The sequence below is a fragment of the Agelaius tricolor genome, unplaced genomic scaffold (genome assembly GCF_023055355.1).
Source record: "Agelaius tricolor isolate 1412-34295 unplaced genomic scaffold, bAgeTri1.0.p SCAF_3, whole genome shotgun sequence".
Taxonomy (NCBI): Eukaryota; Metazoa; Chordata; class Aves; order Passeriformes; family Icteridae; genus Agelaius; species Agelaius tricolor.
The window spans coordinates 38,897,306-39,041,484 of record NW_027269263.1 but is presented as its reverse complement, the minus strand read 5'-3'; the positions used below and the strand labels follow the sequence as shown (position 1 = coordinate 39,041,484).

General features: G+C 38.1%; 1 protein-coding gene across 2 annotated transcripts; it reads right to left on the bottom strand.

Annotated features, from left to right (window-relative positions):
- Positions 1 to 78,488: 78,488 nt before the first annotated feature.
- LRIG3 (leucine rich repeats and immunoglobulin like domains 3) lies at positions 78,489 to 118,035 on the bottom strand. 2 transcript variants are annotated; one of them, XM_071423538.1, is made up of 19 exons: positions 117,646 to 118,035; positions 110,474 to 110,545; positions 110,127 to 110,201; positions 97,909 to 98,043; positions 97,147 to 97,290; positions 95,119 to 95,262; positions 94,660 to 94,803; positions 94,090 to 94,233; positions 92,745 to 92,825; positions 92,009 to 92,080; positions 91,545 to 91,616; positions 90,221 to 90,384; positions 87,105 to 87,425; positions 86,305 to 86,586; positions 85,404 to 85,856; positions 85,037 to 85,195; positions 83,795 to 83,938; positions 83,435 to 83,710; positions 78,489 to 80,918 (listed from the first exon to the last, which is right to left on the bottom strand). In XM_071423538.1, exons 1-19 carry the CDS (start codon positions 117,831 to 117,833, stop codon positions 80,674 to 80,676), a joined length of 3,315 nt encoding a protein of 1,104 aa, XP_071279639.1. In that variant the 5' UTR covers positions 117,834 to 118,035; the 3' UTR covers positions 78,489 to 80,673. The 2 variants fall into 2 exon arrangements, with proteins under 2 accessions (XP_071279639.1, XP_071279640.1); XM_071423539.1 differs by lacking the exon at positions 83,795 to 83,938.
- Positions 118,036 to 144,179: the final 26,144 nt, after the last annotated feature.

The following is a 144,179-nucleotide window of genomic DNA, read 5'->3' as shown; positions in this document are numbered from 1 at the left end:
TGCCTCATTATCATCTACAGCAAATATCAGTATACTATTTGCTGATAATGCTTTTTTTTTCCTGATAATAACTGAGATCAGGTTTGCAGTTGTCCCAAAATATTTGAAACCATAGACAAAGTGCAAGCAACTGTCAAAGCCTAATGCTCTCATCAATCAGAAATATCAGCAATGTTGTCACTTTCTTAGATAAATTCAGGATACCAAGAAAATATACCCTTAAAGTTGTTTTATAGTTATCCTGTGCAACTCAGCACCATGTAGCACAGCTGGTAAATGATTTAAAGATATTTCTGTGCATAATAGAAGAAATCTGAAGTGGAGTCAATGGGAATCTAAGTTTTCAAATTATTATTAAATATCTGAAATGCTATCTTAGGGAAGAATTTTGAAGAATTACAGCTTCATCAGAAGTTTTCAATGGAGATGAGTAGAGAACAAAGCTATAGAGATGATTGTGATTCTGTTTTCTCACCTTATTAAAATAGTTCTCTGATAAAACTAGTGGGTTCAGCAGATGGGTGAACTACAGAGGTCAGAATTTCAATTCAGTTTGTGTATGCACACAAGACTTGAGATGTAAGCGTAGAACCTCATCCAAGTATTTTTAAAAATAAGTCTGAAAAAACAAGTTGGAAAATCAAGGATTTTCAAGTTTTCTCTAGAGATTTCAAGGCCATTCTCTTTCTGTTAAACTAAGAGCTTCTCCCCAGATACCATCAGGAAGAGGACCAGGAAGTATGAGGATATGTGAATTGGAAAGTAAATGGGAAGGAAAAGTTTTAACAGAATCACCCCTCTCTTTATCTGACTGGTGGCCCACCATCTCTATTAGTGGGAACAGCATCTGGTGTGTTCCTGCTGTGATCTTCAGAAGGATCTCCTAGAAATATCATTTACCACATGGCTATTGCAATAGCTGTGCTAAGACAGCTTGAAACCAAGCTTGTTTCTCCACAACTTACTGCCAGGACAGATGCAAACTGTGGTTTAACCTTTCAGGTCTTTCAGGTTAATACAGCTTTCAATGAATTTTCTTACAACTTAGAAATTCTGATACAGAATATTTTTTTTGCTACAGGAATTCTATTGCATATTGTTTTAATTAGGTTGCACCCTGTTTCTAATCTCTTCATATCCTTGTCAAAAATTGGAGGGATTCAAAAAAAAGCTTAAAAATATCAAAGCAATAGGAAGAGTAGCTTTTTGGAATGGAATTGTAAAAATATTTATTTTCTGCTAATATAAATTATGACTAGAAGCTGCTGTAATTTCTGCTGGGTTTTTTAAAGGTATAACTCTGCACAGTCTCTACATAAGGCCATACTTTTGAGACACATGAGGTGAATATCAGGAGGAATTTCCTGCACACTGAGTTAGAACTGTGGTCTAGCAAAATCTTTATTTGATTTTCTGTACAATCTACATAGTATGTACACCCAGCTGTACATATACTTAGCATCTCTAAGTTATTCATGCTCTTGGTGTATAGCACATGGATTTCCAAATTCTCTCCTGGTTTTACCTTCTGTTATGGAGGGAAGACTCCCTACAATCCCAAAGGCAATCTTGGGATATTGACTTGATGGAGAAGTGTTAGTGACATGGAGGTGAGGGTAAACACTGTCAGTGCTGCTGTTTGATGCAAGAGCTGTGTTCCAAGTCAGGAAAGCAAATGAGATATCACACACCAGAGAAAAGAAATGCTGCATTTAGGGCCATAGGAAGGGATAGGTAGGTAAGTAGAAGAAGAGAATAAATAGGGCCAAGTGTGTGTATCTGTCTCGCAGGTGAGGTGCCAATTAGAGCTGCCTGGAGAAGAACCCTGCCTGCAGGGTTCACTTCTGTTCCTGCAAAGAATGACCAAAGATGCAGTTTCATGGAGTTTCAGCAGAGCCCTGCCCTGCCCTTTCCCAGCAGAGCTCCAAGGGTCAGAGTAACTCTCCCTCTGTCAGTGACTTATCTCATTGTGCAATTGGACAAGGTGGTGAAGACATTGTTTTCAGGGAAAAAAATATGGGTTTTTTTGGAAAAAGTTGGCTGAAGCAACATTAAGAGAAATGAGGAAGGGGAATAGAAGTCTCCTTAAATTTGCATTGTGGTAAGGATGAAAAAGAGAAAATGAGCAAGAATAAGTCCAAGCCCTTGTTTCTTGACATATAGGACAATTTGACCTCCCTCTCTATATGGAAAGCATATGAAGCTATCCACAAGTACTAACAAAACAACATAACCAAGTTTTACTTAGGATTTACCATGTGCTAAGCAAAAAAGTATGGCTTGTAAAATAAGATCATTAAAAATAAAAAAAATTAAAAAAAAATAAAAAATATGTCATGTTTAGAGCTTTTTGAAATAAGATGGAGTACTTATTTAATAAACCTGAAAACATACAATGGGCAATATAAAATGCATACAAAATTAAATCAAGCAGGTACATTCATCACTGACAATAGAATAAATGGACCCAAGCACAAAACATTTATTTTAATGACCTAAGGCAGCATAAGGATAATGGCATAAGATAAAGAACACTGTGAAAAGTTTTTGTATTTTTTTTTCTGTAGCCTATAGCACAAGGGCAAATAGGAACTGGAGTATAGTAACACTTAACTTGACACCTTTTTGACTGTGATGGAGGACTAAGGTAGGAGAATGGTTATCCTCTTAACAGGTTAATCACAAATCCATCTATTTTAGGTCACCAGTCTGGTTTTATTGTGTCAGTTTTGGCAGTGTGAAATGTTGTTTTGACTTTAGCTTTTTAGTACCCTCCATTATATGACACAGTTAGTATAAAAAAAAAATCCAAAATATTGAATTGAAAAGTCATTCTAAATTGTGAAGCATTTAACACAAAAACTGTTAAGACAGGTCACTGTGGTGTGTTTTTCAAAATCTTCTTCTACACCAAAGTTCAGCAAATTCAGCATACAGAGCATTTTCATGCAGCTCTTTTATCCAATGTGAAATTTTCTACTGAAAATTTTCCAATATCTCTAGATAAGGATCAGCCTATGTGAAAGACTGATCTTCCAGAACTAAATTTTCTTTAAACACTGCCTCTTAAAACATTATCTTTAAATGCCCCAGTAAATTAAATAGGAAAGTCCAGATAAGGGCTTCTACTCTGCACTCTTTCTGCTGTTTTGCTCTCTGCTCATAGGGTACCGAAACACTTACATGGACTCTGTGCAAAAACAAACTCAAGGAAAGGAAAGCATTAGAAAAGCCTCCAGACAAATTGCTGAACAGCAACATAAGAGCCTGAAAGCAGTACTTTCCCACAACATCCTGCTGTTCAAATTGGAGAGTGATGAATTTGACTGGTGAGCTGTTAGGTGGATTGGGAATTGGTTGGATGGTCACATTCAAAGGGCATCAGTGATGAGTGGTGTCCCTCACAGGTCTGTACTGGGACCAGTGTTATCTAATATTTTCATTAATGCCATGGATGAAGGGATCGAGTGCACCCTCAGCACGTTTGCAGTGACACTGAGCTGAGTGGTGCAGTTGACACACCTGGAGCACAGGATGCCATCCAGAGGGACCTGGACAGGCCTGAGCAGTGGGTACATGGGAATCTCATGGGGTTTGACGAGACCAAGGGCAGGGTGCTGCACCTGGGTTGGGGCAAACCCTGGTATGAGCACAGGCTGGGGATGGACAGATGGAGAGCAGCCCTGCTGAGAAGGGCTGGGGGTGCTGGGGGAGGAGAGGCTGCACATGACCCAGCCCTGTGTGCTTGCAGCACAGAGAGCCAAATGTGTCCTGGGCTACATCCCAAGCAGCGTGGGCAGCAGGGCAAGGAGGGGATTCTGCCCCTCTGCTCTGCTCTGGATATACCTCACCTGCAGTGCTGCACCCAGCTCTGGGGTCCCCAGCACAGCAAGGATGTTGACCTGTTGGATCAAGTCCAGAGGAGGACTTGACTTGGTCAGAGTTGGTCTTCTTCTGTGAAGATAGGCTGACAGAATCGGGATTGTTCAGCCTGGAAAAAAAGAAGTTTTTGGGGTGACCTAATTGCAGCTTTCCAGTATCTGAAAGGAACTTAAAGGAAAGATGGGGCAAGACTATTTACAAGGGCATGAAGTGATAGGACAAGGGGGAATAGGTTTAAGTTGAAAGAGGATAGGTTTAGATTAGATATCAGGAAGAAATTCCTTACTGTGAGGTATTGGAACAGCATTCCCAGAGAAGTCGTGGATGTTGTATCCCTGGTAGTGTTCAAGGCCAAGCTGGATGGGGCTTTCAGCTATCTGATCTAGTTGATGGTGTCCCTGTCCACAGCCAGGGACCATTACATGACCTTTAAGGGCCCCTTTCTATGCAAACCATTCTATGATTTTATTGTTCTGTGATACTAACAATCACAAACCAAGAGAACTATAAAAACTGAATACATGATAAAGCATTTGTTTAAAGTCAAAAAGGCATATTAAAATAATTTTACCTTTTTTTCCCAATAAAACAGATTTTAGAACTCATGTATAGCAAATAAATCTGGTTCACATAGTGTTATTTATGTTCCTGAAAAGCCTTAAGAAGCTTAAGTGCCTAAGTGTTAATCTCATGGACTGCTTCTCAGATAAGTGGTATTATTTCTAGTGTTCAATTTCCCTGTAAAATGTTAATTTCTTTATTTTTTGCCTCATTGGTTGGTGTACTGCTTCATAACTTCATAAATTCATAGAATTTCCTAAATCCTATGTAACAGCCACAATCAATTAAGGGTGATATTTAAAAAAACCAAAAAACCAAACCTAAAATGTGGTGTTTAAGTATGTTTTCCTCAGTACACTTGTAATTGACAAGCATTCAAGAATAAAAATTCTAAATCATCATCAGACTTTAGTTTTTACTTAAATCAGAACTTCTTCTAATGTCTTAGGTTCACAGAGTGGTTTGAGTTAGAAAAGACCTTTAAATGTCATCCAGATCACCCACCTGACACAAGCAGGGACATCTTTCGCTAGATCAGGTTGATGAAAGCCACATCCAACTTCCAGTACTTCTAAAATCTTCATTGCTCTCAATCAGTTTGACCCATGATGATCCCCCAGCTGGTGCTGGGGACTGCTCCAACCCAGGTACAGGACCTGGGACTTGCCCTTGCTGAACTTCATGAAATTTTCAGAAACCCACTCCTGGAGCCTGCCAACTTCATACCATTGATTTAAGCTCTGATTTGGGGAGTTTAATGTATTCTCTGAATGATTTTTGTGGAGGTAAAGGCATTAATCATTGGTTATGGTCCTGAGCTACTCTGGAAACAGTTCATCTGTCTATACTATAGCTACTTAACTGCCTAACTCATAAATTTAGAGCGGCTAATCCTGCAGTGTCTCTCTGGGAAGAAAACTGGTGCAGGCTTAACAAAACTGACCTTAGTCTCATGGATGAGATCAATTTTGGCCTTGAAATTATGGCCAAATATAACTGCTCAAACCCAAAGCTTAAGTAGAAAACATGCAGAGATAAAAATGCACTCAGAACAGCATAAATAACTTCTCTGACCAACTTTTCTAGCCTATCAGAACTGTGCAAGCCATGAGGGAAAAACTGGAAACTCCCTAAGGAGAGCTTAGGAAGCTGGAGATGTTTTGGTCTCTGTAAGTCCTAATTCCCACTTTCTTCTTTTCACTACAGACTCTATTTTTTCCACACATGCTAATAAAAAGACTAACAAGTCTATTCAGCCTTGATCAAGCCATTGGCCTTTGTGTGTCAATACCATGCTAGTTGTGTATATGATATATATTTGCAAATATATGTATTAAAAAGTACAAAATCAACTAAAGTATATAGCCTTATCCTCTTTCCTGGGTCTGAGTGGTCAGCAGGGAACTCCTGCCTGGCTGGACTGCATGTGACCTTCATCATGTATGCAGGAGTCTCAGAGGCATGTCTTCAGCTCAATAACAAGGAGCCCTAAGCCTTCTGTCACTGCAACATTCCTTCCAGTCTCTGTTAATGTAAAATTTAGTCTCTCTGGCATGGAGCTCAGCATCTGTCTCAGCACCCAGTGTTTGGAATGTAGTAAGCCAACAGATGCCATATATCCAGAATATATGAAGAAGTATTTCTAGGTGTCAATTCAGGCCACTGAGTAGCAGTCTTTAAGGGTATGCCTGCCTGTGCATGGGGAATCACAGCCAATTATGATCCAGAAAAACATTTTCACAGCGTTCCACAAATTACATGAGGTTAATCTAGGCTGTTGTGAGAGAGGTGACCCATAAAATAATAGCTATCAGCAGCTGACATCCGGAGGACCTGTTATGAAGCTTTCAGGTTGAATTTAACAATAATGTGAGCAGGGCTACATGACAAGGGTAAAGCAAAGTAACCTCTGCTGTAGGAAAATTGGTCTAACAAAACTAAGTGGGAGTCCCTGTGGGAAGGGAAAGTGATTTTATTGAACAGCATCTTTAAGTGTGCTGATTTTACAGATGCACTCTCACATGCTCACAAGCATCAAGGCAGCTGTTCAACAGCTTGGGCAGGATCACTAGTGTGTGCAACACAAGAGAAAAAGAGCCAGCTGCTGTCAAGTACTTAGATTTTGGGTACCTTTTGATTGGCAACAGTGAACTTATCTTCATATCATTGATTTCCAAAGACTTGTCTGAAGGCATGTAGTCCATTCACTGCTAGGAACAGTGTAATGGAAGCTGTTTCTTGGGAAGGATATTCTTTGTTACACATATAGACCTTTTTTGAATCCTTTGTTCTACAATTTCTTCCAGTGTTTACACATTTAATTCATAGCAATTTCATGTCTACTGCAAATCCCTACAAATCACTGTGTAAAAATATTGATTTATATTGCTGCTCCCATATGAGTTTCAAAAAATGTACATTTTCTGCCAGAGGCAGTTATCTGCTACCTTCTCCAAATTGATCCTCCATGTATTGTCAGTGAGAAACCATGGATATAATTAGTGCTTATGGCATCCCAAAATGTATTTATTTGAAGAGTAAGCATCCTTTCAGCTACAGCTATTCCCATTGCCCTTGTGAATGACAAGCAGACAGGATGCTCAGAGGACCTGGTTTGCATAAGCATCAGTGTAGTGACTTATGGAGTGAGCATAAATGGGCTCTGTGGGCAACTGAGCTCAGCCTGCTTGTAAAAGCTCTGCATATAGCTCATGCTGTGCCTTGCCAGGGACTTGGGGAATTCACAGCTCCTTCAGAAGCTGGGTGATATTTTTCTTTAGGCTGTACTCTAGGAGCAGTCTTTCTGTTTCATATCCTCACCTGCAAAAAGTGATACTTATTCCCCATCAGACAGACTGCATGTAGAGATACCACAAATGGAGACAGGGCACCTCTGCTGTAAGTTAGAAGTTTAAATGGCCAGATCAGTCATTCCCTGGCAGGGTCTATTTCTTTCCACTGAATATAAAGGGATTCTAGCATGACTAGCTCCAGCTTAGACATCTATCTTCCTGACATTTAACTTAGGCAAGAGGCTCCTGGGCCAAGGGTGCTAAAAAAATCCCAGTAATGAGTCACAGCAAATAACTGTGGAAATTTCATCTGAGTTCCACCAAAGGGTGCATTTTGACCCAGATAATTTCTTTCAGGTTTGAGCAGCAGCTTCTGTTTTGTTTGGTCAGAATACAGCATCATCGGAGTACAGAAGTGGGCATTGACCAAATGAAGGAATTAAGAATACATTCAATTCAAAGTTCATTAAAGTCTCTGAACTGTTAAAAGAAATAGTAACCTTTGCTTTTGTTTCTATCTTTTTCCTCATTTCTGTTTCTCTCTTCTATATTGTTTCTTATAACAAAGAAATGTTGGAACTTACAGGAAGTTCTATATAGTTTTGAAAAGCAAACCCAAGAAACTCATGATAATAGCATTATTCAGAACAAAACAGTCATTTGAAAAGTTGATGAGAGAAAAATACAAGTCAAGGTTACTTGTACACATAGTATAAATCATTTTGCAAACCTGCATGCTTTTCAATGTTATATATTTCCATTGCACAAACTTTGAAAAATATTTACTTACTGATTGTGTAAGGCATAACTTTTATTGAAAATATTGTTGGTTGTGACTTGTTAGAGGGTTGAGGGGAAAACTGAAGGCTGATTGAGCTCAACGTGTTCCTTGTTCAGATTTTTCTTACTCTTTGGTGCTTATGGCTCTGTACTATGAGAATGAGGAAGCAGCTGTGGAAACAAAATGGGTTTTTGGGAAAAAAAAACAACAGAGGTTTTTTAACTGGAGGCAAGGGAGCCTAGTGTCTTACATGCAATGAGAAACACCAGGCTGCGGGTGGGGAGGAAGCAACAATTTCTTCGATTTTTTTTTTCTTGTGCAGAAATAGGAGGCATATTCAACTGGTACAAAGAATAAAGGATTTCCTAATTTCTTAAGTGAAAAAAAAAAAAAAATCTGGGGAACAAAGACAGAATCCAAGAAAAATTTCCTATGATGCTCAGGCACTGTAAGGTTTAATTGAAGGTAATGTTCTGTTAAATCCAATCTTTTGAAAGGCTCAATTTAAGGCCCACATTCATGATTTAATATAAAAATATTTTTTAAGTAAAGCTCTGCCTATTTTTGTCACATAGAATTATCTGAGATGTTTACTGAGGTTGGGAAAAAAAAAAGCTATTTAAACTAGACAACAATGTTGTCACAAGAAATTGATGTAAACTAGATAGAAAATAATTTTAGCTAGAAATGAGATGGCTTCTATCAATCAAAGCAGTTAAAATCTAAGGTATTCTTCTCGGAGAGCATGAAAAAAAAATCCTAAGCAGTTAAAAACAATATTTTTTTAAAAGGATTATATGATGTCATTGCCTATGGTAGAGATTAGACTAAGTAACCCAAGGGACCCTTTTGGTGTCCCATTGTCTGAGGTTCTTAAATACAGTAGTGAATACATGCTCAATTCATGGAGCTGCTCTTTTTCAGTGAGTGGTACGATGAAATGTCTCTGTTTTCTTTTTTTTTTTCCTATTTCCAAGGAAAAGCTGAAGGACTAACTTTGGGGAGCCAAATGAAACAACAACAAGGAAAAAGTCTGGTGTGCTGATATGATGACATATGTGTGTGGTTTCACACAGTAATGTGCAGCTCTAGGTGGTGGAAGGCTCCAGGCTGTCATGTTATGTGTGTGTGGTGGTATTGATTAAAGATAAGAAGTGGAAAAATGTACTTCAGGCTTCATATGTTCAGGATGCTGGCTTCCTGCAGCTATAAAAACACTGAAAGATTTGGCTAGTTGTTGTAAACCTGACATATTAGAAGGGAGAGAAGTTTTCCACTGCTAATTGATGGATTCTACCTCTGGAATCCATTCCCTCTCTTTAAGCCATCTATCACTGTAAGTCACAGACGTGACTTCTTACATCACTTTAAATGCCAGCCTTGTAATCAGTTCCCTTACTCCCCTGACAAATCTGGTCTGCCCATTTTAGATTTCCATTTGGTCTCCACCAAGCCTGTGAACCAGGTTGGGGGGCACGTGGCTGGGTGATGCATTGGCAAGTGAGAGCTCCTCATGGCACCCCTGATGTCAAACCCTGCTGATGGCATCCCAAGAGAAGGCATAAACTCCTGTGAAAAATTCAGCTGGGCTGAGATAAGAAAGCTAATCAAAATAACTCAGTTTTGGAAATAAAATATCTCCTCCCATCTTTGTCATCCCCTCAATAGATGATGCAAATGAGCAGCACCCTCTGAACTGTGAAATCCCTCATTAGCAGTCCCAGAAGGCATTGTCTGTGTGCACAGGGCTGCACGTCACACTGTGGTCTCAGAGTTAAATTCTGCACAGAAGGCACATGGTTGGACTGGAGAACATGGAGTGCCCTAACAAAAAGTGTAACAGCTTCCCTCTGAGCACTGGATAATGTAGTTAATTAATAGGACTCATAAGTTAATAAAAATCAGTCCTCTAGGAAGCAATATAACTCCTGGCAGATGATTTGTGTTTTCTTGAATAATGATTAATAACAGAGCAGTACGTATACTTCAGCCTTTACTTACAGTTCAAACCCACTGACTTGTAGGACACAAGCTACATCTGAAGCATATTTTTAGCTTTCTTGTTTAATATCTTGCTACTTTTGATAATTGAATTTTTTTTAATACTATCAGCCTCTAGGGTGAAAATAAAAATAATAGGAGTTCCTAATTTCTAGTTTTGTATATTGAAAGCTTCACTGTCCTTTTTGTCCTCTACAAAGATGAGACATGAGAAATAATTTTAAATACCATTAAGCATTGCAATTGATTGCTACTCTGAAATTAGTCAGATACACTTCAGCTAGTTTGGGATCGAAATTACCAACATATTTCAGTCACAAGATTCTTGCACATATTTCTTCTACAAGGTGGACACCAGGATATAGTGAAATAACCCTTCATATAGACTACTACTGAACTCAGCAGAACGGCATAATTTTAATAAATTACATGTGCAAAATTTCCTCTGTATTTCAACATAGCTTAAAATCTGTGTAAAAAATATTCTGAATAAAATTATAAAACTTCAGCACATTTTTGGAATATTAGAAGGCTGTCTTTAAAATAATTTTATTAAGAAAAATATTTGATGGAAATATGGGTTGTAATGTACATTTTATTTCATACTTCTTTGTAAGATACAGTACTTCCCCAGTCTTCTTGCTCTGTTGATTAGGCACCCATGTGGCAGTCCAAGTACTTCCCTGTTTAGATTAAAGCATGGATTTGACTATTTCGTTTTCAACGTGATCAGAGAATAGTGGCTTTGAAAATATAAAAGCTACAAATGCACACATGCATATTATATATCCATTTTTATAGACACAAATATTCAACCATAGTGTAAATTTAGAATTTTTAAAATTCTACACTGCACACAGTTCCCCCACTGGAAAGATGATGCTAAAAAACACATGACAAGATTTTAGACATTTTCATTGACTACACATAACTTTTCAAAACATTGAAGGACTAAGTCACAGTAAAACTAATGAGTTATATATAGAAGTTGGTATAGAAACAATTCATTTCCAAGTAACTAATTATAAATTTACCCTCTTGTAGCTTTAACTGGGAAACTAAACCTAACATCACTTATGTAACTTTAAATCTCAATATATGTGTCACATTTGAATATTTCTTTTTAAAAATCTCTTTTATTATAATCTAAAAAAAGAATAAGACCTCATATTTTGAAGCAATTATTAACCAAGAGATGGAGCTTTGCCAGAAACAATAAACCCATGTATCAGTTATGTTTCTTATGGATTTACAGTCAGATTTGACCAGCTTAAATTTTTTCTAGGCAACAAGATGCTACTGTGCTAGGATGCAGATCTTGGCAAATGTGTACATTTTGTAAAAAAAACCCCAAACCACCCTGCTCTCACATGTCTTAAACTTTTATTGTTCCAAGTTTCCAATACTTCTTAGCAGGCAGAAGGCAATTACCTTAATGTACAGTTATTAGACTTAATAAAAGCCCAATAAGAAAGTACAGTGGGGTAAATATTTTAGTTCATTGTATATTCTGCATAATATTAAATGTTTCATTCATTATTCATTGGGGGGAAAAAAGTGACAATTGTTTAAACAAACCCTAAGAAAATTTCAAGGACACTTGATGTGTTTAAGTGTTTTATTTTTACATTTTTGCATGAAAAAATTCTTGAGTTTCTTTCTGGAAACACATATCATAAACATCTGCTTCTGTGAAGTTACAAACTGGTTTAACTCACAAATGACTGGCAGTGGGACATCTAATATTTGGGGTGTGGGGGAAGTGCTTTTGCCCTGGAAATATTTGGCATAGCTGGCTTAGCCAGTCAGAATATCAGCAGCAGAGACTGTGTTTTCAAATGAAACATTAAAATATTTTTTGTTTAAAGAATTCCGACGGCATCTTGGACCCAAAGTCCCCAGTAGGATTGACCGTTCTGAAGGTGTTGCTACACAAGGTGGCTGACCCCACATGACAATTTGTCTAGTCAAACTTTGTTCATCATCCCTTCACCTGTGCTCGCATCCCTTTCTTGCCAACCTCTTCCTTATGTTGCGCTGACTCCAGTGGATCCCTGGGTCTTTTTTTACCAAACAAATTCAGCTCATTAATCCTAAGGAAAACTAATCCTTTCTATTTATTTATTTAGGTATTATTGGGGCAGTTTTCTTCTTGGTTACTGAATTGAATTTGATTGAACCTGAATTGAATTCTGTTGAATCCTTAACTGTTAATTTTAACCCAGGACACTCCAGACTTGGTGACAGGAACTTATGGAGGGACACAACATTGATATCATAAATTAGAATTGACACTCATTATCATTTCTTCAGGCATCTGGCCTAACCAAACATCCTACCCTGAAATCTGAGCTCTTGGGTGAAAGGCTAAACCAGGATAAAATCTCTTCTTTCCTACTTTTCTGACTTCTTCTTGCATGCCAAGTAAGTTTGAAGCAATTTAGGTACCAAGTTCTGAGCAGCCACAGTTCACAGATGAGCAGGTAAGCTTTGAGCTACATACATAAGGCTGAAGGGTGCAGTGACTCAGGTGCAGCTCCTTTTTCTGTACAGTGCTGATCTTGCAGAGCAGCAATGAAGAAGATGGCTGAGAAATACCCACTTGGGCCAATACAGGTCAGTTCACAAGGACATCAGCAGACACTGTTTTCTCTACATATGATCCAAGATCCCTTTCTAAGTAGTAAAATAACAGTCCTTGCTTCTGCTCATCCATAAAGTGATGGAAAATGGAAAAAATTCTTTGGGAAATCAGCACCTAATTTGTCCAAAATATCAGGCATTTCATAAAAGAGGCTTTGGAAATTGAATATCAAAAACACAGCAGTAAGTATTGCTAGGAGCTTGCATTTATTATTAAATTAATTTTACAGCACTCAATGTACTGTGTCTATCTATAGTACAAAGGGGACATGATTGTTGTCTAAAGCTGCTCTGCAGTCTCAAGATAGCAATAAACCATCACAAAAAATCTAATTAAATTTTACTTTAGCCCTGTATGTTTATTTGCATAGAATGGAATTTGGGGAAGCAGGTAGGTTTCAGACTATCATTACTACCATCCTGCTATATGATGCATATTTTGGGAGGTTGTATCATGAAGAAACTGCCATTGCCTTGAGCAGCTCCTTCCCCATCCCTATCACACCTGTTACAAGTGATGTGTTTGGAGTCACAGTCACTTCCTGACAAAGCCTGGCAAGCAACATCACTTGGTGCTAAAGAAATAAACAAACACTGTGATGCTTTCAGGAGGACAAAGCACATTCTAAATTGTAAAAGATGAGCTGTTTTATTGTTCAGAATATAAAAATCAATATCGGTCGGTATTGTTTGAATCACAATGACCATAAAGAGATCCCTACAAAGATTAAAACTGCAGCACGTAACAACCCTAAGAAACATCTAAAGACCCGGGCAGGTAAAATCCCCATTCTTGTAAAACACAGAAGAGGAAAGATAGGATTCATGTTCTTTAGCTATGTAAGAATTTGGTGCCTTCCCTGACATAATTCCTTGAATTCTCTTTATGATCAGGGTTAGAATCTGTCCACACACAAATTCATTCATTTTAGAATGGATCTCCAACACAGGTGAAATATTTCACCCTGTGGAGGTACCTGCTCCTTTCACTGCCTTTTAAAAAAGTCTAGTTGGCTAGTTTAGAGCAGATAATTTCCAGGCAACCAAGAGAAGTGGGCTGTGTACGAGTCAAGATACGAGCTCAGAGAGGCCAAGGTCCTGCAGGAGCACAGCCACATGCTGTGCCATGTCCAAGATGTTAAGGAATGTTCACAGTAGAATATTTAGAAGTAGAAATTTTCAAAGTTAAAAAAAAAAAGTAAAATCAAGCATTGCCAAGTACTCTAAGTTAGCATGTTGTCATAAATAGCAAAGACAAGGTTTGCAATGCAAAGCCATGTAAAGGATCTAAAATCTCTGAGCTCTAGTATTTCTGAAACTGTCTTCACTGAGGTTTTTCATGTTCACTGCTACTGCATGCTTGAAGAATCTCACCAAGGAATTACACCAAGTCAAAGTCCTCAATCTCAAAATATTGATCAGAGTCACTGGAAACTAAATGTCCAAGAGGGGACTTTTTTAACACCAGCAATTGCCTTTGGGTAATTTTTGATCTGTCATCCTTTATAGAGATATTTTCTGTGTGGAAAAGGACAACACTGCAATCCTGATTCACAACATGGGCAGTGGATGAAGAACTAAGTTTGTCCCAAGTCTAGCTGCAATCAAATAGAACATGAACTGGTCCATGAGAACCAAGCAATGAAATCAATGCAGGCAGAATCTTCTGACTGTTATTTCCTCAACTAACACTATGTGATTGACTGGCCTTTTATTCACCAATGTCTTGGAAAATCTGAAAATTCCACTGAGTGGTCAAGTTGTTAAAATCCATAGCTCAGTGAACTAAAAAGTGTATGAAAAAAATCATATTTCTGAAGTAAATCAAGTATTTCAATGGTCTTGAGAATAAAAAAAAATTAATTTCAGATTCAGATCTTTTTTTATGAAAGATGGTAGGACAAAGGGAAAGTCATAGGAAAATGCTGAATCTGCAATTTCTCTAGTGAAAATATTTCCAGATATGTGTTCACATCTTTCTGCAAACTCCCTTGATCCATGGAGTGCTGCACTGCAGACTGCACATCCTTCCTCTTAACTATGTCTGCTCCACAGCTGGGAACAGAATGCATTACTGATGTCCAGATAATATTCTGCACTGCATTAATCCTTACTGAACAAAAGAATACAAAGCCAACCTCCTCCCTTGCAAGAATCATTTAGTTTCTCTGTGAAATCAGCTAAAGAAATAGTATGGATCTTCAGACAAAACTCAAAATAAAACAACCGATCTATAAGAAGGCATGTGTGAAGATGCTCAGTGTTCTAAACTGAATAAGCAGAGGACAGTCAGAGGAAAAGAATGACAAAGTACCCACTTCTTAAACAATGAAGATCCAGAATTCCAGCAGTGGGAAAGGTACAAAAGGGCTGAAGAAATACAAGATTGTGATAACACAAGACAAAAACCCTAGAGTTTGAGTACCAACAGAAAGAGAGTAGGATAAAATATGCTATCCTCTGTTGTAATTTACTCTTGATATCTAGGGAACATAATTGATCAGTGTTAGTAAATAAGGATTATGCCCCAAAGAAATAACTAACAATTTTTCTTCCTAGAGGAAATAGCCCATAAAACCCTAAATTCTGTCTATTCACATGAGTTAGGCAAAACAAACAAAAGAACCTTAGAATAACTCCAAGAAAAAATGAATTCTTTCTAAAATGAATGCTCTTTCTAAAATTCTTTTTAAAATGAGTTCTTTTAGTTCTTATGTACATATAAAATAGCAATAATACAGATCTGTAATTGTGACTATCTTTGCTAAAAGGAAGCTGTTGGTGAAAAGGATTTAGAAAACTGCTTGTTTTTTCTCCTCCTGCATTAAAAAGGAGGTAACTGGAGCATAAGAAGACAAAATCCACTGGCTATGAAGATAATAGTTTAAGCAGGAGCACTGTGGCTTTAACAGACAAATCACTAGAAAACACATTTGGAAAAACACCAAAAACGGAAAGTACAAATCTGCTATCACCAGAAAGCTAAATATCACTTGTCAGCCATACAAAATATGGCATACTCTTTCTATAGTTTTTTGCTTTAGTAAGAAAAAAAGAAATTGAGACCATGACAATATTATTTTGATAGCCCTAAAAGTAAAAGAAGCATAACCAATTGAACCTTTGTTACCCAGGGAAAATGGGCATCTGCACTATCAAACTGTAGAACAACAACTCTTCCATCAAAATTAATCTCTGTATGATCAGTTGAGTCTGGATCATTTTTCCCCTTATGTTTGTATTTAACTCCTTGCAGTATGGGCATGAAATGAGAGGATGCACAATAATTAACAACCATAATTGGTACTATGCCTTTCCCTAATTAAAGACAGGAAAGTAGCTCTCTATATTACAGCAGTTTTGAATACCAATCCAGTATTTCTCAAAAAAGTTTTCCAGGACATTAGAGTCATTTAACAAAGCTCCAATTCAGAATCCTCTATTTTGGTTATGAGCATACGTGCCACTGGAGCTCTCCAGCACATATTGCTTTCAAGCTTATTTGCAGGGAAGCTTTATAGTCAATAAAGCAATGTTCTTCTCATTACTCTGAGGTTTGTAGGATGCCTGTCCTTGGTAGGATCTCTAACAGGGCAAAGCTGGGGAAAAAAGGGCCATCTGCCTTCAACAGTCCTTCTGATGGCAGTTCTGGTAAAGTATGCTGTTACCATTAGCAGCCAGCTGGCCTCTTACATCATTATACGTTGCAAATGTTTTACAGCATGACAATATAACATCAAATTACATTAAAAAAAAAAAAAAACAAACATAGCATGCTTTGAATTGTAAAAGCATCCTTACACAGAGGGATTGGATATTATCCTCAGGGCAGCCTGTCCAGGTTCATATTTGTGCAAGCCTTTTAGTGCTAGCTCTGAGTTTATTTCCTCATTCCAAAAAATGTAATAGTTCATTTCATGCATGGAAAAAAGATAGTGATGGAAGAAAAATGTCTAACAGAAGTTCTATTTTGGATTAGAATGTAGAAATTTCTGCTCTCAGTATTTGGCTCTTTGGGCCTTATTGTTGCTTGATGTGACTCTTTGTATGTTCTCTGGAGACAAACCTGTATACAAAAAAGAAGAAACAATACTTTGTTGAAGAGACAGAAAATAATTGCACTTGTCATAGTTAATTTGTAATTTGTTGCATTTTTTTTTTGTAATTGCTGGCAGAACAGAAGATGTGTGGTGGTTCCACAAAAAAGTCCTGACTTGGACAGATACCGCGGTTTTCTTATACTTCAGGGAAAAAATCCTACCTGACACTAAAGAAATAGAATTACACTGAAATGAGACATGGACTCAGTATCTTAGCAAACCTGTATGTTCTGAATAGGTGACCCATCAGAAGTATGTGATGGATATTAGTTTTTAACAGAAGACACTCATTCATGGATACTCAAATAGCTGATCCAGCCTTGAGTGCCCTTTAAGTACAAGAATCATTATGCTGCTTTACATGAGTCATTATGCTGCTGTTTACTTTGGATATGAGGGACTATTCTTCATTTTAATAACACTGAACACCTTGAGGAACAGTGTATCTATGTAAGACATTTTAGGCAAATAAATGGAGCCACTTTGACCCTTGTGATGGATTTTAGAGGTCATTGTTTCAATTTTTTTAAAGAAGAGATCATAATGCAATAGGAACCATTCAAATACTAAGAAACCACATTCACAGCCTGTTTGGTTTCACATCCTAAAGTTTTCTACAGTTCAGTGTAGAAAGAAGAAGACAGGTTCAATGGCAGAAGAAGACAGAAAAATATTTTGGCTGGGCAGAGCTTTCATTTTGTTATTTCTTTTACTTCTAATGAGAAAAATCAGGGTTGAAATGGAAGAAGGGATGCCTCTGACAAGAAGAAAATCACCAGAAATACTAATCTCAGCTCTTCCTTGAAAAGTCTACAAAACCCTCATTTACAGGAGCATAGAAAAATGTAGTACATTAAGAGTCAGCTGACAAATGAGTAACAAAGTGTTTTGGAAATGCTGTGAAATGATGGTAGGGTATTCTCCAATTTTTTTGTGTGTGCTAATTTGGTGATTTTTCACTCTCTTTCTTTTTTTTTGTATCAATGATCAATGCTCAGTTGAAGTCTGTGTTGTGCTAATGAAAATTTCATACTAGGGTTTCATATTTCAAAGCAGTTGTCTTGTAATCAAACTCATGATGTCATAAATATATATTTAAGAGTAAATTATAATAGAAACATAAAGAATCATAATATTTGTCCACTTTGATTCTGTAATGTGTTCATCAAGTTTATGAGAATGCTAATGAGAAACACTGAACGCTTTTGGTTTCTGGGGCTGCACATATCCATCTAGGATTTGGAAAGGGTATATGTTTGCTTATGCTGGAATGAGAGTTTGCTGGCAAACTTTTGTGCTGCAAACCAGCTGTAAGCTTAAATAGTTCATGTGTTTGTCAAATGGAAAAGTTATGCAGTTTGTTTGAATTCTAATGAAAATGTTGTAAATAAATCCAGCAACTCCTAAACTGATCAGAATACACATCAGCAGTGTGAAAAAATTGCAACGTACACTACTGAAGAAATGGGGAAGAAAAGCCTTGGAGGGCTGCTGCTCTTAATGGTAAGAGTGAATCCAGCACTGCTTTTTGCTAAACTTTGGCTTAGTTAAAATGACAGTGTTGGGCTTTTAAATATATATGTTCCCTTTATACTTGCACCCCTTCATGGCATATAAAAGGGACTGACAGAACAGGACACAATGACTTTCAGCCACTTGTGGATACTGACATTACCGAAGTCAATAAAAAAAAAAGCAAAACCAATCCCAAACCTAATACTATGCAGTCTACTGAAAAAAAGTGAAATAAAAAAGTAACAGGTTTACATCATTACCCACTCACTCCAAATAATCTAATTCACAAGCTGAAAATATTAAGATGTGATTTTGCAATAAGTCATATGTCCATCAAAATCACATCTTGAAGCATTTATAGTTAAAGAGGGCATATTGGTACAATATTAAATGTAACTAGACACATAAGTAGAATCTGAAAAGCTACACTGAATCAATTTAAGAAGCTGTTTTTTCCAGGAGGCATGGGTCATCCATGGAAAGTGCAGAACAGTAAAACTGGCAGAGTGTCTAAAAAGAGAATGGTCTCTTCCACTACTGGGAAACAGCAGGATTTTCACACCCGTCTGTTTTTTAGAAAACATTTGAATTTGTTGATTTAATGAAGAATCAAAACTTACCAGAAACAAGAAAAGAACAGGTACAGAGAGAATGACAGATGACATAGAGAAACTTCTGTGGAGAAAAGAGAGGAGGAATTATATCCTGTGATGAACAACAGCAAATACTACTAGAGCCTTAGGGCAAGAGAGGGATGGAAGTCAAGAGGGGGGTTTATATTTTTTTAAGGACATGCTGTTCCAGAGACAGAAAGCAGTTAAGACATTCTTAGGATCACTTTATGTGTGCTCTGCAAAAATCCTCTGCTATTTCCTCTCACTTCCACAAATTTATGCAAAAAATTCTTTTCACTTCAACTTGCATCTCAAAGTCATTAACAGCCAACCACACACAGTGCATCACCCCAAATTTCTTGTTCCAAACAGATACCTGTTTACAAACAGGCAACTTGACAAAGAAATTCATGCACCACTCTTTTCTGCAAGGAATAATGGCACTGTTAAGCCTTGGTATTTCCTTTATGTGACAGCTTCAGGTAAAAGGCACAAACCCAGACCTCTAAACAGTGTGTGAAGAAATTGTGGTCTGTGTCTGTGCTAGTAGATCAAACAAGCTGAGGAGAACTATCCTGACCTAATCACAAGCCTTTGGCAGGGCTGTTGCCATACAGCCTCAATATCTTACCTTTTGTTTGAAAAGCTGTAGACATTCAAGTAGCCTCCACTTTCTTAAGCCCCAAGTTGTGCTCAAAAATGGCCTGCTCTAAAACCATGCCACAGTTTGTGCTAACCAGGTTGCTGTGGGGGTAGTTTGGCCCCATTACTCAGCCCTAGACCTGGCTTTATTTAGATTAGAGCAGATATGACTTTGAGGCCTGACTTGAGAAAATGCTGAGACAAATTTTAAAAACAAGGTGTCACAGGATTAAAGTGAAAGTAAACATATAAAAGATGAGGCTACTTGTGAGGAAGAAAAGATTTGTACACATCACTTAGCCTGGCTGTTAGCACCTGCAGTTTAGATCAATAAAATCTATTCTCTCATTGCATCTGTGGCTAGCCTTACATCTTCCCTCTCCAGAGGGTAAAAAAGGAATGCCATCCTTAATAGTACATGTCAGTGCTCTATCTGTTCCTTGGCTTGTGGATGTCTGAAGAGAGATGGCTGCAGCCTTTGGTCACTCTAATACCCTAGTCAGCATTTTCCTGTGATGTTGTCTGGGTCTGTGGTTCTTCCACAACCATTTCTTCCCATCTGTTTCTGGAGGAAGCTCAGGATGTCTATTAATTTTCTTCAGGCTTTTTTTTTTAACTAAATCAATTTATTAACTTGTTATTTCTCTTTGTTAGTTTAGTTTGGATGAAGGCCATTGGATGAAGGCCAGGTCAGGCACTACAATAGTGGAAGGAGTGCAGATCAGAGAGCAGTGAACAACAGGGGATGGAAGAAGGATTAGGAAGGATGGGAGCTGGGAAATGCTAACAAGATGTCCTCATTTTGATAGTGGGAAATTCTTTATTCAGTACTATGTCTAGGCTATGTTTGGAAATCACATTTTTCAGTTCAGATGAGGACTGCTATTCCTTGCCTATAGGTTATTCTGCATTTCTAAGGATCCTTTTGAAGATTCCAACTCCTTTTTTACATAATACCAAAAGACTTTCAGTGTCTTATGTTAATATAATATGCATAAATCTCACTTTTTTTTGAACAGTTAAACCAGTGTAAATCTAATTGTAACCCTTTATCTATTATTATGACAGCATGGATGTCATATCTAATAAATACAAGTCTTGTGAGAGTATATGCAATTTTCTGTGTTAAAGTTTCTTCATGGTGAGAAGGCAAAAATGGCATGCAATCTTTTCACCAGTGTATGCAAGCAAATGTGCCTAGTCCTGGACAGGAGAATAACAGTCTTATTAAACTGACCTACCCACATAATAATGGACTAGTATTTTTTTTGCCATTTCATTCACTTTCTTTGACAACACTGAATGCTGTTTTAGGGACTCCTTACCTCATTGTATCTCCATTTTAGACATTTTCACCTGAAGTGGTCCTCTAGAATTATTTATATTTAATGGAGAGAAGCATGCATACCTTTAAATATAAGACCAACCATTCTTATAACTGTAGTTACATTTGCAGTAGCCATATAACAAGTAATGAAAATTTCAGTTATTTTCCAGTTTGTAACCCAGCTAACAATATATCTGTCAGATACTCTTCCAAGTAGTTCCATTCCTTTTGCAAGTTTGTTTGGGTTTTTTTGTTTGTTTTTTCAGCTCTGTCCAAAGTCTGAAGATGCATAGTTTGTGTTTTCTTTCACACCTTCTGGTTTCGTACATGTTGCCTCACTTTGTAGTCTGGTCCTTTCTTTTGTTCACCTTTCCTGTGATTTTTTTCTCTTTGGCAACACAGCTGTATCACACAATCTGTTCTGATTCTGCTCTGTAGTCTGGGAAACTCTCACAGGTTTTTTGTACTTTTATTTCATGAGTATGCAAAAGAATTATTTCTGTTTTTGATCCTCATTATACCTGATGTTGGATTCCACAAGACTACAGGTTGTATATTTGACTTTACAGACTGAAATATGTTATAAATGTACTCAAGAGTTGCTTCATCACTTCTTTTTTTTCACACAAAGCAAAAAACTTTCAAAAGTTCACTGTGTAAGTGTACTGTGGATATTATGCCATTTAGTGCCACCCTAGATAGCTACTTAGTATTCTTTAATATTAAAGAAGTCTCGAATCTCTATCTCAGCAAAATTGAAATAAAAATCTCCTGGCAGCATTCACTTTCATAAAGAGAAGAACTCTAAATTGAACATCTTCAAATTTTGAAGAAGAAAGAGTTTTGTTCTTGATACCAAGTGTTCTAGTAAAATGGTTGAAGAGCTGGGAAGCTCTGGATTGACATTAAAACTCCAAGGTATTTTTCTTTAAATGGAAAATAGCAAAACAGTGATGAAGGGGACAAAAGCAAGGAGAGTGACCTCTGTGCTGTTTGACATCTACCAACCAAACTGCTGCTGCTTCAAACCAGTGGGTTTCATTTCCCTGAGAGATACTAGACAGGATGTCTTCATCATGGTACCACTTCCTACGTCAGTTTGGCTACTCTTTGCAATGAGAAATAAACAGATTCAAGCTCTATCATATCTCCAGTCCAATTTTCAAATTACAGTAGTTTTGAAATATTTGCCTGAGCCAGAATTGAGTCAGTCACTTTCCTGGAGACACTGCCTTCTTCCCTGAACACTGTGACTTCATGATTGTCCTAAATTGCAGTATTGTGAATGTAGTGTATGCACATCACTGTTTTGGGAGTGGATAAAAATTTTAAGGCCCTGGCCAGCATCCACCTGAGGGGGTCACTACCCTCTTTTCTTTTCAAACAAAAAAACAATTGCAACTTGAACGTTCTGGTTGACTTAGCTGAAGGTTAGAGTTTTGAGCGGAGCTACAAGTAGCAATAGTTTTTTCACCTAACAGCACATATTAAGTCTCTACTACCTGCTCCTGATTATTTAGATCATTCAGCTGTTTTCAGTTTTGGGATGCCATCAGAGGAGTGACCCCTGAAAGGGCACAGTTGCACACAGGGTATCATAATGTGCAGTAAATTAAATATGTTCTCTCCATTTGTGTCCTTTCTGTGCTGCAGCGTCCCTGCCTGCTGTGCTGTCCTTGGAATGCAATGGGAAATTAGCTCTTGATAGTGCAGCGTGGCAGAAATCAATAACAGAATTATGTCAGCACATAGGACAGGCTGCTAAACCCTGCCATTCCCAGCAACATCTTAATGCATGCCATGATGAACACTGAACTCTGCAAAAAAAGAGGTGTCCCTCATTAACTTCTGTGGTTCTGGCTGGTATGTTCCAGAATGGCTGAGATATTGGAAAAGTACTGGAATGCATCACCTGCTAATTTCTAGCTTTTACAAGCACATTTCCTGCTTATGCAAGCAAATTTTCACTCACCAAGAATACAACCTCTCCTTTCTTACTACTGAAATTTATCAGAAACAAGCTTCTAGAAATAAATAGTTTGGAGTATGTTTTTGTGTTCTTTCTGTCACAGGAGATGAAACTTAAATTAGATTTGATGGGTTTTACATCAATTTACTTGGTAATCTGATTAAAGCCTCACAGTCTTCTCACTACCATACTTAATGGCTTGCCCCAGGAAGAATGTAATACTATGTAAAAAATGTGATTAGGACTTCTGGTTCTTCCTGGCTTGAAAATCCTCAAGGTGCATGAATAAAGATGAATTTCAGTGATATAGTTAATAGAAAATAATGAAATTATCTGATATTTCTCTTTTACTGTAGCTATAGAGATATACAAAACATAGCAGACCAGGGTGTTTTCAGGAGAGCTCTGTAAAGATCTAAATGTGTTAATCATAATGCAGTGGGCCAAATTCTCTCCTGGCAAGAATTCTTTGAGCCAGACCTAAGACCCTTCTCCAGTAATTTTGTGCCATAAAAAAAATCCACAAATCATTTTAACAGACCTAGGAGTACTTCAAACTACTGCTGAGATTGCAAGAGTAGATTGCAAGTTTTTTAATGGAAATGTTTATTAACTGAAAAAGAGGAAGGAACTGAAGCCTAAACTGTGTGAAGAAAGAATTGCTTTGGAAAACTTACTTCAATATGGTATATGATCTGATGAGTGTAGATGTTACACAGCTTTGATAACATATTTTTTTTAGCTACTCTTATCTTCAAGGAAATCAAGGCAAGCACTTACATTTTCTCTGATACTGGTTTCATTGAGGATTCCAGTATTGTTCAATCTATTATTTATTGTTTGTTTGTTTGTTTGTTTGTTTATCTGAGGGTGCAGTAAAAGTAAAACATAACAGTGCCTGCAGGAGCCTTGTTTGTTAACCAGCTATGGTAGGAAGGCAAACCAGCTCTTTCCTAAACAGCCATGGTAAGAAGGCAAAAAGGAGCGGCTTTCTTCTCCCATTCCCCCATCCCTTTTCTACCTTCTGTTCCTATATCCAGCTCCATATCATTGATTCATGCTAATTCAGTATTCATTCCAATTCAGCTTCTAGGGGTAAAACACAAGAAAACGAGCAGAAACACCAGGGAATGTCCCCAGGTAGTAAGGAGGCCACCTTGACACCCTGACTTCTATAGCTGCCAGATGCTGAGGACTTCCTCAAGTGACACATCCTGTAAAAGTAAAATATATGAGCTACTTTGTTGTGGTCAGGCAACGGTGAGAATTCCTTAGGAAAAGTGTAAGACTACCCTCACTTCCTATTACAATACAAATTTTCTATTACCTTCTCTGAATCCTATCATGTTGAACTGAAACCTCCAGAGCTACAGTCAACCTTTTTAGTTTTCTCTCCTATTTTCCTTCTTCTTCCTGACCTGATTACCACAAGGCACCCTGAAAAAACTTCTGATGAATCTGTCTTCCCTTCTGACTCTCTCCTGCCAAGTCAGCCAGCGGGGCAGAAGTAGGAGATGAAAGCAGTCAGCTTTCCCATGCCCATGGCCCCATGGCACTGAGGCCAGCCATGGCAGGAGCTCTGCTGGCCCCTGGCACCTGCACTTGCACACACAGCGCCCCACAGAGCTGCCAAAATGCTGCAGTGCAGAGCCAACATCCCGGGGAGAAGGCAGGGACACATCTCAATTATTTCCCTCAGAAAATATTCAAGATGTTGAACTGCAGCAAATCAATTCTGATTAGCACCAGGTGGATTTCAGATGGAGGTTTGCTCAGCTTTCTGTCAGCGTATCCACCCAAGGCAACCCTGCCAGAAACTTCCATCCTCTGGGAAGCCTTCCAGGCACACAGCCAACGTCCCTTTGACTCTGGCTTCCAGATCCTCCTGCTCTCCAATTCCCCAGACATTAAGGCTCCTGCACCGCCCACTAGGAAAGTTTCTAGTGGCACAAGGGATTCACAGCCCTGTTGGTGGGCTGCCAGGGAGATGAAATTACTAAATATGGTTGGAATTGGTAATCTTAGAGGTCTTTTCCAACCTTAGAGATTCTATGATACTATGATTGCAGTTTTCACATTTGGATTTCTTTTTCCTTCTTCCCTCAATGTTCTTAATTGAATTAAAATATAGTTGGAAGGGCAAATTTCCAAGGACTTGGAGATTGTAGGTTTTTTGCAAAGATTAATTTAAAAGCTTAGTTTTAGGATGGCATTTCAAGGTGCACATTAGATTAGCTGCTGATTATTTTGGCAGATGGAACGATGTGAAATCCCCAGCATTTTCCAGGGGAAGGGAATGCTGTAGAAAGACTAGAAAAACAGCCAAGAAAAACAGAGAGAACTAGAGACAGAAGTATGAGGTGTTAGAATACAGAGGAAAAATTCAAGGTGGATTTTTTTTTTAACCATATTATGAACTACAGATCTTTGGGTTTGGTGGGTTTTTTTCTACTATTAAACTTGTTATTTTTTTCTGGTAGAGAAAGAAAGTTGAAAAATAAACTAGGTATCTCTAAGATAAGTTTGTAAAATTCTATATTGTATCTGTTCTAATTAATGTCCCAGGGTGAGTCTGATTGAGACAATAAAGTTTGAATAATAAAATTTTGAAATTTAGAAGTAGAGCTGCTACTCAAATACAATGGACTTGGTTGCTGTATTTTGTCTGCTGCTGGGAGAGATACTAAAGTATGTTTCAGCATGTTGAGTTTATATCCCACCTTCTGGATTGGAACTGAGGAGAGAATCCTGACTACTGATAATTTTGACTTTGCTCATATAAATGAATCAAGGGAAGAAAAAGCTTTTAAACAGAGACTTTATTTGTGCTTGAAAACGAAGGTGTGAAAAACGAGGCAATACTTTAAAAATCCATCTTTGTGCAGTCTTGAGGCCAAATTAGAAACTGATTTATGTTCTCTCTCAAACATGTCTTGGGAAATCACCTATAATTTGTGCAACTCTTTTTTATCTCTTTGAACAATTCAAAGAGCTGTCTCTGATGATGTCACTACAATCCCAGTTCTTCAGATGCAGAGTTCCAGGCAGAAAGAAGCAAATTCAAAACAAGCAGAGAAAAGAGAGTTAGAGCTTCATTCATCAAAAATCAAGGTAGAGGAGGATGGAAGGGTCAGCAGATGCAAGTATAAACTATTTTTTTCTTTTTGAATATCTTGTAAATGTTTTTATTAATTTTTTTTCTGGTATGTGCCATCTAAATACTTTCAAAGTGTCTAATTCTCAGTACACAGTTAAGCATTTCATTCCTAGTAGTGCAAAATAGGAAATGAATATAGTCAGTTCATTTTTAAGGTATTTGCAGCTCTTTGATATACATTTGGAATTCTGAAAGTTGGCTAGATCCCGAGTTCAGCTATTTAAAGGAAGTTTCATTGATTTCAGCAGAGCTGCACACATTTACACCAAATGAAGATTTGACCTATACTTCCTAATATGTTCTCTGAAAAGCACTGCAAAGGAAGGTCTGGATTTCTCAAAGTAACTGTTCCCTTTTCTTGGCTTAATATTGCACACATGTTTTCTCACTTAAACTTTGCCTCATTTGGCTTTGGGTTTTTATGTAGCCTTTGAAACTATTTCTAATGGAAAAATGCAGCTGTTAGCAAGATTTCCTAAAATGTACATGGAACTAATTTTCCAGGCATGTCTCTCAAGGACTCTGATGTATCTACAGAAGACATTTGGCTAAAAAGGAGTTTTAATGTAACTGTATGATGAAAGAAAAAGAAAGAGTAGGGAGAAAGCATCCACTTGTAAGGATAAGAAGGAAAAATTGACTTTTAATAGTTTATGTACTTGAAACTTGAAATCTTGAAACTCTTTCATTAGCAATATTACTTTGCAGAAAATCAGTGAATTTTTAGTGTGAACTCAGATAACCAGAAATAAAAGGATGCAATAATGTGAAGAGATCTAAAACTGCAAAAATGTCTTCACCATGGAGTCTGATTTTGTACATTGTCTCTCTGCATCATATTTTCAAAGGCACAAATGACCAAGACTATACAGTCATCCATCTGACTCTTTGAGAGTAAACAAGCAAGACATAAAGTGCCATCTTCTCAGCCTGGATGGCAGGACAAGGCAAGGGGAGGCACAGCAGCTGGTGGGGAATAGGAGGTTCTCAGGATCAGGGGAAGCAAAATTCAGCTCATGTATCCTTTCTGTCAGTTTCTTGTCTGAGACACCAATGCTACAAATTCACCTATGTCCATCTCCACACAAATTGCAATATGAACCTCAGTTATCACAGCTTAAGCTAAATAACCAAATTATTAATAGAAATAGATGAATTTTTAAAGAATCCCACTGGACAAAATCATAGAGAATCCTAGAGAATTCTTTGTCAATCTTATTAGTAAAATATATTTTAGATACTGTCTACTGGTCCCTGTAACTGTAACACATAATAGATTTTAACCTGTTTATCCTAATAACAACACAGAAAGGGAAGTGTAATTGTTCCCATTTTATCAATGAGTAATTGAGGGCATAGTTTAAAGCTAATGGAAAACTGATTTGATATTGCTGGCAAAAGTGGTGATGCCATTCCACCTTCTGCACCAGTTTGCTATTTCTGCTTCTTTAACACAAGTCTTAGTCTCTAAGTCCCTTATGCAGCTAAAGCCACAAGAAGCTTACCCAGCAAGGCAGGAAGAATGAAGAAATTATCCTTTCAGCATCATCCTGTCAGTATATCAATGTAGCACCACCCTAAATGTACCTCATCCACTGTCAAGAAACTATTTCAAAATTAAGGAGCCAATTTCAGCTTGTCTCAAAAGGAGTGGAATTTTTGTGACAGAGCAAAAATTTAACCTTGAGCTCTCACCTCCCATGCCACTTTTCTAAGGACTTGATGTATCTCCTTTAGGAATCATGTGATTGGTCTAAATGGAAGACAAAACATGACAGTGAAAATCAGAATTATACAGGTTAATATACTTTGTTGCAAGCAGGAATTCCACTTGTCTCAGGACTTAAACTGAGATCATAGTTCCACAATACTGGCACTCAAATCAATGAGACCAGTTGATGTATTTCATACCTCTTTCCTGCCTCTAGTAGGCTCCATTCAATAACTCTTTAATATTCTGTTTTACCAGTGCAACATTTGAAGGGTCAAGCAGCAAATAAAATCCATGGAATGATCCAGGTTAAAGAAAGACCTTTTTTTCTATTCTGGAGGTCAGAAAAAGGTTACTTTTCAATTACTGCCTTTACTGCATAGTCCACAGTCATCTGTGTCAAAATAACCTGAAGGGAGGGAGGAACACTGATCAGGTTGGGAGCTGGAAGGCGGTGGGATGGAAACTGCATAAGTCAAATTTCCATTAAAGCCAGAATATTATCAAATGATGGCTTTATACCCTTGGGTCAGAACGTTTTTTGGACTATTTCAGATGACTGAAAACCTAAATATCAACACAAGGTTAAAGGTACAGTATGTGCGAGTGCATATAGTAATAAATCTGAATGATTTTTAGCAATAATGGTTATTTCCAGAATATAAAAGTAAAATGTAGGGAGAATGCCTAAGACAGTACTGAACAATAAAAAAAATTACATAATTAGCTAACATTGTAACAGAGGAAAAAAGTATTTGCTATTAGATGGTGGGCTAATAGTGGCTTCCCAGTCATATAGTAACCATTCTCCATATAGTCCTTTTAAATGACAACGGCTGCAGAGCTCCCTAAGTACAACAGAGAACAAGTCATAACATGCCACTGGTTTTGGAGCATATAGAGAGAGTTCAGGTAGTCAAAGTATCAGTTAGTATTATTCATGTTTATGAAGAAAACTGTCGTAATTTTTTTATGAGTTAAAAACAGAGGACAATTACAAAGTAATGATCCAAAGTTATGGAAATAAAATCAACTGAAACATGTAAGAGCACAAGCAATCACATTCAGTGCTAGTTCATACTTTTCTGACTGAACAATGAAAAGTTTCAAGAAGCTATATTTAGTGAATATATTTGGCATATGCTTTTGCTATGCTTAGCACAAGATTAAGCAAAAGAAAGCACTTGTTCAAGGACTCTTCCATTCCATAAAACAGGGGTTAAAAACATTTCATGGCTATGTCAGGTCTATTAACGAAGACTACCTCATGTTATCTCAAAAAGCAATATAGAGTGTATGGTGTGGCTGGGAGCAAGTAATAGATGTGGGAAGTGATATGAAAATTTTTGCCAGAAAGCAAGGATTTAGTTAATACTTAACCTGAAATTCTTCTCTGCAATGAGAAAGCAGTGATAAACATCTTTTCATCTCATCTCCATGATTTTTTCATCCTCTTCTCAAATTCTTGTTAGCTCCCTTGGTCTAAAAAACATATTTCTTTTAGGGGTAAAGATTTCGCTTGTGTTCACTGCACAAAGAGCTGCAGAGGCCCAAGATGTCATCTCTGTCCAGCAGTTTGTTACTGCTCCACTGGCTGCCACTGCCCCATTCAGAAAACCCTGAGAGGGAAAGCACACCTCTAGTGCTTAGGTTAATGGTTGGACACAAGGCTCCTTCTTCTGCTCCTTTTCTGCCTAAATTTTCATTCAGCCTCTTTGCAATATTATAAATGACCTATTCACCAAAAGGCACAGCATAAGGATGTTTTAATATTGTCGAATGAAAATAAAACCATCATGATTCTGAAGTAAATTACTTGGAAACAAATTTTTTGCTTTGGTTGCACTGTACAAAGGATGATTTATAAAATGAGCCAAGGTTATTTATGGCAGGTCTGAGAGGAGGCAGGCCCTCAGATTAGGAAAATATGTCATTTGGAAAAACATCATATTTATAGATATGCGCTCTTCTTGCTAGTGCAAATGTAGAGACAGAAATGGCAGTCCTCCTGATTTGACTGCTTAAAACTTACATGTGTGAGTGCTTTGTCCATGGGGAAATAGATGTTATGCTCCCTGATTAGTTTTCACAAGGAGTTTGAAAGAGATGGGTTCTAATTGCATAGTTTTCAACTGGTTAGAGTAATAGAAAAGTGGATTAGTGAATGTTTTATATGAAAGCAAAGACCTTTATTGGGAATCAGTACAACATAAAGAATTAGATACTGACATGGGATTACTATGTCAGGAAAAAAGTATCAGCAACAGAATTCTTTGAAGACATTTTCTGGGAATATGGGACATGTAGATGTATTCTGCATACCTCCTTTATTTGCAGGTAATTTATGTGGAAAATAATTACTCAGTTCTATATGATCTCCAACTTTGTTCCTTACTTTCCCCATGTCCTGCTTTTCCTTGTTGGTTTGTGATTTTGTTTAGTGGTATAGTTCAGAAAGTTGCAATATAGATGAAACTACTTCATTAGGTAATTTATGAATCTTTTTTAATGAAAGGAGAAAAAATAGACTGTTACAGAAGATGAGTTATCTGGCACGTATGTCAGATGTCCACTTTGAAATAAGACGGATCCTGTGAGATGCAGGTGTCTGCCTTTGGGCAGATCAATCCCACTCACTACTCCAGGTGTTGACTTCAGCTTTCCTTAAGCATACACCAAAGTAGTTTCTGAATTCAGTTCAACATTAAGGGAAAAAACAGAAGGAAGTCATATAAAGAGCAGATAAGGAAATGAGTGAAAGCACTAAGAAAACTTTTAGAGAAAGATGAATGCTAATGGAATAATGTGCATTTTAAAACACACACAGTGCACAATGCAAGACAAAAAATCCCAGCAGTTCATGACCTCAAAAACTCAGAGCTGGCAGCCATACAGAAGACACATTTTTATGGCTAGGTGCCATAATGCTTACCTTGTACATTCCTGTTTCTTAGATTTGAATAGGAAAAAAACACCTAATGTAATTAAAATCTAATAGCTCAAGGCACGTCTGTTTTCTTTCATCCTACATCGAATGGGAAGAATTTGGACAGGTTGAAAAAACCTACAGTTGAACAAGATAAAGAATGCTAAACTGGGGAATGTAGCAAAAGACTACAATTTCAAAAGAGCCCATTGACACAGATCTGGATACAAGAAGGTTTCTTCATCTGTTTTGAATCTGTACTTTTAGTCTTCTCCTCAGAAAAGGTGTCTGATTATTTTCATCTTATTAAGAACCATCTTATAAAGTGAATGGAAGAATAAAAGGTATTGCTGATATCTATTGAATATATAGGGGCTTGGTCTCTCTTACCATGATTATTTAATTTTTTTAACCAATGAGTGTTTGTACAGTGACAGAATTTGATAGGAGCAAAGGCAAGAGTGCAGATTTCTCCCTTTCTATATGAAAGCACCAAAATACTGAATGACAGATTTAGACTTCCTTCTTCAAAATGCATTTCTCCTTATCTGTGAGTATTAAATTTCCCTCTACTCAGGGTTGCAGTGGAATAGAAGGTGGTGGACTGAAACTTCTGAGTAAGTTACTTATTCTAGATGCCTTTTTCTAGGTCAATGCTCTAATGACTAGATTATTACTTTCTTAAGAGAAAGTTTAATCTTCTTAACTTTTCATTTAATAGAGGCAATAGAGGAAATCTGTGATCCTAGTCTTCCAGACTCCTCTCCCTTCATCCCCTCTCTCAGTCAAAAGAGACAGGGGCATCATAAGACATATTTTTCTCTACATTAGAATATTGCATGTAAGACATATTGTTCTCTAGATTAGAATATTTCTTGCTACAGATTAATGTTGCTAAATCTGATGTGTCAGACACAAAATGCCTAAGTAAGGAAAGCTAAAGATGGACCCAGCCATATCTCAGCTTGGATGTGAAAATCCTTATTTTTAGATCACATTATTTTTTTTGGATCTAGCCCTCTCAAAATGGCTCAATGGAGACTTAGTTTCAGGAAAGCTTCAGATGAACTTTCCTGTACCCTCTCTATTTCCTCCACAGTAAGAGAAAGTATTACCCATCCTCCTAAGAAATTGGTAGCATATGTTTCTCATCTTTTTTTCCCACCTTAAGAAAATAGCTATTTGTTACCCATGCACATACTTTTAGGCAGAAGAGGTAATAGCAGTTTTCTGACAATACTTTCCTCTCTGCTGATTTGAAAAGTCCATATAGAAGAAAATGTTACCCTAATCTCCTTACAGCTCTCTGCACGTGGCACAATTCTGAGCATACTGTAGCTCATGCATATTTGCAGACACAAAAAGCTTTGAACATTTAAGTCTTTCTATTTGGTGTGTTCTTGTTTCATAAAGCTTGTTACCAGGTTGTTCGCAGCTCTCCAGCCATGCACTGGGCTCTCTTGAAGGAGAATTGTAAGGATCTATCTGCTTTTTTAAATGCCTGTCTGGAATTAAGGCAAATTGGTGAACATTGACTGTTTTATTCTACATTTTAAATTTAAACTGAGTCATATGTTAACCACATTTCCACACCTGGGATTTGTTTATCTTGGATTTAGTCTATATCTTTCATAAGTGTTAGAGCAAATGTGCTAAGGAAATGCTTTCCAGTTTTACTTTTTTAATGTTCTTATACTGAACTTACTTTCAATTTTTGTTTTGAAGTCAGTTTTATTTTATTAACAAGTTTCTTTGAAAAGAAGAACTTCAATTTCAGTGCTGTGCTCTCTTTCCCTCCAAGTTACCTCCTGCCCCCACTTTCTTTTAAGTCTGCTGGTAATGAACGAATTCACACGCAGGTGAGCGCAGAAGGTTAGCAGATCCCAAGGTTTATTTTTAATGTGGCTGGAATGGTTCTCCTTACACTCTCTTCTTGCTAAACTGAAAGTGTTGGAGTGATCTCATCCACAGAAAGGTGTGTCTGCATACTCCCTTTCACAGGTGCAGCAATAGAAATCCAACCCATGCAGTAACTGAAACCCTCATGTTTGCTCAGTATATTGCAGCCCCTCAGTATATTGCTCAGTATATTCTGCTCTTTGGGGGAGTGCTGGAATTGGTTCAAAACCAATGCCAAGTTATCATTATTTTTAAGTTCAGAGACAACCTGAGAATTCTGGGCTTTTGATTCAATGTTTCATTTGACATTGCACATAGGTTCCATGAGGTTAAAAATGTCTTTCTCTTCTGAGTGACAGTCTAATTTCTTCTTTATTTTTATACAGTCTATAACTATGTAGTTCATGTCTGTGACATTTTAGGCTTACTCATGACTAAACAGTTAAGAAAATTATTGTGACCAATGTAATTTAAAATGCACCTCTAGGAGGTGCTTACTAATTACAGATCCTACTCAGATGAAAATTATATCTTCCTTACTTTAATCTTATCTCATATACTTACAACTCTGTTAATGATATGAAATATTTCTTGTTCACCATTGTTATTTACACTCAGCAATTACAGAGAGCCTTTTATCTGACATACTAAGGTGCTATATCTGACAAAAATTAGCTAGCACCTGTTAGGACTGGATAAGTAACAGGGAAAATTTTCAAGAAATCACTTTCAAGAAATCACACCTCTGTAGGCATCCTGTTTGTACAGCACATTTTGCAAACATCAAGGCAAGCAAAGTCCTACCTACATAAATGTGAATAGCAAGAGAAATTTTTTTGGAGTTTAGAGGCAAAACTAATTTCAACTGGTTGCAGGGGTCAAGTGGTGAACATACTGAGGCCTGGCGCCATAAGCACTGTGCAAAAGGAGAAGCAGGAAGTCACAATCTCTGCTCAGCAAACTGCACACAGCTCTTGTTCTTCAAGAGGACCAAATGTGCTCAGGTATGACTGTGGACAGTGTGAGGACACTATGCTGGGGCTCAAGTTACTTACTTCTAACATAATGGTAGCACAGCCTCGAGTCTCAGAGTCAATCCAACCAGCTGATGGTTCCATAGAGCAAGTGCAGTGACTGCCATTCTCCCTGTGCCTTGGGGGTCACCTGTCCACCTCACCTGGCAGGGAGAAGCCAGACAGAGTATCAGCTCTTTGAAACTTGCTCCTACAAGGAGTATGGACAGAATTGTCCCAAATCCCCCACTGAGAGCTTGGGCATGAAACCAGCTGTCAAAGGAGCATGGATTCACTACCCACTTCCACAAAGGCCATATCAGTGAAAGCCCTTGTCACTTACTGAACCTTGTCCAAACTGATGTGCCCATGCACACAGGCACACATGTAGCATTGGGATGGTTTACTTTCTAAGTCATGAAGGCATGATGCAGTACACATACTCTTCCCATTGATCTAGAATAAGTCAGGTTGGGAAACTTCCTTTCCGTTTTACCTTCAGCCATGTACAAATCTGTTCCTAGTATCTTTGGAGAGTTCTCTGGCAAAAAGCCAAGAGCAGACCTGGAAGAGCCAAGTGGAGAAGCCAGAATCAATACTCAGGAGAGGCACAAACTTCACAACCCAGAAAGGCAGATTTACATCTCTATAATTAAGGCTTCACTGTGCTTGCTAGTGCTCTCTCTTTCTCTAATCTCCAGCAAAGGTTTTCCCATTGGATTCCATTTCTGGATGCCAAATCATTCTACCACCCCAGAACTGTAACTCTGAGACACAATACAGCACTTAACTAGTAGCACACAGCCCAAAAGGTCAAAAGAGAATTGATATTAGTTTAACTTCAATTTTATGCTCTTGCCTAAGGACAAAGGCTATATGATTTTGGCAGAAAACCAAATCTCAAATCTGCAGGCAAGTTGCAGGGAGAAAGACCTCAGCAAATAATGCATTTCAAATGTGAAATAATATGAATAATAGCACATAAATTTCTGTGTGCCCTGTTTACAGGAACAGGTAAGAGGGAATTAATCAAAGGCTATTGTGATCATCTGCTCTTCAATAAAACATTGACCATGTATTTGCCTGCTTGCCACCTACCTCTTCAATGAAAATTTGCATGCTGGAAAGGGGGAGAAGAGGAGAAGGGAGAGGAAGTGGACACAGAAATTATGTGATGGAAAATTGTTTTTGCATTAAATTTGGGGGCCAGAACACCTACATGATGAGCAAAGCATCACCCCAGCACTACAGGGAGATTTATGAGACCTTTAACACAGCTTTGCGCCAGGCCCTTAATTAAGACACAGATTTGTCTGAAAGTAGAACTAAAATCTAAATAAATTCTGCATTTGAAAGGATTTTACATTAAAAGCAAGTGCAAGTGCAATTTTATGTAGTGCCCTTGCAGCAAATGCAGCAAGTGCATGGTAAAGTAAGTGATGCAGACTCTGTTTTCTTTGTGTCATGCTACACAAGATTCCTGAAGTTCCCTCAGTATGTCTCTATTCTTGAAATGGGTGAAGGATAGATTCATCAAATCTTTAGTTTCAAGCATGGCTCCTTATACCAACCTACTGGTTTACAACACTTCCCTGTCATGATTTGTTTTACTTGATCTATCTGAAATCTCGCTGTCTACCTTACCTTTGTTGGGGTTCTCTTTGTAGTCATTGAAAAGAGGCACAGCTGCAGGACAGTTCATCCCACCTATACCAGATACTCCTTTTGGGATGACAGGAATCTTGTTATGAAGGTGCCAGTCTTCTATTCACCGCAGAATAAATTTGACACAACTGTCCTAGATTAGGAATTGCCTTTGTGATGATTAAGGGTTAGTTGAGTTGAACCCCCAGGCATGAATTGGGATAATATGAAAAGATACACTATAATAAACAAGCTTTGACATTTTCAAGGTAAAAATTTTAATCTGGATCTTATTCCAGAGACAGATTGCTCCATACCTAGATTCCACTTGAATCCAGAAAAAACTCTTCCAGTTCTGTCTAAGAGATAGTGCTTGAGTTGTGAAGATTTGTATAGAAAAAAAAGCAGATCCAGGTGGTAGGGTGGATACAAATGAAGGGCTGTATTTCAGGGTGCTGGAACAAAAGTCTAAGAGAAAAGAAGAGAGAAAAACAAGCATCTCTGTACATTGATATATACCTGTGATTTTTGGTAATAAGGAGGTTTTAAATATGTAGGATGATGCACGAGGGAGGGAAGCAGCTTGATTTCTGCTACTTAAAGATGTTAAAGGCATGGCAATGAAGTGCAGCTTATTTTAGGAGAATGAAAATGCGCATGGCACAGCAGAAGAGGCAAGACCCAGCTGTTCTCTCGGGCCTTCTGGACACCGTTTTTTAGATGACATAAATAGTTTCAGTCATTTAATATAACTTATGCAAATAGTGGTCTGAATTTGCATCATAAAAAAAATGATTATGTACCTTAGCACCAAGGTAAGAGAGAAACAATTCATTTTTGTCCTTCTTATCTCCTTAGAGGGCAAAACAAGGAAGGGCTGAGGAGACGACAAGCTGAGTACTGTCAATCAACATTGCTTTCATTTAAATCAGTGGTGAAAGAAGGGGAGATCTTTGAGTCCTTGCTGCTGCTTGTAAGGTTGTTAGATGGGTTGCATGTCTAAAAATAAGTAAGAAGTAAATTTCAAAAGGACATAGTAGCAGTATATGATCTTGCTCTGGTTCCAAAGACAGGCACAGGTAATAATATGAAATAATTATATGAAGTAATAATTCTCTAAATACCAGAATATCTACTTTTCAATGTAAAACTGTACCCAAACTAATTTTTCAAGCTCCTATAGAAGCATATGCAGGCATTAGCACAGAATATTTTCCATCTGAGGATAATTTTACTTGTAATTGAGAAGTACTTCTTGGAATCATTTATGTGTTTGCAGCAGTGCACTTTCTGCAATAATAATAAAAATTTCCAGCCAAGGAAAAACATTTTAATTACATTAAGTGTATGCAGTGATCATGGTGGTTAGACTCACATTAGGACACGTGAATACACCTGCCTGTGTTTAGACACTTATAAGATGTATGTCCAATTTAAGCTACTTGTTTAGTCCCTTCCATTGCTCCATTTGAGTTTTCTTACTCATCCATTCTCACCCTCTGTCTCTCTCTGTTGACTAGTGGTCACTTTGTTGACAGGAAATAACTAATTCAAAACTAGATATTTCACTCATAGGCAGCTAAGATATAGGTATCGTGTATCTAGATCTGTGTTTTTCTCCAGCCAACTGGAGACAAACTCACTGCCTTAGAAATATCATCAATAAATAATAAGGACAAACACATTAGCATATAATTGTCATATTCCTTTTCATGACTTTGCAGCTTTCTTTTTCTTCTGCATTTTTAAATCCTCCTAAATGCTCTAAAGAGAACATACAAGTCAGCGTTTTATTTTTTAAGTAATATCATTATTTAGAAATGCTGTAAGAGAAGAACGTTTTTTCTGGTATTTTTCAGGATATCTTGTTACATTATGTTTTACTTTAGAACAGAATCAAGAAATGTCAGGCATTTTAATAAAATGTGACTGCCAAAAATGCTATTATTTTTCTTTTTAAAAGTAGGTATTTCTAAATGTTTTCATCATTGTTTCAATTTCATCATTTCATCATACTAAATCTCTGGCGAAAAATGGATAGATTGTTCTGCCCTACAAAGAAAATCCAGTGATGAATTTTATTGAGGGTTGTACAAAATGTGTGTGCTTTGCTAAAACAGATATCTTTCATCAAGGACACATTTTTCAATTCCAACCAGATCTATCTATAAACAAGTGGGTAGGAAATCTGCTTTATCCAAATGAAATTTGAAAAGAGGGGGTTGTGGCTGAAGGCAGCAATTAAAGGTATGGATGATTTTAATTAAATTGCCAAAAGTAAGAGGCTTGTGTATCTTTAGATGAGTCCCTAGATCAGATCCATAACAGCATTCAGTTGGTATTCTATGAAATAGCAAAATTCAAAATTTTGACTTAAAAGTTCTCTGGTGATTTAGGTACTTTTGGAAATGCTTGTCAAACAACAGGAAGATGGGATGCTACCATGTGTGAACATTCTGTCATTAGTTTAGACAGACTAAAACTGGTTGCAGTAACAAAGCACAACTTCTGCACATGAAAAAATCTAAATAGCTGTCCTAGCTCTGGAGACTGTGTTCTCTAATTATGAGCTCATTTAAAAACTGTATTGTCCCAGCTCAACTCCTCTTGCTCTCTGACCTAATTAAATTAAACTTTCACTAAATAACAACACACCTTCATGGTAAATATATCCCTCATCTTCAGCCTTGGGGAAATATTTCCTGTCTGTGCATCTGAGAGCCTGTGTCCGTGGTGTGGTGCAATGAGCCTGAAAGTGCTGACAGCAGTGAAGCTGGGGCTTTCAGAAAGACTATGATAAGGGAAAGGTCTGGAATTCATAAGCTGGAGGACATCACCTGCCCTTCCTCTCTGTCCCTTTTGGCTTAATGCTAATTCAGATTGCATATTTCACTGCTAATGCAGAAGCACAGGGCATGGTTTTGATCAGACTGATATCTGCCGTCCCTTTATTGCCCTAGTGCTTGTGACCTTCCTCTTGGCAACACACATCCTTTCTACCCTGGAGGACCATCTGATCATCAGCACCTGGTTCCCAGTTCTTCAGCTGTGGGCCTAAAACTCTCCTGGCCAGGATCTTCCCTCTGCAAGGTGCATCCCATGCCTCCAGTGGGTCCAGTTCTCCCCATCAGCATGATGGCCAGGACACAAAGGCCCCCAGGATGGGATCATGCACTTCAGGGAGGAAGCCAGCTGAACACAAGCTGATCCAGGGGTGTCAGGAAGCAGACCATGAAACATTCCCTTAAGGAGGTGCCCATGTAAATCAGGAAATGGTAGCACCAGCCTGAATGGAATAAAGTATATGAAACTGCTTTTATGTTTTCGGGTAAAATCTCTGTATATTAGCTCATCTCAGGAATGTCTTTCATTGCTGCTTACCTCAGACCACAGGATCCAAGTACTCACACAGGCAGTTACAGGGGCCATTTGATACCTGAACTTATCACACATGGTTACCTGTTCATTTGCCATGTCTTTAGCATAGCACCATGATGGAAATTTTTCTTGTTTCACATGTTTAATATTTATGTTGGATAGCTGCAAGATATAATGAAAATTCATTTTCACAGCTGGTTTCAACCTGTTTATTTCTGCTTTTCTGAAAGGCAAGAATAGAGAGAGATGAGATATCTCACACAGAGAGATAAAAGAGGAGGGCAAACAGTTAGAGAGAAATAATGGAAATGTTCTGCAGATAAAAACAATATGAGAGAAAAGAATGATTTTTTTTCTTTTTCTCTGAAATAAAACCTACCTAAGACATGCTCATTTATTTATCTAATGGCAGGGTAGCTCCCTTGATACTGCTCCTTTATGTGTCACCAGGACCTGCCAGGTTGATTAGAACTCATCAATTAGCTTCAAAAACTTTAAATTAATCCCTGTGCTTTTTATTGACTTTATTTCTCCATCGGACCTGTGCAAAGAAGCCTCCTGCCAGCAGGGGGTGGATCTGGTCTGGAAACGGGGAAAAAACAAAAATGCATCTTAAAGCACCAGGCAGCACCCTAGTTTAATTGCTACATTTATTTATAACAGTATAATAGGGAAAGTGCCAAGACATTATCTAATACATGGATGGTGCCACAACAGCTTTTCATCTTAGTCTGGGAACCATTAGGACGTTTTGCTGCATAAATAACACAGTGAATTAAGTCTTCTTGTATCAGCACCATATGTTAATAGCAAACATATTTATAATGTTTATTTGAATAGCTTCAAAAGGGGATATTACAACAGATCAGTTGAACTGTAAACATTATTAAAGCACTTTTTAAACCTTGTCGCTAATGCCTCTTAGTAGATGGAGAAAAATACTGGTGAGAAATTTCAAAAGTGCTGGGAAGAACATGAGATTTCCACACACGAATTTCCAAGTAGACTTATTAGCTAGGCTAATTCACTGGTCTCCATAACTGGGAGGCTTGCAACTCTATCTTAGACGAATAACAGCAAAAACTGGGTTGTGTAATTAGTCTGTGGTCTTCCATTAGTAAAAACTTCTATTACAGGGAGCTGCAGTGCTGACATTTATAAGTTTCTGGGTGATGTATTAGAGTTACCATAAATACAGCTGATAGTAGCAGTTGCTGTGGTCACAAATTAGGCTAGTAAATCAAAGTACTCGCTGCTATTTTTTCTTTTTTTAAGAAAGCTGCAAATTAGCAGATTTTTCTATGCAAGTTCACATATCACAGAAAAATGTCAGTGAGTTAGGTCCAAGGGACACTTAAGGTTTTTTTTCATTCTCCTTTGTTTTTTAACAGTCCTGCCATCAGCATTTTTTCCCTTTTGCAGAGACACTCACCATTCATTTGTGAAAGCAGTATCAAACAGCAGGTCAGCTGCTTTTTCTCTGTGTGCCATTTCCTTTAAATGCATTCTTGGTAGCTGTAAAGACAATGATGGGACTACTCAGTGGGAAAGAATATTTAGCCTTCTGCAACACAAGGAGATGCTGATTTTTTTTGTATCTGTATCCAACCAGGTTAGTAAGCAGAAAATCTGTCCTCACAATGAAAACAAGGTTTCAGAGGTTTCCACAGTGAGTTAAATATTAATGCCAGAGGTTCAAGCACCCTGAGTTAGTCCCTTAAAATTAAAAAGCAGTGATGCCAAAATCTTGATTGAATGCAAGGAAATAAGTAAAATATTACACTGGCTGGGATTCACTTGCTTAAACACTGTGATCTAGTGTAATTTAAAATGTGCAAAGATGTGACAGTTGTCTGTGCCCAGGGTGTATCATATAGTATCTATACAAGAGGCTTCTTCTACAAAATCAGAAAGAAGATGGACAGGATACCATGGTGCATCTGAAATGATGTTACACTCCTATGGATTGGCAAATGAATCCTAGCCACACTGAAAAAATCCCCAGTGGCCACTCGGTAAAATAAAATGTCTCTGTAGGTTCAACAATTTCTCTCTGTTTCTGCTCCAGACTTGCCTACCTCCTTGCCTATTTCCTGAAGTTTCAGTCACTCTGAGAAACTGAGTTATTTCTGAATAGGAAAAATCTCCCCATATATGTGACTTGTCCAATTTTTTGAATGAGGACTATTTCTGGCTATAGGACTCTAGTCTCAACTTTTTAAAGGAGTCCAGGAATGTAAAGAAGTCCAGTTGTGGGTCAAGCATTGGCTTGTTTATAGAAATGAACTCAGTAAACAATGAATTTCATCATGCCTCACACAAGTTGCATATGTGAATCTTCTGCATCTTCCAGTCCTCTGCAGTGAAGCCTGTGTACCAAAATGGACAAAATAATTCACTGAAATATTTCATCTGGACTTGGCAATTTTGAGCATAGTTGCACAAGTACGGTACTTTCCATCCAAATCCTTGAAATTTCATGACCTAGATATAGATGCTGACTGGCTATTTCAGCATGTGTGGATGGATGTAGGGCACTGTGTTGCATGGACCTGACTCGGTATCAATAATATGGCTTCAAAGCCAAACCTTTTAGTCAGTAGAAACTCAGAGTAACAGAAGAGACATTTTGGCATATGATTATTAAACATGAAGTGTCTGAAGAGCATTAAAAGAATATATTATTGCATCCAAGTATAGATGTTACAAAATACCAAAATGCATACTACCCTAATTTCTTTTTCTTCAGGTATATGTCTTACAGTGCGGTGTACAATTACATTCAAACCTCTCATAGAGTGTGAATTATTTCAGTGCACAGGACAGCATATGTTCTGAATAAGAACAAAAGCACTAGACAACTACTTGTGCAGTAAGCACTCTTTCTTACAGATTGGAAAAGAAAAAGCAGGGTAAGGCTTTGTTTCAGTCTATCAGTTTGCCACATTCCCAGGCTACAGATTTTTAGTATGTTATATGAGCTATGAAGGTGGGATGAAAATGAAGGCAATCACCAGCTGTAAACTGGATAAGGAGTCCTTAATCAATCCTTTTAACTTGCCTGCTAACCATCTCAGTATTGTATGTGTACTCTCCTTTAACACCTGTAAAATGTTGGCTGTGTGCTCTTTGTTGATGGTAGTTTGAGTTTTTTGAATTCTTTCCTTGGTAGCATAGTTTCAGGATGTCACAAGAAAAGCTAATTCAAAATATTGTGATTACTATTGCAATTCAGGTGCACTGTAGTCATATATTTGTCTTTTTGCAAATGGTTTGCTGCTTTAAAAATTATTAATGTCTTGTATCTATAAACCAACAGTAGAATACTTCTGAATATGCAAATGACACCAAACTGTATGGTACAGTTGATTCATTAGGAGGAAGGGATGGCATCCAGAAGGATCTGGATGACTTTGGGTAGTGGGTCCATTTGAACCCCCTGGAGAACAAGAAGGCCAAGCCCAAGATTCTGCACCTGCATCAGGGCAATCATCTATATCAATAGTTTGGAAGATGAATTCATTTAGAGCCCTATGAAGAAGGACTTGGGCATGGGGGATGGCAAAATGGCCATGATCCAATAATGTGCACTCGCAGCCCGGAAAGCAAAATATGACCTGGTACATCAGAAGTGTGACCAGCTGGTCAAGGAAAGTGATTATCCACCTCTGCTCTGCTCTGGTGACAGCCCGCCTGGAGTGCTGTGTTCAGCTCTCCAGGAGCCTGGAGAGGGTCCTGAAGAAGATCACAAAGATGATCAGGAGGCTGGGACACATCTCCTATGAAGAAAAGCTGACAGAGTTGGGGCTGTTCAGCTTAGAGAAGACTCCAGGGGACCTCAGAGCAGCTTTACAGTACCTAAAGAGTGCCTACAAGAAAGACAGTGAGAGATTTTTTTTTATCAAGGCCTGAAGTGACAAGGAATAATGGATTTGAATGTGTGTAGATTCAGATTAGACACAGGGGGAAATTCTTCACTGTGAGGGTGGTGAGATATTGGAACAGGTTGCCAAAAGAATCTGGGGATGCCTCACCCCTGGAAATGTTCAAGACCAGGCTGCATGGACCTTTGAGCAACCTGATCTTGCAGCAGGTGTCCCTGCCCATGGTAGAGATGTTAGATCACCATTAAAGGTGCCTACAACACAAATAATTCTGTGATTCTAGGAGGATAGCAGTGACTAAACTACCCCCTGGCTTCTGACATTCCTTTCCACTTCCTCAGAGTAGTAGGAACATATTTGCAAATGTCATCCTTGCTTCAGGGTTATGTAACAGGTAGGTGCATCAACCAAACCACAGTAAAAATATTCATATTGGTTTGCAATCCATGAGGCCACAGACTGAGACCTGAGTTTCTGAGCTGTACTACTTACTTGTGACATCTACCCAAGAATTTTGTATTCTGGCTGTCCTCTTGGAACATTGGAGAGATCGGGTCAAGCTGAGGGGTGTGTATGAAGTATGTGGGGGCGGGTGTCATTTCCTGAATTTGCCTCTTCCCACACAGTCTTGGACAGGACAGAACATATGTTGTGACTACAGTGAGATTATTCACTGAATATGGCAGGATCAAATTGCTGTTTTGAAATAATCTTTCCTGTCTTAGACATGCAATATCCAGTAAGGAAGAAATAGCCCATGAGAGTACTCAGATCATCCTCCAAGATGCAGGAATGGCACCAGTTTTGACTTTTGTTATTTTCTCCATTCCTATAGTGTCTCATGACTTTTGGTCTGATTACCAGAATCAAGTTCAAGAACTTTGGGGAAGGCCACAGGGTACATAGCCAATCTCTACAATGGCAGAGTTTATGCCAAATATAGTTCTTAAATATGATATTATTTAAATATTTTTTTCATTATATTGTTTGAAGTGGAGCCACTCAGTCTGCTTTGTGCAGTCTGCCAATTTTTAATCATGAACTGAAATTTGAAATGCTTATTTTATTAGGGCAAAAATGCCAACATTAAAAATATTATTATTAATTTTAAAATAATGTTTTAGTTATTCTGCCTCCAAAATGCAGTCAGAGTTTCTGTTCACAAATTTAGAAATGATTGTAACTTATTTATTTTCTTGTTTCTATAAGAACACAAGAAGCAAGATTTTGTAACAAAGAACAAAGTCTTTACATTATTATAGATAGTGTATCCTGCAGACACATTATACCCACAAACATGATGGATATATGGGCTATTTAACCCAAACTAGCCCATTATGTCAAAACAATTAACTGCTCTTTGTTTTAGTTCTTCAGTTTAGTGGAAGTTCCACCTTGTAAATTCTTTGCTATGCAAATGTATTCCATTGCACACATTTCTGACATTGTTCTTTAAAAGGATTCATTTTACCAGTGCATTTTTTTATTTAATGATTGTCAAGCCATCAAATGTTTGAGTCTCAGAATGACCTTGTTACTTTGGCTTCACTCTGTTTCCATATTTGAGTTTGAAACAAAAGACAATTGAGTAAAGAGCTCAGCTCTCTATATTATGGGCTGCCTTGACCTTGAAAGCCCTGTATTTCCCCTTCATGCCCACCACCTACACTTCTCATGCAAACAGACTACTTTACTGACTTAGCTTGTTGTCTGCTCAGTAAGATACTTGACTAGGTCTATCTCATTATGACCTCTTCTATCACATTTAGATCTACTGCTGTGACTCTACAAATCACATTTCTCCAGTAAAGCTCTAATGATCCTGGCAATTATATGGTAGGTTATACTACTGACAAGGCATATTCACTTAAACATCTTAAATATTTTAAGAACCCTCACAGAATTTTGCTAGTGCCTGAAAATCATTACTTATCTAATGATACAGAGTATATCTTTGCCTTATAAACACTCCCGAGTTTTGGCTTACCATGAGAATTTTCCACTCAGGGCTAAATGCAACCTTTAACCTCTTCTTATTGCTGTTCTTAACTCAGGATATGCCCTATGGAAGCCACAAAAGTGGCTTTCCATAGATAAACCCTAGGATTTTCATACACAGTTTCTTCTTAGTTCTTCCAGATTTTGAGAAAGGAAATCCAAACACACCAAATAGAAAAGTTGGGTGAACAGGTAGTTTTCAAAAGATTTCAGCAGTTTCCCATGACCACATACCTGTAGTTCCTAGAGGACTATGTTTATACCACACAGAATAACCATACCAGGACACCATTCTATCCAGATAGTTTTGTGCAGGAGAGAAAGAAGCATGCCAGAGTGGTTTGGACAGCAACAAGAGCAAAGAAAGCATCCACCAAGAGCAAAACAAGAAGGAAATCTGTGTGTAGATATGCATCAGTATGCATGTGTCAGTCTTACCTAGGTCTTAGCTACACAGCATTCACCTTGGGACTCACAGTGCAGCATCCCCTCTTGAGGTAAGTCCTTAGGGGCCTCATCCCAGAAAATTAGGCAACAAAAATTCTTCTCTTTCTAATTATTTTATGTAATAGCTTAATGAACCTTAACATGGGGTATTGGCAATGATTTTTTGAACACATTCACCAACTTGGAGAGATTCCGACTTAAAATTTCCACCACAGAGATGCTATTAGTATTCTGTTAAATTGTATTCTTCTTCCACCAGTTAAACACCTGCTGCTGGGAACAGAGGAACTATTGAGAGCTATTGAGTTTAGAAGAAGGAATGAGCAGCAGACTACCCCTATCTTTCCAAAAGGAAGGATCTTGATTCTTTGCCAGGACAGGATAAAACCAGTAATAATACTGATTCCATAGATCAGAAGCCAGATTTGTCACCTGTCAGCTCAGTGCTCTTAAGCAGCATACTGGGAGAAGCAGAGTCATATTCCACTCTGTCCCGTTGCTTTATTAATGCTGGCCCAGAACTATAGTCATTGGCTTCACAACCACACTTTGCTGAGAGCAGTGAAGTGCTTACCTGTCTGGACTGGCTTATGTCTTGGTAATAGGGGCATTGACTGGGAATAAAGGGGTGAAAATCTATCTGAAAGAGAGCTAAATTCAAATGTCCAGCATGGAGTAACAGTAACCTTCACTGTTAAAGGTGTGTGGCTTCTTGTATTTTAGGACAGACCTTCCATCTGACAAAAAAATAAGAAAAAACTCTTTGTGTTCTGAATTCTGAGTGAAGACGTAGATCTGTGCCTGACAGCTCTCACTGGCTAAGTCCAAACAAGCCTTCTTTTGGGTGGAGGCTTTCTGGTTCTTTGAAGTGTCTGATTTCCTCCTATCAGGTATGCAAGTTATCAAGGTACTGAAACTATTTTAATTGCCTTGACAGGCCCCCTGTAATAAGACTTTGCAACATTTTTGCACAGAGAAGAAAACCTCAGGGTAAGGTACCAACATCAGTGAAAGTGTTAAAATGACTAATATTGTTTAGAAATCTAACCAGCTGAATACACATGCTATAGAACTATGTGGGGCCTGAGGGGCAAAATCACCTCCAAAATGTGTATAGTTTATGAAGCTTGCAATAAATATAATTCACAATTATAATTCCACTTTTACAAAACAGACAAGAATAACTTGTCAAAAATATTTTTAAAGGCCTTTGCATAATCTTCTCATGTCTATTAAAATATTCTTGGCAACTGAAAGTGATAAGCTAGTTTGGTAGACAAAGATATTCAGCTATATATTAAGAAGATAATTTAGAAGTCCAATCAAAATTTGCTTTTGAGGAGGAAATTAAACATAAACCTGCTGAACTCACAGGTTTTGATCATTAGAAAAAACCCCACCCAAGATAAGTGTCCTTGCATGATTGATCCAATTGCTTGTTATTGAATATTTCTTTTTTTCTTAAAGAACTTTTTTGTGAATTATAAGTGCTCAGCATTCCTGAGTTGTGCTATAGGCAGTTCATGCAGCAAACTGAGCTGCTAATGCCCACTGTCAGCATGCCTTGTTCCATTTCTGCTACTTCCTAACCTGGGAACCCAAGAATCCATCCTTTACTACAGCAGCAGCTCCTCATCCCACAGTCTGATTAAGTCCAAATGCAGAACCACATCCCTCAAGAGAATTTGAGGTAATTCTTGCTGCTTCCTCACTTGGAAGGTGATACCATGTCTTGCTAGGAATAGGCTGGTGTTCCAAGGTCAGAATGCTCCTGCCTCCTTTTTTTCCTCTGATTTCCCTTACTTATAATTAAAAGACAAAAACAAACAAACAAATAAACAAACAAAAAACCCTATTAAAAAAACCCAACAAACCAACAACTTTTTTATTGGTTTGAATTTATGCTTTAAAAAGAATATTTTGCTATGATAGCTAAGAATGATTAAATGTTGAACTCTTCTAAGGCATCTTTATACTTACCTGAAGTTTGTAATGAGCAATAATTCAAGCACCTTGTAGTGCTCAGCCCTTGGAATGATGTAAACAGTCATTTTACATGTGGAATGAGAAACAATGGGCCTACAGTTTTGTTTCCAGTAATGTGGGCAAAGTCCAAAATTCATGGCTAGTGAAATCAAGAATTAACTATATGACCATCACTCCAAATTTGCTACTAGTTAGTCAAGGTTATGATGTCATGCAAATAAACAAGATGGTTCATTGTCATTTGTGTAATTGTGACATTGCTGTAAGGCATTGAAAATCTTTAGAAGTTTTCTTTTTTGTCCAGACAATAAATCAAGATCAATAAAATAGAAAATACTAATGTGAGATAATAGAAACGATAAATCAAGATACTTTACTTGAAAAAGGCAATATCTAGTTGCCGAAGAAACTCCTAAATTGATGTCTGCATAATGGCTTAAGTTTATTATTGAAATAACTTTAAGAAATAATTTTCCCTACTTCAGTCTTTTGAGATAAGTTGGGTCATTTTCACAGACACTATGGATGAAAAAATTGTGAGATATCAGACTGCACCAGAAGGAAGTTATCCCCAGGCTGCAGAAGTCCCTAGACACTGTTACTCCACTCTAACAATTGAGCAGAAAAAATTTCATCCAAAAATAAAGCACAAAACAAACAGTAAAGGAGAAAACCTGAAGCCCATGTCAGACTGGAAAGGTAACAAGGTAAATTGTTACCTTAAATCAGTATGAGAAAAGGTAACAAGGTAAATTGTACCTTAAATCAGTATGAGAAAAGCCTTGGGCAGCAATTGAAAAGGGAGCTTCATCCTAAAGATGACAATAAACTAAATATGTTCCTCTGGATGAAGTTCTCAACTTGACTAAAACTTAAACACTTCCTTTCTTCCATGTTTTTAATGCTTCACACAGGTGTTCCTGATGGGAAGACAATGTGTAGTTTTAGCCTTGTCCTGTTTAGCTTTTTGTTCTAATTTTATAACTTGTTTTAAAGTCTATTCCTCGTAACTAAAATATATATTTGTTTGGAATAAATAAATTAATTAATACCTAAATTTCTCTAACAATTTGTGGTCCCAATAGAGATGCTACACAATTTCCTTAACTGACAAATTTTTCTGTTGTGACTGGAAAATATCACTTTCATCCTGGCTGAGTCCTTCAATAAGATTATCAGTTGAAATGGTCAAACTTGGACACAAACATCCAACCAAACCCAAACACACAAAGGAAGCACACAGAGGGTAAAATCAATGTTGGGTAACTGGGAGGAATACAGAGACATTGTTCAATCATCGAGGGTTGAAGTTAAGAAAGCTGAAGCCCAGTTGGAATTGAACCTGCTAATGGATGTCAAAGACAACAAGAAAGGCTTCTGTAAGTATGTGGGTGACAAAAACAAGTGATGTGTGGGAAATGGGGGCACACTGCTGAATCAGAGGATGTGATTACACAGAATATGGCTGAAGTACTGAAAGCCCTCTTAGCTTCAGTCTTTGCTAGCAAGACCGTCCTTCAGGAATCCCAGGTTCCAGAGACCAGCAGAATAATCTTGAGCAAGGAGTTCCCTTGGTGGAAGAGGATGAGGCTGAGAAATACTTAGGCACACCAGATACACATAAGTTCATGGGCTCTGATAGAATTTACACACAAATGCTGACAGAGTAAAAGTACTGTTGGCCATTGGTTTGACATTAGAGCCATAATAAAGTCAGGCAGTAAGAATGACACCCAAACAGACTTCAGTATGCATGAGCAAGGGGAGAGAAAATGCAAAAAACTATGAGCATATTTCTCCCACTTGTCAGGGAGGAAGATAAATCCCAGTGGTTTGATGACTATTTTCAAGCATATTTTCTACTAAGCATCTTCTCTCTTGAGCACTATCCAAATCAAGTATTCTACCAAACTGCTTCTAACTTTACTTCTCTACAGCACAGCATCTTTCACTATTTTGCTTTTAAGTGCTGGCAGGTGCCAGGGCAGATCAAGCCCTGGAAGTGTGCAGAGGCCACTCCGAGCATGGGCAGAGCAGGTCCTGGGCCATGGGGTGGGTGAAGTTAGAGCCCAGTAAAGGGGTCAGGGTCAGTCAGGGCTGGCTGTGCACAAAACTGATGAAGTTAAATGTCACATCTAGTAAATGAGCTCACCAGTAATGCACCAGAAACACACATACTTCTGCACCTCTAAAAAGCCAAGGTCAGTATCCATGAAGGCACACTCAGCACATTTCGAAGGCTCCCACAATAGCAGCGCTATCTCAGGACTTGTAAACAACTTCTGCAGCGCTGCAGCGACTGGAGCAAACCAGGTTTTGCTGAGCAAACCAAAGGAAAGTCGGTCCTTCATAACGGCAGGTGTGCTGGGAAATCAGCATGTCACACTCATCAGAGCACTGCCCTGACAGAGATCTCTCCCTCTGATGCCGCCTCTGCAGATGCAGTAAATCATATTACCCAGCTACTGTTTGTGAGAATGAAGCCAAGGGAAAACTCTAAGTTGTTACGGGGTGACAATTCCTGACAAAGATGAGTTATAGTAGAGTAAAAAGAGCCAAGGAGCTGGTTCCTGTGTGATTCTGTACAGTGATGGATATTCTGAATTAAGTCATGTTTAAGAGCTGAAGGGAAAGAAAACATTTGTTGTCTCTTTGTCTTATTCCTTCTTCTTTTGAAAGTGTCCCCAAATTAAAATCTGTATAACATGCATGAGGTATGTATAGCACTGTGCCATGTTGTACTCTACAGAAAATTTTACTTTGCATGTATATTTCTTCCACTAGTATTTGTTGAACTGTTTTTTCTACCTTAGAATTTTTTATTCTCAGACTTATTTCAAGCTTCAAATATTCATGCAAGTATGAAAAAAGGATTTGCACATATTATTAATGCATTACGTTTGCATTAGTAAAGGGGTTTTAGAGACACAACACAAAAACAGACCTACCTTTACCCCACATTTAAGAGTGAGCTGAAAGTCCCTTCTTGTTTTACTTTTTGTAAACTTATAAAATGCAGTTGAATCTTCCTTACTTGAAATTCAATGATGCAAAATCATTCCTTATTTGAAACATATTCTTTTGCCTGAATGGATCTACTAAATCCTTGTTTATCTCAAGGTATGAAAATAGATTTACTTTTAAGTCTACCATAAGAAAAACCTAGTAAAACTAATCAGTCATAAAAATACCTAGTTAGCTTTTTTCCTAACCCTCTGAAGCAAAGTCATGGGACTTTGTTAAGCTAAATCCATGCTCTGTCTCCCACCCACCCACTGTATGATATGCCATTTGAAAAACTTATTGCTCATATTTTAAAACTTCTTTCTGGATGGTTATTTTTGGTGCCACCCACTATACTTTGCACTTAACATCAAGATGAGGAAGTGGACTTAAAAATTCAGCCAGCAGGGAGTGAAAAATGTGAGGAAAAGTCTTCTAGAGACTTCAGCTTCTTAAAGTAATTTACGTGTCCTTGAACAAACTGACTGTAGGCCCTCGCTTGGAAATTACATTACACAGATAAATTGCCTTACATCACACGCACCCAAGCTTTTTCTCTGGTATATGTTTGTGTATTGGTTTTTCTTTTTTAATAAAATCCATCACATCTAACTGATTTCAGTAAGCTCAGTAAGTTTCAGCAAGTTGTAACAACCCACCTGTGTTTGTGGGGATGAGAGCTGTAAAGACACAGAGAGAGAAAATGATCAGTCAATGTTTTAAGCTACATGCTGGCTTACTTAATTACTATTGATACAAAGAAAAGCATGTTAGTTTGTCACAAAAATCACAATTTTCTCAAGAAGGATACTCTATGCTCTTTTATGAGCCTTAAGAAAAAAAAAATACACAGAAAATAAGGGCCACAGAAAAAATTATTCCCAAAAACAACTGCCAAAATTTGGGCTGCAAACATGGATTTGAATTTTGTAGCACAAGGCTATTTTCCATATTATATAATATTATTTAATAATACTTTAATAATTACTATTTATGTTCGGGACTGTTTTAAATTTTCCTGCTCAACTTCTGTGTTGTGTGATTTGGTATCCTACTCCCTTAGAACTCGTTTGCCACAAGTTCCTTAGCAGTAGTAGCTAAATTTGCTGAAACTTTGGACCACCAGGTGTAACTTTCACCTAGGCAAGGAAAAGTAGCAGCCAGAGGCAGCTCAAGCCAGAAAATAAGGAAGCTGCACTCATTAACAGAAGCACAGCCTTCCAGCCTGGAAAGGAAATGGCTCGTCTAGAGACCATGGAAGGACCCAGGGATGGGAAGGTCCCAAACCACAATGTTACAACTGGTCTGAAATGTCGAATGACAGGCAGGGAATTCAGGTCACCATGGTGGAATTGCCCAGGGCTTTCTTTGAACAAAGCTATAGTGTTATTAATAAAAAGGATGTTATACAAGAACCTCATCTTGGCTTATTAATTCAGCAGAAACTTAGGGCTGAACCCTGTTATGGTGGCAGGTATGTGTAATTTCCATAACCTCTGTAAGATGGTCATTGGCCCTTGGTTTTCTTTGCCATATTGCCTTAATTTTAAAGCTCATCAAGTTCATTTCTATCTTTCCAACTTACTTGAATTGAATCCTTCCTAAATGTAAAACTATGGAGTCAATGAAGAAAAAGAAGTGAATGGATATGTGTGCTCTTTATTTTTTTTTTAAATTTCACTTATTTGTTATTCTGATGGAAATTCTATCTCTTGGGAATTTGCCTCACAAATATTAGAAAAATAATATATCTTTTCCTTTCCCCTCAAGTTCTCAAGAAACTGAATCAGCAAGCTCCAAATAGTTAACAACTTTTTGATATCTCTTTCAATAATTTTAAAAAATCCTCACTTTTCACTGACAGCTTTGCAGCTCCTGTCAAACAGGCAGACTTGACTAACAATTATTTTTTTACTCTTTATACAAAGATATTTTTTTCTTTCTATTTCTTTCTCAGTCTGTGTTGAAGGGTAGATGACATGGAGTCTACCTGGTTGACCTGAGCCATCAATGTTTTCCCCTTGCATTCAGAATGACTATAGGGCCAATCATTATATGTAGAGACATGTAATAAGTCTTTTCTTTCTCTGTAGCCAGTAACATTTTCAACTATTTTCACCTGTTGAGTTTTCTCTCACAGCAGTTACCTAGTACAGAGTTTACATCATCAGAACCCTCTTTATGACTTGTATTTGAAAATTTTGTTATGGCATTGTTTCTAAATGTCTACAAATGCAGGGGGGCATAAATTTTCATTTCAAGTATAAAATTTTAATTTATGGGATTTCAGAGGTTATTGAGTATGGTAAAAAGGAAAATTATACAGATCATTATTTAGGGGCCAAATAAGCAGTCAAGCAAACCATGTTATACGTAGAAAATACAAATTAAGCCAGCGTTTGATAACATTATCATAGGAACCAGAAAGGTGGGGTTGTAAAGGGCATTAGAGGTTGGCTATGGTGAAAGGAAAGCTTGAGAAAGAATCAAAGTAGGAAAAAAACATCTAGAGATGACAAAACTATGACAAACAATATAAAACTCTATGCATGGTTTTTAGAAATTAGTTGGTGGCTGTTATCAAATCCAGAACTAAACAAGTGGTAGCAATGGACTTGTGAAGAAAGAAAACACTGCTCTCAGGCACTTTATGTGTGGTGAATCAGAAGAATTTAGCAACAGTCAGAATGTGGGAATGTCCAACTCAATTACTGGCTTGAGCAAACCCAGTACAACTGCTGGGGATTGCAGGACTGCAGCCATAATCACAGGTTTCACCACTGGAATTACAGTGTAGAAACTGCTTCTCCAAATTAGTTTTGCATTTATGTGGTTGTGTTTGTGTTGGCACACAATATGCAAACAGTGTCCTATATATTCCTTCCTTTAAGTCTTTTTAACAAATACTTTATTTGTGGATTTTCTGAAACATTATTCTAGTTGAGTTCAATTCTTTATTAAACTGTACATTTCTTTCTTAGAAGCATATCTAGCTCTATAATTTACCCATGCTTTAATTGTGCTAATGAGTTGTAAAAGAAAAAGAAATTGTCATTTTGAGACATTAGATTTATTAATATTTTCATAGCTCCTGCATTTCATATTGATGTTCTCAGAGGATAAATTGTTGCAGTTTAGAATTCTTACTAGATTAAATCACATTTCTTGTTGTTTTGTTGTAACCAGCAATAAAAAAAAGCATTGGCCATTCTACTTAAAATAATGACCAAAAAAAAGTTAAATACGTATGTTTAGGTTGCAACTTGGACCATCTTTAGTCTAAGTCTAATCTGTAGTTAATAAATGATGGTTCAGATTCAACTAGAAATGTAAAGCATGTATTCAAAACCTGCTAATGTGTTCTTATTTTGTTGGGTGTATTATTTTTTTTTTTTAGCATCTAAACCACATATAACAGCTTATTTCCAAATAGAATAGCCCTCATTTATTCTGCTTTTTCATATCTTAAACTTTTATCCTGCCTCTTTCTGCTGAATTGACCCCCACAGAAGCCAGGGGAGAAGCAGAAACAGCTCATGGAACAAACAGATGAAATTCAAAAAGAGAGAACAAGAGTAGATGATAGCAGCCATTTAGTCAAGGCTTGACCAGTTTTGCTTCAGCTGCAGTGTGCAAGTATGGCCAGACTGCCTTCACTGCCTTCTTCTTCCCGGTTTCATAGTGAATATTCCTCAGAATCTTCTTTGCCAATAATAAAATATTTTTGAAACTGGGATCTGTTTGGGCAAGGCACCATTTTGTCAGGGGAGATCTGGTAAAGGATGTCTGGTTTCAGACAATGTTATCTAACACATTCAAAATTATTTAGGCAAGCACACACTGAGAGACCTCTAGCTGAGATTATAAATACTGCTATAACCATATAACCATATATATATATATATATAACTAAACTATAACTATAACTAAACATCCCTTAGGATGTTTAGTTATGTCTCCTCTTCTGTGCCATCCATGCAGTGTCTTAACCATAGATATTTTTCTTTTCAAATATGTCATAATATTGAAGGTTTTTCTTATTAGGGTAGGAGAGTGGAAAAAAAATATCAGAAAGATAAAGTGAAAAAGATAAAAAACCACACTATTTTTCTTTGTTAATAACACCTATGCTTATCATAGTTTGTGCCTCAGCAGCCCAGGTCTTTGGGCAAGGTTTTCAAAAGCATTCATATATTCATGAACTATGACTTAAGTACTACAAAAGTTATGAATCCTAAGAGGTGACTGAAAGGTCTTTAGGCTATTATTGCTATTTTCAATAACTCTAGAAATACTGGAATAATTTCAGAAACTGGAAGAAATTTAATGCTGCACCAGTATTTAAATGGGATAAACTAGATGAACTGCCTGAAGATATTCTATCAGGCTGACCTTGACCCTAAACAAAATAGTAGAATAGATTCATTACATCAATAAATAATAAAATGTAATGAAGGCCATTCAAACTAGTCTTCTGCTAAACAGGTTCTCTCAAGGAAACATGATATTTTTTAAATGAGATTAAAAATTGAGTTGACAAAGGAACCAATATCAGTTTAAGTGACCAAAGCTCAGTCGAAACTTTGACTGTGTATCAAAGACGGTTTGATTAAAAGTCTAAAATGCTACAAATTTAACACAGTGAACACTATATATATTATCCATTAACTAACTAACAGACGTCAGAGAAATTATAATCAAGCAGGTGTGCTTTTAGTGTGGTCCCATAGGCAATGCTTTCATAATATATTTTAATGAGTTTATATCAATGACCTGGAAGATAATATAAGAATATCATTAACAAAGTTCGTAATTACCAGGAAGAACTAGAGTCTGGCAAATAATAAAGAAATGTTATTGACCAAGGGCAGTCTTTATTGCCTGATAAGCTATAAGCTTGCAAACAGTATGTGTTTCGATTTGAACAAGCAGAGGTGGGGGGGAGACTAAAGAAGAAAGAATGTAAATTATACCAACAGAAGAGGAGATGCTAACACATGAAAGAGTAATTCTGGGAAAAACCATTGGGATGGTCCAACTCTAAACTGATCAGAGTTTCACATGAAAGTCTGTGTTTTGAAAGGCCCTAAGACCCTTGAATTTAGTAAATAGGGGTTACTCAGCAAGTGTAAAGAGTAAACAACATTTATGTATTTCTTCCAAAGTAAACTTTATTAGAAAACTCAAGTAAATTCCTTTGCCTGAAGTACAGGGATTGATATTTGGAAAGAGTTCAGAGAAGATTTGTGTGAATAATTAGATTATTAGAAAACATGACTCATAGCAAAAAAATCCAGTCACTTTACCTTTTGAAATTATGAGTTGATCTTGGCCTGCTTAGACCTATGTGAGGAAAAAAAACCTATAAAAGGTTGTTCCAAAGGTCATAATTTAGCTCCAGTAACATCTAAGTCGGGCTAGCCTGATGTCCTGTGTCACAGGTTGAGGTAGTTGACCACACTGGTCCATTTTTGAACATGTAACCTATGAGTCATGCAATACAACTAAATTCAAACCAAACAGAATTACAAATTGGATTTGAATAATTCAAAGTAAGGTTATAGATGGTTACACTTTTGAGGCTTTTGTAATAGATCATATTTTAAAAGGTTTATCTTGACTGGAGAGGATCTACCAAGAAGGAATGAAAACTGAAAGATTTGTTAGACTATAAGAAAAAGGAGGCTTAGTTATGGATGGCATATTTAAAAAAAAAATATATCTATAAATCTAAGGACTATTTTGTTTTAGGAAGCAGAATAGCTATGAATAGTTCTTTTCTGATTCTTAGTCAAACTGACATTTTTTCCAGTTATTTCCAGCACTTAATTCTTTGGGATAATAAGGAATGAGAAAAACTGTTTAGTTAGAATATGAAATAAACCACCTCTGTCCCAGATTCCAATCAAATGGGGATGCTTATGTGAAAAATGAAATCAGGACAGATTATTGCTAAGTTTAAAGAGAACAAGTAATTCAAATTCTTAGCTCTGCTCCGAAAAAATGGAGTAAAAATAACAGTCACAGCTGCTGCCTGAACTACAAACTCAGCTTCACATAGATTCACAGAGAAAAATGCAACACCACATCTGCAACCAGAGGCAAATGGTTAATCATGTTACTAATCATGAATAAACTGCAATTATTGAGTCAAAGAGGATACCTATTGATGTTCAAAATATTTCAATGCACAAATGGGAACACAGGAGGAAGGACAATACCACCATCAACTCTTGCTCAGTTATAGGATGTTGCTTAATAACTTGCCTGTCTTAGGGTTTTTGCTTTATGATTAGAAAAGCTAAATTCAGTTGTTTCAACTTTCTGACCTGTATGGGTGGAGAATCAGTCAGAGATGTCTGCAGAAGGAAGTGACATATCCATGAAAAGCTGATGATGAATCTGAACTCTTGTTTAGATAGGAGAGGCAAAAGGAAGAAGTTGCTGATAAACATTCAAACTTTTGAATGTCTTATCCAAGCCTTTCTGGTCTGGAAGCAAGACTGGAAATAACTCTAATAGGATTTCTTGAAGGATTTCCAGAAGCACTTGGTTTTGGCTGGGTAAGTAGTACAGCAAGAATAGACTTCCTGGGATATTTTGGCATTGTTGTTTCACATTTCAGACACAAACAGAACATTTGGTTTTTTACCCCTCCCCTCCCCTCCCCTCCCCTCCTCTCCCTTCCTCTCCTCAACATTTCCAAACAGCTCAGGCTGTGGTTCAGCTAGAGATTAGGACAAAAGCTTTGCTTTGGTTGAAACAGGGTCACCAAATTACCTACATGCTTTGCCAAAGAAGACTGCTGCGCATCCAAGTCCACAACTCTGAGAGCAAATAGTAACATTTGGTACAGAAAGAAAACGAGAAGCTAATGAATATTATAATTCAGGAAACTCTATTTCTCTTTCTCCCTGAGACTGTTATATACACAGAAGCCCCAGTGTGTACACACGGAGCCAGATCCCCTCCCCAGCTATGCACACCCTGTTCCCACTGAAGCACGGAAGCCACACACATGCATCTGAGGGCAAAATGGGGACCCAGCAGCTGGACATTTCAGTTTAGCCACATTAATTACAAAGCTCAATAACCACTGCATACAACTGGGTCTCTGACCACACAGAGCAGACCAGCCTTGTAAAGTCATTTTTGGCTCGTCGATGGCAGACAGTGATGTCTGAGGGAAGAGAAACAACACACTTTTGAACCCCTATTCATTCCCTCCTTGCACACTAGCATTGGTACCCATCCTTCCTTCACCAAGGACTAATTGTTACATACATGGCCACACACAAAGCCTGCCTGGCGACAAAGAACTCATAAACCAAACCCTGTAATCTACTTTGCTGGCAGCACTCATTGCTATGGATGCAATTGGGAGAGTGGTGTTGCTCACTTGGCCAGAGTTTCTTTAGCTGCTTCTGTTAACATTTCAAGACTTGGCTGCCACCAGGCCTTCCCAGCTGGCTTCTTTCACTGGCTTAATTCAAAGGCCCAAATGGATTGAGTGTATACAGACTGGTTCAACTTTCTTCCACTGTGTGTATACACACACACACACACACAAATAGCTGCATTTATTGAGTTGAAAATGGTCTGTTATTGATAGTCGAGAAACTGAAAATAAATTTCAAACTTCTGATAATAAAAAAAAATTAAACTGATATAAAAATAAGTAATATTATTAAATATTGGGCAAAAAAAGATGTAACATAAAATGTGAGACATAAAATTAATACATAGGAAGTGTTCTGTATTTCTGGGTGTTGCATGAGGCCTTAAGAAATGGTCACCTGAAAAAACATAATGTCCTTTTTTTACATCGAAGAGAATCTGACATTATACATTGGGCTCTAGCCTCACCTCTGGCATCTTTTACAAAAAAAGTGCATGTGGCCTGAAACTCTGGTGGAATTTCAGCAGGTTGGATTTTCCTCCTTGTGATTCATTAACTGCTTGTTTACCTGTTCCTTTGTTTTAATGGGCAACAAGAACAAAAATGTTCATTTTTTGAGGATGTCCCCCACTTAAAAATAGAGAAAATTAAAATTATTCTTCCCCAGGAACTTGTACCACTGCACAGCATTGGAAGAGTTACTTTCTAACAATGCATCATCAATTTTGCTTTGTTTGCCCAATGTTGAATACACCTTTGAAAAGTGGAGAACAAGGTGAAAGTGCCTTCAGAATACAAATAATTAGATTGGCTCATCTTTTTTTAAAGAGACAATTCAAAGTCAAAAAGACTGATTACATTTTACCAACTGGAAATTCTATCCTACAAAGTCAGAAGGTTGTTAGCATCAAGAGGAATGACACAACATGGGAAAGCATTGCCATCACAAAAGCATATTACATCAAGGGACATCAGCAGCTAATAACAGTTGTGGGGGTAGTTAATTCAATTGTGCTCTAGTCGGTTTTGATTTTTTTTCCCTGAAACTATTTTACATATATTTAGATTTTAAATACCTTTCTCTTTTGCATCAGAGATTTGAAATATTTTTGATTTATTGACTCTAAGAAATATCCAGATTCCACTACAGGAGATTCTGTGTCCCAGGTTGAAAATCTTGCTCTATTTTGTAAATTAAAAATAAATTATAGTCTTATAATATGCTATGAAATTACAAAAACCCACATCACAAAACCAGTTGTATTTCTTTAAGGAAAGATGCTGTGGTTTTCACAGCAAGGAACAATTCCCAGTGCAATAAAGTAACAAAGAAAATAATAAAAGAATGGAGGATGGCTATAAAGTACTTGCAGCTGAGGTATTTCCATTTGCTTGATGTAGACCTCTCATTTCAGATGCTGGCTGAGTCCTCACCCTCAGTTTCTGATCCTTTATGAGTGTGATTCCTTCATTCAGTTCTGTTCTCTACACTGTTAATGGAATTGTCATCCCCTGAACCCGTCTTTGTGTAACCAAGGTTCTCCATTTTCTTGTGCTCCCTTAAAATAACATTCAGCCAGTGATGAGCACTCCTGGATTCTTCACCTCTTCACACCTCCTCCACTGTTCTTTACAAAAGGTATTGGTACTTGTAGTTTTGAAAAGACTATGTAGAGTAAAAAAGAGAAAAAAAAGAACAGAATCTGCTCACCAAATAGATTTTCTAAATCACCATCCTTTTGATGATTAAACATATTATAAATATAATATAGATTCTCAATATATAATCATATATAATTATAAATATAATACACATTTCTTTAAATAATATTTCTTTCAAAGATGCATTTCTTGTGCATATCACATCACATATTCACTAAGTACAAATTCCTCAAAATTATATCTTTTCCATGGTATGGGAACCTTTGTTGTGAGGCTGTAATCTTTAGTATTAAAAACCTCATAATTAAGTAATGTTTGGTCCCTGATATAGGTCTGAAAAAAATAAAATCAGTTTCTCATATTTTAGAAAAACATTTATAAATATTTTAATGATGGCTTTCTTTAAAAGAAATTATATTTTGAAATAATATACACAGATATACTGAATTTACATAGAAATTCTGAGAAAATTAATTTTAAAAATTACATCATCAAGCTTTTTAATTTTGGTAGAGGTCATGTTGAAAAGAGCAAAATATTTAGTTAAATTCTTTTCTTGTCTATTTGCCTGTCTCTTCTCCATAGAGTATATTTCTGATGCAGTAATTTCACATGTATAAAAACATCCTCTGCTGTGGTTTGGACAAGCCCGCTGAAGGTGTGCCTATGTGTGAGGAGGGCAAAGCCTTGAAGAAATATCCATGTTAACTTTAAATGAGCTAATCTAGAGACTTGGTTCAGGAGAGTTTCTTTAGTGGCATCAAACACTCTGAGAAAAAACACTCATTCCTGTCTTCCAGTACACATTTTAGCTCATTTAGGACTGGTTCTTATAGCTTAGTTACTGCCTACCCTGAGTTTACATTTAGTGAGTTTAATGCTTCAGTGGACAACTCGCGTAGGAGAAAGTCCTATGGCTCAGTCCAAGTCTGCTCTGATGAATTTCCATTCAGAACGTGTGAAGTTTGGACTACATCAAACACCTTGATGCAGAAGACAGCACATGGCACTTTTAATAGCACAAAAGGGAGGACAGTGCCTGCCCTGCAACCTGGTCAAGAAACTCCAGGAGCATGCTGGGTTGTTCCCCTGGCGGGGGAGCGTCTGTGTGGGTGCGGGCAGGTCACTCCTTCCTGGGTCCCGTGGGAGCGGCTCCATCTCATCCACCGCGCCCACAGGCCCGGATGGATATCGGTCACACAACCAGGGAGAAGGAGGACTCGAGGCGCCGGTGCAGATCCAACTGGGTTTATTTGAGGATGGTCCGAGGGTCCACGGAGGAAGGAAAGCAGGTGTGTAACCCCATTCAAAGGGAGCCAATGTCGGGGTGAGCCGGAGCCCCGAACGGGGGTGGGACCGGGGTTTATAAAGGGGAGAGGGTAGGCAGGGTTGGGGTACAAATCAACCAGTGGGGAGAGGGCTCAGAGCAGGGGACAAGGTGGGGTGATAGGGGTACACCTATAGGAATGTGGGGAGAGGGTGGTCTTGTGACAAGGTCCAATGGAGGAGTGAGGAACAGGGAATATTCCATCAGGGAAGGAGTGGACTACAGGTGATTGATGTTTACATAGTAGAATCCTCCCAGGGCGCCCCCGCCCCATCTTCCCTGTCCCCTCCTGCCACAGGAGCAGATGGCAGAGATGGGCTGTGCTGACTCTGCTCTAATCTCACTCCCCAGCATTGATGGGTTCATATTGTACAGTTTTATGATTTCTCTACCTCAACTGCTCCTTTAACTAGGATTCTGCAGCTAGATGGACACAGGGATTTTTAGTTCAAGATTTTTCATATCATTTTTTAAAGTAAGTGGATTTTAATTCAGCTACTGACTTGGTCAGGAGCAATATAGCCAAACCATATTTTTGAGCAGTTGCAATGTCTTCACCACCTGCTGGGTCACAAATGCAAGTCTCTAAGATATATCCACAAGGGTACATAGATACATTAACTATTAATTTTTACTTCATAAGAAAATTGTATTTTTTCTTTTAAGTAATTGTATGTATCATGCTAACTTTATTCTTAATCTTTATTGATCCACATGCATAAATATTTGATGATTGTACTCAAGCATATGATTAAATCTCATATCTGTATTGAAGCATACTGATCAATATTTGATTCTAATTTACTGCAGAATTATTAAGGATCCTGAATGCATGACATATACCATTTTCATAATGAAAGGATGCTATCTGCTATCATGAGGCATGCCATGCTTTGGAACACAACTTTATCTTATATATCAAAAAACAGTGAAGTATTTCAAATTCCATAAAAATTGTAAATGGCATTCATCTCAACAAACTGATGCAGAAGGCAGGTACATCTGGGTTACTCAGCTAGATTATTTTTATTGGAGAGTAAATGGCAGTACTAAATCTTACATTTATTATGATTTTTTAAGTCTGTTAATCAGGGTGAGATGAGGTGTTTCCTAGGAATAGCTGTTTCTCATAGCAATCTGAAAAAGGAGACTGAAATACCATTATAGATTTCTTCAACACAGATACCTATACTAGAGACATTTTGAAAACTACCATTGTTGTCTGACTGCAAAGGCGCCTTCTGAAACACAAGTCAGAGAGAGCTATACAGGGCTCTTATGTACATTAGAGAGATAGTTAAGTTTAATAACCATCGATGATTTACTTCAATTTGCCCAAACTACTACTTGGCCATATTTTTTCCCTATGAATAATGCAAATCATATTCCTCTTGCCTCACTTCATTAAAAAAAAAAAGAAAATAAAAGAAGAAAAAAAGGAAAAAAATGCAGTTATATTTCTGTATGCCAGAACTAAGCAGAAGAAACCAAATACAATGAATTCTGTGTTGCAGACATTCTATTAACATATGTAGGATAAATAGAAAGATACACAGATGAATGAACTTCTTGTATCCATTACCCTTCTCCAGTTGTAATATGTTGCTAGTATAGCATTAACTTGTGATAAGAATTGTCTGCTGCTCCAAGTAGATAGGAGTTGAAAAAGAAAATAAATTCATTTGATTTGTATTCTCAAGGGCAATTGCCAGCCCAAAATGCATTATGCTCGTAGCCAATGGTATGTTAATTCAACAGAAACTTAGTCCAAAGGCCTTTGCCTGTATCTTTTCCAAGTTGCACTGCTAAACCATTCAGAACAAAATAAATAGGAGAATAGATCATAAAGGAATTACAGTCCCAAAGGTAGTTGACTGAAGCTCAGATGCTCTTGGCAGCATGACAAATGATGTGCATATGATCAACAAAAACCATGGAAAATATGAAAAGGATCATGACATATTTTGCTATTGTTTGTTTTTCTTCTATTTTGTTCATTGTGTACAAAATTAGAGGTAGAAGCCATGGTCAGAAATCAGCAGCTCAACACAAAGTAAAACAGAATGCCTACCCAAACAGCTGGATTAAATAAACTGGGAACAACACCAGAGCAGCAACAACACAGAAGAGCATTTGAGTCAGGAGAGGAAAAAACCCAGACCCAACAAACACCAAAACAAAATAAAGCAAGCCCTCATCTTTATACCTTTTCAGTGATAAAAAGTTTGAGAAAATCATAACAAAACAAAAATTAAATTGTTAATAATCTGTAATTCTCACATCTCTTTCATGAAAAACTCCTATCAGAAATCTCTGGGGGAATACTGCACCTTCCCTGGGTTCTGCTGGTTCCCACTTTCCCTTGACAGCTCGACCATCCTTGCTGCGTTATCATCATCATCATCATCATCACTACCTGGTGGACACAATGAGATTGTTGGGAAAAAGGAAATTTGTTCCTTAACAAAAAACTTGATATGAATGCCTTTCTATGTTTACAGAAAAGGCATTTATAAAAGAGAAAAAATAGAAAACCCCAGAGCTCCTGGAAAAAAAGAATTAAAGTTTGTTAAAAGATTTTGTATGCCAAAGAAAATTTTAAACAAAAATATTCCACCAGTTCCAACTTACTGTTTTCATGTTCATTTAAACCTCTCTTCACAAGAATATTTTTTGCAGTTCAAATTCACCCAGCCTTTTCCATGGCCTGTAAAGCATTTATTAAGGAGCCGCATGCAAATTTCATGTCAGTAAGATTTTGTGTTTCAATTCCAAGGCAATATCTTGGCAGTTGTACCTGTGAGACAATGTCCCTGAAAGCTGCATTTTGCACAAGCGAATTAATAAAAACATAAACAATATTTTGCCTTGTTCTTCTGAACCCCTGCAATGTAACAGCTTCAAAAGGCATTATTTAGGTGAGCCTGTGGAATAGACATCAAGGTAAGAGTTTCAACTACCTTTCACTATCTATCCTTCCATTTTGTGTTCTGAGATTCTCTCTGTTTCAGAGCTTCCCTGTGAGAGAAATATGGCAGATTAAATCAAGACTGAAAACAGTACAATCATGTTAGTTTTTTCTTCCTTTTACATTTTAAAAGATTGGGGTTTATCCATTTTTGTGTTCTTCATTCCCTTAGCTTAGATGCCTGTGAAGTTTTGTGCTCTCCCCTGGATTCAAACTGGGCTTGGACCTATATCTATCTATCTATCTATCTATCTATCTATCTATCTATCTATCTATCTATCTATCTATTATCTCTCTCTATTTATATATATGTGTGTGTGTATATTTATATATAAAATAGGTTTGTTGGCTTTTTCTTCATGACCTTGGACAAACCAGTTTACAGTTGTCTGATTCAGTTTCCTCACCTGCATATTTTTTAAAGACTATTTTCCTTTCTCTGATGCATTAACATTACAAGCTGAAATTACTTCATTGCCAGAAAGCCTATTACAGGAGTGTAGGAAGCAAACAGAATGGATGAGAGACTGAATCCTTGTGAAAATCCTTTAAGATAGCATTGGTAGCTCTTCCAGTTTAGGAAAGGTTGCACTGCTTGTGACATCCCTGTTTTTCTTGTAAGGAGGAAAAATTGCCCTCTGGAACTGACAAAACCAAAAGCTATAGATTCAGTTTATAAACAGATAAAACATGAAAACATGCTTCTCCTTCGTCTAGTGTAGGTTGCACTTGTAGATTTCATTTATCAGCTCAGCACTCTCCACAAACACACACATGCAAAATTCATGTGACTGTTAAAGACTTATAGGTTAAAACCATAAATAAGATATAGTCCATCAATAGGTATAATGGGCCCCATCTTTTTCTTTTATCAGCCAAGTGTGGAACACAGGCACAGACATTGAACACTGGTTTAATTGAATCACAGTTGCTTAAGTGCTCTCAAGAGGTGATAAATTAAAAAGTGTTTTATCGATGAAAGAAATGGGTTTTTACAAGTTGAAGAAGCAATATGGCATGAGTCTAGTAATAAATTGTTGGTTATCTACTAACACCAAATTGCTACCAATAAAAATTATCTGTGAGCTTTTTAACAAGGAAGGAACAATAAACAGAAGGTTCCAGCCCAGACATTACTTTGTTTTCCTCTTTTTGGTCAAATTAATGTCAAGTTAAATGGAGAGCTGATCAAATTATTTCTGGAAGGCAATTATTTCAGTTAATCTGATTTATTTTGCCCTGAATAAGTGTTCCCCAAGGAATGCTGATTAGGTGACTTTATGGCTGTTTTCCAAATTTTGAAACTATGACCTTTTCTGCAAATTTCTTTTTCTGAGAAGTTCTTATTAATTTTTAAAAGAGCTTGCTTTCCCAATTCATATTCTACTGGTTATGGAAATTCACCAAATAGGTTTTACCTGCAAAAATATTTTTCATACTTTAATACAAGTTTTTTTTTTTCCTTAGAAGTTCCTAGGTAAAATGCTGGCCTGTCTAATGCTAGTTTATTTTAGCAAGGACAAGAAGCCATATTGCGTGTCTTGGAAGTAACTAAAAATGTAATGGGATAAAACAGAAAAGGCATTTAAAAATGAGCAAAAAATAATGTTATTAAATATTAAGAATGTTATTAAATATTAAAAATATTCCCCAGTTATGATCTGTGCCTCTTCCTCCTGTACTGGTTTTCACTGGGACACAACTAACTTTCTTTGTAATAGTTTGAATGGGCCAATATGTTTTGGATTTGTGACTGGAACAATGTTGGTAACACACCAATGATTTAGCTATTGCTGAGCAGTCCTTTCACACCATCTTGACCTTTTCTGCATCAGTGCTTGGGGTCCACAAGGCATTGGGAGGAGCCAAAGCTGGGACAGCCTCCCTTTTTTTCCCCTAAAGATCTTTTACAACCCTCTCCTTCCCTTTTCTCATTTCACATGCCTTCAATATGGAAACAAAGTTCATAACCACAGCTTTATTAAAAATAGCATGTAATCATATACTTTCTTCAGAGGCCCCTTGAATAAGTGGAAACACACACAAACACCCCAAATAAACCCAAACTGATAGGTATTCTTCAAGGTATTCTTCTTTCTTCCTTGCCTGCACATAGAGACTGATGTTAGAGCTCCTAAAGGGGATCATGATGGAATTCATACAGTCAAAGACCTAAAATGCACTTTCAAGATGCCAGTACTTGTTTTGCATCACAGAGACATCAGAGCCATCCCCTCAAGGGACCAATACCTGGCTCTAGATCAAATGACACAGGGTGGCTTGTGTGCACACTGCTTAGGACAAATTCTGCTACAAAGCCCTGGACTCTTCCAAAAAGCCTGGGTCACCTCCAGGCTCCATTTGGCACCTCTGCAAAATCATTATTTCTGGAGAATCTTCCTTCCTTTCCTTCCTTTCCTTCCTTTCCTTCCTTTCCTTCCTTTCCTTCCTTTCCTTCCTTTCCTTCCTTTCCTTCCTTTCCTTCCTTTCCTTCCTTTCCTTCCTTTCCTTCCCTTCCCCTTTTTTTTTCAACATATAATCCCCTGCAATGTTGTAAAGACTGTGCTTCAGCCTATAAAATATTTTGGAAGCCCTGATTTGAAGGCATGTGAGTAGGCTCTGCAGGGACACCCCTGCTCCTCCTTCCCCAGCTGACCACTGGGAACAGACTAAAACACAGTTGTCCCCAGAAGCACATATTAATTTAATTACAGGAGGATCTGGCTGATTCACTCCAAAAAAAAGATAGGGCCTGAAGACAGAAACTGAGATGTTAAGACAATAAAGATATTCCCATCTTTCTGCCGGGCCCCAATCAGGAAATCTCATTTTGCTGTGCACGTTTATGGATACAGAGTGAATATTTCTGATATAGGAAAGACAGGCTTTTGATGTATCATAATATCAGATATTTCTGGTTCATCAAGCAAACTGGTAAAGACATTTAGACATTTCTGAATACTTGAGGATACTGCTTTGGAAGTCCTTTGAAATTTCTCTAGAGGAAACTAAAATTGAAAGATTCAAACTTAGAAAAAAGAAAACAAAATAAAATGACTTTGTTTCAGTCTATAGCTATTTTGCAAAGTCAACATTTTTTTCAGGATTGTATCAATATGGAACAATATTTTTGTTGGAAAAAATTTGTTAATATCTTTTTTTTATTCTGTATCTTAAGAAACACAATATCTTTTATTTATTTATCTTGCTGGTAGTATAAAGTTATAAGAGTTTTACAGCACCAAAATATAATTCTCCCATTCAAACTTACAAAATAAATATTTACCTGGTGGATCATTTCATACTAAAACAGTAAATTAAATACAATACTGCTTCATGTTCTACAGCCTCACCTCTCAGGATTCAGAATAGGACTGAATATATTAGGTCTTTGGGGAATGTGTGATAAAAATTGTGCCTGTTTTCAGAATTGTGTGCTTAAACAAAGACTTTACAGTTCCACCCAGCTTAATAATGAAATCCTAGCTGTTAGAACCTCATACACAAATACATTTCTGAATGGGTGTTAGTGATGAAGGACTCTCTCCATCATGTGTGAGAAGAACAACACAAAGCAAAAGCTCAGGAGTGATTCTTGCTAACCAAGAAGTTTCCCAAGGCCTTTGCCACAAGTACATTTTCTTGTCATTGGAGAAACACAGGCACTTCCAAAGGGCTGTCCAGGCCATGGGCTCAGCCAGTCTCTGCCAAGCATGGGTGAGTATGGTACACTTAAATCCTTTAGCGAATACACAAAAGTCAAACCAAAGCCAAAGTTGGAAGTAAGCACATTTTGAGCTAATGCAGATTCATCCTGCAGCTGCAGAACAAAGTCAGCTGCCTGATTTGTGAAATCATGAGGAGTGTGTAGAATCACAGAAAACAAAAAGAAGCATTTGGTGCCCAAAGCTAGTCTTGAGGGGTGAAATAAGTTGGAACTGGGGAATGCTCTGCATGCAGCTGTGAGGCTCCCTCTGCTTCCCAAAGGAATGACCCTTTTAAAGAATAACCTGCTTTTCCTGCTTGGCCTTTGCCCCATGTCAGGACACAGACAGAACCAGAGACATTTCATAAATGCCTAAGCATAGCAGCATGGTAGCCATTCCCACAGGAAGCTTATAAGTCAAGTAATTATAAACTCAGAGAAAAGGCCATATTTCTTTCATGGTGCATCTCAGTTGAAAGCAAAACAGATAAGCAAAAAAACCAAAACCACTAAGTTTTGTAGGGAGCTGTAACAATGTTGAACATGTGCGCAGTCTGAATATGACTTTGTTTGCTTAGTTAGTTACTTGCTCAAGTAAGCTAAGACTTTGCTTTTTTTCTTTCGCTGCCTTCTGTATATTTAATTTCAGGTTTAAACCTAGAATGATAAATTGGTACAGTGTAGTTAAAATTATTCAAGTGCTTTAAACAACTAATCTTCAGTGCGATTAGAATGGAGATCAGACAAGCTAAAGTGTCAGAATATGTTCTTGCTTTTCAGTAAAATTCATGTTTTTGAGAAGGAGCACATTTTGAATTTTGACCAAATTGTTTTATTTCCAATAGTTGCAAATGCCAATTAATTGCTTCCTGCATTATTGAGAGATTGGATAATTTTAATAGAAAGATCCTAACCCAGTGTTCCCTATCACTGTAACCAGCCCCTTCAGTCATCCTATTCTTAACTGCTAGAACACTAATAAAATCCTAATTTAAATAGGAATGTTACCATTGCCATCAAACAAGGCCAGCTTACACCCCGTGTAACTCATCCCATTTTAGAAGAAGTCAGAACCTTTTTATGATTCTGCTCAACAGAAATTGATTTCTTCCTTCCTGGAGCTACATTAGTCAGCATTTAACTCAAAGTTTTGAGTAAAGCTAATTTTTCAGATGATTGCCATTGTTGATTTACAGTGATTCTTTATTTGAGTTATAAATTTAGAGGAAAGAGATGCCCAAAATGTTAAGGAAAAGACACAAGATATTCAAAGGAAAGTACAGAATTGTGGCTTCTCTAGACCAGGAAGGCAGAGAAGGAATATGTTTGGTCTTTATGAAAACATTGGAATCTACATATTGGATACTGTTCCATCCACTTTCAGCAACAGAAAGCTGTTATTCCAAAGAGCAAATATCTGTCCTGGATAAATTTGGGCTGAAAATCAGAAGGAGGCTTTTACATTTGTGAGAAAGTCAATTTTAGCACACCTTTCTAAGTGGGTTGAAGGAGGAAACACAGATGGCTTCTACAAAGGAAAACTTTCTGCAGTAATTTGCTTGTCATAGTCTTGTCAAAATAGACCCAACTCCATTCCTATTATAAGCATTTAAAATCAGCAGAAAAGGGTATCATGGTAATGAGCTCAGCTTCATCATCAGATGCAACAAATTACAATTAAATATCTGGGGGTTTTTTGTTTGCATGTTCTATAAAATCGTTTGGGGCTTTCTGAAGTCAGCTGAACTGTACTCTTTTTTCTCATTTCTAGTGAGTAACAAAGATTGTTATAGCACAAGATTTACTGCCCTATCCCTATCTGACCAGAAGTTAAGCTTTTAATTAGATCTGTTTTCTGAAGTTGTCAGTGGAATTGTGGGCAGCCTTGAACAGCAGTGCAGCTCCCTCAGATGCGTTTCCAAGACATGGGGAGAAATGTCTCCTGAGATGCGTATCACATATCCCCTGAGCTCAAAGGAAACCAAGACAGCTACCAGAGGCTACAGGCACAGCTTTCCATCAGCTAAAAGGAATCAGGAGGAACCCAAGCCCTAACTACCACCTGTATCTGCTTATGTGAGAAAAACTTCCTTTTGAAGGCTGTACAGAAAGGGCTTTCCATGGTGCACCTGAAGATGAGAATTATCTTTCAGGTGTGTGGCTTGAGTGGTGCTAATACAAGGCAGTGAAAGTATTTTTGTAATGATCTGTGGCAGGACAGACATTTAAATTTGTTCAGAATAGCTCATACTGCGAAGAGCAGATCCTCTTTGTGGCAACTCTTCAATTTTCTCTTCTCCTTCCTCCCAACACAACTATCAGCCTACAGACATGGCTGCAGGGATGAGCCAGTCAGACCATTTCTGATGGTTTGTTTGGACTTCCTCAGAGTTTTTAGGTAGTTGATCATCCCTATTCCTCCCAGTCCATGCATATCTCTATGGTCTACTCCTTATATATCTCCACCCCACAGTTCTCTCTCTCTTTTCCTGCATTTCCTTCCCTCCACATCTATTGAGTCTTTCCACCTTAAGCTGTGGATAAAACCATACAAGCTACCTCACAACACCACATCCTTATTTTAGCCCTTGCCTTCTCTGTGAAAGCTTGAGGTCCAAGGCAGGAGTGTTACCAAGTGGGAGCCAGTCTTGTGTGGCTTTTCATCACAAGATGTGTCTTTTGTGGCTTTTGACACAAAAAAAAAGGATCAGGAAGCAGTAACAAGGAGCCACCACTTTATCACTTAGGGAAATTACATTATTTTGGGTCACCTTTCAGACCTACTGGTTTTAAATTATATGGGATCTAGAAGTATCCTAATTTGCAACATGCAGGCTAATAATAATTTTTTAAAGTAGGCTGATTTTGAAGTCTGTTGAGAATAGAATTATAAATTTTCCATAAAATCAAATATTTTGATGAATGAGAGCACCTAGGTTTAAACATGCTCTTTTTTGGGATATGCTGGTATAAACACTAATAATCATACACCAGAAAAAAAATAGAATACTTACTGGTTAGTCTTCCAAGTATGCTATCTGATTTATTCCACAAATTTGAATTCTAATACTCCTTTTCTGTTGAAAATTGTGTTGCGTTTAGTGCCAGACTGTATTTAAAATATAAGAAGTGAGAACACCTTATACCTACTACATTACCAGATTTAGAAAATTGCTTGTTTCCAAGCAGCTAAAGATAGACAGTTCATGAAGACTTTGATAAGGCCAAATACTCACTTTTACCTTTAAAAACACATGATTTTAAAGTCTCTAGCTATGAGAATAAATATTCTTTTAACACTAGCTTTTTGTGCAGCTTGATGTTCGTCACCGTTTCCATGCTCTACAAATATTATTACACAGTGTAAGCTGGAATTCTGTTCTAAATCATGTTTCTGTAGTGATGACTGAAATAATAGCTAAGAAAGAAGTTTCTAAGGTGAGATTATTATTTAGTTTTTAAGCAAATATACTTCTTATCATTCATTGTAAGAAGAGGCAATATTTCTAAAATCAGTGTTCCCAGAATTTCTGCCTAGCTTCTTCACAAGTAGTTCAACAGAAGCAGCTCATCAAATTCTAAGATTCTTCCAAATGTTTTGCCCTCAGCTATTGTGCAACAACTGCTGAGTAGTCTTATTCAAAGGAAACAGAAAATTCTCATTTTTGGGGAAAGGATAGGCAGGCTCAGCACGTGTTCAGATGAAAAGCAAGTTCTCACCAGGGAGGCAGAATGATTGGCACAGCCAGGAAGGCTGAATGGGGGCTGCCTTGTCTACATGGACCATTCAGTAGGATTAGCTGTGAAAAAATAAAAGCATCCAAACATCTCACCTCTTGGAACTGATCACACAAGGAAACAGGAAAGCAAAAGGTCTTGGGACAACACATTCCCATCCCTGCCCAGAGCTGTGAACTACCAGCTCTTGAAGACCAAGAGCAGCTTGGCTCAGCCCTCTCAGAAGCAAAAACTCATGGTGGGTACCTGAAATGTCTCTTTTATCGTTACCTGAGGGGCTGCTGTGAAGTTTGTCATGGTTTACCAGGCCCAGCTCCAAACTTCAGTTGCCACAGCCCCCTTGCTTCAATTTTCAGGCGCACATTCTCTCTCCAAAACTTTGCTAGCAAGATCAATTCGAGTTTAATGAGAGTATTTCATTTTCTAATTTGCTTCAAGTAGCTGAATTAAATAATGGAAGTGGTGAACCACCTAGAGGACTCTCAAGAAAGAATAAGTACAGGCAACCTCTACACCCCACCCTCTATGCACACACGTGCACATATTATTTGTGACTATCTTTCCACCTGTGCTGACATGGATGAGAATTTATGATTACTTCAAAAAAGTTACAAGAACTACCTCAGAAATTCCACGTTTTACTGAGCTGCATTATTATGGCACATTTGTCAGGCAGCCAAATGCTATGTCAGCCCTGCAATTGATTTACAGCAACACCTGTAAGAATATTTGAGGAGAGAAGGAAACTAATTTCCACTTTCAATTCCAGCATTCCAAAGAAATTAATGGTCATAGGGGATTCACAAATAGAAAACACAGAAATAAACAGCACGTTTGAAAGGTTATGTACTCAATGCTACAAAAAGGAAGGGAAAAAACCCAAATAAATGCAGAACTTTTCAGACAGGAAAATAACCACAGCCTTTTCAGGCACGTCTTAACTTAGCCATATAAAACACCTGGCCCTCAAAAAAGGAGACCCTTTTTTTTTCTCTCCTGACAAATACATGAATCTTCAGCAGGAAGCCCACATAAGCTTAAAACTCCTTTGTGAAAGACCTCATTAAATAAAAAAAAAAAAAAGAAAAAAATCCCACCAAACTTATAAAATAGTTACTTTGTAATTACTGTGAACTATAAGAGCAAATAAGAGCAAATACCTACTTTTCCATTTAGGAATGTTTTGTGAGGAGAAAAGAGGTCCAACACTACTGAACGGCTGGAAAGCTTTGGTTGGAGGAAAGAGGTAGGAATGCCTTTCCTAGATCCCTCTCCTCAGCCTCTGCACCTGATCAGTGCCCAGACATTACAGACTCAAAGGTGTTCCCTCAGCTGCCCTGTCTGAGAGATAACTATCTGATGCAGCCTTTTATTTGCATTTCAGTTTAACAGAAGAGATGATTCGAGCATTGCTTGCACAGCTCCTGAATCTGAAGTGCTGTTTGAGATCTGCTGGATAAAGGCATCCCCAGGGTAGGAGCAGTGGAGAACAAGGCTGCCACTGTGGCTTCCCTGACAACAGCACACAAAGCCATGCTGAGAGGCCACTTGGGGCTTGCTCAGAATCCACCTTGGGACCAGCCTTCTACAGCTCTCAAAGTGCACAGGGAGCAGAACATTTCTAATCACACAGAAAAATATCAAGTCTGACTCTTTATGATTGTAGAAACTAGTTGAGTCAGTACTTTCAAGAAAAAAATCAAGGAGAGAAACATGCTCTGGCAGGAAGGAGAATCAATCCACAAGGACCTGCCAAACTCAGATCAAATGGATTTGGGAAGAGGGATGTGCAGCAGGGAAAGAACAAGCAACAGATCTGCACACTCTAGCTGTGTGCCTGGTCTGTGTTGCCCTGATAACCCAAGGGGGTCTGCACTTTATATTCCAGTTCTGAATGGCAAAGGGAGAATTCAAAGACAAAAATGAAAATAATTTTGAGACAAGTCATTTCAAAGTGGAAAATCAGAAACATTTATATTTTTTCACACTTTTTTCATGTTCCGATTTAAACCATTTAGTAAAACAAGTTCAGTGACACAGTGTCACAGAGTTGCTTTTTGATTTATCTTTTTTTCTTTTCAAGAAAACCCCCATACTTTGAATGTAAATGCTGTTTCAGACCAAACTGCTAAAGTGTGCTGCTAGTTGAAATAACACAGTTGTTATAAGCTACAGAACAATAAACAACCACATTTTTAAAATAAGGCACTTAAGTACCTCAGTTTATGTTAAAGGATAATTTTATTCATTAAGTTAATGCAGCTTTCTGATTAGTCATATTTTCCATCATCACCACCATTTTACTACTTTACCTACTGTGTGGTCACATTTATGTGAAATTTAATTCATTCTAAGAACATTTTTACACGTGGGTTTTTGTGCCCTTGCCAAAATCTGAGAGCAGATTAACTTTTCCCTGCTAACAGCAAATACCCACGAGGCTGCTGCAAGCACCCCTGACACTTTCCATTCTTCAGCTTACATGGAAGGCTGTGTAAGCTAATTACAATGGAGGCCATGTTTCCCCTTTCCTGAGGGAAGGTTAATAGAGAAAGAACTTTACACTAATAAAGAATCCGACCACTCTGTGGCAGAGGCCAGGCTACGGGCAGCTGGCTGCTGTAGCACTGATGCTTTCTTAATGCTGCTGGTGTGCAGACCCACAGCAGGTAGCAGTACAAATACAGTTTATTTTAAGCCAGGAGAGTGGCTAGTTTCAGGTATGAGTTGGCTTAATTATATATGCTTACTCAAACAGCAGCTTCTTCATTGCTGTGCTAGTCAGCCACAGCGATTAAAAAACACAGAACAAAAGACTCACTTGGACATGTGTTAAAAATTATTATGTGGTACCAGTGAATTAAATATTTTTTTGTGTGATCTCTCTGGTTATTCAACAGACTGCAAAATTCTTCTGCATGTAGTAAGGCACATCATGAGGGATCTCCTCATGCCAAAGGAAGGACTAAGTCCTTCTGCTTACTTCCAAGAGTCTAGAATCACAAAGAAATTGAAAAGCAGTTCCAAAAACTCCATTGTACTTTGTCCTGCAGAAAATGCACATCTTCCCCATTCAAGGGCTAATAAACTGGCAGCTTTAACTCCTTGATAAGCTTATAGAATTATGAGGAGTAAATGTTAAAACCTGCACAAGTTGCTTCCTTGGAACAAGTGAGCTATTCAAAACCCCTCCATAGAGGGAACTATTGCCCTCCTCTCCTGAATTCCTTTTATGGTATCTCTGCAGCTCTGCCTTACAGTAGCTCTGACTACTCCCCTAACATGTAGCATGCCAGCCCAACACAGAACTAGGTATGTCTGTGCTGGCACATCTATTAAAATCAGGATGAAAGCAGTCCACCATTTGTTGATGAACAGAGGCTGAATGGAGCCCACATTCTTCATGTCACAGCAAAACAAAATGCAAGCATTTGGCAAACATTTTGCAAGCAACCAAAGGACATCAATGCCTATTCCTCCATGACAGTATGTGGTGGTTTGACAGGAAATATGTTTTCTGGGATGCTGTGGTTAGGCCAATGGATGCTCAGATTTTAATATTGGCACCTAATGTGGCCATTGGGACATTGGATCGCCTCTGAGAACACAGGGTTAAAGCAGGGCTCTCCCCTGGAGGCTCTCTTAGGTTCTGGTCAGGGAAAGGTTCAGAGCTCCCCTGCCCGGTTGCGGGCTGGGCGGGGCAGGGGCAGCCATGGGGCCGGGTGAGGTAGGCCCAGGGGCAGCCATGGGACCGGGTGAGGTAGGCCCAGGGGCAGCCATGGGGCCGGGTGAGGTAGGCCCAGGGGCAGCCATGCGGCCGGGTGAGGTAGGCCCAGGGGCAGCCATGGGGCCGGGTGAGGTAGGCCCAGGGGCAGCCATGGGGCCGGGTGAGGTAGGCCCAGGGGCAGCCATGGGGCCGGGTGAGGTAGGCCGGGCCCTGGACAGAAGGGAGGGGAAGACCCCTGCAGGATGGAAGGGTGGAGGAGCACTGAGAGGCATCGGGCAGCCAACCCCCCCCCCAGGAGAGACAGAGACAGAGCCTGTGCCTGTGCTGGAGCCACCTTGAAATTGAATAGTGGCCGGCCCAGAAGGAGAAGGAGGGGGTGCAGCGAGAAGGTGCCTGGCAGGGCAGCATGGGAGTTCTGGACAGACAGAGCCTCAGATTTTTAACCCTTTTCTTGGATGATGGAAACCTTACAAATGCTAATCCTCCTGGAGCTGAATGATCAGAGAGATAGAGATGAGATAAGAGGAAATGGGCCACAAGAGAAATAGAGAAGAATTCAGGTGGAAGAGATGATGGAGTGGCTTTTGCTGGACTCTTTTTGTGTAGCCATGGACAGAGCCATGTTCCTTGTGATACAGAGACTGCATTCTAGGGGGAGGCAGTGCCTCAGGACCAAGAGGGTTCGGTGTGGGTACCCCTCAGCCCCAGGGGGTGAAAAATATGGGGGGGACAGGTGTCCCAAAGTTGAGACTGTGCCTTTTTGGAGTGGGACAAAGCATCCTTAAAAATCGACCCTAGAAGCAGCTCTGGTCGGTGTTCAGTGGTGAGAGCACTGGACATGAAAGGAAGAGGTCACCATTGGCACAAGAAGGACTCCTTCTCCTCTTGATGAACTGAGGATTGAGTATTCTGAAGGGTGGTGCTGGCCCGAGAGTCGATGATTTGGGGGATGTATTGTATTGGGAATTTGGTGGGGAGGAGGAGGAGATGTATTTGTGAAGTTTTCATTTTCCTTGTGTGTTTCTTTTTTTTTCCCTTTCCCTTGTAGTTTAGTTAATAATTTTTTTTTTTTTCCTAAGTGGGAGCCTGCTTTGCTTATTCCTGATCACAGCAGAAACCAGGGAGAGAGTATTCTCATGGAGGCACTGGTATTGTGCCAGTGTCAAACCATGACACAGTATTTCTTCAGTGATTTCTAAAATAAGTAAGCTGAACACCAGGAATACTACCAAAGGTCGCTTCTTTAAATGGATAGGAACTGATTCAGCTTTGCATCATTTTGATAAAAGAATCTGAAGCCTCACTGTCCAAAAAGATGTTATTTCACATGTCTCTATAATCAATACTTGAATTTTGATAATCCAGCAGCAGATCCAAATCATAAGTCCATGCACACCTACAGAGGAAGTGCTGAAAGTAGGTCCCATAATGCTATGGCAAATGAGTGTGTCTTTGGACAATGTTGCATACCAACCTTTTAAAGTAGAGGCCTACAAAATCCCAAAGCCTGTTTTATATCCAGAGAATCTTACTACCTCTGTCAGGTAAGTTAGATCTTAATTTCCAATGCCATATTCGAAATGGCCACCTAAAACTGGGCACCGTTAATTTCAGAACAGAATACATACAGGTACTCAGACTGCAAACTCCTGCACTGAAATTGCTGGTCAACAGCCCACGGTCAACAGCCAAACTGAACAGCAGTAACAGCAGTGCCCTTGCTGATGGCTGAGGTCCAGGGATCATGCAGAAGTGCTATTCAGTAGTCCCTAATCTAGAGTAATTTATGGTTCTGCTCTCTGCTGTGTGGGAAAAAATTTTCTGAAGTAACAAGGCCTAAATTTGTTTTACAAGCAGTGAATTTAGTACTGCTACCAACTTCACCCTCAGGTCCTGCTGTCCCATGGCATTCTTGAGTCAGAGTGATCACACACATCCTGACACAGTGGACCCCACAGGCCACATGACTCTGGGAAACTATGTACTGCACCAGCAATATTCAGTCTTGAACCCAAACACAGAAAAACAAATGGATCTTGCTTCTTGTCTACCAGAAAAGGAGATTTCAGATGCAGTAAGAGGTAAATCTCCAGATGATGTCCTCTTTCGTGCACTGCTGCTTTTGGCACTTGAAAGCATAGAGGGTGAGTGGAATTAAATACACAAAAAGCATTGTAAAGCTTGTAAAGTACAAAAATGCTCTTTATTATGCTTATAACATTGTCCTATAAATATTTAATCCCTGTCTCCTGAATTATGCATTTTCTGCGCACTCATACCAAGTTCTTCCTAAAGCTGTGGCTAGCCTCTCTCCAACACCTCCCCCTCCTCTCTTCCAGCACACAACTGCTGCTTACTGCCTGCAATTGCACTGTGCTCTCTAAACTGAGTCCATTTGTCCCAGCCTCTCACCACAGTGCAAGGGCAAGCAGAGAAACTGGAAACTGAGGAGCACAGGTTAGCAAAGAGGGTCCCCCTGAGGACATGGGAACAGTATTGAGCTATGAGAAAAAGAGCAGCATGGGAAACAGGAAAGGCCACCTGTGCCTTTTGGTAAGAGATCAGGTGTGCATATATTTATTTCAGGGGAATAACTGACCCCTTAAAAATTAAGCACAACAACCAGGAAAAGGACTGTTTGCCACACATTAGTGAGCCAAAACATTGTAGATTTTATTTCTTCCTCTAACAGTTCCCTGAAATATAAAAACAGAAGGCATCTGGAAAGTTCTTAATCAAAGTAAAATGGTATGTACACAAACTACATCTTGTTCTACATGTTTGTTTTTTCCCTTCACTAAACAGGCTGAGATTCCCCTCTCTGTTCTTTTAATGAAATAATTTCACAAGACTTGTAAACTAACATCCAACTAGTCAAGACATATTCTCTATGACAAAGCAATACACAAAGTGAGCAAAAAACAAGACTTCACTGAGAAAGTATAGTTCTCTGAGATGTGTCATATCCCCAAAAAGAAATCTTGCAGGTAGCTAATAGAATTTATCCTTTTGTTTATATTCAAGAAGAAACAGAATGGCCAATTATAGTCCTAATTTGTAAGGCTGGCAGAACACAAATGTTTCCAGTGCAAAGCTAAGTCTTAGTTTTAAGCTTCCTTGAAGCGGCTCAAGGAATAAGGCTTAAGTGTTCAAGAGCTCCCCGAGACTGAAATAAGAAATGTTTGGTGACACTAATGAGCTGTCAGTTGGAGAAAGCTTTGCATCTAACTCTTTGCCCTTTTTCAAGATCCCCTAAAGTTATGCATTCTAAATTAAAGCATTTGCTGCTGAATTACAGCTGTACTCCATAAAGTTGTGTTGTAACACCCTTCAGTATGCAAGTATCCCTAGTGTCATCTCAGACACCATTTAGGTTACTCATTTAGGAAATGCTTGTGCCAGAGAAATTGTGGTAACTGATTAACTCTATTTATCTAAACTATTCAAGGCTTGCAGAAACTATACCTCAGCAACTGCTTGTGTGAATTCAACAGGCAAAACATTTTGTTGTGTAAAGCATTAAGTGGCTACTGCCCTTAAAGAACATTCTACAAGTTTTAAGTGAGCCCACAGAAAGATTCCAGCTGCTCCTGATCATAAAACTGAAAAATGTCTGTTTTGTCATTCAGCAACACAACACTTGTTTCTCATTCTAACTCTTGAGATGCAGTGTAAGCTTTACTCAGGGTTGGCTGCAATTTATTTCCCCATCACATCAACTTACGATTTAGTTTTCAGCTGAGTAAATACCCAACTACCAGCTCACTAACATCTGCATCTTAGAGGGGAGAAAAAAAAACCAAAAAAAAAAAACCCAAATAAGCAAACTTCCAAGCCTTTAAAATAGGTGTTTGGTAACATCTTTGGTTTGAAAAGAACTACTACGATATTGAAACTTTACAGTATATCTTGCACTTTACAGATACCCACTGTACATTTCAGCACAATCCATGTACAAAACATAAAAACTCAAGCTAGGAGAAAAGACTTGGGAGCTTTCATTTCCATTTCTGGACATTTAAAGCATCAAATAAAATTTTAAGTAATTCCTATATCTAGATTGCTAAATGCAACTTGATAAAAAACACTTAAAATTACTCTGAACATTTATTTAGGTACAGATATCCAAGCCTTTGGAAGATTAGTATCTTTGCAAAGGAGATGAAAAAGGAATGACATTGCCACTGTTCTCAACCTTCACCCACTACAGAATTTAAAGCTTGTTTTTCATGATGGACCTTTAACATGGAGTTCTTAAGGATAAACACTAAATCTGGAGTTGCTGTTTTTAACTTGGGTATTTTTTAGTATGTCAGAAAGCAATGTCTGGTTATAAACAGGAGCTATCACAGGCCCCAGCTCTCCTCTCCCTAAAAACAGGGCCACTAGGGAGTGGGGTTTGGGAAAGAAAAAGGAGAGATATTGAGCGAATCAAATGTCAGATTTCTTGCCCTACTGACCTACAGGTTTGTGCTTAACTGAGGAAAAATTAATCTCTTTCAAATGCACTTAATTATAATCAAATACCCATACCAATGTCTTTCACCACATCAGCACATCTGGCAGCAATGAAGACAAATTAACAATAAGTCAAAAAATCTGGCAATATGATCAACTAAAGCACGCAAAATCCATTCTGTACGCTTAGACCACCAGTGACTAAGGATGGATTAACTTCCTGTCTCTAATACTGCTGCCCAAATTAAAGAGAAATTGCATTGCAATCTGGGTACCAGGTTTCTGGCTGCAGACAACTAAAAAGCCCTTAGTTCAGCTACACCAGGCAACAAAATCTTTGCTCCCACTTTAGCCCTGATGTCTGTGATGGGCTACTCTAACAGCTGCATTTAATTTAGTTTAAAAGAAGCTATTTGGCAACCATGTAAATTTGCACCTTCAAAGCAGGCACATTTAAAAAGCCAATGTCCTGTAGAATTAACCATTTTGAAGTCTTGCTGTTTTAGTGCAGTGATGACAACACGATTCACAGCTTTTTTAAACAATAGGCATCTGTACATGGAAACACAAAATAAAGACTGTTTTCACTCAGGTTTAACTACTGTTTTATAATAAGCAATCTGCAATTCTCTCCGTCTTGGATAGGTAAAGATACTGGGTTCATTACTACAAATATAATCCAGCAAGAGTCTACAATTGCTCAACTTGACTGAGCAATTAAATAAAGCACAGATCTCAACTGTAACCAGAGAAGGGCAGCCAAGTAAGGAACAGAAGCATGAATTAAACAAAAAAAAAATTATCGTGTTCTTGGATTACCTCCTCATGTTGAGCAGGGAGTGGCTGCAGAAAGAAAAAAGAGGGAGAAAGGGTATGGGAAAGCAAAGACTCAGGCATGTACTGTATTTGGCAAACACTTGACACTAAGCCACTCAGAGAAAAGCTAGGTTACCAGGCAGATATCCAGTGCCTTTTTTTTTCTTTTACTAAATAGCTCAATATGAATTTGTGCATCTACTGTGTATATCCCTACACCAGATGCAGGCACACTAACAAAGGCACAGGGAAACTGCTGGTACTACAGCCTCACAGACATGAAAACTTAGAGCATGCGTGTGCACATCTGACAGGGGGAATTCACAAACTGAAGGATTTACAGCCTTGTTTTGGTTCATAGCTGTGGTAGGACCACACCCACTCTCTGAAGATGAACATATTTTTACACAGTAAATCTAAAGGTACAAGTTTAAGTCAAATGAAGGCGCAAACACGCATCAGAAAGCACCTACATTTGCAACACTGTCTACAAACGTAATTCACACTTTTCATTCTTCATATACTAATGTGGGCCAGAGGCCACATGGCAGCATATTTTATTAAAGTAATGTGCAAATAAGATGCATGGTACCTGCAAACAGTATGTAGTTTCCATTTGTAAAAAGGTACAAGTAACAGTACAAAATCAGAATGCTTACTACTCATTTCAAGAAAATGAAGTCTGACATAGAAATACATACACTGTATTATTTACACCATTAATTTACAAAACATATTATTTGCATTAAAAAAAGGCTATAAAATAATTACAAATATAGTATTTTTATAAGGATTTTTCCCTGTATAACCAATGTAGAGCATCTTGGAAATTATGCTTTATTGGAAAAAAAATATATTTTTTTCTTCTGATTTCAGAGCATCATGGGGTTTCTTTCTTCCCTTCTTCTCCTTATTCCCTTTTTAAATAAAGTTCCATACTGAGGTAGTAGTATGTCAAATTATTTCTTTGGTTCCACAAATCATTAATTCCAAAAGGAGCTACGTATCCGAATCACAGGATTGGAAATTAGAAGTCCTAAAGTTTTCAAAGGACTGTTTGCAAGTATAAAAGCTATTTTCTCCTCTAGAAACTGTCCTTTCCTTTCCCTCTTCATCTGCCTCTGCATCAAAGTCCAGTGAGACATGATGATTATTATGGGAGGTTTTTGGTTGGCAATTTGCTGGCTGTCTACAGCTTGAAAGAGAGTCCAGCTGAGGCCTCCATAAAGGCTTTCCAAATGTTCCTGAAAGACAGTAAAAGAGTGAGCACAGAAATATTGATGCAAAAAGATTTGTGTCTCACCCTAGTGTACTTAAGTGACATTGAAATGCAAGACTGACAGAAATTGACATAAGTGACATTGAAATGCAAGGTTAACAGGAAATTCACCAAAGTGAGATTTTACTTAAATGCTCTTCCACCATTTTAAAGAAAACATCGATGTGATAACAAGCATAAGGCAAGATTCTGCCACAAGAGGCATTAAAAACATTTCCAAGTAGCTGCATAGCCACCTACAACTTCATTTCTTTTGTTTTCATGACTACTTCCTTACCCATTTTTCTTTGGGGAAGGTGGTGAGGGGGGAGATAGGAACAGGGATCAACCTGCAAACAGATCGTAAGACACTTTCTAACGCAAAAGTCACTCCCTGTTTTGTTCTTCAATAAATGAATGGCACATGCAATCTGCCATGCAGTTCAGAAAAAAATAAACTAGGAATTTAAAAAAAATGTAACCCCACAACCCCTATCAGGTTATACAATATTGTCCCACAGTGCAATCTGAATGCTAACACCATCTTCTTCTGGCTAGCATCTCCCATTAATAATAAAGATGCAGATAGCCAAATGCTGCATTCACCACTGATCATCCAGTCAGTTGTGGGCAAAGAGAACAGTAGCAACCCAAAGAGAATTACACATTTCAGTTCAACTATAATTAGTAATTATCTGTATTTACTAGCCAGTAAACAATCAATGTGTGTCATTCTCCATCACTGGGAAGCTGTTAGTATCAACACCTCTACAAGAAGGGCCTTCTTTTTTCAGTGAGTAAAGACATACCCATCCTAAGTCAAAGTGTCTGTAAGGACTTATTTTCAGAGGACAGTGTGTCACAGGCTGACTTTGAAGAACTCAAGTTTTTATTAACAATTGAACACTACATTTTAAAATAAATTTTGAACCCAAAATGCAACACTTCTGCTTTTGTTAGAACTAAAGGTTTCAAGTAAAACTCCGAACTGAGAAGTTACTAAAAAAGGAATTGGACAAAGCCCCTATTTCCATCAATGATTTGTAGAGCAGTTTAGACCTAATGCAGTATGAAAGGGTGTTCCTCACAGCACCAAAGCTACAAATGAACTGTCTTAAAAACAAAAATACATGCTACAAACTTTCTGGCTTGTGCATCAACTGTGATGCTAATGCCAGCTCTTGACTTCACTATGATTGCACAGGCAAAATGGGGCTTGAATTTGACGACCATGTTGAAGAAGCAAATTCACAACTAAAGACAAGAAATCTATCACAACTTCTTCCACAGCTACCATGTCCAAGATCTAGCCGTAAGCTCTTTGAAGGAAAAGTGCTAATGATTATGAAGCATCTAAGGCAACAACAATGCAACATAAGTGGGGTAGTATGCTCAGAGAACTGATCAAAGAAGTAACTCTGCAGAGATTTTTAGGGCAGACTGAGGCCTATGCACCCTTGGGGTGACAGTAACTGCTGGATATACAAACACACAGTTGGACTGCTTTCTGCAGGAGACGTACTAAAGCCCTATCTGCATGGTCCCACCACAGCAGTAGTGGCAGGCAGCCAGGAGGCCGGCCATGTGCAGTCCCAGGGTCTCTGCCAGATGTCCTGGCATCTGCAACATTTTACAGTTCAAACATCTGGCTTTTGAAGGGGGAAAACTTCAGAGCTTGTGCCTCCCTCCCCACCCCCTGAGAACAAAGAGCCCAGTGATGCACATTCCCCCAGGTCCCCTTCAGAGCCAGCAGACCCAGATCTTGATCAGCCAGTGCTGACACACCAGCCAGGAGACAATCCATGGTACCAGGGCTGGTTTTGACACTAAGATATCACAAAGACGAAAGCAATATGTGGTTTTGTATGCATTTTAAACCAAGCAACCAAACCAACATCCAAAATTTAATGAGCTTCAAGGATAAAGGAATGCTTTTCTCCTTCCCCCACCTCTCCCTGCAATCTGGATTAAAATTGTAAACCCAAAACTAAACTCGGGAATTCTTTTATCATGCACATCATGAGAAAATGACAAAGGAGGGATAAAGGAGGGCATTTTTACATAGTCCCTTATTTCAAAGGGTAAATAGTTCTGGCTGACAGTGTTATACAATATATATGCATACAAGTTCAATTCTCCCCACCTGCACTGAGCCCTCCTTACACACCTTTTGCCTGTCAGGCAAAACTTCTGGTATGCCTGAAGTTTCTTAAGGTGTATTTAAGCTATGTATGCTAACGCTTACAGAAATCTGCCAGCAATATTAAGACAGAAGATAAGAATCGCATCACTGATGAGATTTTTACAGAAGTGTAAGCTATTAAGATCTGGTAATCTAAATATCCTCATTACACCACTTTACTATAGTCACTTTTCTGTTCCTCAGCATCAAACATTTGGGAAAGAAAAAGGTGAGAAATCAGTTTTGCTTGGTGTTGTAGGTAGGAAACAAGACAGCAAAGACAATGGCAGCTCGAATAAAAAACAATAGCTAGAACATACCCATGAAAGTGCTTTTACTCATAATAGATGAGGGTTCCAAACTTCTGTTTAAATCAAATGTGTCTGAATTGAGACTTCTGCTTTTCAGTCCCATTCCTTCATTTTGAGTATATATAGAGTTCATCAATCTGCTACTTGTAGCCTGTGTTCCAATAATGCCAACACATTGGTCAAAGGGATCTTCCTGTGGAGGTGAGTATTGACAGCATTCCTTTTTCTTTAAATATCCAGACTCATAAGGGCCCAAGCCTGCTGTTCTCTGGTCAGGGCTGCAACCTAAAGGAAATGAAAAATTCATTTTATATAGATTCAGCTTAAGAAAGACTGAGTTAGGACTAAAACCTCTCCCCACGAACTTACTTGTACTGTATGCTTCAAATGCGTCAGAACTGTAAGCGCTGCCTTTTAAATACAAAGTCCCTGAAGTCCCCAGATAGTGGCAAAGGAATGGATCTGCAACACCCTCCAAGTCTGTCTCACTGCTGTTATCTAGATGGCAAATGCCTTAAAAATAAAATTGATGTGTCACCACACAGTCTTTTCTGAATCTCCAGCTGAAGAGTTTCTTGAGTAAGTTTTAAGAACCCCGCGTGTTCAACTACATTTCATAGTGTAGTTTAGAGTTTGCTTAGGTTTAACCTAACTTTTGGATGAGAATCCTAACTTCAGCAACTGTTCAATTAATTAGCTTGACAGAGAATGTGTCACTTCACTGTACAATCCCTGAATAACAAAACAAAACCAAACCAATTACAGGGATCAGAACCAGGGACCTCCTTCTTCCAAAGCACGCTAGACAAATTCATTATCTGTCTCATAGCCTCTTTCAAAAGCAGAATGTCAATGTCAAAGTCCTGGTTGAAAGAATCTGAGGGAATCACTGGCTGCCTAAACAGCTATAAAGATTTTTAGTTCAATGGCTCCTGAAAGCTTTGGACATAGTCTCTGGTCCTTGATCCACAAAGAGGCTGTTCCTCTCACTACCCAACAACTGCAAAATTATCTCACCATCACTCCATTCCCACATGTCCCAGCTCCTGATTGTGTCTCAACCCCAAGCCCTTTCCCAGAAAGGTGCCTTTTCCTCCCTAGTGCAAGTATATACGGGATTCTTTGGGCCCACACGTATAAATGTCAAGTACTGCAGCTTTTAACTTGCAGTCAACCTTAAATTTTTTATTGACTCTGACTGTAATGATTTTTTTTTAACCAGCAAGTTTAAAGAGTTATACTAAAGTTCCACTGGTATTACCACACATGCTTTACACCTCTAAAAGCACCCTTTTCAAGCTGTAAAGAGAAGACATGCCATGGGTAATTTCTTTTTGACGGTCTTGTTTTACACATGTCCTCATTAGTTTAAATTTACCCTTGAGACTAGAGAAAAACTTTCTGATTTAAATAAATACCATAACGTCATCTGGATGAACAGAACCAAGTTATTATCGTGTTGAAAAATTGCAAGCAATAATTTTCATGTCCTCTATTAAATTGTGTAAAGATGCTTCTTTACTGTTCTTTCTTTCTATTAGTTAGAAAGACAATAGCCAAACTGCAGCTCCTCAAGTCACATGAAAAATCTGTTTAGCATTTTCCACCTACCATTACTGTCCCTCTGCTGCAGGAAATACCCTCCTGCAGAAGATGAGAGGAACTGATGGTGACTGCCATTTTCAGATGAGCCATATCCATCCTGCCTTTCAGCCAGTGTCCCCTGGGATGACAGGTAACTTGGAATGTCAGCAGGCAAATTTGTTTCATCTGTGGGGGAGCAAAACACATACAAAAGCCATCAACACACTTGAGTTTGTAGAAACATTTTTAAACTTGTCAGCAAAGCACTGAAAGCAACAAATAATTCACCTTTCTGCCTCTGAGTCAAAGCACACAAATGTTCCTACATAAAGTCACTGCAAGGCAACCACAAACATTTGTTTTCCTTTCCAAGGTAAACCTTCAGTTTACGCACCTGTATTTGTGATGCTGCAATCTTCATTTCTCCTTCTGGTGTGGTAGATGATGACCACCCACACCAAGGAAGTGCCCACCACACAGCAAACCACAGCTATGATCACAATGCCAACTGTGGCCCATCCATCATCATCAAGCGATGGGGCAACGTTTTGAGGAGAGTCACAGGTGGGAGTAGGAATTACATTAAGTCGGATATTGCCTCTTTCCGTTCCAAGTGTATTAGACATTTCACAAGTGTATTTCCCGGCATCTTCTACATCTGTATCCACAATAATTAGTAACTGATTGCCTGCAGCAAAGAAGTGTCTTTCTGTTACCATGAGAGGGCTGTCATCCTTAGTCCAGTTCAGTCGGGGTGGAGGGCTACCACCAGCAATGCACTGCATGACTGCAGTTTCACCTTTTGTTACAGTTCGATCCAGCAAAGGCCGCAAAAATGATGGTGTTTCTGAAAAGAAAGCACAAGCCTTATATTCTAAATGACCTCGCAAGAGAAAGAAGTGTCCCTTTCCTTCACAGCTCAAGAGGAAAAGCTGAATTAAATGCATCAGTAAGGCCTAATAAAGCTTACTCTCATTCTAAGAAGAAACTCAAGAATTTGTACCTAAAGCCTACAATTTAATTGCCAATTGGTCCGATTTACATGCTTGATTACCTTACAAGGTAAAAATGCTAAATCATACATGCTTAAGATGCAAAGAACTACAATAAAAACGATTAACAAAACGTCAAGAAATCAAAAGTTAAACAAATCTACAGTCTCTAAATGAAAACAGAAGCCCCTTCTTCCCTCCATCCCATGTGTACCAGACACGTATACACTGAGAAACATAACTAACTTTTATTATTTTGAGTCATATTATTGATTGTGCTGTTAAGGTTTGCCAATATCTTACCTAGTACTGTTAATGTTGCGTTAGCTGAAATGCTTCCAGCAGTGTTTTGAGCTGTACAGCTGTAAACACCTGTGTCCTCGATCTTTACATCAACAATAAAGAATACATCATCTTCAGGCATGACATGCATGCGCCTCTTGCGTGCTGCAGGAAAATCTGTTCCACCATCTTTCTGCCAAGCAATCTGTGGGATAGGATGCCCAACTGCAGCACATTCCAAACGTGCCATTGCCCCAGCTCGAATGGTCAAGTCCATGGGGATTTTTGTAAATGAAGGCAGCACTAAAGAAAAGGTGGTGATACCAAAATCAATACATGAAACATACTTCTCTTTTGTACAGCCTTTCCTTGAACACCCCTCATGGGCCTAAAAACACTAGAGAAACATACAGTCTAAATTGATCAGTAGCCAGCAGAAAGGGAGGGAACTGTGAAGTATGTGAGACCACCTAGATCAAAATCTCATTTTTGCTAACAGCCTCCTATGTGACCTTTCCATAGCATCTTGAAACAGAGCATACACTTATCTCCTGTGAGAAAAAGTTAACATTTTTCCATCTTGTAACATTGATTTTGCCAGATTTACTATGAATTAGGTATGTTGTTTTTTCCTATACTATGCTTCAGTACACTGAAGGACCAGAGGTAAAATTTTATAGTGACCTTGGAAACGGATAAATTTTCAAGAAATAATCTCGTATTATGGATCTTCTAAAAGATGCAGATGACAAGAATGAAAAATCTATGAATCCTTATCTTGATTAAAATCATTCAAAGTCCACAAGCAAAACACTACTTACTGTTTACTGTAAGTTTGGCTTTGACAGAGTAGGATGAACCGAAATGATTTGAAATAACACACTGGTATTTCCCTTCATTACTGAATTCTACATTGCGCAGTCGAAGGATGGTGGTGTACTCCATCACTTCTCCACCCTGGGCCCGGAGGTGTGCGTAATTCTCCATTTCAGCGTCTTGCAGTAATTCGTTGTCTTTCTTCCATGCAAAAGTCATTGGGGAATCACTGCTGCTGGCTGCTGAACACACAAAACTCAAATTGGAGCCTTTAATTGCTGACTGGGTTTCTGGCTGGACAGTGATCTGTGGTTTAGGAAAATCATCTGCACAGAGGAAAAGAAAAATAATGCATGTGATGCCTGAGGACTCTTCAGAGAGTTAGTAAGCCTTGTTTTATAGGTTTGAGAGAAGAGTCAGATAAGTATTTATTAAATGGATCCACAATGCTTTTGTTTTAAATTTTGTTAGCCTTAGGGCATTTAAAGATGCCATATTTATGAGTTTATTGTGCCAAGCCATCACTTACTGAAGAGAGAGCACATTTAAAAGCAGACTGTGTGCCTAGCTTCTTCAATAACAGCACTAAAGATATAAGAACTACTCCCTGACATCCATAAGAACTACTCTGAACATCAATCATGAAGCCTACCTCTCATCTTTACAACACCTCAGGCTGCTGGGAGTTTTTCTTTATTGAATGCATAGTTCTTCTGCTATCAGAAACTGCAAGTTACAGTTGAGCATTTCACCCAAACCCACAAAAAAAATCATGTACAAAAGTCAGTGTTCCAGTGATGTGCGTCTGTTTGGGCCAAAGGGGATGGAAGGTCCCTTAAGCAAGGCAGAACACAAGAATTTCAACAATTCCTGGAGGTCCCTTTACTATAGGAATGTTACCTTTGAAGTGCCATGTTATGAGTTTACAGAATTAGCTGCCTTCTGAATTATTTATTCAATTGTGTGTACACTGCATCTGCAAAAGGAGTAGACAAGTAAATGCCTGGTCTCCCAAAATCAAAAGCCTTAGTATATTCCCAACTTTCAAGATGTGTCCAATCTCTGGACAAAGGAACTGCAGGGAAAGCCCTGTGCCCCAAAAATTCCTCCCTGCAGATCCTGCTGTCTCCTAGCATGTTTGTCTTATTACATCTCAAATGACTGGGAACAACTATGGGGTCAAGGTGCCACTTCCTTGAAGAATCTCCACTCTGTTACAAATGAAAATGAGATGTGCAGATAGCCTAACCTTGAACCATCTGCAAAACTCCTGCAGGTATGATGCTGTGCTCCAGTGACAGGGCAACATGGATCTGGGACTCTAAGCATGGACTTTAAGAACATCCCAGGCTATTTGCTTTTCATGCTTCATACCCATGTCTTACCATTTGCAAATTGAGTTATTACATACACCGACTTTGCATGGCAATAATTAAGTAAAACATTCTAAGTACTTAAATTAGCCTTGTGAAAGGACAGCAGAACATACTTCAATCTTAATTATCTGACAGGAAGAGGTGATACAAAGGTCACTCAAATAAGCATACAGTACAGAATACAGAACACACTAGGATAAGACTAGCATTATGTTTTGTCAGAACAGAATAATCCAAGAGCATATTTGAAGGAATGTATTACAAAGACATCCACATATATACACACCTTTTAATTTCAGACAGGAGTCAACACACTCCACTTAAAAATTCTATAAAAGCAAAAGCAGCCCTTGTAAACTTGTAAGGCAAGGTGGGTATACCAGAACATCTAGTGATAACAGACTTTATAGATATAACTGAAACACTCAATGATTTTATTAGGAGATTTTAGTTATTTCTGCATGGCAATTGTGTTAAGTATCAAGCGCAAAACTGATTCAGTACATTTCTTTTTGCTAACACATCTTAAATGGTTTAAAACTAAATACTTTAAAATAGCATTCAGCAGCCCAAAGAAAGATCACAATTCCCCCAATAATTCCCTGCATTATGTCAACCTCTGCTTCTCGGCAGTAGCGAGAATCTGCTGATTATTTATTAAATATGTGTCTGCTAACAGGAAAGGAAAAACCAACATTTTGGTACACTACTTTATATTCTGGACTTGCTTTCCCACTGAAAAAGGGTATCAACAGTAAAAATTAATCAGTTATATTTGCTATGAGACAAAATTGTTGAGAAGGCACTTATCTTTTTGTCTCCAAAGAATATAATGTTTGAATTTTCTTTAGTAAGAAAAATAAAATTTATTCAACAAAAATACATGAAATGCAGTTAGTTGGCTTTTAAATTTCCTGATATTTTCAAAGTTCCTACTTTATATATCAGAGTAATCAAACATGTCCTTACCCTGAATGCTTAGCTTCACTTTGCTTTAAATAGAGAACATAACAAGGGTGTTCATGAATGCTACTAAACACACATAGAAAAATTTTATTTTTAAAGCAGATGCTATCACCTCAAATTCTCAGGTCCTAAAGTAAAAATATTTTGCTAGCATTTACTCTCTGGCAAACTGAAATAAAAAATACCAGTATCGTAACTGTGGTAATCAGGTATTTTTTAAACACAGTTTAAAAGACAGTAATTTAAATACTCCAAATAATTTTTAAAGCACACCACAAGCACACATAAAAAACATCAGAGCTGAGGCCAATATAGCTTTTTTACCTTGAAATTTTATCAGTCCTGGAATAACCTCAAGAATAATGGAATATGAAAAAAAAATTTACAAATAACCAAACCCAAAAACTACATCTTAATTTTGCCAAAGTATGTCTCACTTAAAAACAATAGTGATTAAAACAATATCTTTTAAATCTAGAGGCACATACATTTACCCTCATGAAGTACTGAGCTTTCACTTGCATGCACAGAATATGATATGTTCTATGTAAGCAAGCTGTACTTGGTATGAAAGTCAAAATATCATCACTCACTCTCTTGTACAAAGCCTCAAGCTTTAAGCATCTACATCACAGTTTGGAAACAGAAAAAAATATTACTAAGTATCACATCCTGTCAATTTTGTTATAGAAATCACAACGTATTAAGGAACCACCAAAAAAATCACAAGCACCCAGCAATATTTGTTTTATGGAATGAGAAATAGAGGCTACACTCACCACAGACAAACCCATCCAGGCTGACAGCAAAAATACTTCTCCCTTTTAGCAGCTGAGGATGGGCACAACTGGCATTTACAAAGCTCTGGAAGTTGTTCTCTGACATCCACTGTGGTAGCCATTTCAACTGGCAGTCACACAAGAGACTTGATGTGTTGAAGTGCCTAAGAAAAAGCAATTAAAATCAAAGCCTGTTTGTTTGTAATACAGATCTGTATGAGCACACTTTCATAACAAAACTAAGGCTCTAGGTTAAACACACATATTGCAAGAGAAAGACGGCAATATTGCTCAGCTCAAATCCCAAATCCCTCCCTTGCCCAGCTGGTGATGCTGTGCCCAATGCCCCCCAAGGACATGGGTGGCCCTCCTGGCTGCCAGGGCACTGGTGAGTCATATCCAACTTGCCATCAACCAGGACACCAGGTCCCTTTCCACAGCTCTGCTTTCCAGCCTCTCATTCCCTGGTCTGTCCATACACCCAGGGCTGCCGTACTCCAGGTGCAGAATCCAGCACTTTCTCTTGCTGGACTTCATACAGCTGCTGATTGCCCAGCCCTCTCATTTGTTGAGGTCACTCTGCAGGGCCTCCCTGCCTTCGAGGGAGTCCTCCCAGTTTTGTATTGTCTGTGAACTTGCTCAGTATCCCTTTGAGTCCTAAGTCCAAGTCATTGATGAAGAGGACAGGGCTAATGATGGAGCCCTGCTGAACCCCACCAGTGACAGGTTGCCAATTTGATGTCACCCCTTTCAGTATAACCCTCTGCACCCAGCCTGTGAGCCAGTGCTGGTCTGCATTGATCAACAGAAAAAAAGGGTGAGAGGACAAAAACTCATCCTCACTAAAATACATTTTTCGCAGTGACCACTTCACGACTTCTCTGAAGATCTGTCTCTCTGCTACTACAGGAGAGAAGGAGCCAATTACAAGCAGTGACAACCAGGTCTTTACAAAAGAATTTCAGCACTGCATTTCACTGGTCCAGCACTGCTGGTCTTAGAGCACATTATATTAAAGTCTCCCTTATGTAAAACCTGTTAGAGATCACCTAATTTAAAATAAGGATTTTAGAGACAACAAATGTAGCAGAAATTTAATGTAGCCACCTATCCTACACTCTCTCACTTAAATACATCAATCATATAAAAATAGAAAAAAAACCCCAAAACACTGGCATAAACTTTTTATGTTATTTCAGAGAGATTACAGCAGGGGTTTATCACTGCACCAGGTGACGTCTTACAAGGCTTTTATTTACACATTTATATGTATAGATAATATCTATATACTTAATAGAGATTATGTCTTTTGATAGAAACTTACAATTCTTTGAGTTTCTTCATTTGTGAAAATGCATTTCCTTGAACTGACATAATTGCATTGTTACTTAGATCTCTAGGAAGAAAAAAGAAAAATAGGATTAGAAGAAAAAAACAGATTTATTAAACTGAATGGATTTAAGACTCAAGCAATAATTTGCTGTTTTAGTGATATACAAAGGGTGCTTAAGCTCAAAATAAAAAGAGATGCAAATAAGAAGTTTCATAGCATGTTTAATATGTAAGAATTTCTGCATTAATTCCAAAATTCACACTCAGTGTAACTTCAAAACTGAAAAATCTTCTGAAGATCACAGTAGCAACCATGGTAAGGTTAATCAAATAATCAAATATTTATGACTTTCATCCCAAGTTATAAATAAAGCTTGTTACTTCTCTTTTAAATTCAGCTAGTATCAAAATTCATTTTTTCCCATTTTGGGTTAAATGTGAATGTCTACTACTTACAAGTGTTCAAGTGCATCCAAACCAGAAAATGCTTTCTTTGTAATGGATCTAATCCTGTTTCCTTGGAGTATCCTGAAAAATTTAAGCACATGATGCAAAAGAAATGCAATTAAATGGGAGTATTTTTGAGCTGAATAATTGCATTTTTGGCATTTATTTTTCAACTCTGACTAGTATTCACCACTCACCCATTTCCAATGCAGCAAAACGTATCACATCTAAAAGATACTAATTTATTCCCCTTGAATAAATAGCTAGATTTTACAATGATTTTAGAAGACATTTAAGGTATGCAGTTAAGTGATATGGATTATTCTAAATGTAAAACTATAAACATTTTTTAATTTCCTTAATATGCATTTGAAAATTTCAATGTAATGGAGCCACTTCCACTGGATGTTGCTTTACCTTACTGAAGACTAAGCCTGCCACTATGCCTTCATCATATGATACACTTATTATTTTTTAGTATGGAAAAACCTCATTCTTTGATAAATATGTCCATAAATATTAACAATACTTAAAACATTTCAGATTAGTTTGACTTGGAGAATATTGAATTTCTTTTATTGAAAAGGAAGATGTTATAGAGAACAAAGTGTTAAGAGAGAAAAAAAAATCACCACTGCTATGGAAAATTTAATATCCTTAAGTGTTGGGCTTGTCCTTTGAAAGACACATAATAAGCTCTTTTTTTTAAGGCATGATGAGATACAAATATTGTAGCAATACTCACAGCTTCTTAAGTTTATCTAGGCCAGAGAAAGCACCATTCATATCTTCAATAGTCCATGATATTTCATTGTTTTTCAGATCCCTGTTTAAAGAGGGGAGGGGAAATCAAATCACAAAAGCTATTAAAAAGAACAAGGCACATACTTCTTCAACAGCATGTATTACTTAAAAAAAAATCTAAAATAGCTTTCTGTTGGATTGGTTGGATTTTTGTTCAGTTGGTTTTTGTGGGTTAAACGAAGCTTTTCCTGATTAACTTTATCACTTCAATTTTTACTGAGAGACTTGGAAGACTATTAGTATTTTTCCCACTGATAATTAAAAAGATCACAAACTCAATAATTTTTAGAACTGTGAGCAAACCAAACCACATACCTCTCCAAAGGTATTCGCATACAGGACTATTTTAAGAAAACATGCACTGCAGGAAGGGAAAGGACCAACTGTTGTCCCTTTGAAATGGAACACCCTCATGTTGTTTGAAGTCCTTAATATTAACACCCAGAGAGTCATTTTAACATCCCAAAACACTTGCTTAATTATCTATGAAGCATAAAGAGATTACAGATTTGTGTACAGAATAGTGTGTCTGCAAACAATCTAGAGGGTTGAGCACGAGGAGAAAGAAGAATCTAGGAGAAATTGCCTAATACTTAATACCTAAACAGCTCACAATTCTCTAAGCCCCTTTCTTTATGATTTCCAACTCTCTATATTCTTAAAAAACATGGTGTACACTCCTCTAATTTGCATCTTTCCTAGATGCCCTAAGTGTGAGTATGTGAGCAAACCCCTGAAAATAAAGCCTAGAGGCAAAGGCAATTGTTTTGCTCATCTGCCTGACAGATGGGTCAGTGGTATGCAATGGGAAGGTTTTAATGAAGAGGAATGTATTTAGATTAGTTCTCTCCCTTCCTTTAAGAAATGCTATTGCAAAAACACACTCTGATACTTAAAGCAATTGTCCAGTCATGACAATGATTTTTGTCTTCTTATTTCTGCTGTGAGAGAAAATGATTCAGTTAAGACACAACTATGATCCAGATCCCTAAAACTGTGGGCAGCAGTGCTCTGCTTGCTGCCTTCAAGAGATATGCCTCTCCCACAGCAATGCTACTGGAAGTCTGTATCACTGTTACCACCATCCATTGTGCACAGCCTTAACAAAAGAGCAACTCCTCCCTTTCTCATGTATTCTGGAAAGAAATCTTACTGTAAGAAAATCATACACTGATCAGGGGAAGTTAACAAAATGTTCTTGTCTCTTTCATAAAGAAAAGAAATAACCTATAAACACAGGATTTTTCTTAAGGTTTTGACCTTACAAATTGAGTTTGTCAACTTACAAAATCTGTAGACTGGAAAGTCCCTTGAAGGCACAATCAGCAATGTAATTTACTTTGTTGTTTCCAATGTACAGTCCAACCAGCACGCTTAAACCAATGAAGCTTGAATCATCTAACCTTGCTAATTGATTGAATGTCAAATCTCTGCAAATTTAAGGGGGAAAAAAAGCATTTTAATCTTCATGCTGCAGTGCTTATTTAACTTAGTTCAACCCACATGAATTTTCAGGGGGGAAGCACCAGTTTTCCCCTGATGATTATCACAGAACCCACTACACCACTTCTGACCACAAAGCATTTTGCATTGTTTTGAACAATTCACAAATTACTGCAGAATTAATTTCTCTCATTTGAAAATTACTGTGTTACGGCTTTAGTACAACCGCTACAGAAAATGGAAAAATCTCAGTTAACTTCCAAATTCTTTCAACAAGATATAATTGTCTTATACAGCAAAGTTGTAGTCATCTTGGAAACTTTGCTATGAAAAATTCACAGATCAGTGTTAAGAAGCTCCTGTTTTGCCGTGTACCTGGGTTTTTGAAACTGGAAGAGAATAAAGATACTCACAGTTCACTGAGTTTTTGGCAAAATTCCCAGGCATCAGGACTGATCCTGCTGATGGCATTTTGGCTGAGATGGAGTTGTTGCAGCATCAGTAAGCCATAAAGCCAGCCTTTGGTTACCTCTGTTAAGTTGTTATGGTCCAGCTGCCTACAAACACCCACAAACAGAAAAAGACATAAGGTTTAGAAACTCAGCAGCATGCATGCTATGCCACAGGTCCACCTCTGACCTCACAACACTGGCTAGATAGCTGGAGCCTCCTTATAAATCTTGAGTTGTATCCATGCATTTAAAATGTGCTGCTCTACACATTCACTACTGACTGCTTGCTCCTTTTCAGACCACACCAAAACAATTCAATTCATAAACATCTTTAAATTTTATCACACAATTCTATTAATTTTGTGCAGATCTACTTAGTATGTTATCAGCAGAACCTATCAGCAAAATTTTGATACTTACAAGACTTCCATGTTGGTCAAACCCCAGAAAGCACCATCCATAAGCCTTGTAACCCCATTTCTCTGCAGTTTTAATGATTTCAAAGCAGGAAGTCCTTGGAAAGTGAGCCCATCTATTTTTTTTATTTTGTTGCGATTCAGCTCCCTGCATCAATAGAATATACAGTTACAGCACAGTAATTTTACCTACATACCAACAACCTTTCTTCCCTCTCTGGAACCAACTTTATTTAAACACTTTTCCTGCACATGAAACAAAGACAAGAAGTAATAAAAATCAAATATTTTATTGTAACACATTATGTTCAACCATGTTAATACTGTTCTGCCTTTCTGATACTGAGAACAAGTACTAGGCAGTTCCCTGATTTTCAGACTTAAAGAATCCCTGTAGACCTAGAATGTCATGGTTAATCCTGTTTCCAAATTCAAATTGAGAGCAGTGTTTATCCAGCAGTAGAGATGTTAAGGCTGGTTTGTAATTGCAGTCAATAAAGAGTAAAAAAAAGTTAAATTTTAGTTGTGATAACAAGACAAAATTGAACATCCTTGGTGATCTATTTCTGTATCTGTAGTCAAGCACTCATTACATCTCTCCCTTCTCCACGACCAGCTACACATAGTGCCTTCCCTCTTTCTCAAGGGGTCTTGGCACTCACTCTTCTGCCACTACACTCACCCTGTGCAGGTCAGAAACTAGGAGCAATGTGTATCCTGTGAGGGAGATGTACGGTGTAACTAGCTGGAGGGCAAGATGCAGTGACAGGATTATACAATACTACCAAAAGGTAATAAAAGGAGTGATCATCTGCCCCTTCAAGAAAGTCTTAGGTTTACCAAACTAGGAAGAATCTCCTTTCAAAACTCATTTCCCCATGCAAAGTAAAGGTCTAAATAATCCTCTCGCCACATTATTACCATCATTATTTTTCAGAGTCACAACCCTGTAAGAATTCAGCTTGTCTCTACAGCAGTCTGACACAAAATCTACTTCATAACAGACCTGAGGGAGAGCCCTACTTCTTATCCTGTGTTTAAATATGAATAAAAAGTGAAGAACATTCAGTAAGAACAGGCCTTAGTTCTTCCTCATTCTTCTTTGAATACTTTCAGGTGATAACTCAAATTTTTGCCCTTGCTTGCAGATAAGCTACCTAACATAACTCAGTCAGCATAACAACTATGAACAAAGGGAACATTTTTAGGCAAGGATATAACCAACATCCAAAAGTTAAGGTGAATCTGATGATCAGAAAGTCTACCAAAATCATTAACAAATCCTGAGCTTTGCAGGACTTCTACTGAGGCCTAACTAAAACTGTTCCAGCACTTGTATACAGAAGAAACAGAATCTCTCTTTCCAGAAGTGTCAAGCACCCTAATATTTCAGTGTTCTTATAACCTATCACTTTCAAGGCTAACCTTAGAGACTTTGTAATTTTTAACTCCTGACTATCTGATATGGAAAGTAATTATCCAGGATTTGACAAAGTGCAACCCAGTCTTTTGTCCATTTTCTGCACTTTCTAAGTTTTCCAACAGTCTCTTTCATGTAACTTTTTATTTATTTGGTAAAACATTTATGGACAGCACTGTGTCAGTAAAGCTGAAGGTCTATTTATACATGCATATTGCTTATTGTCATGCCATTTGAAAGCAAATGAATTTCCTTCATTCCACTGTGAAAGTACAAAGTAAATGACTGCTGCAGTGAACTATATAAGTTTACTTTACTTACTATTTTCCTGATGCTTTTTTACAGAAATATTGCTCCTACCCCTTTTCCAGTCTTTTTTTTTTTTTTTACTTTTAATAGGCAAACACAATTTTAAACACAAAGACTGTTCACATCTCACCAACATATAAGACTAGTTTTGTTCACTACAACGCTGCAGTTAGTAAGGGTTGCAGTAATATGTTTTCTCTGTCTGTCTCACTCTGCCTCTAGTTAAATTAAAGGCTAAAGTTCAAGCACTGCCAGTGCTTTGGAAAACCTGAAAACAATTAGTCAATTGTAGGTTACACTTACAGGTGCTGCAGATGGGACAGTTTAAACATCTTTTGAGGAATTGCTGAAATTCTGTTCCTGTTCAGTTTCAATACTTGAAGTGTGGTAGACAAATTGTCAAAGGTACCAGGCTCCATAGAGGTTATTCGGTTACTGTTAATATACCTGTTGAAACAATGTCTAGAAGGTTAAATTTACAGTTATTTAATAAATTCTTAACACCAAATAGTGAAACACAAAAGTTCTTGGGGTGCTTACTCATTTATAAATGCATTTTTTCATATTAATTAGAGCTCTTGACGGCTTTTTCTATAGTCAAATCGTATTTCACCACCACCATTTTACTCTACTCTGCCAGAGTGTGATAATGGAAGAAGATAACATGTGGCAATCCTGTTTTTTTCATTAGTCAGTATATCTTGCATTCCAATATTCCTGAATAAGAACTGAAGTGTATTCACAAGAAGTCTATCCAGCTCCATATAAATACAAACTAGACTATCCATGGGGAGCTTAAATTCATTTTATCATAGAATTATTTCTCTCAAGAGACACATCTATTTGTTTCATCTCAAGATAATGGCCTTAGCTTTTTTTAATGAATTAAAACATCTCATTGTAACAACTCATCTATTCAAGTTAGTAGCTTATGTTAAACTAGACAGGTAGGAATATTAATGTCATTCCAATTAAAAGAAGATTTAATACTTAATAAACAGCTGTCAATCTAAATTATCCAACAAGATACTTGAAAGTAACCTGAAAGAAAAAAAATTTACTTACAGATACTTGAGTTGTAACGATGGAAATGATGAAATTTTTAGCTCTGATATGTTGTTGTTGCTCAAGTCCAAAGTTTCTAGACTCAGAAATGGCTTCAGATGTTCAGACAAAATGTTGGCAATCTTGTTACTGGTCCTGAAGTTTAAGGGCAGTAGACAAAATGTCATTTCCAGAGTAAACACACCTTAACTACACAACCCTGGCAAATATTACTTCGTAATTCCTCTACTTGAAAATAATTTTGAATTACAGAAAAGCAGTAGGGTATGTTCTCTATGCATAATATTAATCAAAAATCACAAATTGGAATAGCCTAAATAAATTTTCATTAATATTTCTTAAAATATAATTCCAAGAAACAATGAAAAAAATGCAATATAATCAAATTACTGCAATTCATGGCTTTTAAAAAGAGATGCAAAACACTATAATCACCTATTTCTGAACAGTAGAAATATCTGGCACTTGCATGAAACTTTATGCCACAGCATTGTAATGAAATAAAGTTAGAGCTGTTTTCTATTTTAAGCAAATTCATATCATAGTAGCTAAACACAGTGCTTGGTGTTTTTTGAAAACTTCCTTGGCACAGAAGTCCATCTGAATTTCCAGAAAAAAACACAGAGCTAGATTATAAAGGATGGATGACAACAGCCCCTTGAAAAACATTCTGTAATTGTGGAACTAGACCTAGTATTCCAATCTACAGACTTTTCTAATGAGTTAGCAAAGAACAAAAATTCTGCATATTAGAGGTCATTACAGGAGTTTTGGACTTCATGTCTGGTCAAATTTCAGCTCAGCATCACACCCAATTCCAGAACAAAAAGCATGCAACAATCTGAAGATGTGGGTATTGTAGTCTGTTCTGAGGAACACCCCTTCTTTCACTTTCACACATGAACTTTTTCCAGTGACCCTATTTCATGTTCATACCCAGCAACCTACCAGTTTTTCCACCTCAGCTGCATGATGTACAGAATCATACACCACACATCAGCAGCATTATTCTTCAGGGCTACCACTACATAGGTGAAAGCAGATTCCAACCAAATAAACAAATGTAACCTGAAATAATTCTTGTTACCTTGTAAGTTCAAGTCATTCTAGCTGTGGTACACTCTATACCTTGTTCGATAATTACCAAGATTTAGGAGCTTTTCCCGGATCCTAGAGATTGCAGATGAAAGCAATTTTAGTAAAACTATCAAGAAGAATATTAATTCTGGAAAGTGTTTCCCTTTAATGGAAATACTTGCTCTGGATCAAATAGTAAGCCACACATTAGGACAGCATGGACAACTCTCATGTACTCAAGGGGTGTGGGGGAACTACTGCTCAAGACAAAAAAGTCCTAACTCACAAACTGAACCAGAAGTGAGATTAATGGGCCTTCTGACCACATATGGGAATGGGTAAGTGATCCTGTAAGCCCCTCCAATGCTGAGCTTGTATCATGTTTCATTCTTTAGGCTGTCTGGTATAGGTACACTGCATTTTTTAACTCTTAGCTGAAAGTATTTATAATAAATGGAAACAAATTACTTTAATAAAAAACAACAACAAACACCACCACCCTGTGTCAGTTCCACTGGCCAAATAAGAATGTGAGTTAGATAACCTAACAGGTCATAGAGCCTTGCCTTTATGCATTAGTTTGTTTACAAGGTAATTACTAACAAGGTATTAAAACTGCCAATTACGTGAGTGACGAATAAAATTTTCCTTGCAGTAAAAGTGTGCTCCAGCAGAAGCCAGCAATTTCCTGAACTGCCCGCCTCCTAAATTGCAGTGTGAAAGTGTTCAGTTATAAGACGGCTTGCACAGTACTGTCTTTGTGTCAGCATTGCTCCATAAAACAGAAATTCCTCACAACTGGCAGGATAATAGCCCCTGTATTACAAACTTTAGTTGGACCTAATGGAACCGAATAAAACTCTTACACCATCTTCAGAGTAGCACTTAAACCAACGGGCAAATTACCTGACACAGACCAAGTTACAACAAAACCAAACAAAAAACCTGCAGTTTGTTTGCTTCAGGAACATTTTTTCTTTTTTTGAGATGGTAAGGCCATATTGAGGGGTGACAAGCAACTTCTTTTGCTTACTGAAACTGCAGTATACATCGTAGTCCTAGTCCATCTCACAATCAAAATCAAACCAGCCCTCACTGCACCTTCCTGCTTAATCATATTTGTAGAAGTTACTCAGTTGCAAAATAGCTGAACCCTATTGCTCCAACACCCTAGCCCAGTTTCTCTTCAAAAGAATATAATAATATAATAATTCACACCTGGAAGATTATTCAGCACTGAAGATATCCAAATAGTTCTACTTTAAGACCCAACTTTATTTAAAATGAGACAGTTTAACTCTAATTTGATTTTTCTTCATAATCATCACTTAAGCAAATTGAAAAAAACAGTGTATCACCCCCCTCGTAACTGCCAAACCATCACCAGAATTATTCAAAGAGGACATGTTTGAAAACACAAGCCTATCTAACTGATAGAAGACAGAATTAAAGAGCATGAATGTGGACACAATGACATAAAAGTTTTTCCACTGAGAAGAGGGTGGGGGTAAAAAAAGCCAGAAGAAAATCTTTCCTGTGAATGGTACTATTGCTGTGTTCAGATAAAAGGAGCTGCATACACTCCCCATTGGTTTAATTTCACAGACCTTCAAGGCAAGATGAGAGAGAGATTCCCTGCAACAAGAAAACCAGCACATCAAGCTCGCCCAGAAACAAACCTGCAGTAATTTGATAACAATTTCTTCATGTGGAAGGACCAGCAACATGCTGTAGCTTCCTGACAACTTCTCCTGTTACAGCTAAAGCAGCAGGAGCACCAAGGAATGCAGATAAACCCATCAAAAATATCTACTTGAATTTGAATGTGCCTTTTGCAATTTGAGTGCCTATATCCTGACTTGCAGCAAAAAACCCCACAAACTATTGACCAGGAGTGCATACAGCCTGATTTAATTACATTTACATAAGTAAAAGTGTAAGTACCAGGTTAAGAGAGAATACCAGTTTTTCATTATGGGCATGAGAAACCTTAGCTCTCCTTCTCAACATTCATGACTTTAAGTGTACCAATAGGTCAGAAATCCTGTAACAGCCCTGTTAATCCTGATCTTAAGAGTCATTCTATATAACCAGCTGCCATGTATCTGACATAATGACTTTTACTTTCCTTATTCCGGGGAAATACAAAGCAGGTCAGAAACTTCTGTATTCATTTTGTTGAGCATCCAGTTAATGCCTTTCAGATATAAAAGCTCTTAAATCCTGAAACATCCACAACCCCTCCACCCCCCAGTTTTTAAAGATATGAGACAGTCATACTGTCTCTTGATTAAGATTGTCAGTAGGAAACGTTTTCTACCTAAGAAAAATATCCACCTAAGCTTCATGGTCCTGATGAGTTGTAACTCATCGTGCAAACGGTAACATGGAAAATCCAAGGCAGGAACAGATTAGGACCTTTAGTCTTGTCTTTAGTTTCTCTTTGAAATCTCAGCACAAAAAAACACTCCTGCACTTCCAGTATAACTTTTTCTTCCAGCTGTATCCTGATCCGCAGTGTTTTGAAAACTTTGTTGGGTCTCACCCTACTATCCTGGCAAAGATTATGTGTAGGAGCCTGGAGGTGAAGCAAGCTAGTAAAGAACAAGAACAACAAAGACAACTTTGGAGAAGAGTCCGTGCAGCCTGTTCTGCGTAACTGTTAGATGTAAAGTAACTGTCTTAACATATGTGTATAACTGGACTAACACAATACCTCTACAACTCACAGCCTCCTTTTAAATTCTTCTGGGTTTTTCACCTGCTCTTCCCATCATTCACTAGCTGACATCACATTCATATAGCGGGCATATTCTTTCTTGCAGTCCCCCTCCTCCCCTCCCAAACTCCTTTGGGAGCAATGATGTAAACACACTGTGTGGAAGAAAACTGAAGCAAAAGGAAAAAAAAATATATTAAATACAAAGAATCAAGACTGTAATTGGAAGTGCTGGAAGACACATACCTTGTGGCTTTTAGGATAAGACTGGACAACTTTAAGGAACTTATTAGAAGAGCCTCAGTAACTACTACTTCAGGAAGAGCAAAAATGTTCTTTTTTTCTTCAATTTCTACTCATTTGAATACTGGCCAACATTGTAATGTACAATTAATTATTTAAAATACTGAAATTTTAAGCTGAACACCACCCTTACAAAAAAGGAGCCTCTGATATGAATGGGACTACATGCTCTTCTCACAATTAAAACACCCAACTGGACTGAATTAAGAGTCTGGGTTGTTTGTTGTTTTTTTTTTTTAACATGTGTAAGTGTTAGTCATAGAAGTATTGCAAGTGAAACTGTTTTTCTCCAAGACAAAATCAGCAGAAATAGAGCCTAGATTCTGGCTCACTTCCAGTTCTACTGGTAGGTTTACAAGTCTGATACCTCTCTCACACATGAGCTTCTTGCCTTCCTTGTGGCAAGCAGTTGTTCCTTCTTTTGAAGGTCTCCTTCATTTCATGATCCATGCCTCTCATTCCTCTTTCAAGCCAGATGTCAGAAAGACTCTGTTTTTCTATTTCGTGTTTTTATATTACACAGGCATAACAGAAAATGAAAACTCAGAACTCTGCAGGATACTGATACTCTGTCCAAAACTTGAAACCAAAGGTTTATTGGTTCCCAAATCAAACATAAACTGGGAAAGGGGAAAAGATGCAGACTGAAACAGTGATCAGATACGTTTTCCTCATCAAAAAGAAGAGACAAATCCAAACTTTCAAACACATGATACTTCCATAACAATTCTCTTCTGATTCCAGTCATAGTACCAATATGCAACTAATTAAGTTTTTCTTCCAAACTCTCTTCTTAATACTCTGATGTCTGTTTCCAATTTCGTTTTCTGGCTTTTCCAAAATAATCACAAGTTACCTAGCATGTGATAGGCAAGTGAATGTGTAAGTTCATCCCTTTATTTTAACAACTGTAAACAAAAGCAATTCAAGCATAGCTATTTTGGCAAAAGCTGACAACAGGAATAGCCCACTGCACACTTGGTGAGCTGTGTAACAGTTAGTTAAAGCTAAAATCTTGGAAAACTTTAAATATGATCTAGATTAAATCAGTATTGTTCCCTAGAGTATTATACATCATCTTTCTAATCTAATGTATAGAGCTCCTAAGTAAAAACACCTATTTTTTATCATTACAGAGCAACCCTCCCTTTTAGAGGGTGCAGACTGAAGTCTAGGCAGATTAGACTGCACACCCTTCTAGATGTACCCCTAACTTCAATCATTCAAGGTGAGCAATGTTCTCCCATCCACTTTTCTTTCACACAAGGCACAAGTGATTTCACTGCTCTATTGCAATCACCACCACCAATTCTCTAAATTAAATCCAAACTTATGCCTGACCTCTCAATTTCATTCTCACTTCTCTCATTTTCCATATCATATGCCCTACTCCTCTGTAAAATTCCTGCTGCTCTTCCATTCTGTCATATCAGAACAGTGTTCTCTATTTTTGTAGTCCATTACGATTCTTTTTAATTTACCTTTTCCTGTACCACTCTGATCAGAAAATCATGACAGATTTATCCACTGCAAATAGCTCATAAAATTTGCATTCTTTTCCATTCTCATTGCAAAAGCATTAATCTAGGCTCTCACTCACACAATTTTTGCTACAACAAAACTATGGGTTTCTATGTACTTCTCTTTCCCATCATTTAGCCTAAATTGTTGTCATAAAAATTGAATTTCCATGTCTGTAAGCCTGAGTAAGTCAGGTTTCTTTTCAAATTCTTTCATTTACTTCCTCTTAAGTCTCCACACCAAATGTCAAAGACTGCAAGAACTAATTCCAGTAAGTTCCTCACTCTAGCTTTTTGCTCACAACTTCAGACCAAGTCACACATGGTTTACCACCATTCAGTTTTGGGACATTCTCCAAGAAGCCTTATGGCTGAAGCCCAGTCCTGCATTCCTCTATCCCTTCTTTCAATCCTTCTTCAAAACAAACTCTTCCAGGCAGAATCCAAATCTTAATCCTTCCCATAATAAAGTGGTAGCTGAAGAGATGACAAGGATGTAAAATATTTGACCAATGTTTTCTTCATACTGGGATCCAGACTCCAGTTTAGTATGCTAGCTTTATAAACAAACAATACCACTTTCTCTGGCAAGCATAGAGGGGAAAGGCTCCTAGTGAATGTAAGCTTTCATTTTCAGGAGTTTCATCTAAACATCTTTCTTGTGACTGCAGCTTTCTAACTGCCTATCTGGATTTAACACACAGCTTTCACTCTCAGTCCACTGTGAGATGACACAGAGGCAAACTTCTCATACCTATCCTTCTGTCTTTACTGAAGGCCTTTCACAGGGGTTTAAGTTACTACCACAAAGTGCAAACTATCACTCTTATTTCTAAACTGTCAGATGGGACAAATGCATGATTTATTTTGAGTGTTTGCTTCAATTAGCTGAATTTTATTTCTTAATATGACTATCTGAAGCCTGATCTGGGATGTGCATTATCAAATCACATACATAAATGCACTTTTCCACATTTTAAACAGAAAGAGACACACAATACTAAAAAAAAATTTAAAAAAAATTTTAAAAATCCCTTCTACAATAGTAGAAGGGATTAATTGCCACTTTTCTTCAGTAACTACGTTTGTGCATAAAGTAAGATAAGTCATCAGGCTAATTTTGTAGTGGCTGATTAGAAAGCTAAATTTAAAGCTGCAATAGTTTTTCTTACCAAAAAAACTAGTGACCTGTGCAGTCACCTAGGACTGGCTACTTTACAGTTCTTTTGTCCTGTTTTATCTCCTGACCTTTTTTGTTAGTACTTTTTGTTCATTTACCATTTTAAACATCCAGGACAAGACACATCTTCAAAGCCAGTAAATTTAAATTCAGCACATATTGACAGAAAGACATTTACAAACGAAAGGCTGTACAAAACCTTCAGAGAAGTGGCTTGTGGATTCTCTTCATCGTCTAACAAACACATGGCCACATTTCAAAAAAACTGCCTCAGTTTTGGCAGCACTTTTAAGTATCTCAGAACTCAAAAGCGCGCAGTCCCTGCCTTAAAGGCTTCCTGTACAGCTAGAGTTGGAGGATTCCCCCAGCACAGCATAGAAAAATCTCTACCATTTTCATTATGTCTCTCATAAACAGAAGATTTCACATTCTAAAAGAGTAGTGAAGCAGGAACCTAATATAAAACACACATTACTGTAAGACTTGAAAAACATTCCTGAACTGTGAATCATTCATGCACCCTTTAACTTCCACATGTTCCTCTCTGACTTTACTACAACCAAGTATTTGTTTGTGTTCTAGACTAACATGATCAGTCCTTACAATGTAACTATTTGAATCACCTACACTAGTGCCTTTAAATAAACTACCTCCTATTCAATAAAATGTAAAATTACATGGCTATTTAAAACACTCCATTCTTGAAAACTAGTCTAATGTTAGAATTTCACTATATGCACGAAAGACTTGGGCATGTACAGCTCTTCTAGTTCCTACTGACTACAAGTGCATTACTATGGAACATATCCTGGATGTGGGTAATAAGAAACGTGGGGGCTTTAATAGTAGTTCTACACACATGTTTTGATAAGAACAATAAATTCTAGTTGGAGAGACAGGATACTTCAATACTCCAATCTTTTGTGTCTCTTCATAGTCACTGCTACCTTCCATACTTCACAGTACTGAAGGATACAGTGTACTGATGATGTTGGACAGTGTATACAACTACGTTTTTTTTTTTTTTAATTCTGCAAGTAAAAGTAGCATGAGTTTCTTATTTAAACTGTATATCCTTAAACAAAATCTTACCTAACATTGCTGAATTTGCAAATCAGTCTCTTCCTTACAAAGTACTAGTAACATCAGAAGTAGTTAACATTTTCAGAAGAATTTTTAAGTAAAACCCCTATGCAAATAGTAGCTGGTAGGTAAGACACCAAACAAGACTTCTAGACAAGGCTATTGTAGTTACACCATTTGGTTTCAATCTGTTTCTGGATTTTTACCCTAGGTCCATAACTACAACTGCAATAGACCTGAAAGGCAGTATTTAGTTTTCTTCTCATGTGACAAGATCACTGGTTCAGGCAGATTTTTAGGATAAAAAGGACAGAAGTGGTACATCTTGGATAAGCAATGTCATGGGAATGGAAACAATACTCAGAACTTTCACTTGTTCTCCTGGAATGAGGGCATTAGTGCCCATTTTTGTACCTGATACAAAAGCAATCCACCTATCTTGGAACAGTAAAAAGTAAACTGTTTTTTCTCCAAGAAACGAATAATTCTCTACTACAAAAATTTGAAGCAATTCTCCATTAATTTAACTGTTTTTACATTTTCTTCAGGAATGCAAACTAGAAAACTTCTAACATATTTTACTTTGAGGGATAGATAAATACACTACCAGGTGTACTGTCTGCACATTATATACCTGTTGTAAGCAGCTGTTAAATCCAATACTCTCCTCAAGAGCTTATGTTGCCAGCACGTGGGGGACCTGAGCTCCTGGCTAGAGCTATTGTGCTGACAATCCCTGGCAAATACACGAACTTCCCTGCTTTTATATACTGCTCTCTTCATGCCTTCTCTTATAGAAGGTATATAAAAGGGCTTGGTGGCTGTGCAAAAAGAACACCCTGCAATTTCATTTTCAGAGATCTGACCTACACCCCCTGACCAGATATACCCCAAACTACCACCCACATAGGTCACAGTAGTATCCAGATTCCCAGGAGGCTCACAAGCTCTAACAAGAATAGAATCATCACATGAATAAAATCATAGATACATCTCCAGCCACGTAACGAGAGTGTGCCTGAATATCCTTGTATACTCACTCCTTCACACTGACACATCTCCCAGGGTGGTGGTGGTGGTGAGGGGGTGTGCCTGCCTGATATTGAATTCCCAAGATGCTCAATCCTCAACTGGCATAGGTAAAAACAAAACGTTAGCATTGCTGTTTCATGTTACAGACAGACTGGGATCATCTCCTGCTCTGGGTATGTTTATCCTGAATAATTCATTAGTATGTAAATATCTCATTTAGATAAAATATCAACTAGATAGCTAGAAATGAGGTAGCTCCAGAAATGGAAACTGGACTAACATGATAATCCACCCATGCTTGTTTATATCCTTCAAAGAATTCAGACATACATGGCTGTGTGGGGATACCTGCACTATTGTGGAGACATACCAGCAATGTAATTTCCTCTGCAGGGCAAGAAAATTCTTGCAGAACAGGTAAGATTCTAAGGCTCCCCAGCTCAGTGAGAATTCTTCACAAGTGAAAGAAAAAAATATTGTAATAGAGTTTCTTCAACAATGCAGATATTGGCAAGAAAAGAGGGTATCGCTTCTACAGCATTTCTTGGAAAAAAAACAGCTGGGTTTTCAACTCATAGTAATGAACCAACCTATATGCATCTCCTAAGAAATGTAATCAAAGCTAGAAGACTATCACTCTCTTTTCTGCTATCATTTGAAAGCCAGAACAAAGACTCAACATGGAAACAGTGGTTTGCTTTGGAAAGGCTTCACAATCTCCTTTCTTATAGAAGTTTAAAATCCTGGAGAAGGTCATCAAATGTTTCTCTAAAGAGTGACTCTAAAACTTATATTCTAATTATTCCATATGTGTTCTCGTCACATGACTTAAGATACATTAAATCAGTTCCCTTCAAACAACAACCACCACAGAAAAACCAAATGCACGTATTTTTTCACATCTAAAAAAACCAAGTATCATTAGATTATTTATCCATTTATGCTATCACAATACCATATATATTTTTTATGCCAAGCAGTTATATGCTTATTTCTCTTTATTTATACTATTTTCTATGAAATTAAATTTAGTATCTTTACATAAATAATATCTAACCAATAAGAAGAGTAAGGTCTCAGGAGAGACCTTACTGCTCTCTAAAATTTTATCATGGTAAAGGTTGTGAAGCATTGGAACAGGCTGCAAAGGGAAAGGGATTAAGCCACCATCTCTGGAAGTGCTATGTGGCTTTTACAGACATGGTTTAGTGGTGGCCTTGACAGTGCTGAGTTAATGGTTGGACTTGATCTTAGAGGTCTTTTTCAACTTAAACAATTCTATGATTCTACTCTAGGTTTTAAAGAAAAGCCATGTATAAAAGAGACAAGATGATTTATTTTTGGTCAACACAATACAACTTTAATTTTATGTTCTATGTTCATCTGTTTTGATATAGAACAAACAATTAACTACTGTAGATTGGAATTTGTAAGTTAACACAAAACATTAAAGTAATTATTTCTGCCATACTAAACTCCAGGAATCTCTGCTGTAGTCGTAGAATAGGTACTAAATCTTAGCTGTAGCACAGTTACATTCAGTAATCTCCTTATCCACACACAGAATTAGAATGAAAACCAGCTAACACCCAACCAGAGCAACTTTAACTGCATTAGTAGTGTGATAAAAGCTTTTAGAAAATACCTATTTTTCTTTCAATTGTTAGCATATACAGTGCATAGCAAAGATTTTTCCATGTTTGACTACCTGAGTAAATGGCCCAAGCCAGGGACATAAGGATATGAAACAAACAATTCAACAGTGACTGAAAATTATTTATTCTCTCAAAGGAATACCAAAATTTTTGCACAGCTGCGAAAGAAGGATGTTAGCTTCCTTGAAACAACAATTGTTGAGTTTCCATGAAAAGGAGAAATGCTAAGAATTCAGAAAAAAAAGCAAGACTATATAAATCACTTTATTATGCTAATATTTCTAGCCTTGTGGTAAAAAGGACTTTAGCAAGGTGGTAAATATATATATATAAAAGAAATAAATTTTTTAGATCAATTAGATGCTTGAACTACAGAATGCTATGCCAGTGTAAAAGTAATGCCAAAGCTACTACAAAATAAAATATGTACTTAAATTCAACAGTTATTTGTCAGACACCATCTGCTTTTTCTTTCATTCTTTTCTGATTCTGATCTGTAAGAAACCACATCAGTATCAAATGTCACTTAGTTCTTATTCAAACAGAGCAGCCCAGACACAGCGGCTGCACCAGCTGACTTGGCTGACCTAGGCCTAGAGTAAAAACAAACCCCTATAAATCACCAGATGTAAGCAATTGAATAGTGATCAATTTAATTAACTGAACAGCTTTCCAAAGTTTATTGTATTGTTTTAACCCTTCAGGATTCTTCAAGAAAGGTAACTTGCAATTTGTATTCAAGGACAGGATTTGACCAGAGGGCTACAAATTATTAGCTTTAGACATTTTAGATTCCCACTGATAAAACACAAATCCCACACATGAAAATCAGGTCTTTTTTTTAAACTAACAGTATGATAGTAGCTACTTTTCTACACCTTCCTTCAACAGTTTATTTAAACTAAATCACAGAAAAGAAATTCAACTAATTTATCATTAAAACATCAGGAATAAGATTTCCTTTGAAATCAGCTTTTTTGGTTATGGGTTCTGTATGCCTTTTACAACATTATACTCGTATTACACATGAACACCAAGTAACCTACTCATTTCTTTCATGAAATGCAATGAACATAGACACAATCATGTGTCACAATTTTATGTATTAACTGCAGGAAAAAAAAAAAGTGCCACACATTAAAATGGGCTCAAAAAAAAAAAAAATTCACAACATTGGCAGAACATCTTCTGACCTAGATACTTGTTCTGAAGCTGCATCTCAAGAGGATTTCCCTGTATTGTCCAGTGAAATTAATGGAATTCTGCCATGATTTAACACATCAGGATCTCAGCCAAGATGCATAATGATGGAGTATAAGTCTTGTTTTAAAGACAGCACTGTACAAGTTTGTGTAACATTTACAGATGCTCATACAGTGCCTAGCACAACAGGACTGAGGCTTCTGGATACTACTACAACATAAATTAATTCTAATGCAGTCTTTGTATTTGGGAAGCACAAAAACTACAAGGATTAAGCTCAATTATACACATTTTAAAGAACTACTAAATAATATGACATAATCGACTTCCTAACCACAAGCTGCTCTATTTCCAATTATTTTACTTTAATCTTTGTAATACACGTATTTCCATGAACCCTGTAGAGTTAGTTCCACTAAACAGGGACAAGAGTAAGATTTACTTACAAAGACAGAAGAGTTATATTTGCTGAGACTGGTCCCAGATCTGGAATGATCTCCAGTTCATTGTTGTTCAACTTCCTAGTAATATTACAAAAGGGAGAGTTAGCTTTAATGTTAATCAGAAGTATGTACATCAGACTTGCTGAACTGTTGAACCGTGACACCTCAAAATTAAAAAAATAATTCCAGTTTCACTTAATGTAAAATATCAGAACAGCAAGTATCTTTGTTGTTCAAGCAAGCATCCCTAGAGAAACAACTATACAATTAGCATACACAAACACAAGTTGGGTATTTTTGGTTGGGGTTTATGTTTTGGTATGGTTTTTAATTAAGACAAATTAACTTACACTTCCTGAAGACTATGAAGGTGATCCAAGATACTGGTCTTGATTGAAGATAATTTGTTGTGACTTAAGTCCCTATGAGGTTACAAAAATAAACACCCTGTCAGTTTTGCCACACGATATCAGGTAAAGTAGTGCAATTTCAATCCAAATTATGTTCTCACTTGTCTCCAAGTACATAAAAGGATTTTTTTTACTAGCAAAATTAGAATAGAAACTCATTTGCTTACACAAGGTATAAATGTACAAATACAAATGCAAATACCTTGATCACTGCTAGCTGTGTCAAAGGAATTTCTAGTATCTCTGAACAATATAGAACTGTTTATTGGAATGTACATAGGACCCATGGAAAACATCTTAAGATTTTGACTCAGATAAACCAACAAGTGCTTTCCCACATACCCTCACAACAAAAAATATGGCTATAACAACCTCTTGGTTCCTTCACAAAGGAAAATTCAAAAACAATAGTCATTGCAGTCTCATTGCTTGGGTTAATCATAATACTTCACTCTTTTCACATGCATCTCAAAAGCAATGCATAGCTCACAAATACACAATAAGAAATGCCCATAAATCACAACTGTATTTTCATGCTTCCACAAAATTCTGGACACCATTCCCACATAACCAAATTCAACAGAGATCTTAAGAAATAGCAGAAGAAAACAGACATAGCAAGGGCTAATTCTGCGTTTCAAGATGTCTGTATACTGGTGATATTAACACCACTTAATACTTAATTACCCTTGAAGAAATAGCTAGAACCCTTAGCTTGTGCCATGTTGAAGATCCCAGTATATATCGATGCAGCTTATAAACAATTGTTAACACCTTTGCAGCATTTGCTACGAAACAAACCAGGTACTAAAAATATAACAATTCTTGACCACAGGAAATACTTTTCCTCACAGTGCCATGCATCTTTACCCTCTCAAACACCTGACATCATACAAGATGTATTTGCTGTAGCCTCAGAAGTACTGGAAACATAACAGAAACAAGAGTGACTGTAAAGTAAAAGACAGAAAAGCTAACTGCAGGAACTCAAACCTGCACTTCTCTAAACCTCTGCACAAGTACTAGAGACCCACAACTCATCTTGTGGCCATGACTAGCTCTGTTTGTTGAAGGCTGCCCCCTTCTCACTCATCCACCAAAATGTGCACTTTTCTGTTCCCCTACTACAGATTATCACTACCTCACCAGCATCAATCCAGCCATCTGCAAGCATTTGTTCCAAGTTAAAACACTGCATTTATCCAAGCCAACTAACAAAAATGACATTATTTTAATGAGTTTTTAAATTCACTCCAGTGAGTGTTTGTAATGCAGACACATAAAGAAATGAATCGGCGCACCTCAGAAGTGAGCAGCTGTAGTATCAGGTAAAGGGTGCTTTTTTTCAATTTTTTTGAAAAAAAATTGCTCACGCTTATACTCTGTGATACTTTGCCCCATGCTAATTAAGCACTTCAGAGTCATCCACCATACCTGGGGTCCTCATCAAGCCACACAAGCATGAAGTGGCACTTCAAGTTGAATTTATGTAGAAACTACATGATTCCTCACTTTTTCTGGGTAAGATGACTCAGTAGAGTCATCTGTGCTGAGCACAGCAAACACAGGTCTGACTGCCATGGACATGTCTGCTCTCTATCCACAGTTCCAGAAGTGAAGAGAGTTGATGAACAGCATATCTCTGCTGCACACAGACCAGAGCTGGCTTAAACAAAGCCAAATTCAGGGTCTGTGCTAGGCATTCTGCTCTGTGACTAAGCCCTGAAAACCCACAGATCCGGAGAAATCCAGTTTCCCTGCATCCATGACTCCACATCCTCAGACACAGGTGTAATTCTGCAACCCAGCCAGGCACCTAGGCTAGGTTTCCTTAGCAGACCATGTGGACAGTAAAACTCTGGTTTAGATTCTCCCAACTGACTTGTTCAATGTTGCCAGGACAGTTTCATCATCACTTTTGTTCCTCTCCTACAGTTGGCAATTAAAAAATCCCCCAGTAATAGTAAGAATTAAGTACAAAAAATAATCCCAGGCACACATGGGTATCATGAGGGGTATCACCAGTACTCAGCTGTAAGGTGTGCTCTGAGCCAGCCAACTGGAGCAGGCCCAGCGAGCTGCTGAGCTGTGACATGGGAGCCTGGTCCAGAGTCACAGGCAGGGAAAGAAAAGAGATGTGCTGTGCTGTGTTTCCCAAGCCAGGACTGCACAGAGCAGAGCTGCAGGTGTGAATGGCATTTTCCAGAACAAAAGAAGGGGCTGAGGGCTGGGGAGAGCCACCTACAGAAGGGAACACATTCCACCACCTCCAGGTGGCCACAAAGGGGATGCTTTCAGAGACTCAGCTCTGGACTCAAACACCTAATACATATCTGTGCCTTGGAAAACCAATACAGTGTCAATGTTTTCAAAAGCCCACTAATTTTAGTTCCACCATTATGATTTTGAGTTCTCCCCTATATTAGGTGAACCACACTAAAGTTAGAGGACTGCATCTTTCACTACTTAAAAATCTAGTGCAAACAATCTCCAGGCCATACACTGGAGAAAAATCCCTTTGTTTAACATCTGAAGGCATTAGCTGCACAGGTTTGAAATTCTCACACTGCATTCTTAAGTGTAAATACTGAAAAAATATGCTGCTACAAAAATCTAGACAGCAATCTAACTTGGTCCTTAAAGACAGAGTAGAGACAGCTTTTGCCCTTAAATTTAATTCAATATTTGGCTTTAGTCTGTAGGGATTATAAGAACTATGCAAATAAACAGCCAAAATTCAGTTAAGTTATGGCTGTTAGTGCCTAACATGTTACTGTTGTTCATGCTTCAGACAAGACTTAGGAATCAGTAATTATTTCAACAAAGAGCTTTCAACATTAGTGCTAAAAACCTGCATTTCTTCATTTCACCTAAAAACTCTGCAAAAGGTTTATTTAAGGAAAGTTTGCCTAAAGGACCCACCAGACAGTAACAGACGTGAGTAGATTTGTTCTGCTGGAGTTAAAACATGTTAAAAAAAAAAAATCTGGCAGAGTCCTTAAACTATAAAAATCCTGCAATTACAACCACTGCTGTGCATGATCACCACACTGGAGCCAGACACTTTCACTCAGAGCTTAAGCTCACATCCATCTGGAGTCTATCAAGGCAACCGTGAGCGTAACTAACACTAGGTTTCAAACTACTTTTTTTGGTGTTTGTTTTTTAACACTAAAGATACAGTCACATTTTCCAAGTAGCACCTACTTTAAAAAATACATACATAAAAATTCCTTATGCCTGGTTTACTTACACCAGGTTGTCAAACACAAGATGAAAAAAAAATCCCAAAGCAAAAAACCAACAAAAAATGCCCAACCCTCCAGACAATACTGAATTGCCTGTTTCATACAGTATATATGCTTGTCTACCAATAGTTGTATAAAATACATATTATAAATTTTTATTAAACATTACTTCAGTACTACTGACATAGGAAACTTCATGAAAATTTGGTAAGAAACGCCTTGCAAGTTACATTTTAAGTTCAATCAGAGTGGTTGGAAGTGAACCAAGAGTTAAAATATTTGCCTTTTACTAATAATCTAAGTGAAGCTTAAGCCTGTAGAAGTTCTTCAAACTTACAAGCATTGGACTGGCACAATTTTTTTTAATATAAAAATCTATCATCCCAGTTGAAAAGCTACAAGTTTATTTCAGTCCAATGTATTTCTCAACATACCTTAAAATATGTATGAAGAAAAAGTTGGAAAATTTAATTCTATTTTTCCTTCACAGAAATGGAACTGACATTGTTCAAACATTAGTACTATGTGTTTTCCATTTCTGAATTTTCCTTGTATGTTAAAACCAAATTACAAGAGGGAAGAAACTTCCCTCTCTGATTACTTTTGCTGCTAGAATCTCAAAAGTCATGGAAGATAGAACATACTCTACTCTGAAAAGTCAGAAATCAGATACATATTAGAACGTCTTTATAGCAATAGTAAGCATATATACCTGTTCTTCATCTCACATTTCTAATAGAAGTGATTGTACATTTAAGTAGAATTGTCTCCACTTGGAAAGCATGCCATAGTTTTCACCCTCAAAGAACCTGTTCCATGAAAGAAACTATTTTCTTTATTCCATTATGTTTGTGTGACCATCTTTTGTAACTCACAAGTCCCAACATTAGCTGAAACAACTCTGAACATCAATGTTTGTGTAATTAAAAAGTGAAAGGAAGCCTAATGCATAGAGGGAGAAGGTTAAGTGCTTCTTCACACATTTTATAGATATAACTTTTAGACTCTAACTTAATTTACAACACTTAGTCACAATTATCATCTTCTTCCTTAGAGAACTCAGAAACCTGAGCCCCAAGTCAAATTTTAAAATGCAAATCCAGCAACAGTTCCTTAATCAGTCCCATTGGGGCCTATAGAGCTGCTAATTCAGCAGAAATCAGCAGAGCTGAAAAACAAAAAGCCAGGCTGTAGCTGTTTTAAGACACTGATCCAAAGTGACTCATAAATCAGCTTGCTATGTTCAAGCTTTAGTCTGGAAAATATTGAAAAACAGCTGTGAAAACCATACAGCTTTTTTTCTGGCAATTCTGGTAGAGAACTAGAGGATTTATAAAATGTAAATACTAAAGATGTAATAGAAACACAAGTGAAAACCATTTTTCAGACTCTCCCTCCTGCCCCACTGACAGTTCTAGCATTCCTGAGTGAACCTGGCAAAGGGTCCTGCAGTGCCAGTGGGAGTTTGCACACATGGAGGACTCTGGCCAATGCTCAACACTCTTCCTCCTCCACCAGCTCTAACAACCCCACATTCTTGCAATATCAGGATACACATCCTGGAATTAAACGGAAATCCAACTTCAAAACTATCTGCACACAAAGCCATTAAAAATGTTTAACAGTTTTCAGCAGACTGTTACCTCACATGAAGGCAAGGCAATAGAAGAAGGCATTTTTAGCCAAAATCACAGTGAAGCTGGCAATTATAGCCCATTTACACTCCACTTTGGAAGACACTTCCATACAACACAGTACACTCACACCTGCCACCAAGAAGAAGGGGACATAAGTCAGGTTCATTTTTTCCCCTCTCTTTGTCCATTCTGAGGTCACTCTTATTTCAGCAGGGAGTGTGAACAAAAAAAGGCACGAAAGTATGCAGCAGGAGTTTCAAAAACCTGCTCTCCATATGGGTGACTACAGATGGGCAAAGGAAGGTGTAAAGCCTAACATGGGCCTAGACATTCTGAGGCAGAAAAGCTTCCATTCTCCTGCTTGGGGGTCTTGCCTGTGTATGTTAAGAAGGTGGTAAAAAAAGTTGTTGTTTTCTCAAGAGGACTGGAAAGCCTGCAATTAAACTACTAGCCTTTGGCTATACCCACTATAGAGTTTCATGGAAAACATAGCAGACATATAGCAATAAAATTCATAAACAGTCTTTTACAATTTGTAATGTGCAGTTTGTTGCAACAATAATCCAAACTAGTCAAACCTTTTTTGCGTATGTAAAGCTGAGCTCATTAATTACCAAATTGCACAATCCCAGGTCCAAGTACTGGGGTAGCTGGAGGTAACAGACAATGCCACACTCTTCCTTGTTCTTATTAAGAGGGGAAGGAAGAAAGAGCTGGGTACTGCTAAGGCATTTGTCACAAACAAAAGAAATATTTACACAAAAGCGGCCAGACCACATGGTTTGGTGACACCTACAAAGATGTACCTCTGTGAGTTTAAAAGCAAGTGACACAGCTGTCCAATGAGTAATCACAGCAGGGTTTCTTACAACAGACCAAAGCTTATTTATACAAGCGGAACTTATTTTCTCACACTTTTAAAGGAATGTGAACTTACATAAGGGCAATTTACACTACCAAGGGAATTCTAATTAGAAAAATGTCCCTCGTGCAAACAAAAAAAGCCCTGCAATGTGTTTTATTGTCTCTCGGGAACACAAGTGGAAAAAACAAATTTGGATTACTGCTAATGAAAAATGCTTTTTAAAGCAATTCTAAAAAAAAATGAAAAGTTCTGTGATTTTCCCCTTTTTATTTACACATCTCAATTTCAACAGCATTGATGTATGCTGAACAAAGAAATTAAACTATAAAGCTTACCTTATATCAAAACAAAATCCTTAGGTTTTGTCAGAAAACTTAAGTGGGCATACTGAAACACTTCAAAAAACTAAGAGGAATGAAATATAATAGAAAACAAAACCAGTTGTTGAATGTAAAGCAGATGCAGTAGTAGATCTGTATGTTTCAATCACATAAGAAAGAAAGAAAAAAGTTTCTTTCCCCTCGCACTTTCGTATACCAGTCCTGGAAATATTCAACTCCCAGAGCCATGCCTGTGTTCAGTTCCATATGGTGTCAATACAGCCATCCACATTTCATGAGCAAAGCAGCATGACCTCCAGACGAGGCAATTGAACAGAATTAGCCACAACTAATTGAAAGTCTTCCTGTTTACTTTAAAGCCCTTATCTCGATCTGCTTTGAAAACGTAATAGAAAATTAATACGACTAATATAGAAGATCTTTCAGTGACAAGCTATTAATAACAAATGTGAGAAGTACCTCGGCCATTTTCAAGCTTTTAGACAGCTGACCTAATTTATGCTTTTTCTATAGAAGTTTGTTACTGGAAGTAACTTTTACTCAGCTGGCACTTGAGTTCGCGCTGCCCTGGGTTCGGTCACTGGGCGGCACCGGCCCAGGCGGGCCCGCACCATCGCCAGCGCCGAACTCCCCAGGAATAAAGAGCTGCACGAAGAAAACCGATAGGAGCTTTCCCACACACCGATCAGCGTTAACGTGATGATTACTACACGTTGTCTGAGAAAGTCAACAGAACTTTTTCCTCGCCCTCTCCGACACTGAGCAGCGCTCCCGGGCGCATTTCAGCCGGGCGCTTATCGCCACCACCGTCCGGGGCCGCAGCCCGCCCCAAGGGACGCTGTCCCGCTGCGGCCGCCGGCGACCTCGCCGCGCCCGCTGACCGCTCCCGCACCTCGCTGCCGCCACCACACCCGCGCTCCCCTCAAAGCCCGCCCGTCCGCGGCCCCGGGAGCAGAAGATGGCGGGCGGACGCAGACCGGTGCCCCCAGCCCGCCGCGGAGCCCGCCGCCCCGATACTCACAGCTGCACCGCCCCCCGCGGCAACCGCTCGGGCAGCCGGCTCAACTCCAGGCGGCTGCAGGCGACGAGGTGCCCAGCGCAGCGGCAGGGCGCGGGGCAGCGGGCGGCGGCGGGGCGACCGCCCAGCAGCAGCGGCAGCAGGAGCAGCACCGGGAGGACGGCGAGCACCGAGCGGGGCCGGCGGAGCATGGCGCGCTCGGAGCCGCTGCCCGCGCTCCCGTCCCTGGCGTTCGCCCCACTGACAGAGCCGAGCGCGGCACGACCTCCTGCTTCTCAGCGCGGGTGGCGGCTGCCGCTCATGCCCCGGAGCGACCGCTGAGGGGGGAAGGTGGTGGGAGACGGGTGCGTAGAAAAAAGTAAAGAAAGCGGGAGGGGACCGCAGCGCCGCCACCGCCGCCAGCCACTCCGCAAACTTTCCGCCACCTCAGCCCGCCTCCGCGCGGCCGGGGGAGCCCCAAGCACGGCCCGCCCCGCCGCAGCCCCCTCCCCGTGCCATGTGACAGCCGCGGCCGGGCCCCGCGGGGCTGCCGTGTGGGATGGCGGGCCAGGGTGGGCCGGCATCGTGCCCCGCTGCCGCCAGGCCTTGTAGGTGGCAGCCCCGGGCCCCCGCGCCGCAGCACGGCGGGCGCTGCTGTGGGATTTTGCTGCCGTCCTCGGCCTCTCCATGGGCGGGCGGGAGCGGGGAGCGGGCCCTGTGCTCCCCGAGCGTCACCCACCACGCCCGGGCCGAGGTGAGAAGGCATGGTTACCATGGCCGTGCTCGCATGGGGTTTTCCCTTGCCATCACACCAGGCAGCGTGTGTCCTGATAATCCAGAAGCTGCTCTAGAGGCCCCAGGCTTCCCAGCCAAGCCTGGGGTCACTAGCATGTAAAAGGTGAGGTGAGGTTAACTCCTGCCTTCCGGGTCCTACATGGCTAGTCCAGACACCGTAATTAAGCCCATTATGTTCCCCACAGGATCCCGGCTCCAAAGGTTCAGGGAAGTGGGCAGGACGTACAGATTCCACATGTCTGAGGTAATCGATGTAATTTAAGTAAATACCTATTGTTCAAGTTCCATATGTAAGCGCAGACCCTGCAACGGATTCAATTACTGAAGGTTTCACGCCCTCCTACTCTGCAGGAGCAGCTGCCATCAAATCACTCAGGAACACTGCTGTCCCTCCCACCTTCATAGGTGCACCTGAAAGATGGCAGACATCTTACACACTGTGAACTTGGAGCCGCAAGAAGCCTGACAGCTCCAGTATCAAGATTTGTAAGGCTGAAGCTTTGTCCCGGTTTTTATTGTTTCCATGTATATCTCATGATACAGGGATTTTTGTTAAAGGAACAAAACTACATTTTAGCCAGGAGTAATGAGTTTGCAAGATTGACAAGTCCTAAGTAACTACAAACATTCATATGCCCCTGTCAACATGATTGTTTCAGATGCATAGGGTGTGCAGAGCTCTGCAATGTTTTGTCAGCTTGTGCTCCATTGACCATTGGTGTTCTTAAGGAAATCACCATGGGAAAACAAACAAATGCTGCAGGAACACACTTTTTTCTACATATACAAGCAAGCAAACCAGCAAAGGAACAAAATATAGCATAGCAATTACTTAGTATGTCTTTAAAAGTTGTCTTTTATTTGAAGTGTATGAAAACTGTCCTGGTACCATTGGCATGTCAGTATTACAGTTTCTTTTCCAGTCTTCCTTTGGAAACCATTAGGGTGATGAACAAAGCCTGTGAAACACTAGGCTGTTCTAAACAGACAGCAGGACAGTGCCCAATTTGGATTTTTGAAGCTATCCATGATTAGTCTGTACCTGTTTCCATGGAAGTCAGTGGGAAAGCTTCTTTTCTCAAGTTGCAGCATTTGTTCTAGCTGTCCAATTGTTTCACACTGTAACACCAAGATAAAGTGAACATGTTGTATTTACATATAGGTAAGATATGGTATAGTTGCTAATTTTGCAAAGTAATCAAAAATCAAGAGAAGGATCTTTATGTTGCTCCAGGTAATTATCGAAGAATCTACCAAAATTAAAATAGATTTCAAGTAACCATGCTTTGTATCATAGTTCCCAGAGTGCACAGCGAAGGGCCTCACTTCTCTGGGAAAAGTGAGCTTCTCTTATCTTGAGCGTTGGTAAGGGTGGTGATTCACTAGTAGGTGGCAAGAGAATCATTAAGCTGTCAGTTTTAACATCCAAGGAAAAGAAAAATTAGAAACAAAGCATTTTGAACTTAATTTATCATAGCAGTCAATAATATATATGGTGCTTATGTGAATGGTGGAACAAGAGAGAATCTGAGAAACAAAAGCAGGGGGAAAAAAGAGATGAAAAGGGCAGGAACTTCTGGTTTTGTAATTTTGAAAACCACTCATGCAGTCAGGGAATACTGTGTCCTTAGAAAAACCTAATACATATTTAGTGCTAGTAATATATGAAGCTGGTTTAAGCTAAGCAAGGTAAATCAATCCAGAAAATTAGTTCATTTGTCTTTGCAGCTTCTTTACTCAAAATAATCAATATTATGAATCCTACAATGCTTATATATACTTATATGTATGTGTACTTCAGAGTCCATGACAGAAAGTCTTTCTTCCCACAGAGAGATTTGCTCTCTTCAGAAGTTTCAGGGACTGGTTCTGCATCTCCTATGAGCAGTGCAAGCTCTTGCCGACCCTCAGTTCCAGGAGTGTCTTCATCACTGGTTTTAGGTTGAGTGTGCACTGTGACTGTACATAAGCAAATACACATCATTCCTTCACAAGTTTGGCTGGACTATATCTTACAAGCTTAAAAGTAAGCTTATATCAAAGTAAGAGGTCTCCCATTCATCTACCCTGTTATATCCACATGTAGCAAGGAACTTCTGGTGACCATTCTTTGGCATTGGCATTAACATAATGGTGGATTCACCAGGATTAGGGGACTGATATGTCTGAAACCCCTTAAAAATAGTAACATCCCCCCCCCCCCCCACAAACACACTTTCTTTAATTCTGAGTTGGAATAATTTCCTTATCCAGTTTTCCATGTAGCTGCACAAGGAAGAGACTTTCCTTGTGGTTATGCAAAGACAGGTCCTTTCCATGACAGCCTGAATGCAGGTCAGCCTGGGGGAACAATGTTGAGGAGACGGGAGCATGGCTGGAGAGAAAAATTCTTGTAAAACTAGAATCTCAAGCTCTCTCTTGGGAAAACAAGATTAGTTTCCTCCACAACACTACCAAGCATAGTCCTGTGGATGAGTTGGTAGTGGAGGACAGGGGATTGTGTAGTGAGATACAGCCCACTGTTTTGGATGTTTTGGCTTGATTCTAATGGTATCATTTTCAGTCTTTGATTATTGTAAATCATAGTCAAGTTCAAACATATGTTGTTTAAAATATGTATTCACTTCAGGCAAAAGACACACCCAGAAGCTGTGTAGTATGATGATTTTTTTGCATATCATTAATGCCCTGAAATCAGTCACTGCTTTCAAATAATCTACTTCCAGAAAAAGTCAACCCTTAATCTGGCTGGGTTTAGCAGATTATTAAAAATAATTTATCTATTGCTAAATTCAGCAAAACTAAATAAGGTACTATACATTTTCTGTTCTGAATTCAAATTAGGACATCTTTCATAACATTAGTAAGAGTTCAGTTAATCTAATTACAGGTTTTTTATGCATTTTGCAAAGGAATCTCAAATCATTACATCAGACAATTACATATAGTTGTATATAGTTATGTGTAGCTAGATCTTCAGGATTAATATCAGAAGGTCAAAAGGACAAGGACTGAACAGTTACATCTACTAAATTTTAAATGATTTTGTCCACTAAGGCCACCTCAGGAATTAAAAGTCTCCCCATGTACTCCTGGATCACCATCCAAATCTGTGTCTGGTATTCATTTCAGATTTTTCTACTTTTCATGGGTAAATGAAGTGATTTGGGTAGGGTTCAGCAGCAAAAGTGTGAAGCAGAACGACATTGCTTACACTCTGACACATCTAACTTCTGATAGAGTGAGATAGAAACCAATGGCCCATCTATTTACTTTCCTGTCAGTAAATGACCCTGTATGAGCAGAGGCAGAATTAATGTCCTGTCTGTTTATTCCTAAACTTTCACAGTTCAGTTTTATTTATTGTCAAAGAAGATGTTTAGGGCTATCTGAGAGAAGGAAATGAAGAGTTCATGCTTTCAAGATCATTATGTCTTTTGGAGATTCACCAATTTAGTCCATTAAAATAATAATCTTAAGGCTAACAATTTTTTTTTCTAAAACCACAGCTGGAGGGAGAGATGAACCAGTGAGACCCATCCTGCTTGTAAAACAAAAGTGGAGCAGGACATGCTTTTTGTGGAGGCTGCTTGCCTACATGAAATACCTTGCAATAGGCAAGAGAACGTTTTGCCTCAGGCACCTGTCTGGAAGTTACTGAAGAGTCCCACAAAACCTCTGTATTGTATGCAGAAGAGCCTTTTCACTTCCTTGTGTGTCACATCCAATATCTTGGAATATTTTTCATGGAAATTACTTTAAATGAAGAGCTTTTCTGCCTTCCTTTACTTCTGCCCATTTGGTATTGCAATTGATACTACTTTTAATTTATAGTACCACTAAGACTTCATGACCATTTATTTCAAACCCTGTGATTAACCATCGCAATTTCATTTGCATTTGAGGAAAATAATAAAATATTCTTAAATAATTTCCTAGTAATTGTGAATCTCCTTCTAGTGTGTCATAACTCCACGGTGAATATTCCAAGGTGCATACAGACATTTATTTTTGGTAGTAATTATAATTGACTTTATGTGATCCAACAGTGAAACCATGAAAACCAAATTATACATAATTTGAATGCACTGATTACAACCAGAAAAACCATATGAACTCTTTCCGAAAACTTTGCCTAGGGCAGAAAATGTTCAGCTTTTATAGAATTCATCCAAACAGTGAGTGTTTGCCTCCATTACAAATAAACTTAAAACATCCTAAGGCAATCCGCATTAGTGACGATTGTTAATGTCTTCAAGTCATGTCCTGTGTGGGGCTAAGTAGGAAGTTAAGTGCTTGATTGGAAGGACAATTAAACAATCAACAGCTACAATGATGTAACTTCAAAGAGAAAAAAAAAAGACTTAGTTTTATGTCATTAAGGAACACTCAAGTTGAAATGTTTTCAATTTGAATAAAAATAAGTAGATGTAATTTCAGGATGGTGCTACTGTAATAAAACACCTGCCAGGTCTGTTCTACCTGTTGTTTTAGTTTGTTGAGGGTTTTTAAATAATCTTTTAAAATTAGTAAACATTTTGTGGTAAGAAAGGCCAAGAAGTGCTCAGAAAGGGAATCTGAAAGAGTGCTCTGTTGAACCTAGCAGTGGCTCTTCCAGTCAAGGATGTCTTTGGCTCTTCCCTGCTGCCCTTCTTTGGGGTGGGGGATTATCGTACCTGATGTTCAAACATAAGTTCCTTTCTGCAGTGGGGATGGAAGTTTTTGCCCCAGGAAAAAGGGCTTGAAGGCTTTATCTGCTTAAACAGTCACAGGCCAATTTTTAAGATTTATATCAGTATTTTGCAGTCTCAGTGTTAAGTATTCACTACCTTTAGGTGTGTAGCTCTCCTTGAAGTCAACTGCTTAAAGAATCTCACAGCAAGAAATCAATGGGAGTTAGGCCCTAAATCTTTAAAGACTTTATGTCTGATTGTCTGTTCTAGGGGGAGAACGAGCTGCAGCTGGGACTCATCTTGTGTAATTTTAGCAATTTGGAAGTTTGGTATCTCTTCTAAAGCATTTGTATTGGCTTCTTCTGTAGTCAGTAGAAAAATACAAATCCAGGAAGTGATTACTACCTTTCTAAAATAGACAATCAAGTAATTTAGAGGGAATCAGTCTCTGGAGATTTTCTCCTTCTGTAGAAAAAGAACCTTTTGACTAGATTAGTCTAGACCCTGTTTTTTCAGATGATTCTCAGTGTCTGCCTTCAAGTATACACATTAAGCTAAATAGAATAATATGGGACCATATTTCTCAAATATCTTTCTATAATGAGGACCTGTATTGGTTTTGTATGGCTTGGTTTTGGTAGTGGGGAAGCTACAGGGTGGCTTCTGTGAGAAGCTTCTAGAAGCTTCTTCCGTATCCAGCAGAACCAGTCCCTGGTGGCTCAAGAAATGGACATGCCACTAGCAAAGGCTGGGCCAGTCAGAAATGCTGATAATGCCTCTGTGCTAACATTTAAGAAGAAAGATTACAAAAGTATTGGCATAGTTTTATTTCGGCAAGTGAAGAACAGAGAGATAATATGTGAGAAGAACAGCTCTGTAGACACCAAGGTCAGTGAAGGAGACAGAGTGCTCCAGGTTCTGGAGCTGAGATTCCTGGAGGCCTTGGTGATAACCGTGGTGAGGCAGCTCTGCTGTTACAGCCCATGGAGGTCCATGGGGAGGCAGAGATCCACCTGCAGCCTGTAGAGGACCCCCACACTAGAGCAGGTGGATGCCTAAGAGGAGGCTGTGACCCCATGGAGAGAGGAGCCCTGCTCCCATGCTGGAGCAGCCTGTCCTTGAAGGACTGCACCCCATGGAAGAGTGACCCATGCTGCAGCAGTTTTGGGAGGACTATTGCCCATATGGTGGACAAACATTGCTTCAGTTTGTGGGTAGCTGTTGCTCGTGAGTTGGACTCACATTGGAGAAGTTCATGGAGAGTTGTCGCCCATGGCAGGGACTCCATGGTGCGGCCAGAGAATAACTCCTCTCCCTGAGCAACAGGAGAAACCTCAGGAGGTGAACTGACCATAACCCCCATTCCCTGCCTCCTTGAGACACTGGAGTAGGTGATAGAGCTCCAAGGAGGGAGGGGTGGGGGGAAGGCATTTTTCAGGGTTTATTTTACTTCTCATGATCCTTCTCTGATTTTGTTAGTTGAGTCTGTTTTGCCCATGATGGTACTTGATGAGTGATTCTTTCCCGGTCCTTATCTCAACCCATATATAATATTTTTTCTCCTCTGTTCAGCTACAGAAGGGAGTGAGTGACTGGCTTTGGTGGGTGCCTGGCATCTGGCCAGCATCAACACATGACAGTACCTCAAATATAATTGTAACAATAGTAAGGGAAATTTATCACAAATATGAATTGAAATTTTAAATTTTATTATGCCCCTGTAATAGTTTACTTTGTTTCCTGCTGATGTAACAAGTTCTACTAAGGATTTATTAACAGGTTAAATCTTAACAGGTTAGATTAAATTAACCGGTTAGAAGACTTAGTAAACCAAAGGGGAAGTGTTATGCATAAGTGAAGTATCATGTACAAATACAAAATGAGGACACCTGGAAGATTAGTAGTGCATCACAAAGTAAATAAGTATGTGTCAACAATAACTATATAGGAAACTTTTTGGGGTATATCACTTGGATCTTTCTATGTGAGAGAAAGAAATAGTGTTCTGATGAGGACTGAGATGAAGTACTATATCCCATTTGGAAGTCCCATATTAAAGGAGAGGAATGGAGTAGGCTACAAAAAGCTGGGAGCAAGGTCAGGAGGACAGAGCTTCCAGCTCTCACAAAATGAATACCCAGTGTTGCAGTACAGCAAGTAACACTTGAAATTTTGCACACAGCTCTCCCAATGCCATCATTGGGAAACCAGTGAGTCATAGCACACTGTAGTGTCATCTGGACTTGGTCCCCCTCTTCTGCTGTTTACTGCCTCTTGCTTTCCCAATGATTATACGCAACAAAATAAGCAAGCACTATTCCAGTGAGGAGTTGGCCAAAGACACATTGCACCACTACCACAGCTGTTCAAGTGGTTACTTGAAATAGCTATGTTTGCCAATAAAGTCTGACTTTGCGAGCTGGAGCATCAAAGAGCAGGCTGGTTCCGACAGCAGCACACAGCCTGCACATCTGAATGGGCTGGGTGCCAGCAACATCCCAACAGGAGTTGCAACCAACACCAGTCCTGTGCACCAGCTGGCCAGATTGGTGAACAATGGTCTGCAGCACACTCTTTCCTTTGGTCTTGTTAATATGGAATCAGAAGAAACTGCAAGGGATTCTGGTATGAATCCTTTTGGGGAACTTTATACAAGCAAACGTTTCTGTGGCCTCTTGAACATCTCTGACATTGAGGCAACACAGTCTGGGAAGTCTCTGAAATGGAGATGTCACTTTCAAATAGCCCTGCCAGTGAACACTGGGAAACTGAGGTTTGTCAGTTTCCTAATGGTCGTGGTACTTCTTTTGACCAACCCTAAGTAACTTTATCAAGTGGGTTTTTGCTAGGGTAAGCTAAGCTAACACTCAGCATGCATTTCTCATAATGTTTTCAGTTGTGAAGTTTTTCTTTTGTTGTTTTCCCTCACATGTTTGAAGCCTAGTAATCTCCTCTCAGTAATTTCACCCTTTCTACACTAACCTCTCTACACTCTTCAATCTATAAAACAAAATATTTAGGAGGGCAGAGAGTTGTATATGTCGAGTCTTCAGACACTTTCCTGGAACTGTACTGTAATCTCCAGAGAAGGAACTTCTGATTCAGGGACTGTCCTTGCATTTGTGCTCTCTATTCCTGTTCAGCTTGTGGAGAGGAAATAAATAGGATGCAAGGGTGCAATGCATTAGCATTGCCACAAGACAAATAGTTTAGTGTACGGTTCTCCTTGGACAGAACTGACCTGAGCATTAGAAAAAACAATCTTCTAGAAAGATATTAACAACACTGTCAGCATCCTACCACATCTGAGGTATGAGGATCTGAGGATGAGAAGGCACAGTGCCACAGTGTGGGATATTATGTACCTTGGCACACACGTGCAGTGTCAAAGCAGTGGTATCTCATGTGGGTGGTCAGGCTGGGCTCAAGTCTGGCAGTGGTGATTCAGAAACCTTGGCTTTCACTGAGTTGCATGCGCTCAATAATTGAGTTATCCTTTGAGTGACTTATGTGTTTAAAAAAAGACTGGATGTGGCACTCAGTGCCATGGTTATTTGAGGTGTTAGGGCTGAGTTGGACTCAATGATCTTGAAGGTCTCTTCCAACCTAGTTATTCTGGGAAATAATCAGTAAAGTCTCCATAAGGTTGGCTAAGCTACTGCTACAGTATGAATTTCCCAATTTTGTGGGGGGATTAAAAGAAAGAAGCTATAAACTAAAGTAAACAGGAAGAGGTTTGCTGATCATTTTAAACTTTGGGAAAATTACTTCTCATTGTAATCATAATGAAAAAAAAAATCACCACAAATAAACCATGTTACAACAGTAATATTTTTTGTTCTGATTTTTTGTTAGAAAAAACTGCTAATGATAAACACAAAATTACTTTTCTAGAATTTTCATAAAATCATACATGCCCTTACTGAGTACCACATGTGAGTAATATTTCAGATATCCCACTGATGTCACTGAGATGGAATTAGAAGTGCTGAAATTTTCAGTGATGGATATTTCACTGCAGCTGTGAGCAATGTGTTCCTCAGAGACTAATTCTCCTGGGGCAATGTTAAACCCTTGGACTAGCATCTTATTTGTAAACTAATACTATTTAAAAATAAGATCAAAAGAGATCTAGCCAAGAAACTTAGCCTTGTGTATATTTCAGTATATAAATTAATATCATCAATTATAAGTAAACATTCTTTTTACACATATATATGAATGGATGTCATAAAAAATAAACCATAAAGTATGTTAAAATAAAATCAACAACAAGAAAGCATTAAAAGTTAAAACTAAATGTGACTGTCTAAAAAATGTCAACAGCTAAATATAAAAGGGTAGAATTTTGTTTAAAATTTTTAGGTATAGCTGCCTGACTTCTCTTGCATTTTAAATCTCTTGAACTTATTCTACTGCTTTCCAAATACTTCATTCTCTAATTTTCTTAAACAGATAAAATTAAGTGTATAATTAATTATAAAATATGTGAAAGCAGTTCACAGAAATGAATAATTCTACCAGAGAAGCTGCTTTGCAAATGCAAACAATCCTTTGTTGTCATCTTTATTTAGGAGCATACACTGATTTCCAGAGCTGGACTATTGAAAAATGTCATTTACTCAAAGAGTCCTCGAGCACGTATTTAAGAAGGAGGTTTGGACTCAGAACTCTAAGCCCAGTAAGATGGATGGTGAGGACCCTTTCTGAACTAGACTTGAGTGTTAGACTTGTGACAAAGCTGAATACAGTGGATGGGGAAAATCATCACAGCTGCCAGCATTCTGAGCATGTTTCCCTAAGCTGTCTCTAGCATTTCTGCCTCAGCAGAGCAGGTGTGCCTGAATAACCTTTTGCCTGTGGCCTGAGGACCTTTCCATACCTATAGACAAGTTTTCAAGTTGACAGGCTGAGGCAGTGGAGAACAAATAGAATAAGTATCCCTATGAATGGCTCCCCACACAATTTTCTCAAGCAGCCATGGCTTCAGATTTTCCCATCCAGCACATTGCCTGCTCAGACCTGCCCTAACCACCCTTTGCACAGTGTGAGCACAGCTGCTTGTGGTGCCTTAGATGAAGCCAGATCATGAATTTTTTTGTTAGAGTTATTTTAACCCACCTCTGTTCATTTTTTTGGTTTGTCATTTGGCCCCACAAATGATTCTGGCTGCCATTATATGAACCAGTAGCAAGGCGTTAGGGGTCCTAGGTACACCTTAAATGGTTGTTACCTCTGAAAAGAGTGTGTCAAACACATTGTGCCCTAAAGAGTACCATTTAATGTGGTGGTAAATCCAGTCTTTGTGCACCGAGTCTGAGTCTAGAAACACAACAGTCCCTTGAACTTAAAAACTCCACTCTGCCTCTTCAAACTAATTCAGTTTTTTTTTCATAGACATCTTTGATCTTGAAGCTTTGCTGTCACAAATGTTGTCTCCCTTGGTTTTGCTTTATGCAAGATCAGAATGTATCGATCTGTAGCTCTAAAAAAGCTAGTATAAGATCATAAAGAGAGAATTAAAAATCTTACTGTCCAGTTTGGCAGAATGCAGTTGTGTATTCAAACCTGATCTATCTCCAATGTGCATTTCCATTTACTCCAGTAACGCACAGGTGTGGTATAAATGATCATGGAACCCGCAGTACAAGAAAAACAAGCTCATTTTCATAAGCCTGGCAGGCATTCATAATGCCAGTAAATAATGTGTAGGGGCTCAAAATTTGAAAAATAGTTGAAAACAAACCTGACAGCATGCATCAGGGCTTGTACTTTAGGTTCTTCCATTTCTAGTGCTGTCTAAGATTTGTTTGTCTAAAGCCACAAAGTTTGCATGCATGCTACAGATCTTTAGTGCACAATTTTGTCCTGGTTTCTTGATTTGAATACTCCGACACTCATATTGCACCTGTAAATTCATATATACACATAATTATGCTTTATATGTTATTTAACCTTCTCTGCACATGGTATCTAACTTCATGTACTGCATGTGTTTTTGTCACAAGTACAGTAGGTTCCAAGCACAGCTAGTGCAGCTTTCAACTGAGACTATCTCTGTTAGCCTCAGGCTCAACAGCCTGGCAGGAAAACCTGCAAATCCTGCTGCACCCCACGGATTTCTGTGATTTGCAGTGTTGATAGAAACATCCTCCTTGCTGAGGCGTTAGAAGTTCCCAGATGAGAAACCTTTGCTTCACTCTTCCAAATGCACCAACTGTTATACAACTGCAACTTTGAGTCTCTTTGATGCTAAACTTGGAATATTGCTATTGCCACACATACAGTAAAAAAAAAACAAAACAAAAACAACACAACAAAAAAAACAAACAAATCGTCAAGTAAGGAGGATAACACTGCAGCTAATGGGTGTTTTATTGCATGGTTTTAAAAAGGCTGGTACTTCTCCACATGAAAGAAAAGGCTATACATTTCTCATCATCAGAAAGATGCTGTTCTGTCCCACAGTAAATAGTGTTATCTCATATTGTCTACCAGTGACCCTAGCACAGTCCTACAGCTGCTATGGATTTGGTGATAAATTTTGGAAATAATTCTGGTAAATTAAGCAAGAGTGGTCAATAGACTGTATCATTAAATCTGATGTGGTGATTTGGCTTGGGTTTTTTTTCCCGTCACATATCAAATTTTCAGCTGAAAACTTCAGTAAAGACCAACAAAGGGTTTGAAGAGACACTGGTGAAAAATGTCCTGTAGGATCATAGAATTAGAATATCCTGAGTTAGAAGGGACCCACAAGGATCATCGAAGTACAGCTCCCGATGCCAAGGCTTGTCTTCTTTGTTTTTATTTGCAGCCTTAAAGAATGGGTAAAAAAAATAGTAAAGATTGTAAACATAACAAAGGACAGCAAATAATAAATGCAACTTGTAGATATTAGAAATAGAGACAAGAAATAAGGTAAGCCTCCATTCTGCAAACAATTATAGAGCTGTTTAAGAGTGTGAGGGTCTTTTAATTCCATCAGCTTACTCCTATATCTGAAGTCACAAAAGACAGGAGCACATTTTTTTCTGGAAATTATTTGTACAACACGTTAAATCCATATTTATAGTGAAGTGTACTTTGAAAATTATATTGCCATAAAGGAGACTTAGAGTGCAAGAAAATTCAGATAAAAGTAGGTGTAGAATTGACAGACCAGAGAAGTGCCCTGCTTTAGCTGCAGCACAGGGCAAAGTTTGCAATCTGTTTCACCCAACGGGACATTTGACACTTAGATTAAGTTCATGTGAAGACGTGGGTGTGACAAACCGCTTAAGAAGCATTTGCAAATTATGTTTGCTTTTAAGAAAGAGGCAGAGCACTCCTATGTTACAGTGAATAATAATTCTAACTGGGCATTTATAAGGTACTTATTTGCTATTCGTTTGCTTTTGGAGGTTGCCTTCGACTGAGATGTCCTAAGAAGCTTTCAGGAGCCCTTTCCCATGCTGAGGAGTAATTAGAGCTGCCCGATTAGCTCTGACTCCCCGGGTGGGCGCCGCGGGGTCCCTGGGGCGCGGTGCCAGCCACTCACCATCCCTGCTGTCGCGGTCCCTGCGGTGGCACTGAAATCTGTGGGGTGCTTATTGCCTGGGGCTGGCAGAATAAGAAAACCCTGAAATTAAATGGTCGGCCAGACAGAATAGGTAGGCAGTAAAGATGTTACCAAACACGTTTTTCTTTCTGAAAAGAATTCTGTTTGTCCAATTAAACACGCTTCAGGTATTAACTGCTTTTGATTTGACAAATTCACTATTTAGGAGCTGATTAATCAGCATATTAAATGGCACTAATCCTTCCAGAAAGCGCCTTGGTAATTACTTTTTAAGAGCATCACTATTACATTCAAGTCTGTTTATTCCTCTGAGCTCAGCACAGCAAAAAGCTTTTAGTATAGCAAAATGCTTGCACCTTTTCATGTTAGCTGAAAGAGGTAATAAAGATGTGTTTTAACAAAACAAACGAGAGACTTATTGTGAAGTCTCAAGATGTTTATTGCCGAAGAAAGGGGAGGGAAAAACCCTTTAAACACTTTTTAGATGTTGTTTCATTAAAAAATTAATTTATTATGGCTACAAAATATTGAAAGAAAATAGAATGAGAAAATTAGACACATAAAATTTTTGAAGTCAATGGGATGGTTGTCACTGTTTGGATTTTTAAAAGCAGTCAACTTCTATTTTTTTTTTCCTTAAGGAATACAACAAAATATAGTTAAACAACTTCATTTACATAGCTAAAGAAGTATAGTAAAACCAACTGCTCTTGAGGACTGCCAGGGCTCAGCCTGGCAGGTTTAAAGGGAAACTCTACTAAGAGTTATTGAGGGAAAAGATTATTATGAAAAACAATCGTATCCCTGGTTATGCTGGTGGGAAATTGCCAAGGAATATATTAATCAATTGTGTTTCAATTTCTACCACTCTACCTCCAAATGGAAAGGACTTTATTCAGGGGAACAAGGCTTTGCATTTAAGTAATGGATAAAAAGAGCACCCAAACTTTTGTTAAGAGAATTGTTTATACAAAAAAAACCCATAAACAAACTCACAACCACCCACCCCAAAAATAAAGCAAAGCAAAGCAAAAACCCCCACCCCAACCAACCAACCAACCAACCAACCAACCAACCAACAAACCAAAACCTTCAATGCAAATGCAACAATGTGTACCAGTCAGGGCAGTCTTTCCTTGATTTTTGACCAAATATCCTATCCATTAGACAGTGGGCAATGCCTGTGAAACAAATGGAAAACAGATCATAAACCAACCCCTGTGCTTGGGCTATGAACTGTGAATAGGCAGATGCCCGTTTACTCCATGCATGTTTTGTGACTGCACAGTGGAATTCATGGAAGGACTACAGCTTTATAGTCCGATTTCATAGGAACTTGTCAAAACTGGACAAAACATGTCTTTTGCTTTCTTAATGAACTAAGTAAGAAAAGTAACTTCCTTTGCTGTTCCTCAGTTGGAATTTGGTACCTGAGACAAGAGGACTTATTTTTTTTCAAACCAAACAAGATCCACTTCCATTGCCTGCAAAATTGGTAATTTGGTAATTTTCAATCCAAGACAAGTCAAAGATATAAAACATCTTAAAAAAGAGCCTTGCAGATAGTTTACTGCCTTTCCAAAATAAACACATAATAAAATAATCAGTAATAAATGCATATTAATTACCTCATAACTATGTATGGTAAATTAGGTCTCTCAGTGCAGTGATATTGGAGCTCTCTGGGAATCACACTGCCTGTGGATGTGTGAGCTCTTTTTTGGAATAATGTTGTCAAATGTCAATAAGAATAGAAGCTTTGTAGACATAGGTAGGTATTTTGTGATTCTTTGTTTCACAGGAATGAGGAAAGCTAGGGTCCAGTTTAGACTCAATTCTGACTGGCTGCCACATAATAAGAAGGCCAGCAGCTCTGGTTTGTGGCCAGGTAGAGTGAAAGTGAAGTTACCTGTGCCTCCGGCTTTGAAGCAGGCATTAACTCTTCTTTGGATTTCCAATTGCAAATATTAAGGCTTGTCAGGGGAAACTCTTGTTACTAGCAGATGGACTCCATCTCCTTATGCTTTCCTGCTCCAAAACTTTGTGTTGTCCAAAGCCAGGAGCTTCTGCAGAGTGGAGAGACATAAGGTCATGGAGAGACTATAGTTGTCTGTAGACAAATCCAATAATTCTCAGTTTTCTCCCTTATATAAGCAGAAAGGACTGTCAGCATTAGGCAAAATGATTGCTACAAGTTGATCAAAATTTTATGTACAGAAAAGTAAAATCTGTACTTGGAAAATGACTTGGAAAGGGAACTGATGTCCTCCTCTTCCTTCCCTCCCTCTCTCTCCCAAAATACTGAAAAGGAAAGAAAAAAAAAAGAAAAAGAAAAAAAAGAAAAAAGAAGAAGAAAAGAAAAAGAAAAAGAAAAAGAAAAAGAAAAAGAAAAAGAAAGCACATACTTAAAGGTGATGTATAGAATGAAATCACTCTCAGAAAAAAAGACAAAGAGAGTTTATTTCTGCTTTAAGATAGTCAAGGGTAGTGTTCCATATGTATTTTCTAGATTATTAACCTGGCAAATTCAGCTTCCATTCAGTCACAGAAGGATAACTTGAGCAGAGAATTCTAGCATATAAGTGAAAACTCAGTTTTCACTGTCTTCAAATACTGTAGAGTAAGTGATTTGGGCCCATAGCAGCAGTCAGGTACCTTAAATTGTTCCTAATCCCGAGACTACTGTTACCAAATCCTGCCTGGGTTTTGGTTGCAGGGGATCCCTAGTACACATTTCACACTGCCTGGAGCAACATGCCAAGAATAGTTCCTTATTTGGCAAGCAGTTAATTCACCTAGTGAGGATTCAGAGATTCTTAAAGAATACAGTTACTTGTAGACAAAATTCTGCAGCCAACATTTGAGAAACTTGTAGTGACTTTCTTAGCCATCTCCCTGTATCTGTCCACTGATTTTATCAGTTTTGTCAGTCAAATTTGGTTGCTATATATCTGATTCAATGTAACATAAACTGTAATACACATATAATAACTTACTCTGTCTTAATAAGGGATGCTTTCATACCACTTGTTTTCACCTTGGATGAAGAACGAAAAGTGATGAAGGAAAAGTACTAGCTGCCTCCAACATGACCATCAGAGCAGTCTTGTGGATTATTGACTGACCCAGGGAAAATCCTCTCTTAGCACTAACAGAGAGCACCAAGTCTGGTTTGGAGGTGTTTCCAAGATGATGGTTTTGGAGAATGCACAACTTAATACTTTTTTCAGGAAATATAAAGTCTTCATTGCATATTTCTCATAACTTCTCTCTACTGAGATAGTATGAGCTCAGCATGTACTTCATGAGTGGCTTTGTTGTAAGGGAACATCTGCTCACATCTTAGGAAGTAACTAATGAACAGTTCCAGGCCATATCCCTTGGTTTGAGTTGTATGTACTTTGTGTTCTCTGTGAAAGCCTTCTGGAGCCAGACTTTACAGTGCACAGATGTTCCAGGAATCTATCCTGTCCCTTCACATCATTATGGTTGTGCTTGTCTTCTCTATGTGATTGTTTGGGTTCTATTAATTGTAATCTCTGGATTCCTGCTGATGTTGTTTGCAAATCTTGGGGAAAAATCAGAAGCACTGGGTGTCACTGACCAATGATATTTCTGTTAAGTTCAAGTCCTGCCATATACATGACATAGCTGCATATGACAAGGTCACTGATAACTCTTCCTTACTTGCCTTGCCTACTGCAGGGCAATCTGCCGTGTGTCACCCATGCAGTTTGTTCCGATGCAGTTTAGGTTTTGCATTCTTAATTGAAAGTACTTAAAAGTACTTCTTGAGGACTGTTCTCAGATGTGATAACCTGAGTACATGGGCATTGGATTATTATCATCCCTATATTTTACTGCTTTTTTTGTTCTGTCACTCATTCTCCTGCTAGTGTGAAACAAAAACATTGTTATTTGATGCCTTCTTTTCTGAGGTCTTTAATTGTATGCTTGGTAACTGCTGTGACAATCTAGGATGTCTTGCAAGTCTGTCTTCATTTGCTCACAAAGCACCTATTAGATGATAATTTGTGCTTAAGTTCCCTATTGACACTGACTGATTTGTGTTCTACCGTGGGGCATGGAGGCCTGTTGTCTCAGCAAGTCAGGTTTGTTACACATCTTTCAAAGATCAAAAGAGTCTCTGCCTGAATTTGTAAGCCAGAATCAGTGCACACAAATAGAAATGATGATAGGGAAGTGCAAAGAAGAAATAAACTCCTGGTCAGAGTGGTGTTAGGTCACAACACAACCAGAGCAACCAGTTGACAGGCTTTATAAGCAATACAAACATCTTTGCCTATGACCTTAGTTTTGCCCTCCATTCAGTGCACTTCATAGAAAATGGAGTATTAATCTGCTGCTATCTTGTAATTTCTGTAACTTTTAATAAATAAAAGATATATTACAGATCTCCTAGTTCTGCTGATGGCTTGGCTATGAATAATTTTTCATAAATCTTTGTATGCTACTGATTTAGCATTTCTTCTGGTGATGGGCCTCAGCTTATTTCAAACATGTGATGCAAGCTTTTGTGCCAGCTTCCAAATTCTCTAGAGCTGCTGCTTTATCCTGCCTTTTTAAACAAAACTCCATCTTATGGGTTATCCATAATAGGGACTAACTTCCTGAGGAGTTTTCTCCTGAGATATTGCTACCTCTGGAGTATGAAAACTCATCCATTCTCAGCACTCTTAACAGTCAAACAAAGTATTTTATTTTGCAGATATTTTCTGCTTTATAGAGCTGTAAGGATGCTTGTCTGCAGAAGAAATGCTTTGATTTGTATCTCTGACATTAGTAATGCTGCTAGAGAGTTGTTCCTTATCCTGGCAGTAGCATCTCAGTAAAGTGAATTGCAGCAAGTGGTGGTTTCCTTGTGATGGTTAATGATGATGATACCATGCATCCAAGTAACTCATCCTTCTCCAGGGAACATGAACTTGGGTTTTCATGCAGTGTACTACTGCACCAGAAAGTGCAATTCTAGCTGCCCTGTACATTTGGAACATTTTCTCTCTCATCAAAGATCTGAAATTATATGATATTTTCTGAAAATCATCTAAAAATCCTAAAGATATAAAAAATCATGGATCAGGTCTATCAGTGACCTCATCACTGGATGCATTGCTACTTTCTAAGTTCTTAATATGATATTAAGATATAATGGAGTTCTGGTTTTCATACTTTTAATATAGGTAATTTTTTCCCGTCTTTGGTTTGTGTTCCACAATATGGAATCATACCATCCTAGCCAAGACATTGCAATCAGTCTGTCTCGAATTTCTTTATCCTTGCTCGTTCTCTAGGAATAACTTCAAATTGGAATTTGAGGAAAAAAAGTTGGCTCCTTAATTGAAAAAAAAAAATCTCTTATTTTCTTAGATAGACTAAGAAATTATCTCATTTCAAACCAGTCATATTTGTTAATGTCATCATTTCCAGATGGCTCCATACTATATTCTTACATAAATGATGTATTTATAACAAATATTTTAGTATCTTCTAGAATAGGAACTGTTTCTGATAAAAAGTCAGGAATACCAAATACAATCAAACTTTTGAATCGTGGAGTAAAATATTTTCTAGTTCCAGAGGAATGCAACAGAAGTGCTATTACAGAGGTATATGAAACTGTCACATACAGCAGTAAAAATTCCATTTTCCATGTGGGATATGCTTCCAGGATTTTACTCTTTCTGGTATTAGCTGTGGTTTCCACATGGAACTTTTTTTAATTACTATTATTATTATTATTTTTAATACATTTTTCTGGTTGTGTTGTTTCACTTAATGTAAAATTACTTATTCCAGAGAAGAAAATATGTCTCTTTTGCTCTGTGGAAAACATAACAGCTCACATTTTCTTTAAGTTTGGAAACACTGAGCTATTACTTGAACTTGTTTAATAAAGGGGAATTTCTGATATTGGCAGAGAATAACTCTGTGGAAATGCCTTTCTCTCTGCAGTAAGGGTTTAAATTGCCCGAGATACTCAACACTTTGAAAGTACCATTAGCATTTCACTTTTCAGATTTCCATTTGTGCGAATATGAGAAAATGAAGTAATGCCTTTTTCTGATTGGTTCCTTTGCAGAATTTCAGTGCCTTTCTTCTTCAACTTGTTCTTTTAGCTCTTTTTTCCCTTGTAACTTAAAACCAAAAGGGAAGTGAATAGTTTGAAGGAAAGATATTTGCTTAACAGCTACGGGCTCCAGCTAAAATATCTGCAGCGTCCCATTGCGCTCACACGCTGGGTGAGGCAGCCTGAGGTTTGATTGCAAAGCTTATAAAGAATGTGTATTTCTTACTTTGGGTAGATACTTTTTTGAGACTTCTGCTGTGATTTTGGTAATGTTTTGGGTACTTTATTCTACATTTTTCTAAGAAAATGAAGTTTAGAGGACTGAGCAGTCATTCCATATTTTTGTCTGTCAGGTCATCAAGGATTAGGGTTGTCCTGTGCAGGGCCAGGAGTTTGACTCAATGATCTTTGTGGGTCACTTCCAAGTCAGACATTCTATGATCACCTCCTATCATTTTGAACCTACTATCAGTTTTAACAAAGACATAGGTATTCAGTCCATAGAATCAGAGCAGAGGTAGACCAATATGAATCTCTGAAATATGTACAGCATCAGTTTTCTTCTACGCATCCACAACAATTGCTCATGTAGTGTGAATGTAAACCACTGTTTTTTCTTTAATAAATGACTGTAAAAATATCCTTTTGGGGCTCACTTTGTGGCTAAATCAAGTCAATTTATAAGCAATTTTTAATAGGGTTCTGCTGTGTTCATTCTACCTAGCGTCTGGCAAACCAGTTGTAGTTAAACTCTCAATATTTGTGTATTTTCCCCTTTTTGATCACTCCACTGCAGTTGCTCTAGAAACAGAGGATATGTTAATGTAGTCCAATTAAAAATATTTTAATCAGTTTATTTTTAAAATTATTTTTATGGTAATAAATTTTAGGTCCATTTATTATAAGTATTCTATTATTGCTACCATAATGGAATAAATCTGAATTATTCTAATGTCAACAGTCTTCAGGTATGTTGTGGAAGAGACTTTTTCACCATAAAAAGTCCGAGATTTGTAATTTTTTTCATCCAAAAGAGATCCCATGGGGTTTTGGAGCAGAGCTTTGGCTATTTGAAGTATCTAGTTTGGGTGTGATTCAAACCTACACACTGAAGTAGAAGACTAACTTTGTTACAGTTAATACAACATCTTCAAAAAGTTATTCAAATCACTTAAATTAGCCTCCATTCCCATACAGGGAACATACCCATACAGTGTAAAATTCCCCACCCCAGGAGAGGTACCTGGGTGTTCACACCTATACCTGAACATATATTAACCCATTGGACTTTCTGTTTCCTCCACCCCCAAGAGACCAAGACTGCAACCATCACTTTGACCAGCAGACATCGGAATTGCAACAACCAACTCTTGCTGCAGGACCCATGGATGGTGATTATTTACCTTTCTTTCTCTTTCCTCCTTTTCCCTTAAACATTTTCTGAAGTGTTATCTTTATGGTTTTATATTTTTGCACTTCTAACCAAAATGGCTACATTTTAAAATTTGTCTACTTCTTTATTCTACCTTACTGTTCTAAAGTTTGCGCGTAAAAGTTTGGTTTTGAACCTCCTAAGAATTTTCTTTCTCCTGCGCACCACCCAGAGTGAGCCAAACAGTCCTTGCCCAAACTCACTGGGCAGAATGGGGCATAACAATGTGCTAACTTCAGCATGTGTGATCCTATCCATGCAATAACAATGTACACCTATTTCCAAGTTTTTGGGTGCAAGTTTTTGTTGATTCTGCACATTTCAAAAGAGGAAAAGAGTTGCCCATACATTCTAGAGCTATATCTGGTTCTTTGCCTCTGGAGTAATAACAGAATGGCTTGTTTTTATAAACTATTGTTCAGAAAAGTCTGTTGCTATAAAGATTAAGTCATATGCAGTGTGAATAATGTTCTGCACATACTAAACTATTTAAGAAAAACTGGTCAGCAATTCAAGGGACACGTTATTGTGATGTAGAAGGTTCAGTGGTAGAACTGGTAGAAAAAGAGTTAAAAAGGTACCTGATTGATTTATTTAATCATGGGGTTTTTACATTTCTCCTGATTAAAATGGGGAGAGTTAAACATCGGCCTTGAAAAGTAATTAGTATAAAAAGTCATAGACAATGTAAGGAATAAACGATGTAAAGAAATTATTTTTATTCTCTCTTTTGAAATCTTCACCTATTTCTCTGTTTTATTCCAGTTTTCATTACTTGTTTTTGTCTGGAATAAGTTCACTTGACTGTGTATCTCTTGATACTATATATATATTAATCTTTTGATCTCTATATTTTCCTCACTGATATAATGAGAAGTCAGAAATATTGGAGACCGAATTCATCACTCACTTGCTCCATTTATGTGGCAATCTCACCAGATTGTGTGGTTACAGGTAAACAAATAGGCTCCTCTCTAGGTAAAAACATATTTTCAATTAAGTTTGTGTTTCAAAATAAATGATGTGTAAATCTTTTTATAGCTTCTTAATTTAATGTGGGTTTAGTTAGTTAAAAGCTTCAATAGTAGAAAAAGAACTAAATGTATGTAGCAAAACTGGTTTGCGTGAGTTCATGTAAACTTTTGGAAAGCAGCTTTGAACATATGAAGTGTATCATGTCACATCATTTTCTCTGAAAATGAAAATCTTAAAAAACTCCAAAGCACAGTAGTTCCATCTCCCTGAATAAAATAGGTTTATTCATTATCTCTGAACATCCTTTATTTGATATAACCCTAAGGAATGGTCTGTGGCGCTAGTCCTGTATTCTTCATATTAGGAGCAGTGCAGTTGTGATGAGATACAGTCAGCTCTCTCATTTAAACTATCTGGACCCTGCATTTTGAACCAGAGTAAAGGACTTGAGCCATTAAAAAAAATGTTGAAATGGTAAAATAAGGAAACCTCTCCTTATATTCTGTAGTGGTTTTCTATCTTAATTTCTAGTCTGTAATCTACCATATTTCTCCTGCATTTGTCGCTCCCAAAATCCATCTCCTGATGTCTGCATGACCCTGTCTTCCTGCATGTCATTACTATGCTTCTTGACTTATCTGCTATCAAGAAAATAACATTGTGGTTAGCTTCTGAGTGGTAGGACCTCTTAAGACATCCTCTGTATGCATTTCATTCTGGATGATGCTTGTGGGCTCCCCTGCATTCCTTTTGCTTTCAGCTGCTGCAGAGTTTTCTTTCAGAATATTGAAAGATAATGTCTGATTGCAGTCCCCTTCACTTGGGTGAAAGATTTTAGTTCATGGAGTTTCTTAGTTATTCCAGATCCAATGTCAGAGAAACACCGAAGTCACAAATTCTTCAAGACCCAATTTGCAGACAGATAATGGAACAAGAAGTGAGAGTAAGCCAAACTGGAATTATCCTTCTGATCATTGTGCACTGACTGTCAGCTGGACTGAGGGATCATTCACTTTATCAAATGGATTTTCACAACATCCATCTAGCAGTTCTCATTACCATAGGTACAGAAGTACTGGGACTTTTAAAATTTTCCCACCTGTCAAAGATCTTACTGGCAATAATGAAAGTGGGTATCTGAACTATCTTGGTAACTTCTTTTCCTTTCAGACCCTTAAGATTTTGAAAATCTGAATTCAGATATTCCAGTAAAGCATGTTTATCTACTTGCTTATTAGCTTATATTCTTGTAAACTGGCAAAAATATTTAAAATATTATTTGCAGCATTTTGAAGTGAAATAGGATGTATAAAGTATTGTTTCAACTTTCAGTGTTCTCAGCATTTGGAATTATTTTCAGGACCAATAAGGCATATGCAGAGGTGCTACCCCAAATATATATCAGTACCTAAAATCAATATTCTGAGTACCTGGAGAATATTGAAGAGACTGTCTTGTTCTTTGTAGTACTATAGATTTATGTTTCTTCCTATGTAATGCAACAATGGCATTTTAGAGGAAGAACAATCAGAGATTGACTGATATTCAAAATAAACATGAATTATGAACTGACAAAGTCTGTTAAACAGATGATAGACTAACCATATATTTTACTTAAATACTGTCACTGTATGTACCAGACTTCTGTGTTTAATTCATGGAAACATTAATTACAGTGCGAAACCTCTCCTGACAGGCGCAGTATAACAAGCCTTCAAATAATAAAACACACCTAATTTCATCTCAACCCCTTTTCTATAAGCAAATGCATGAGTATGTCTCCAGAAGTACATAATCTCATCTACATGGAAACCGAAATATTTAAAATTAGTATCACTTTTGAGGGAGGGGTGGAGGGTTTATTATGGAGCAATGTGATCTACAGCTGCTGTTTAATACCAGCCAACTTAAATCTCATGCCAAAAATCTCTGGTGTTTGTTTTCTTTTGTGAAGAAGCAGATGATTGTCCAGATGATATCCAGATGATTAAAAGGAAGCTGAATCTGTATCCTATCAAAGCTTCTCTGAAGCTCATCCATAATTTCTCCTTTCTCCCACTGTACATACTTTCATATGCAAAAGGCTTCAGACAAGCCTGAGGCCATTGATTAAACAAAAAGAATACAGTAGTGTACTGAAATTGAATTTCTACAGTAAATTGCTATGTGATCAATATCCAATACATTAAATATCTCCTTACAATGGCAATTATCCTGTGTCCTATCCTGCTTCATAAATTACCCCAGAAAGAGCAGCTGATACAAAAACCTTTGTGGTCTAGGCCAGCTTGTGTAATATTTCCCTATGAACCAAATAATAGTGTATTTGTAGATTTGTTTGCCAGGGACTGTTCTTAAAGATTGAAAATTCTATATCTTGTTATGTCAATGACTTAAGATTTCTGCTGTTGAGAACAGATTTTTAAAAAATAATTTGAATGTCATTTTTAGGGACCATAGTATTAATTTAGCACATTAGAATACCTCCTGCATATCTTCTGTGCAGAATAAACACATCAGTTGTATTTTTGGTTTATGTGGTAGCATATTCTTTTTTAGAGGTCTCTGTAACTTACAAGAGACAATTTTGTCCAACTTTGTTCTCCTTCAGTGTGAATAATTGCACTATGCCTTCTTTACTGAAGTAGGGAATTTTAGAGCATAGTTCATCTCACCTGTTTTAGACAGTTACTTTAAGATGGCATGAATCACTCTTTAGATTCTGTTGATCACACACAAGATTTCAAGTTATTATAAAGAGAGACAGTTCAATATAATCAAATAGATTCTAATGCACATTGTATCCTGTCTTCTATCACCTGACCTCACAGGAGAAGGAATATAAACAATTTTCCTCAAAGAATTTGATAAGCAATCTCTCATGTGGATAAAGGCCAAGACAGCTGGGACTGTTCAGCCTGGCGGGCGGGGGGTCTCATTAATGTGTAAAAATATCTAAAGGAAAGGTACAAAGAAGAAGGAGTCTGTCCCTTTTCAGCAGGGCTGAGTGACAGGACCAGAGGCAATGGACACAAACTGAAACTCAGAAGGACCCCTCTGAACTTCAGCACTTTTTACTGTGAGGGTGATAGAGCACTGGCAGAAGTTTCTCAGGAAAGTTGTGTACAACCAACTCTAGGCAGCCCTACTTGAGCAGAAGGGTTGGACCAAGTAACCCTCATAGGCCACTTCCATTCTGTGATACTATATCTAGATTCTATTAATGATTTTTATGTAAGGATGTTACTGGTTTAAATAATAGGTAGGATCTTTGAGGGTGGAGTTTTACTTTACAGAAAGATCTCTCAACTTATGTTCCTTCTGCTCTTATGAAAGGGGAGCAGCACACTTCCTCTTTCTAATCACTGATGGTTTTGTTCACTTGAGTGAGTTGTCCTACTCTTACATGAACTGGGTTCAACTTTCTGGATCATCAGCATACTAAACCCATCGAAGGAAAAAATTATTTTTTCTTCTTGTTTAGCTTCTTAAATCTGCTCACATGCATCACGTGCATCAGTGGTATAAGGGAATTCACAGCCAATGGCAAAAAGTAATTTCCCCTTCCTTTTTTTGTCTTCCATGTCAGACTTCACCCTAAGAAAAGGAATAAGTTAATGAGCAACTGTTTAATTTTTCTACTTATTCAACTAGATTCTGTGGTCAACAGTGCTGATGGCAGCATATGCATCAACAATTTACTGTACCCACTTGCAAAAGAGTTTGATCTTCTGATCAGTGCTGTCTTGGACCTACCTGCTCCAAATCTCAGCCCGGGTTGTCTGGAAGCTTTTTAGAAAACTCGTTTGTGAACTTCATTCACTACCTTCTCTAAAAATTAGATGTCTGGTTTTGCATGATTTAAGAATGAAACCAAGTGAAACTAAACTGGGATTTTGTTTTACTTAGACCTGGCTGGGATTTTGTTTTACTTAGACCTCCTGGGTGCGTGTGGATCTGTAGCGGGGAGCTGAGGCTGGTGGTGCAGGGAGCCACACAGAGCAGAGCAATGAACACGCCAATGAACCAAATAGGCAGCTCCCGTCTTGCAAAGAGAAACTGCAACTTCACAGGCAATTTAGCTGGTACAATTTATTCTAATTTATTACAGTAAACTACATATTAGCAAATGTTAACAGATCAGGGCAGATTTATGTCAGGGGAGGCTACTGTGCTAATGAATGGCCCCCTCCATAGCATTGCCTGGAGCAGCACATGATCTCTCTTGGCCTCTCCTTACCACAATTTCCCATTACCATCACAGCAGAAACAAGCCTTTCACATCTTGTAATCTCTGACTAGGAGGAAACTTGCTTAGAAGGTAAAGAAGGGAACTAGCAGATGGCCATGTATATGAACTACAGCTCTGGTTGTTTTTATTTGGGCATTTACTTGAAGGAGCACAGGAATTACTGGGTACTGAGCACCTCTCAAAATTCATATTCCAGCCGTGGTTACTGCTAGAGTGGTTGTAGTTTGTACATGTTTGCATTCTTGCTAACTGACTGTGACTATCAACTTTTCTACTGTTTTTTTCCCCTCTGTAAACAAAATAGGATTCCTAACACCTGTCACAGCAAAATATTTTTTCACTATCATGCATTTTCTTTTTCATTAGTGTATATAAAGTATTTGCATTTTCAGCATTACAGTATCTGGCTTAAAGAGGCAGAAATATTCTGTAGGTTTTGCTAATTACCTACTATAAAGCATTTGAGATCTTGGATTGGCAGGTGCTATGAAAGCATAAAATATGATCAACATACCTTTAAATCAATGAAAGGCCAAGAGTATCACAATTCAGAGAGCAAACAAACTTAATTGTTTTATCTTCACTCTGCTGCAGTCTGTAAGTGCAAACTGAAAACTAATGTAGTATACTTTAGCCACCCAGCTAAAACCCACAAAAATCCATATAAAACACCTTCCAAATTCCTCAATGCCAGATTGTGCTAGTTTAAGAAAACTCTTTCTGTGATACCTTTTCTTCTTTTAAATGTCTTGGTTTTTATTAAATATCAATTAAATAGCAAT

What these genes read in the sequence shown, in the direction of transcription:
- LRIG3 (XM_071423538.1), bottom strand. Translation starts at nt 117,833, where the DNA reads ATGCTCCGCCGGCCCCGCTCGGTGCTCGCCGTCCTCCCGGTGCTGCTC. An exon ending in TTGACCAACATGGAAGTCTT is followed by an intron (nt 94,804 to 95,118) that starts GTAAGTATCAAA and finishes GGGTGTTTGTAG; the next exon opens with GCAGCTGGACCATAACAACT. An exon ending in GAGTAAAAGCACTTTCATGG is followed by an intron (nt 80,919 to 83,434) that starts GTATGTTCTAGC and finishes ACTGTCTTTCAG; the next exon opens with GAACATTTGGAAAGCCTTTA.